General features: G+C 46.8%; 1 protein-coding gene and 1 pseudogene across 1 annotated transcript; both read right to left on the reverse strand.

Annotated features, from left to right (window-relative positions):
* Window positions 1-51,926: 51,926 nt before the first annotated feature.
* Window positions 51,927-119,635, reverse strand: LOC146206813 (cholecystokinin receptor type A). The gene is made up of 2 exons (XM_084587064.1): window positions 119,572-119,635; window positions 51,927-54,563 (listed from the first exon to the last, which is right to left on the reverse strand). The coding sequence occupies exon 2, from the start codon at window positions 54,544-54,546 to the stop codon at window positions 53,314-53,316; it is 1,233 nt and encodes a 410-aa protein (XP_084443190.1). The 5' UTR covers window positions 54,547-54,563; window positions 119,572-119,635; the 3' UTR covers window positions 51,927-53,313.
* Window positions 72,403-74,557, reverse strand: LOC146206814 (uncharacterized; annotated as a pseudogene).
* Window positions 119,636-140,720: the final 21,085 nt, after the last annotated feature.

Here is a 140,720-nt window from a genome sequence, read left to right on the forward strand (position 1 = left end):
CACATCACATGGTGGGTAGAGCTGGACTATGGCCCTGACCTTTTCCGAGTCGGCGCTGACTCCTGTTGAGTTTGCGACGTGTCCTAAGAATGCTACTTCTGTTTGTCGAAAGGAGCACTTGGCGGTCCGCCAGGTAAGCTTGCCGCTTGGGGCGCTGTCGTCAGTGGCGCCCACTGACGACTGTATAATTGTATTTAAATACTTTAAAACGACTAAAGTATTTAAATACCTGTACTTAAAAAGCGTTGACTCACAATGGAGGAAAAGAACTAGGAAACTAACTAGTAAGTATGCTAGTCACAAGAACGGATAAATAAAGAGCATTAAGCAACAGGTGAAAAACACAGAAGGTAAAAATTGGATAAATTCGATGGAAAAGAAACAGAGTGTGGAATTATACCGAAAGTGGGAAATGCAGATCAGGAAGGAAGATTTCTTTGATAACTCAAGAGGCAGTGCCCTACTTTTTGAAGCTAGATCAGGGTGCCTTAGAACACGCAGCTACAAAAAGAAATTTAACAATGGAGATGACGCATGTGCTGTATGTGGTAACTCCAGTGAAACAATTGACCATATTATACTCGAATGTAATGGTATCCATCCGGAAGTTGATGCAGGCGCAATCACTGTTCCTGAAGCTCTGGGGTTAGGAGATAACAGTGGCCGGGTGAATAAACCGGCAGTAGAAACTAGCAAAAAACTACTGGAAGAGTGGTGGCTTAAAAGCAGAGAAGTAACATAATGTTAGTAATGTAGGAACAAAAATTTAATAAATAGAATGGTGGTTTAGTTAACCGTTCTAAATCAATAATTAAGATATAGGGAGAAAATTAGCATGATAGCTACTACTACCACCCCGTTTCAAAGGGGACGCTCCTATAATCCATCCATCCATCCATCCCACAACAATATTGACAACTTTTTCTTGCGGCATCCTTTCGATATAACCATACATTTGATCCCAAATCTTCTGAGAACGACTCAATGGCTGGAGATACGTTCTGTACGCACGTTCTGTACACGCGACCTTGCCGACATAGACTAGTAATGCTTTCGCATTAATAAAACGATCGCCAAACCCAGAAAGCCTCTCAGACGTTCCGCAGCAGGCTATCTGGTGACCACCATCTACAAAAAGGTCGTCGCTTGCTCGTTTCTGTTTTCCTCCGGTAGATGGCAGCCCGTTTGCATAAGGAGCATGATAGCAACTGCTACCACCCCGTTTCAAAGGGGACGCTCCTATATTCCATCCATCCATCCATCCATCCGTCTTCTCACCCTGCTTGTACTTCATCGCCAGCACCTAGCCGGCCTTTTTTGCCCTTTGTTTTGCCTTTACTGTGAACAGAACCGTGGTTACGCTTAACCCAGGTTCCCAAACTCAACTGTGGCTACAGCGAATCGCAGTTCACTGTTGTCACACAGCTCGCAAGAATTGCCCCTTGGGTGAAAGGCAAAACAAAGCTGCATTTGCAGATATCATTTCTAACACAATGTCTGAAATGACTTCCGACTCGACCGGCACAATGCTCTCAAGCATCTATTCCTCACCACCGCGCCTCCCGCACTTGCCCTTTCGCGGCGTGCAGTAGCGGATCACGGTAACGGATCTGGGATCAAGCTATTTTATAACTCTGAATCGGATGTTGGCGCCCCCATTGTGAAGAATGAGCCACATGGCCGACTTCGATTTCCACTTAGGCAATTCCTCGTGTGTTTCCAGTGGCTACAGCTAGGGCGCCAGCGACCTCTTCTGTATCAGTGGGTTTGCAGCCTCTGAAGCTGGTACTGGAAATTTCTCAGCATGCAGTATCCACTGCCGCAGCAACAGGTGCTGATATTCCATCATAAAGCAGTATCGTCAAGAACGGCGTCCGTTTTGGCCACCATTAGTTTTTCTCCACTCAATAGGCGCTCAATTGCCTCTGCTTCGGGGCAATTCCTGGTGCATGTGCCATGTAATAGGGAACCCAAGCTGTAGTTTACTCCGCGACACCGGCGCTCAGTTTCTGATGGAGCGGAGAGGAGCAACAAAACCTATGCGCAGCCGCGGCCGCGCAGCGCATGGCTGTCTGTGGAGTCTGCGCAGCCCGCCCGCGCGGGAGCACGTGCCTGACGCAGCCGCGCTGCACTCGGAGCAGGAGAAGGAGAATGAGGAGGAGGGGGAACAGTCGCGTACAGATGCGCGCAAAGCCTACGCTCTTCACCAGTGGGGTTTTTCATTTTGGCTTTCTTTCGGTTTCCTGGCTCACAAAGAGGCTGGTTGGAAACGTGTTTTTTATCGGGGCTTTTGAAAGCGAGAAAAGATGAATAACTGATAGACTGTCATCACTGCGCGCCACTTCGGGTCCTGAATAACGACCGCCACGAACATTGGTTTTAAAGAGCGCTTATTGGCAGGCTCTGAGACAAACAGACATGAACGCGGATTCGCTACTCGAAAGCGAGAGGCAAGCGACAGGTATTTTGAGGGACCTGAGGCGGCACCTCTTGTGCTGTTAAGGTGTGGGAGAGTAAACAATAATGCGGAAGCCCCGATGTCTCTGTTCATGCTGTTCAGAGAATGAAGGGTGCAGCCTTCTCGAGGAGAATCTATGCGTGTACGCAAAGACGAGAGCTCCGGGCACCGGTTGGAGAGTTTCCCTTTCTTTTGTGACTACTCACTTGAAGGAGGCCCATTCAACTCTGGGGAGACACGTTTCAGGCCACCCCCAACAAGGTCAACAAAAGTAAATGTCGCGATGAGCCCTTCGCTTCAGCAGGGTGATGACTACACAGGATGCTACCAGCGCCGCGGTGCCTGTCGTCAACGCGTTTTTGACGTTTTCCTTACAATCGCACAAAAGACACCACCTTAGCCCTTGGTTTTTGCCAACAGTGGCCAGGGGAACTTCGCTGCTACGCCGCTGCTGTCCTAAATCAATGACCTATCTGTCTTTAACGATCACTTGTTCCTACGACCTTGGTCATTCACAAGAAGCCGAGGCCTGTGCCAGTTTTCTCTCTCCACGAGACGAACAGGGAGGAAATGCCTGGCGACTTGTCATACAGACGGGGATATCTCTCCACGAAAACCTTTGCAGCCTTAGTTCTACGACTACTCTGTGCAATCCTAGTTTAGTTATCTTTTCGAGCGAGTGCGCAGTTTACAGCTCCCGAAGCAGGATGGCGTATGAGGATAGAGCTTATCGTTGCACTTATTTTGCCCCTTTTCTTGGAACGCGACGGCAGCCAGAACGCGACAGCAGGAAAAGAGCAACACCCGCTCGACCGTACGCAAACGCGCGGTGGATTGCAGCGCGGAGCAGACGAAAATAAGCGTTTCAATGCAGCGCGCAGCCGACCTTGGCCGCGCTGCGCGGAAGCTTTGCCGAGGTCTCCACGGAGGGCGCTGATGATGGATGAATGAATGGAATATAGGAGCGTCCCCTTTGAAACTGGGTGGTAGCAGTTGTTACCATGCTCGTTTTTTTCCTACATCTTAATTATTGTTTTAGATAGATTAACAATACCATCATTCCATTTATTTAATTTTTGTTTCTACATTACTAACATTATTTCACTTTTCTGCTTTTAAGCCACCAATCTTCCAATCCTTTTTTGTTAGCTTCCACCGCAGGTTCATTCACCCCACCACTGGTATCTCTAAACCCCAGGGCCTCAGGAAGAGTGATTGCGCCTGCATCGACTTCCGGATGGATATTATCACATTCGAGTATAAGATGGTTAATTGTTTCTATGGATTTACCACATAATGCACGTGCGTCATCTTCATGGTTAAATTTCTTTTTGTAGCTGCGTGTTCTAAGGCACCCTGATATAGCTTCAAAAAGTAGGGCACTGCCTCTTGAATTATCAAAGAAAGCTACCTCCCTGATCTGCCTTTTCCACTTTCGGTATAGTTCTTTCCTTTCTATAGAATTTATCCAATTTTACCTTCTGTGTTTATCGCCTGTTGCTTAACGCTCTTTATATCTTCTTCCTTCTGACCACCATACTTACTGGTTAGTTTCCCAGTTCTTTTCCTCCATTGTGAGTCAACGCTCTGTGAGTGACAAATGGATGGATGGATGGAATATAGGAGCGCCCATTTTGAAACTGGGTGGTAGCAGTAGCTATCATGCTCATTTTTCTCCCTGTATCTTAATTATTGATTTATATTGGTTAACTAAACCATAATTCTATTCATTACATTTTTGTTTCTTATGTCACTTATTATGTAACATTATGTCACTTCTCTGCTTTTAAGCCACCAGTCTTCCAGTCGTTTTTTGCTAGTTTCCACCGCCGGTTTATTCATCCAGCCACTGGTATCTCGGTGGCCCGGTGTTATAGTTATCGCGCTAGTATGATTGCGAGCAGCGTGCATTTTTCGCACGAAACCATGTCCGACGGCGCTTCTATGCAGCCTAAATGTCCAGTGGCGCAGCACCCACGTACGGCAGCATCGTCACGTCTTCACAGCGTTTGCTTGCCGTTGTGCACAACGTCGAAAAAGGTCCGGTTTCCGCAGCATCACGAAAGTAAGCGAGAAGTTCGCAGCACCGGATGCTACTCGCGAGCACCCGTGGACGGCAGAGCGCAGTAGCGCTTGGCTGCTCCTCCGTGGTCGTCGCGCCTGTTTCGTATCAGTAGGTATGGCCAGCTTAATAGGCTCACTCGTGGCACTGCCTTATTGTCAACCTTGCTGTCTGCTCATAACAAGAGATAGGTGCAATTCAAATCGACGACTTGGATAGTGTATACGTGTACTGCAAGGGTGAGCTGCGCCGCAGCGCCGGCGACGATGGCTATGAAGTTGTGAGCAGAAATTTGCTTGTATCGCAGCAATTACTCCTGCTAGCGACTGGATACGGGTCAACGATCCCCAAGAAGGATTTATTTCTTACATTGCTTCACTCCAGGGTTTATTATTTACGGGAAAGACAAATTTTCGCACACTTTTCTGACGCCGGTGACACTGGGGCCGGATGCGCCATGCGCCGTAAAGGTGCTGGCTTGGAGCTGGCCGCTTGCGGGAGCAAAAGCGGTGCTGTCTTCGGCCGGCGCTTGAGCGAAATGCTGCCGTGTCAAGTGACGCCTTTCTAGAGTTTGGGTTACAAACAACTCCATCTTCGTTGATGCAGCTTGAGATACCTTATACTATCGAAGTGCAGCAGCAGACGAACTCGCCTTAACGAAAGCATTGAGAGCGAGGGAAGCTATTCATGTGTACGCATCGTTTTAAGTTGGTGACAGCTTATATCTCTTGCCTATGAATAGAAACGCTCATAAAGTTACGATAAACATTTCAAAACATTGTAATTCTCAAAAAACGTATAAGTGATATGTCACTGCCCTGCTGTCGAGACTACACACTCGCCTGCCGGACAAAGTGTAGTGAGTTCGCCAAACTCACTTCACGCCGAGTGTGTTCGGCAGCGAGTGTCATTAAAGTTCATCGTGTGACACGATGCGAATGACACTAAACGCGAGTGCACTCGTTGAAAGTGACACTAAACGTGCTCGTCTGACTGGGGTATTACCTCATTGTGACAGTATTGGGCAACCAAAACAAGCAAAAAACAGCGTCCGTCAACGCTGTTTGCCCTGTTCGCCGGCCGACCGGATTTCCTGACGACAACACACTAGCCAAATATAGCACTCAGTTTGAGCTGATTGACTCCTTCCTTTGCATTTTGTACCTGCAGATATCCATTTTTTTTTTTGCAAAACGTTTCCTTGCAAACTATATTTCGGGTTCTGGCGTCTTGAAGGCGGCACATACAGGCGGCTGCTCACACGGAGATGGTCGCTTGTCCCTTTGTCAAGGGCATGAGCGGTCGAGCGACATTGCTCCAGCCGCACCGGCGCTTCGTGGGTATTGTACGTACATGCTACGATGTAAACAATTGTCTAATACACCTAACTATAGCCAAAACTATACTCGATTGCCCTTTCCATTCCCTAAAAATTATGAACTCTGCGAAAACGGTGCGCCGATGGTCCGCTTTGTCGTTAACCACATCCTAGACCGCGGGGCGGCGGAGCAGCGCTGCTTGGCTTGATGCAACACGTGTTAATATCAGAAAAAAATGCCATCAGGACTGCCTATGTATGTATGTATGTATGTATGCATGCATGTATGTATGTATGTATGTATGTATGTATGTATGTATGTATGTATGTATGTATGTATGTATGTATGTATGTATGTATGTATGTATGTATGTATGTATGTATGTATGTATGTATGTATGTATGTATGTATGTATGTATGTATGTATGTATGTATGTATGTATGTATGTATGTATGTATGTATGTATGTATGTATGTATGTATGTATGTATAGCTTACTTTCGCACTCCTGATGAAGGCCAGCTTCTGGTCGAAACATTCAGTTGCTAGTCCAGCCTTGTCCTGTCCTCTTCTTCCCTGTGTCTCGTCCTTTCGCTGGTGTTACGTTTCGCCACCGACAAGTGGGACAGCTGACGCGGCCACCGCATAGCAATAGGCAGAACCGCGAGCGGATCGGCCATTTCGGCGCCGTCCATCGGCCACCCAACGCTTCCTCCCACGGGCAAGTCTCGACGTGATCTTGCCACGCGCCAAATGTGTGTGCGTGCGTGTGTGTGTGTGTGCAAACGCTGGCCAAGCCTGGAGCTCATGGGAGAGTGCGCTGCCCTCGCCCGTCTGCAGGAGCTGGAGGAGATGTGGTCGCGCGAACTGCGATTGAGTCATCGCCGAGTCTGAACATGCAGTGCTCTCTCCCTTTCCCTGTGAACTGGCAAGCCTATAAAAAGCAGCGGCATACTCCGCTGAGACAGACTACTTTATAAGGCGTCGCTGTGACGACGCTAGACACCAGCTGTGTGAGTGTTTGTAATCTCTCCGGGTCAGCTTCTCTGCCCGTTTCTTCATGATGTTGTAGTAAAGATTGTTTCGTTGGAAGACGCCTCGTCTTTGCTGGGATCGTTGATGCCGTCCCGCAAGCCACGGAGCCGCCAGGCAAACGCTACCGAGGGGCCGCGCGCCGCATGTAACAACTGGCGTCAGCGGTGGGCAAGCACGCGAAGCCCAAACGTAATAACTGGTGGCAGCGGTACGATACCGCAGGCGCGCGGCCAGAACGTAACAACTGGTAGGCAGCGGTGGGACGGCCAAGCCGTAACCGTGGTTGAAGGGACGAGCCAGGCGTTACCGTCGTCCAACAACTGGTGAACAGCGGAGGGATGAGGACGACCAAGCCGTGACCGTGGTCGGTGAAACGAGCCAGGCCTGACCGAGGTGCAACATCTGGTGGGAAGAGCGGAGATGTCCCAGGCGTGACCCGTGCAACAAGCAGCTGAGCGGAAAGCCGGGAGCAGTGCAACGAGCCCTGAGTGATGACTGGTTGCCTGCAGCGGAACGACTGCGTTGGATTCTTGGCTGCGAGGTTTGGTGAGTGCGGGACTTTCTTCTACTGAGTTTTGCCAGGCTTTTGTTAAGTAGAGAACAGAGCTGGTAATTGTCTTGTCGTTGTTGCTGGGTTAATTGCAGCAAGGCAATAGTGGGCAGTAGAGAAGGCAGCACTCGGAATAGCCATGGGTTTGCATTTGAAGTCGTTGCGCAAACCGAAATTGCTGGAGCTTGCGGAGGAGTTGGGTCTGGATTTGTCAGACAAACTCAGAAAACCAGAAGTGTTAAAGGCTATTCTTGCGTTGAAGCTGAAGATGACGAGCTTTCAGAATGCCTTGAGTTCATTGACGAACGTCACGAGAAAGAGGAACGTGAACGTCACGAGAAAGAGGACGCCCGCGTAAGGAAACTGATGCAGCTGGAGATTTCAGCACATTGAATGAGCGTGGAAAAGATTAAAGCTTTTAAAGCCATTCAGTGTAACGGTTCAATACCTCGAGATGGTCCACCACCTTTCCTCATCGCCCAGGATATGGCAGAGTCTTTGACAGACTTCGAGAGTGTCTGTAGAAGTAAACCCTTCGAGCGAGATAGTTGGACGCAGAAGTTGGTAGCTCTTCTCTCTGCTGAAGCATCGGAAGATATCAAGCGATTGGTTGGCCACCGCTTGAAAAAGTATGATGAACTAAAAGAGTCATTGCTGATACGATGTCAGATAACGCCTCATGATCTTCGGAAGAGGTATGAGAGCGAGAAAAATTGTTACAAGTCGTACTTTGATTTCGCGTATGAATTGAAAGCCGCTGTAAGCGAATGGCTAGACAGTGCGGAAGTTCCGGAGCAAATCGAACTTGCACCGGAGTGTGAGGCACAGCACGCTGAGATTAAGACCACGTACGCTGTAGACACTAGTGAGCCTGAAAAGTCAAAGGTACCAGAGAGTGAACTACAGCTTGGGGAAGCGGCCGAGCAACGTGACCGCACTAGCGAGCCGACCGAGCCTCGAACAGAAGAGTATCCTGTTACCTTGGTCGAGCCACTAGCTGAGAAGGTTAGCGCCGGCTCCAACGGCGAGAAGTCCAAAGTGACGCCGTTAAGCGAGGTGAACTGCACGCCGACTAAAGTAGCTGCAGGAGATACAGTTCCATCAAATGAGTGTGGGGAACTATCAGTAACTGGACCGCCTCTCGAGTCAGACGCAGAAGCTTGTGTAGAGCGTGGCGGAGATGGAAATGAGCTAGACAATGATAAAATTTCGGTTTCGGAAATCAGCTGTATGGTAGAGCAGTGCACGCGGAAAAACAAAGTGCCGATCAGGGAAACTGCGCAGCCCGCGAATTGTGATCAGCCAGCGCAGACCGACGATGAGTGCGCGTCCGCTGTAGAGAGCGAGACTTGCGAAGGTGACAGCGAACCACCAGAGCAGAGTCATAATCGTTCGTGGCCCGATACCACGCTAGGTTGTATTCACGAGAGCAGCAACCTCAGCGCGAACTCGGAAGCGGCCCACATGGCCCTTACACAATCCGAAGCGCCCCAGCTGTCGAAGGAGCTTGATCGTGCGCCGGTTAGCGCTGAGCGATGCGGCTCATCGGAGGACCCGTGTAAAGTGAGTGGCGAGCCGCCAGAGGAAATGCCTAGCTTGGGGGCTGGCATTAGCGGTTGTTGTTCGAACTTCACTGAAAGTGAGTCATGCGCTTCTGGCCGCGATGCAGACGTGGCGCCGCACTTTGACCACTTTGACGACACCGGTACCCTAGCTCCGGTTACCGCTAGCTTGCCAGAGCTCGCGCCGAAAGAAAGTAGGACTAGAGTATTCAAGTGCTACCACCGAAAAACGCGGAAAGGCAGACGCGAGAAAGAATGCTGCCATCGTAAGGAGAGCAATCTCAAACGATTGCAAAAAGAAAGCAGAAAGCCTGTGTTCCAGTGCTGCCGCAGAAAAAAGCGGAAAGGCAGGCGCGATAAAGAATGGACAAGTTGAAGCTATCGCGAAAAAGAAAGCGACTATCCCAGCGGCACAAATGCGCCCGTGCAAAGAAAATGCGTGATTGGTGCGCCACACGTAAGGAGAGGGATAGATTGTTTAAAAAAAATGAGTGATTCATGCGCATGTGTTTCTTTGTATAGAAACAGGAAAGCAAGGTTGTTCCGTGAAATGGACAGCCGAGGCTTTAGTGAAAAGGGTGATCTCAACGGTAACGCCGATGGCTTAAGTCGGAGCCTGTAATGTCAGAAGAAGCCTGTTTTCACTTCTTGGTGTTTTTCTTCCTGACATAGGGTTTTGAACATTTGTATTGTATTATCTTTGTTTGAGAGTGGTGTTTTTGAAAGCGCAATTTTCAAATTTGTGGATGCCTTCCAAGTGCTGCTGAGCTGCCCTTTAATATAGATGGGGGCATAAGAGGGAAATAGTCTGGCATACCTTAGTGAGTGCCGTGCTTGCTGGCTGAACGGTTGCGTTTTTAGCGTGGTTGTGACGTTATGGGTTGTGTTAGGTTTGTGTCGCGTGCGCCTGAGTATCGCACCGGTGCCAGCAGTTATTACGTTCGTGGCTCGCGTGTTCAGCCCACCGCTGACGGCAGTTGTTACGTGCGGCTCGCGGCCCCTCGGTAGCGTTGGCCTCGGTAGCGTTGGACGGCGGACGGCATCAACGGTCCCAGCAAAGACGAGGCGTCTTCCAACGAAACAACCTTTACTACAACTCCATGAAGAAACGGGCAAAGCTGACCCGGAGAGATTACAGACACTCTCACACAGCTGGTGTCTAGCGTCGTGCCAACGGCGCGTCAAAGAAGTCTCTCTCTCAGCGGTGTCCGCCGCTGCTTTTTATAGGTTTTCCAGTTCACAGAGAAAGGGAAAACCCTCACAGGAATGAAAAGCCCCACAAGTCTGGGCAAGATGGGATGACTCATTCGCATGTGGTCCGACTGCATCTCCTCCACCTCCTGCAGATGGGCGACGGCGGCGCACTCTCCCCCGAGCTCCGGGCTTGGCCGGCGTTTGCACACACACGCACGCACACACATTTGGCGCGTGGCAGGATCACGTCGAGACTTTCCCCCGGGGAAGGAAGCGTTGCGCGGCCGATGAACGGCGCCGAAATGGCCGATCCGCTCGCGGTTCTGCCTGTTGCTATGCGGTGGCCGCGTCAGCTGTCCCACTTGTCGGTGGAGAAACGTAACAGACTGCCCCGCCGGGGAAGGGAGATCCCGAAGGGCAGGGGACTGCATCCGCTGTCCGGAGGGATCGGGATATTGCTGCTAGCCGGGGTCGTCCGACTCTGCTTCTCTTGAGCCAGTCAGCCTGAAGAAGTCCTTGGCAAGTCCGGTTTCCAAGGCACTCTGCAACTTGTCTTCAGGAGAGATTTCTGACAACCCACAACGTCACGACCACGGTAAAAACTCAACCGTTCAGCCAGCAAGCACGACACAAACTTCACTAAGTTATGCCAGACTATTTCCCTCTTATGCCCCCATCTATATTAAAGGGCAGCTCAGCAGCACTTGGAAGGCGTCCACAAATTTGAAAAACGCATTTTCAAAACATCATTCTCAAACAAAAATAATACAGTGCAATCTGTTCAAAATCCTATGTCAGGAAGAAAAACACTAACATGTGAAAATTGAGGCTTCTCACGTTATGGGCTCCGACTTAAGCCATCGGCGTTACCGTTGAGATCACCCTTTTCACTAAATATTCGGCTGTCCGTAGCACAGAACAACCGTACCTTCCTGTTTCTGTGCAAAGAAACGCATGAGCCTGAGTCGCTCACTTTTCTAAACAACCTATCCCTCTCCTTACGTTTGGCGCACCTGTCACGCGATTTCTCGGCAAGAGCGCATTTGTGCCGCTGGGATAGTCGCTTCCTTTTTCGCGATAGCTTCAATTTGTTCCATTCTTTCTCGCGCCTGCCTTTCCGTTTCTTTCTGCGGCATCCCTGGAACACATGCTTTCTGCTTTCTTTTCGCAACCGTATGAGTTTGCTCTCCTTACGATGGCAGCATTCTTTCTCGACGCCTGCCTTTCCGTTTTTTTTTTTCTCCGGCAGCACTGGAACACATGCTTTCTGCTTTCTTTTCGCAACCGTACGAGTTTGCTCTCCTTACGATGGCAGCATTCTTTCTCGCGCCTGCCTTTCCGTTTTTTTCTGCGGCAGCACTGGAACACATGCTTTCTGCTTTCTTTTCGCAACCGTATGCGTTTGGTCTCCTTACGATTGCAGCATTCCTTCTCGCGCCTGCCTTTCCGTTTTTTTTCTGCGGCAGCACTGGAACACATGCTTTCTGCTTTCTTTTCGCAACCGTATGAGTTTGGTCTCCTTACGATGGCAGCATTCTTTCTCGCGCCTGCCTTTCCGTTTTTTTTCTGCGGCAGCACTGGAACACATGCTTTCTGCTTTCTTTTCGCAACCGTATGAGTTTGGTCTCCTTACGATGGCAGCATTCTTTCTCGCGCCTGCCTTTCCGTTTTTTTCTGCGGCAGCACTGGAACACATGCTTTCTGCTTTCTTTTCGCAGCCGTATGAGTTTGCTCTCCTTACGATGGCAGCATTCTTTCTCGCGCCTGCCTTTCCGTTTTTTTCTGCGGCAGCACTGGAACACATGCTTTCTGCTTTCTTTTCGCAACCGTATGAGTTTGGTCTCCTTACGATGGCAGCATTCTTTCTCGCGCCTGCCTTTCCGTTTTTTTCTGCGGCAGCACTGGAACACATGCTTTCTGCTTTCTTTTCGCAACCGTATGAGTTTGCTCTCCTTACGATGGCAGCATTCTTCATCGCGCCTGCCTTTCCGTTTTTTTCTGCGGCAGCACTGGAACACATGCTTTCTGCTTTCTTTTCGCAACCGTATGCGTTTGGTCTCCTTACGATGGCAGCATTTTTTCTCGCGCCTGCCTTTCCGTTTTTTTCTGCGGCAGCACTGGAACACATGCTTTCTGCTTTCTTTTCGCAACCCTATGAGTTTGCTATCCGTATGATGGCAGCATTCTTTCTCGCGCTTGCCTTTCCGTCTTTTTTTCTGCGGCAGCATTGGAACACATGCTTTCTGCTTTCTTTTCGCAACCGTACGAGTTTGCTCTCCTTACGATGGCAGCATTCTTTCTCGCGCCTGCCTTTCCGTTTTTTTCTGCGGCAGCTTGCCCCTCCGCGTGTTTCGTCGGCAGCACTGGAATACTAGCCTTCTGCTTTCTTTCTGAGCAATCTCTGACAAGCTAGCGGTTACCGTTCTAGCGGTAACCGGAGCTAGTAGGGTACCGGTGTCGTCAAAGTGGTCAAAGTGCGGCGCCGCGTCTTATTCGCTGCCAGCAGCGCATGACTCACTTTCAGTCAAGTCCGAACGACAACGGCTGACGTCATTCGCGTCAGTCCCCCTTCCAGGCATTTGCTCTGGCGGCTCGCCACTCAGTGCGTAGCCTCGCTCATAGCTAACCGGAGCAGGATCAAGCTCCTTCGACAGCTGGGGCGCTTCGGATTGCGTGAGGGCCTTAGGTGCTACGTCCGCGTTCGCTCTGGGGTTGCTTTCGCGAATACAACCTAGCGTGATAGCGGGGCTCGAACGATTATGACTCTGCTCTGGTCGTTCGCTGTCGCCTTCGCATGTCTCGCTCTCTACAGCGTACGCCTACTCCTCGTCGGTCTGCCCTGGCTGATCACAACTCGCGGGCTGCGCAGTTTCCTTGATCGGCACTTCGTTTTTCTGCGTGCCCTGCTCTACGACACAGCTGATTTCGGAAACTGAAAGTTCCTCCACTCCTAGCTCATTTCCATCTCCGTCACGCTCTACACAAGCTTCTGCATTTAACTTGAGAGGCGGTTCAGTTATTGCAAGTTCCCTACTCTCATTTGATGGAACTGTATCTCCTACAGCTGCTTTTGTCGGCATGCAGTTCACCTCGCTTAACGGCGTCACTTCGGACTTCTCGCCGATTAAGCCTGAGCAAACATTCTCAGCTAGTGGCTCGACCAAGGTAACAGGATACTCTTCTGTTCGAGGCTCGGTCGGCTCGCTACTGCGGTCACGCTTCTCGGCCGCTTCCCCAAGCTGTGTCTCACACTCCGGTGCAAGTTCGATTTGCTCCGGAACTTCCGCACTGTCTAGCCATTCGCTTACAGCGGCTTTCAACTGATAGGCCAAATCAAAGTAAAACTCGTCACAATGTTTCTCGCTCTCATACCTCTTCCGAAGATCATGAGGCGTTATCTGATATCGTATCAGCAATGACTCTTTTAGTTCATCGTAATTTTTCAAGCGGTCGCCAACCAATCGCTTGATTTCTTCCGATGCTTCAGCGGAAAGAAGAGCTACCAACATCTGCGCCCAACTATCTCGCTCGAAACGTTTACTTCTACAGACATTCTCAAAGTCTGCCAAATACTCGGCCACATCCTCGGCAATGAGGAACGGTGGCGGACCGTCTCGCGGTATTGAACCGTTACACCGAATGGCATTAAAAGTTTTAATCTTTTCCACGCTCATTCCATGTGCTGAAATCTCCAGCTGCATCAGTTTCCTTACGCGGGCGTCCTCTTTCTCGTGACGTTTGTCAATGATCTCAAGGCATTCCGAACGCTCGTCATCTTCAGCTTCTACGCAAGAATAGCCTTTACACTTCTGGTTTTCTGAGTTTGTCTGACAAATTCAGACCCAACTCCTCCACAAGCTCCAGCACTTTCGGTTTGCGCAACGACTTCAAATCCAAATTCATGGCTATTCCGAGTGCTGCCTTCTCTACTGCCCACTATTGCCTTGCTGCAATTAACCCAGCAACAACGACAACACAAATTACCAGCTCTGTTCTCTACTTAACAAAAGCCTGGCAAAACCCAGTAGAAGAAAGTCCCGCACTCACCAAACCTCGCAGCCAAGAATCCAACGCAGTCGTTCCGCTGCAGGCAACCAGTCGTCACACAGGGCTCGTTGCACTGCTCCCGCCTTTCCGCTGAGCTGCTTGTTGCACGGGTCACGCCTGGGACATCTCCGCTCTTCCCACCAGATGTTGCACCTCGGTCAGGCCTGGCTCGTTTCAGACCACGACCACTGCTTGGTTGTTCTCGTTCCTCCGCTGTTCACCAGTTGTTGGACGACGGTATCGCCTGGCTCGTCCCTCCAACCACGGTTACGGCTTGGTCGTCCCACCGCTGCCTACCAGTTGTTAGGTTTGTGTCGCGTGCGCCTGAGTATCGCACCGGTGCCAGCAGTTATTACGTTCGTGGCTCGCGTGTACAGCCCACCGCTGACGGCAATTGTTACGTGCGGCTCGCGGCCCCTCGGTAGCGTTGGCCTGGCGGCTCCGTGGACGGCGGACGGCATCAACGGTCCCAGCAAAGACGAGGCGTCTTCCAACGAAACAACCTTTACTACAACATCATGAAGAAACGGGCAGAGAAGCTGACCCGGAGAGATTACAAACACTCTCACACAGCTGGTGTCTAGCGTCGTGCTAACGGCGCGTCAAAGTAGTCTGTCTCTCAGCGGAGTCGGCCGCTGCTTTTTATAGGTTTTCCAGTTCACAGGGAAAGGGAAAACCCTCACAGGAAATGGAGAGCCCGACAAGTCTGGGCAAGATGGGATGACTCAATCGTAAGTGGTCCGACCGCATCTCCTCCACCTCCTGCAGACGGGCGAGGGCGGCGCACTCTCCCCCGAGCTCCGGGCTTGGCCGGCGTTTGCACACACACGCACGCACACACATTTGGCGCGTGGCAGGATCACGTCGAGACTTGCCCGCGGGAGGAAGCGTTGCGCGCACGATGAACGGCGTTGAAATGGCCGATCCGCTCGCGGTTCTGCCTGTTGCTAAGCGGTGGCCGCGTCAGCTGTCCCACTTGTCGGTGGAAAAACGTACAGTTGTCAGAAATCTCTCCTGAAGACAAGTTTCAGAGTGCCTTGGAAACCCGGACTTGCCAAGGACTTCTTCAGGCTGTTTTGGCTCAAGAGAAGCAGAGTCGGACGACCCCGGCTAGCAGCAACATCCCGATCCCTCCGGACAGCGGATGCAGTCCCCTGCCCTTCGGGATCTCCCTTCCCCGGCGGGGCAGTCTGTTACATTTCGCCACCGACAAGTGGGACAGCTGACGCGGCCACCGCATAGCAATAGGCAGAAGCGCAAACGGATCGTGGCCTATTTTCTGGGCTGCATGGCTCTGTTGACAAGAATGCTCATACTCTCTGCTCATTCATGCTGCCATATGAATACAAATATAAAGCTTTTTGCTTAATATTTTACTTATGAACAATTAGAAAAATGTCTTCAATAACTGAGTACTGTCAATTTTTTTCATAACCGAGAAGTGAAATAATGTTATTAAGAACTGGACTGAATAGCACTGCACCCCGTTATAAAAGAGATTACAGAATAGAGAAAAAGTTCGACCTTCACTTGCATCCTCCTATGAAATTACCAGGAATAGCGAATTTATTCTACTGTAAGCAATCATCAACACTGCCAATGAGCATAAAACGACTTTATAAACATTGAGAAGCCTTTAGATATTGTATAAGTTAATATGTAACTAAATTCAAGAAAAATTAAACTTGATGCCTACCCCTTAAGGGGAAGCCATAAGCACTTCATAGAATGGCAACATACGTTCAGCTCTATGTATCTATTCTTATATTATTGGTTTACATATTGCAATACAGTTTAGTACCTGATGTTTATAAAGTACTTACGACTGCTTTTATGAGACTTCGAAAAAATCGAAGATGGTGTTTTGTTTTTAATTGGAATAAAAGTTGCTCCATTTTTTTTTCTGTTTTCAACTTTCGGACGATTTTGATATTCTGTGGAGAAAACACCTAGAGGTCTAGAGCTCCATATTTTGTCGGGAATTACGTAAATAACCTGCGTAATAAAGGGACAAAGTTTTAGTGGAAACAACTTGAGGCATCAGGCCAGTACGTAATGTTGAAAGTGGACATTTTTGGAGCGCGTCGCTCCTGAAGCAAAGTTCGTAATTTTATACTAAATTAATAGCTGCAACAAAACATGCTTTTAATAGCTCTTGTAAAAGTAAATGTTGCAGACATTTTGTGACAAAAAAATAAAAAATGACAAGATTTTAGTGCGCAAGCAGCAGGTCCCCAAACTTGCAACCTTTTGAAATGGCAAAAACGGTGTTTTCCACCTGCAGTGATGTACGATTTTTTTCTACAAAACTACTCCATATCTTCCAAAACTAATGTCATTTCTTTGTGTCAAGACATTTTCCCGTCTCATATAAAAATTTCATTGAAAACCAAAAGAAATGGTCATGGGACTAACTATTGTATATTTTTCTATAGTGTATTTTTATTTTTACCTACCCTTTCCTTTCTTTCTATCGCTCACCTCCTTAATTTCCTCGCTATCCCTTTACTTCCACCGCCCCAGTTCAGGTGCTTCAGATAGCAGCTACCGGGGCTGGCAAACAAGTTTTCCTTCCTTTTGTATATACCGGGTGTCCCAGCTAACTTGAACCAAGGGTTACAAAATAATGTATTTGAGGTAGGTCAGTGAAACCAAATGCATACAACTGCCAGCCTGTTTGCGCACTACAGGCAATTTTTTGTTTTGCATTTACTTAATTAGCTAATTATGTTAATTTCTCTAATTTTTTAAATATCGACTTTAGACCAAACATGTGAATTGGAAAGTTGTAGAGCACCTTCAGAAACCCCCATTCCCTTAACTTCGATAAAGAAAGTCTCACGTGTATCTTTTTTTCCGGGCTCAGAAGAAAGCGCGCGAAATACAAATAATACCACGTGACTAGCGCATTTGTGCGCCGCAATTGTGGTGCTCTCAGTCGTGGTTTGAGCGAACGACATAAGCTGCGGCTGTGACCCGATGGTCCCGTTGCAGCGGCAGGCAGAAATGTTGGCGATGGTTCGAGCGAGCTCGAGCTCGCCCGTCGCCACCGCGATTTTGGCCAGGCCTGCGCACCGCAGCAGCCTACATCACGACAGGCGGATGACGATAAAACCGGCAAATGAAGGTGCAGCGCTAATTTTAGTCGAGTCACATGATGTCATCTCGCCCCTTTACTCAAGCCTGTATGCGCAGATTCAGTGGCTGATACCTTATCGCTTATTCGTTTGTCGTGACGTTCGCTGATGGGAGAGACGGAGGCCTTGTTAGAATGTCGGTGGTGTCGGCTCGCCGCTCTCGCTGCTACTGCACCGTCACGTGGGCCGGCTGTCTGACGCGGGCGAAGAAGCCATCGCAGGCATATCGGCCTGCCGCTTTAACGGGGCCAAGAAGACACGGCCGCAGCTGATTTCGTTCGCTCAAACCACGACTGAGAGCACCACAATCGCGGCGCACAAATGCACTAGTCACGTGGTATTATTTGTATTTCGCGGGCTTTCTTCTGAGCCCGGAAAAAACGATACACGTGAGACATTCTTTATCGCAATTAATGAAATGGGGGTTTCTGAAGGTGCTCTACAACTTTCCAATTTACATGTTTGGTCTAAAGTCGATATTTAATCAATTAGATCAATTAACATAATTAGCTAATTAAGTAATTGCAAAACAAAAAATTGCCTGTAGTGCCCAAGGAGGCTGGCAGTTTGATGCAATTGGTTTCACTGACCTACCTCAAATAAATTATTTTGTACCCCTTGGTTCAAGTTAGCTGGGACACCCGGTATAATAAAATAACCACTACAGCAATTTCAATTACCGTTCTTATCTGAACACATCCGTATATATTGTAATGTAACGGTAACAAAAGGCAGCCTGGCACCGAGGAACCTCAGCAACCAGTCAAACGAGCACGACACAGAGCACAGTTTCGCTTCGTCGTCTTCACCAATCGCCCATGTCATTCTCTGTCGTCTTCTATATATGGCATGATTCATTGCCTCCCTTCTTTGCAGCATCGCCTTGATGCAGCCGGCTAGGAGCAGACTGATGAGCTGACAGGTAGTGTGCTAGGTTTATACGGGAGGACCACAACACAAAACGGGGCACCATCAATCTCAATATCAGTCAGTGGGGCGGTCGTAGTAATGTTTCATCCGGACGATGTGTACAACGTCAGTGAGCTTGCATCGTCTACAGCTTGAGGGGTCTTGGATTGCGGATTCAAATACGCAGCGACATCACTGATGCGGTGGAGGACACGGTATGGGCCGAAGTAGGGCGCAGACATTTTTCAGACAGCCCGCAATGACGAATGGGCGTCCAAATACAGACAGTCTCCAGGCTCGTACGCAACCAAGCACAGTCCCTGGTTGTAGCGGTCAGCATCTAATTGCTGTTGTAGGTATACGGGCTGCCTTGCCAACCGCCGCGCTTCTTCCGCATGCTGAGCAAAACTAGCACCGTCCAGGTCAAGCTCACGTTCGCAGTCGGGGTATATGGTGTGAGGAGCAAGCGCCACATAAATACTACGCCGAGGACGACGAAGAGGAGAAAGCAAGAAACACTTGGCGCATCGAGAGCGTGACACGTGGAGCAAGCAAAGAACGCGTAGCGCATCAAGGAAGTGCCGCGTGGAGCTAGCAGGAGGTGCAGACGAGAGCGCAGTCAGAGCGAGAAGTCGGGACGAGGACACGGAAAAAAGCAGTCAGGGACAGAAATCTCTGGGCTACGCCTCTCTGCTGGCGCCCCGAGTGACCAGGCTTGGGCTTCCGCCACAGACGTCCGGCATTGTAGACCCGGATATCGCCCTCGACCGTTGAAGATTCTGCTGGCGACCCCAGTGACCAGGCTTGGACTTACGCCACAGACGTCCGGAATTGCAGACCCGGATATCGCCCTCGACCGTTGAAGATTCTGCTGGCAACCCGAGTGACCAGGCTTGGGCTTCCGCCACAGACGTCCGGGATTGTAGACCCGGATATCGCCCTCGACGGTTGAAGATTCTGCTGGCGACCCCAGTGACCAGGCTTGGACTTACGCCACAGACGTCCGGAATTGCAGACCCGGATATCGCCCTCGACCGTTGAAGATTCTGCTGGCAACCCGAGTGACCAGGCTTGGGCTTCCGCCACAGACGTCCGGGATTGCAGACCCGGATATCGTCCTCGACCGTTGAAGATTCTGCTGGCGACCCGAGTGACCAGGCTAGGGCTTCCGCCACAGACGTCTGGGATTGCAGACCCGGATATCGCCCTCGACCGTTGAAGATTCTGCTGGCGACCCAAGTGACCAGGCTTGGGCTTCCGCCACAGACGTCCGGGATTGCAGACCCGCATATCGCCCTCGACCGTTGAAGATTCTGCTGGCAACCCGAGTGACCAGGCTTGGGCTTCCGCCACAGACGTCCGGGATTGCAGACCCAGATATAGCCCTCGACCGTTGAAGATTCTGCTGGCGACCCGAGTGACCAGGCTTGGGCTTCCGCCACAGACGTCTGGGATAGCAGACCCGGATATCGCCCTCGACCGCTGAAGATTCTGCTGGCGACCCGAATGACCAGGCTTGGGCTTCTGCCACAGACGTCCGGGATTGCAGACCCGGATATCGCCCTCGACCATTGAAGATTCTGCTGGCGACCCGAGTGACCAGGCTTGGGCTTCCGCCACAGACGTCCGGTATTGCAGACCTGGATATCGCCCTCGACCGTGGAAGATTCTGCTGGCGACCCGAGTGACCAGGCTTGGGCTTCCGCCACAGACGACTGAGATTGCAGACCCGGATATCGCCCTCGACCGTAGAAGATTCTGCTGGCAACCCGAGTGACCAGGCTTGGGCTTCCGCCACAGACGTCTGGGATTGCATACCCGGATATCGCCCTCGACCGTAGAAGATTCTGCTGGCAACCCGAGTGACCAGGCTTGGGCTTCCGCCACAGACGTCTGGGATTGCAGACCCGGATATCGCCCTCGACCGTTGAAGATTCTGCTGGAGACCCGAGTGACCAGGCTTGGACTTCCGCCACAGACGTCCGGGATTGCAGACCCGGATATCGCCCTCGACCGTTGAAGATTCTGCTGGCAACCCGAGTGACCAGGCTTGGGCTTCCGCCACAGACGTCCGGGATTGCAGACCCGGATATCGCCCTTGACCGTTGAAGATTCTGCTGGCGACCCGAGTTACCAGGCTTGGACTTCCGCCACAGACGTCCGGGATTGCAGACCCGGATATCGCTCTCGACCGTTGAAGATACTGCTGGCGACCCGAGTGACCAGACTTGGGCTTCCACCACAGACGTCCGGGATTGCATACCCGGATATCGCCCTCGACCATTGAAGATTCTGCTGGCGACCCGAGTGACCAGGCCTGGGCTTCCGCCACAGACGTCCGGGATTGCAGACCCGGATATCGCCATCGACCGTTGAAGATTCTGCTGGCGACCCGAGTGATCAGGCTTGGACTTCCGCCACAGACGTCCGGTGTTCCTGACTCGGATTGACCCAATCCTGATTCCAGAAGCACCTATCTGAGCTATAGCACTCAGGCGCTACTGGACTTGCACCTTCCCAGCAGCTCTGAAAACGCCGGGTGGCCGAACGTAAGTCGACCGCGTATGCACCAGACGCTGCTTCGGCCATATGAAATACGCTTACTTGACGTGTAAAGGCCCCAATATAGTCCGACGTTTTCGACGCGACTGGCAGAGCCGGCGACGTCGACCACGGTACGTCAACTTCGACGGGCGCGTCAAAAAACTGCCGCTTCTACAGTCCGGCGCGGCTGGCGTGCACGGTGCCGCGGCGCTCATGCACACAAGCATTTTCGAGCAGACGACAGGGCACCTTCAGGAAGGAACTGGCTGCCTATCTAGGCACTAATCACTGTTGTGATCAAGGCAATGATGCGATGTGTTTACTGCGAATGTTCAAATGGCACAAATCATTTACAGCCAGCCGTGGAGACGTCCAGCCCAGCAACGCCCTGCCCGCGTCGACGATGGCTAGGGACGGAACTATGATTGTGTACGTGCGTGTTTTACTGAAAACTAATCATAAATTAAGTACATGTACGATTACACAAGAGTTAGAGATTAAACACTAATGAGGATCCCTGTCTCGGTCGGCTGCAGTTCCTGTAGAATTCCATCAATTTCGCTAATTCCCTGGTTGTTGAGCCGCTGACGTTCCATGTGGCCAAATCGAGTACGGCCTTCGATTCCGGCGTGTACCGGTCACAACTCTATGCGAAGCCACTTCCACAGTTTCTGGTATTCTTCCACTGAATGTACTGCAGATAAGGGAAACACCACCATCGTTACACCTTCTGGAGCACTGCATTAAAACGGGTATGGCTCACGCACTGCGGCGAAGAACTCACAGCTGTGCCCGGCCATATTGCAGACAGATTGCATCCCAGGCATTTTTTTCCGCTTTGAACGTCTCTGTAGTCACTCCGCTTGGTATCATAGACTCAGGGCTGCCCTCGAATGCCTTCTAGCAGCTCTTCCGCAACCGTGTCTGACACGCGCGCGCGGTCGCTGCCTACATAGCAAGAGCAAATAGGTGCAAGGTGGCCGATATAAGGAAGTATAACATGGAGAAAATTGAGCACGCTGTAAAGAACGGGGGAAGCCTTAAAGCGCTAAAGAATAAACTGGGCATAGGCAAAAACCACATGTATGCGATAAGGGACAAGGCAGGCAACGTCATTACGAATATGGACAAGATAGTAAAAGTAGCCGAAGAGTTCTATACAGATCTCTACGGTAGCCAAAATAGTCAGAACCGTAATGAGATTGGCGGTAGGGGAAAACAATCAGACGTTCCACCAGTGACGAAGGACGAAGTCAAGAAAGCATTAGAAACAATGAAAAGCGGGAAATCAGCTGGAGAGGATCAGATAACTACAGATTTGCTGAAGGGCGGGGGGGATATCGTAATAGAAAAACTGGCCACCCTGTATACGCAGTGCCTGGTGTCATCGACGGTACCGGAACCATGGAAGAATGCAAACATGGTCCTCATTCATAAGAAAGGGGACTCTAAGGAGCCTAAAAATTACAGACCAATCAGCTTACTGTCTGTTGCGCATAAGGTATTTACTAAGGTAATCGCTCATAGAATCAGGACAACCCTAGACTGCAATCAAGCAAAGGATCAAGCAGGTTTTCGGAAATGATACTCTACTATCGATCATATCCATACCATCAATCAGGTGATAGAAAAATGCTCGGAATATAACCAGCCCTTATACGAAAAAGCATTTGACTCTGTTGAAACCTCGGCGGTGATGCAGGCATTGCGAAATCAGGGGGTAGACGAGCCGTATGTGAAAGTGCTGGAAGATATATATAGTGGCTGCACAGCAACCATAGTTCTGCATAAAGAAAGTAACAAAATTCCCATAAAGAAAGGTGTTAGGCAAGGAGACACAATCTCCCCAGTGCTATTCACAGCTTGCTTAGAGGAAGTATTCAGAGACTTGGAATGGGAGCAGTTAGGGATAAGGGTAGATGGAGAATACCTCAATAATCTGCGATTTCCTGATGACATTGCCTTGCTAAGAAACTCGGGGGATGAACTGCAAATAATGATTGATGACCTAGACAAGAAAAGTAGAAAGGTAGGCTTGAAAATCAATATGCAGAAGACTAAGGTAATGTTCAACAATCCGACATTTTCCATTAAATGGCTTCAGGAAAGGACCAAGAAGATCCATCCCCACTTGTTGGAAAGGAGTTTTCGGTGGGGCCATGGGTTGAAGAAATCCGGCTTGTTTCACAGGTGTAAACTTTCGGTGTTGACAGTCACGGCAGGTTTTAACGTAAGATCGTGCTGAAGGTAATAATTTAGGCCAATAGTACTTCTCCCGAATTCTTGCAAGCGTACGACTAACTCCCAAGTGGCCGGCGGAAGGTTCCTCGTGACAAGCGCTCAAGATGCCAGGCCGTATAGTGCGTGGGTACTACGAGTAGGAATGTCTCTTTTGGTCTTTCAAAATTGCGCTTGTAGAAAACTCCACTTCGTAAAGCATGTGACTGCAATCCACGACAAAAAACAAGCGGTACCCGACCACTGCGGCCTTCCAGATACTCGATGAGCGGCGCCAGCTCTGGGTCCTTCTGTTGAAGGTCAACCATATGGGATTGGGTAATGGGCCGAATAAAGGGGAAATCGGCGGCGTTTTCCACTGCAGCGAAGTCCAACGCGCGCGTGACACACAATCCGCATCTTGATGTCTATGTCCCGACTTATAAACAACAGTGGCGTTATACTCTTGAAGACGGAGGCTCCATCGGGCCAAGCGTCCAGGCTTGCGTTAAGGCTTGCCAACCAGCACAAAGAACGATGGTCGCTGACAATGCGGAAGGGTGGTCTATGCAGATATGGTTGAAATTTGCTGATGGCACAGATTACCGCAAGACACTCCTTATCTGTTGTCGAATAGTTCGCCGCCAATCGTGACAGTGTTCGGCTTGAGTAAGCGATAACTCGTTTTACTCCGTCTTGCCATTGGATAAGTACCACTCCGAGGCCAACGTTGCTGAAATCAGTGTGTATACTTCGGTTGCGACGTCTTCATCGAAATGGGTGAGTATTTAGGGACTGTGTAAGCGACTTCGGAGCTCCTGGAAGGCTGGATCTTGATCGCTTCTCCAAGGGAAGAGTATGCCTTCTCTGGTAAATGCTGGCAATGGTTCAGCTATATTGAAGAAATTTTGAACGAAGCGTCGGTAGTAAGAGCAAACACACAAAAATCGCTGGCATACATTTTTGTCGGTGGGGTGTGGAAACCTTAAAACTGCGGCAGTCTTGTCGGGGTCAGGGATAACGCCCTGTGCACTGACAACATGGCCGAGAAAACGAAGTTCCTTGATAGCGAAATGGCATTTCTCAGGTTTGGTCATTAGTTATGCGCCTTTGAGTGTTTAAAGCACAGTGCGCAACTGGTCCCGGTGTTGCTCGAAAGTAGGCAAGAAAATGATGAAATCATCTCAGTACACCAAGCACGACTGCCCCTCCAGACCATATAAACCTGTGTCCACCATACGTTGGAACGTGGCCAGCGCCAAGCAAACACCAAACGGAAGCACCTTAAACTCGTATAGGCCGTCGGCCGTCACAAATGCAGTCTTCCCTCGGTCTCTCTGATCCACCTCTATTTGCTAGTATCCGCCTTTGAGGTCTAATGAGGAGAAGTACCTGGCATCGCGTAGTCGGTCGAGGGCATCATTAATCCTGTGGAACGAATAGACGTCCTTTTTGGTCAGGTTATTTAGTTTTCGGTAATCGACGCAGAATCTGAAGGTGTCATCTTTTTGTTTTTACAAGGACCATTGGCGATGCCCATGGGCTCGTCGAAGGTTGGATCACGTCACCCGCAAGCATTTCATCCACTTTCTTTTGAATGGCTTCACGTTCCTTAGAAGGAGCCCGGTACGGGCGTTGGCAAACCGGCAACGTGGCCTCATCGATGATGATGCAATGCTTGGCTACAGGAGTACGACCGACCTTAGAGCCCGTGACGAAGCAGTTTGCGAAATCGGTCAGCAGGGCCGAGAGATTTCTCTTATCGGGCGTCAAGTCCGGGCATGGCAAGTTCCGGCCTCTTCCTGAGGGCTGGCGCCGGCGGTGCATAAATGAGGCAAGGCTGTAACATCATGCAGGAATGCCGCAGCCACGTCCTTGGCGAAGTGCCGCATCTCCTTAGCGAAATTCGTCAGGCTAAAGCAGCACAACCGTTATAGAGTTGAGCGGGTCTTCGAGCGACTGCTGTCTCCTTCTCGAGCAGCAGCGGGAGAGGTCCATCCGCGATGCCCTCGTAGTCGTGAAATACGTCGTGCCTCACAAGAACCAGCACACTAGACCGTGCTGGCACCACCACGTCATCGTCGACTATGCTCAAAACGTCGAGTCCCGGATATTCATTTTCAATGCGCGCCATGGCCCGTTTCGTCGAGAAAGTCACACGCGCTTCCATGAGGTCAATGACAGTGCATGTATCTGTCTCGCCTTTCTACATGTCCCGTCTGTTTGAGCTGTTTCTTCCCTTCGATCAACAGCGCCGTTGGTCTGCAGAAAGTCTAAGCCAAGAATCAAGTTTTTCGAACACTCGGGAAGTACCACGAATTTTCCGACATACACAAAACCACGGATACCGACCCGCGCTGTACACTTGCCAACAGGGGTAATCAAGTGACTCCCCGCCGTGCGAATTTTGGGGCCGTACCAGTGCATCAAAACTTTCTTCAATTTTTGGGCGAGCCCCCCCCCCCCCCCCCTATTGCTTATTACAAGAATAATCAGCAGAGGTGTCGAGTAACGCGGTGGCATCCACTCCATCAATCGTTATGCATACAAATCGGAGGTAGCACGTCGGATGTTGTCGCTACGATGACGGAGGATCTTCACATTTCCCGACATCAGTGACCCTGCCTCTGAAGGCCACTGGTATTACTTTTTCCCGGCGAAAGCTGAGAGAAAGGCATCAGGGAGAGTTGGGACTTGGCGAACGGTAGCTCGTCGGGGGCAGAGACCGACGCTCTTGGCAGCCGGGCGTGACGGGATAACGTCGCGCAGAAAGGCGGCTTGCGATCTCACTAGTCCGTTCATCATTCTGAGGGCAGGGGTCGTTCTGTGCAACACCCCGCGGGCTGATGCGGCGGTGCGGGTACGATCAGTAGAGGTGACTAGTTCAGCGCAATGATAGCAGAAGAGCCGACGACCCGGGCCCTGAAATACTTGACTCGTACGAGGTAGCTGGTAGGTTGGTAGAGGGGACTAGCGAGGAGGACCCCGCGGCTCCACTGCTGGAGCTGCGGCGCTGATACCGTGGTCTGTCAAGGGACACTTACGTAGGACAGACGCAATTGTGGGTCTCGCATCGAACTGCTGGGGAACGTCAGGCATTTGTTCAGTTGCCATTCGCACCTCGTCCCGGACAACTTAAGCCAGTGAGGGAAACGATGGCGCATTGCAAGGCATCCGGAGGGTTTGCAGTTCCTCTCGCATGACTGAACGGGTGAGGCTGCGCAAAGCGTCTGTGTCGCTGCTGACATGCATAGAGAGTGCGTCAGACCCAAAGATGTTTACTCATGGTTGTACTGACGGGCTCAGTGTTGCAGTGTTGTCTCCATGGTGGCAGCCTCAACGCCGCCACAGTGTGCGGTGGGCTGCGCACCAGCCCCACAAAAAGCTCTTGCTTCACGCATCGCATCAGGTGGCGCAGCTTCTTTTCCGTACTTCGTGGGTCTGCGCGCTTGAAAAGGCGTGTCATCTCCTCAAAGAACATACGAATGCTCTCGTTCTGGCGCTGGCTGCGCGAGTGTAGCGCAGCTTCTGCTCACTCCTGGCGGTCGGCACTCAGAAAAGTGGCATTCAAATCACAACAGGAGGCTTCCCGGATGGGAAAAGTCTCATGGTTTTAAAACCATGTCCGTGCAGACTCTTCAAGAGCGAAGTAGACGTTGTGGAGCTTACGCTCATCGCTCCACCCGCTGTAACGAGCAACACGCTCGAAGGCCTCCAGTCAGTCCTCGGCGTACTCGAACACGTCGCCATGAAAAGATGGTCTCAGACGCTTAAGACTCTCAGTTATCAACTCCTCGTCAAACAGAACGGAATTAGATGGTGCACCAGATGGGAGGCAAACGGAATCACAATGTGGATGTTCGTAAACGGAGGAAAAATGTTGGGCAAAACTGTCGCGGCTGATGAGACAGGATGTGCGTGGGAAGCCTGGTCTCAGATGTCATAGTAGCTGGTTCTACAGTCGTCTGAGGCTGCGTTGTCTTGGTAGCAGACGGAAGGGGTCCGAATTTCTGGTGCTCTCCACGTCGGCGGCGATCGATGCACTGACGTACCAGAGTAAGCACCGTAGTGACAGGTAGATTATGCAGCACAGGAAACTTAACCCGCACCTCCACCAGATTTGTAACGTACTGTTGCACAAAAGGCAATCTGGCACAGAGGAGCATAAGGCAACCTGGCACCAGGGAACCTCAGCAACCAGTCAGGAGAGCACGAGACAGAGCACAGTTTCACTTCGTTGTTTTCCCCAATCACCTGGGTCATTCTCTGCCAACTTCTATAAATGGCATGTGTCACTATAAATGTGTGTGTGTGTGTGTGTGTAAGAGAGGTCATCATCATCATCATCAGCCTGACTATACCCACCGCAGGGCGAAGGCCTCTCCCATATTTGTCCACTTAACCCGGTTCTGTGCTAGCTGCATCCACTTGACCCCTGCGAACTTCTTAACCTCATCCGCCCCCTGCTACGCTTTCCTTCTCTTGGAATCTAGTTTGTTACCCTAAGCGACCATCGATTATCCTCTCTTCGCACTACATGTCCTGCCCATGCCCATTCCTTCTTCTTAATTTCCGCTAGAATGTCGGTAACTTGAGGTATTTCTCTGACCCACTCTGCACGCTTCCTATCTCTTAATGTTACCCCTACCATTTTAGCCTCCACGTTTCAGCTAGTTTAGCAGTGCTGTTAGAGGAGCTAGAGGGTATGAAATGGGATATCATAGATCTTAGTGAGGTTAGGAGGCCGAATGAGGCATATATTGTACTGAAGGACGGGCATGTACTGTGTTATCGAGGTTTACCAGAGAGGCGACAGCTAGGAGTAGGTTTCCTTGTCAATACGTACATAGCGGGTAATATAGATGAACTCTATAGTATTAATGAGAGGGTGGCAGGCATCGTAATTAGGCTTAATTAGCGATATAAACTGAAGGTTTATAGGCCTATGCACCTACATGTAGTTATGATGACCAGACAGTTGAAAGCTTCTACGAAGATGTAGAATCGGCAATGCGAAAAGTAAAGACGCAGTATACTGTACTAATGGGCGACTTCAATGCCAAGGTAGGGAAAAAGCAGGCAGGAGACCAGGCAGTAGGTGACTATGGCATTGGCTCTAGGAATAGCAGGGGGGAGTTACTAGTTGAGTTTGCAGAGCGCAATAATTTAAGAATCATGAATACCTTCTTCAGCAAACGGAAGAACCGGAAATGGACATGGAAAAGTCCTAACGGGGAGACTAAAAATGAAATTGACTTCATAATGTGTTCAACCGCCGCCATTATGCAAGATGTAGAGGCAATCGGGAAAGTGCGATGCAGTGGCCACAGGATGGTGAGGTCCCGAATTAGCATAAATCTGAAGAAGGAACGCAACAGATTAGTAAGAAAGAAACCCATCAACGATTTAGCGGTGAGAGGGAGGGCAGAAGAGTTCAGAATCTCGCTACAGAATAGATATTCAGCTCTAAACGAGGATGGCGACATTACGCTAGAAGCAATGAAAAATAATTTCAGATATCATTACTGAATGTGCGGTAGAAGTAGGTGGTAGGATAGTTAGAGAGGATACTGGTAAGCTGTCTAAGGAGACGAAAAATTTGATTAAGAAACGCTAAAGTATGAAAGCAAGAGAAGTATGCCTGCACAAAGCGCGGAGCTTTCGGCAACGGCGCTCCCCTGGGTGCTCCAGGCGAAGATATGTGCTGCTGCCTGCCTGCCCTACTCGTCGCTAGGCCTAGTCGGTCTGGGCGGACGACACTCCTGATTGCTGAACAGCTCAACGGCCTCGACGTTGTAGTAAAAATTAGTTTCTCGTCACCACTTTACAGAGAAGTCCATGTCATAGTAAAATGCGTCGGATAACCCCTTTCTCTCTTTTCGCTTTAACTCCCACCTTCCTCCCTTCCCTTATGGCGCGGTTCAGGTGTCCACAGAACACATGTGAGAGATACTGCGCCTTTGCTTTCCTGTGAACGAATTATTATTATTAATATTATCAATGTTACCCCCATTTCCTGCCGGCAGCTGAAAACAAGGCACGACTCCTACTCGTCCTTCCATATTACAGTTGACGAAGAATCGTACAGTAAGCTTGTTGAGCCTTCGATGTGGCCGATGGGTTGCATTTACAAGGACTTTCGTGGGAAGCTTCACGACGATACGCTGCATCTCTCAGAACGAACGCTAAATTCAGTGGCCCCTAATTTGGACATCTATTATCAAAACGCCCGAGGTCTTCGGAGTAAGGGATGTGAATTTTTTTCTAGCGTTCTGTCCTGTTGTTATACCGCTGCTGTGGTTACCGAAACCTTGCTGTCAAGCGATATCCCTTCCAGGGATTTCTTCCTAACAATTAGTCTGTTTTTCGTAGCGACCGCCCTGAAACAAAGAGGAGGTGGAGTGCTCATGGCTATTGACAGTTCTGTGCAGTGTGTTCGACGTTCCGATCTGGAAACTGTTGAAGAATATGTGTGGCTTGAGCTCACTTTAAATCGACATGAAAAACTTTTACTTGCAGCTTTCTACATTCCTCCGAATCTTCCTCATCCAGCCTATGATGTTGTTCTGCACTCAATCAAACATGTTATAACTCGTCATAGCAAACACAAACTTTTTATTTTAGGTGATTTTAATGCTCCAGGTATTAACTGGAACTCATTTACTTCTTCTTTCAACAATCATTACATATTAAGTAAGTGTAACACTCTACTTTATTTTATAGCTTTTAACTCTTTGCAGCAACACAATTTCATTGAAAACTGCTGTGGTAATATTCTTGACATCTGTCTATTGAATTTTGAAAGTTTCGAGTCTTGAGTTCAGACATACCGCTGACTCACAGTGACAAATTTCACCCTCCACTTCTAGTTACTACTGCTGTCTCTGCCTCACTTTCTACTAATTCACATCGGGTGAGGAATTCGCCCCGTTTCGCGTATTCATGTGGTGATTATGTCGGTCGTTTCAATTTCTTCTCTTCCGTCGACTGGTCCCTTTTAAATGACATTATTGATTCAGACGGACAAGTCAGTCGCTTCACTGAAATAGTTCGTGATGGTATGCGTCGGTACATACATTTGCATACTCCTACGCGTAGGAAGTTCCCTTCCTGGTTTTCAAGGAAACTAATAATGGCATTAAAACTCAAGGAACGGGCCCATCGTAAAGCGAAACGCCCTGGGTTTCACAAATGGGCAGATGCGTTTCACCGTTTGCGTTCTCTTTGCAAACGCTTATACAAGCGGGACTACGACTCCTATTTTGAGCCTTTAGAGTGCCTCAAATCGTCCTAGTCAGTTCTGGCGATACGTTCGCAAGCGCTCCATTAAATCAGATTTGAGTATCAGCTTAGTTGACTCTCACGGGTCGGAAATTCGGGATGTTGCCGACAGTTTTGCCCAACATTTTTCCTCCGTTTACGAACATCCACATTGTGATTCCGTTTGCCTCCCATCTGGTGCACCATCTAATTCCGTTCTGTTTGACGAGGAGTTGATAACTGAGAGTCTTAAGCGTCTGAGACCATCTTTGTCTCCTGGACCTGATAGCATTCCAGCCGTCATAATAAAAGCCTTCAGTTATATCTTTGTACCAGTACTGACTGCCATATTTAATAACTGTTTAAAAAATGCTGCCTTTCCTCGGATGTGGAAAATGGCACGCGTGATTCCTGTCTTCAAGTCAGGAAACAAATCTGATGTTTCCAATTATCGTCCGATTTCTCTTCTATGTGCAACCTCTAAGCTTCTCGAATTAGCTTTACACAACGTACTTTCCTTTCATCTCAAACATATAGTACCGAATCAACATGGCTTCATATCGGATCGCTCTACTTCTACCAACCTAGTCACGTTTATGACGTATGCCTCTGCAACAGTCCTTCAGAGATGTCAGGTTGACACTGTGTACTGTGATATGAGCAAAGCTTTCGACGTTGTTACTCACTCACTACCTCTTGAAAAGCTTCTACTCTCTGGCGTCGAAGTCTGACTCGTAGCCCTCCTGCTTTGTCAGTGTCAATGGACAGACCTCCTTCGTTTACCCTGCAACCAATGGAGTTCCTCAAGGTGCTGTACTAGGCCGACTTCTCTTCTCCGTTTTTATTAATGATGTTTCCTCGGCGATCAAGAACTCCTCGTTTCTTCTTTATGCTGATGATATAAAAATATTCAAGGTAATACATTCTTTTCAAGATTACTTGTTGTTGCAATCGAACATATCTACTTTTTCTGATTGGTGTGCGAAGAATCGACTTACCCTCAATTCTTCCAAAACTAGGGTTGTCTCATTTAATCGTAAAACACACAGCTTTCTCTGCCATTATTCCGTGAATTCTGTGCTGTTGGACAGGGTTGATGAAATTAATGACCTTGGTGTACTTTTTGACCGCACCCTCAGCTTCTCCTCTCATACTAAACGCATTGCTCAGCGGGCTATGCGCACACTCGGATTCGTTTGCAGACTTTCGAGAGAGTTCCGTACTCCACTTCCGTTCTTAAAACAGTACCTGTCCATATACTTGCCGCTCTTGGAGTATAGCGTCGGTTGTTTGGAATGGCACTGGCAAATCGAACTTAGACAAGGTTGACAGAGTACAAAAAAAATTTACGGATATTTCATTATCGCTTTCCTTGCGCAACTTCCTCCTCTCGCTCCACCAGAAGCACCCAACTGAATCTTCCTTCTCTTCACTGCCGTCGTATCAGAATTGATATCATTTTTCTGTATAAACTCCTTCATGGAACATTCTGTGCCCTCAGCTATTAGAGTACGTACTACTGCGCGTTCAGCGAAAGAGCATGAGGGAATTCAGACTATTTCAAGTTTCTCCGTCTCTTCATTCCCATTCCCCTCTTGACAGAATGCAGTGGTTATTTAACTCTTTTTGTCCTCACCTTGACATCTTCCAAAACTCGCTCTGTTCATTTATATTGGATGTTCATACCGTTGTATTTTAAATAGTACTGTATCACATATAACTCCCACTTTTAAGCCCAAAATATTGTATTCTCTTCACTTTTTGCTTTTTCTCCTGTTCAGTGCTGTCTGTATCTTGAACTGCTTTTTATCCGTTTCTTACATATATTTTAACTTTAAACTTTATATTCGAGTATTACTGTCCCGTGATCAATTTCTATTTCTTTATTGTATTATTCTGTATTTCTAGCCTGTGTTTTAAGTACCACGCACTTGTTGCGTCTGAAATGGTTGTTTATTTTATGTATATTTTTATATTACTATAATCAATGTCAGTTATTTGTTGCTTTTTTTCTCTCTATCTACCGCTCTTTTTTTTCTTTCCCGATGTGTTCAACAATTCTCTCACTATGTATATAAGTGACGCTACTCGTTGATTGCTTTCTTTTCGTGACACTTTTCGTCTCAATTTCATTTCATGTGTTATTTTTTTCTTCTTTTGTGCTCACTCTGTGTGTGTAAACTTGCTTGTGCATTTTCTTTTTTTTCTTTTTTTTTTATTTGTGCTGCAGCACGAAGACCACATGGTTGTTCCTGCGCACATTAAATAAAGATTGATTGATTGATTGATTGATTGATTGATTGATTGATTGATTGATTGATTGATTGATTGATTGATTGATTGATTGATTGATTGATTGATTGATTGTTAAGACGTGCGTTTGGCGGCCGCTTAGCGTGCGACTGCTCCCGGCCGCTTGTGGCATTGCTCGGCGGACCGGGTCGCACAGGCACTTCGCGGTGATTGTACGCGCGTCTTGCGTTGTACGCAATCGTCCATTTCAGTTCACTGTAGCTAATTCCATACGCGATGGCCATTTTCATTCGCTAAAAGTGGTGAAAATTGTCCGCAATCAGCAGGTTTGCAACGCCAAAGCACTACGCAAAACGCGGTGCCTCAGTGCGATTCAAACTGAAGCCCGGAGGCATTTACGTGCCCTCCTTCATCGTTAAATCCAAACTAAAGGACAGCCTCTTTGGCAATTTGAGTTTTCACAGCTTCTGTATAGCCCACGAATTTGGGCGAGTTTGTGCGCGTGTGTTGTGTCTCTTCTCTTGTGTTTCTGTTTGTTGCGCCACATTTCTGAATACTATGGAGCACCAACTAGCCCCTCAAGCCGTTATTTTGTAGTGAAGCTCGTGACATCAACGCCTCACCGAGCAGCAAGTTTCCGCGGTGTGACACGGGGTTGCCCAACTCTGGAGGGCAAGTTTGCGACAGCTGTTGGCGGAAGACGATGTTTCTAGTAGTTCGGGTGACTACGCGAACGCGCTCTCACGTACTGAGTAGGCCAACTGTTTCCGCAGTGTGACTCCGCCATATGCAGATATCTACCTGTCTGCGTTAATTGAAGCAGTTCAACTTAGGAGCTGTACTTCTTGATGTACGTCTACTTGGCCAGACTCATAAACATTGTGAAGTAGAGCCTGCCGATTACTTCAGATTTGTTCGGCGAGCAGGTGCGGCATAACATACTGGTTCACGCAGACTGGCGAAGTCTGGAGCCGGTCGTTCTTTCCTCCCAGCAAACCCTCTCTAGGCCACACCATAATGTCATCGGCATACACTGCGTGTCGAATACCTGAGACCCTGTCAGGTTATTCCGAAAATTCAGACATTGCGATATCGAAGAGTATCGAGGACGTGACGTCAGGTGTGCCCTTGTGAAGCATCTTGAGGATCTCGAACCACACGTCACCCATGCCAATTTTTCCTGTTCTATTCATCAAAAAAGCCTTGATAGAGCTTTGGATCCTCTGTCCGCAGCCTAGTCGACTCAGTCAATGAGAGCCGCATCGTGACTTACGTTATCCTTAAAGAAAAGCCATAACTATGCTTTTGCCATAAGATAGTGTTCAAGTCAAGGCTTTTCCTCTTGAGAAGAACACCTTGAGTATACAGATGAGGCCGCAAGCTCAGCATCGTCGTAGACACTTTCGACATTGCCCTGTGAGCTGAGCTGTGAGATGAGCTCCACTGTCTCCCTGAACTTGCCGAGGCACGACATTAGTGATGTAGGTCGCAGGTTCTCGATATCAGGTTTGTTCCCACGCTGCGTGCTTTCTCCTGCTTCCCATTTCTTGTTCATGTGGCTTCTTAGTGTTTGTTCTGGACTATAATTGATTTCCCATCTTTTTCTACCCGATCTCATGTTATTGGTCGTTGCACGAATAGCCTCATAGACATCGTCTTCAGGATGGCTTTGTGTCGTCGGGGCCGAGCCTGCCGAGCTTGATGGAGAGCTGCTGATGTTTCATGGAATGATTTTCTGTCAAAGATGTGCGTCGTACCCTCGATTATAGGTGTGGGCAGTGCGCTGCTTACTGCTTTCAGATCTAATAGTTGACACGTGCCTCACGAGGATCCACGTTCTTGCCATGCCCAAGGTGCACGTGAGCAAGTTACAAAACTGACCCCATTTCTGCCTTGTCAGGCTATCTGCTCTACAGCGCAATTTTGTCCGCGATTGAGCGATCTTCGTTGTATTTCTGCCTTCGTCATCTTATGCTCTCTCGAGTCTCCCAGCAGTAGAGGATGAGTGCGTCGGGTTCCCTTCGAGTTCTTTAGTATATATCTCGTAAACGGTTCCCAGTAATTTGATCTACTCTATGACTGTAGCTATTGAGATAGCGTTTCACCTCCCATAGTGCATGTCAATCTGAATTTCGGTTTTGCCGTTTTTTCTTTCCTTTTTGAGGGTTACAGCAGGTATTGTTTTAGTTACCACAGAGTGGCCACTGTCAATGGTATTTACTTGTGTTGCACCATATAACATGTCCCATTTAAAATGGGACATGTTTAAATTATTTTAAATGGGACGTGATAGACAACCCGTATGGAAGTGATCATCTACCTGTTGTTATTGAGCTTTTATCTTCTCCATCAATCATCCCTTCTAAACCACGTCGCTGGAAGCTCCACCTAGCCGACTGGTCATTGTTCAAATCAGAAGCCAATTTAGAAAACATTTTTTCAGACAGCCTCAGTGTAGATGAATTAAATGAGCTTTTCACGACCCGTATCCTTGCTGCTGCTCACCTTGCTATCCCCCAGTCCTCGGGCAAAATACAACCAAATCATAAACTGTGGTACACACAGGAATGTAAGGAAGCAAAAAAACAACAAAATAAAGCCTGGGGTGTCTTTCGCAGGTACCCAACGCACGAGAACCTAATGAACTTTAAGAAAGCAAGAGCAAAAGCAAGATATATTCGTCGCAGCGCAGAAAAAACATCTTGGAAAAACTATGCTTCATCTATAAACAGTTCCATCACATCCAAAAAGGTATGGGAACAAGTTCGCAAACTAGATGGTACCTACTCCCCCTACACAGTCCCTCTCCTAACCCCTCCAGGTGTGCAAACTAGCTTGCAGGAGCAGGCAGATATACTCGGTGAACATTTCTGCAGAGTGTCTAGCTCTAACCACTACACAGAATCATTCTTAAGATATAAAATCACAGCTGAAAAACAGAAACTCCCAACTAGCGGTGGCAGCAACGAACTGATTAACAGTTTAATCACAATACAAGAAATTCATAGAGTTCTATCTACTGGCAAAAAGACTGCCCCAGGCCCCGACGAGATACATTATGAAATGTTGTCCCACCTCTCTGAGCCATCTGTAGAAGCCCTTCTAAAGTTTTTCAACAAGATATGGGTAGTAGGACAGATACCGGAGGCGTGGAAAAAAGCTCTTGTTGTACCATTTTTGAAGCATGGCAAACCACCAACTTCAGCCAGCAGTTATAGGCCAATATCATTAACTAGCTGTCTGGCAAAATCATTTGAGAGTATTCTTAATATTAGATTAATGTTTATCCTAGAATCCGAAGAGCTTCTCGACATTCATCAGTGTGGCTTTAAGAAGGCATGTTGTACAACTGACCATCTTGTCCGTCTGGAAAATACCGTCCGAGAAGCATTCATACACAGACAGCACTGTCTAGCGGTCTTCTTCGATCTTGAAAAGGCATACGACACAACATGGAGGTTCGGAATATTGCGTGACCTTGCAGACTTGGGCATCCGTGGGAGAATGCTAAACATCTTGCGTGATTTCCTCTCTAACCGCTCATTTAATGTTCGTCTAGGCACAACTATGTCAAAAACATTTATCCAAGAGAATGGCGTACCACAGGGATGTATTTTAAGTACTACATTGTTTGTTGTAAAAATGAATAGTATAAGTAAAGCAATCCCAGAGTCTGTTATGTATTCACTCTACGTTGATGATTTGCAAATTGCCTGTACATCATCCAACATATCATCCTGTGAGAGGCAAATACAGATAACATTGAATAAGTTAGCTACATGGGCAGACAGGAATGGGTTTAAATTCTCCCCTCAAAAAACAGCAGCTGTTCTTTTTTCACTGAAGAGAGGCCTACAGACAGATCCAACTTTATACCTAAATGAAGCTGAACTGCCAGTAAAAAATAAACACAAATTTTTAGGTATAACTTTTGATAAAAAATTAACATTCCTGCCTCACATAACTAACCTTAAGAAGAAAGCTTCTAAGTCCCTCAACATACTCAAAGTTCTCTCAAAGAAGCACTGGGGATCCGATCGAACATGCCTCTTACACATTTACCGCTCTCTTGTACGCTCCAGTTTAGATTACGGTTGTATTGTGTATGGCTCCGCGAGGTCATCATATCTAAAGCGATTAGACCCAATACATAACCTCGGCTTACGTCTTTCTAGTGGTGCATACGGAACATCCCCCATTAAAAGCATCTATGTAGAAGCAAATGAACCACCCCTAGCCGACAGGAGGAGCATGCTTACATGCGAATACATACTCAGGATAAGATCTTTACCAAAACATCTCTGTTTCCCCTTAGTTACAAAGTGCCCTTCCAGAACACTGTTCATAAACAAACCCCATGCTATCAGGCCTTTACTACTCCGCTTTGAAGAAATATGCCAAGATTTAGGAATACTGAATGCACTTCCAACTGTAGCCCAGAGACAGTATCCATTTCCGCCCTGGTACAGCCTTCCCTCTACATGTGACCTCACACTGACAGCCATCCGAAAAAATCAAACAGCACACGAACACATATTACAGGAATACCTAGCACTACGAGAGAAGTATATGAATTTCACAGAATTTTTCACAGATGGATCAAAAACAGCAAATTATGTTGGATGTGCTGTCGTGCAAGGCAACAGAGAAAAAGTCATAAGGCTACCTAACAGTGCCTCAATATTTACTGCAGAATGTTACGCTGTCTATGTAGCTGTAAATAAAATTATGCAACAGAACTGTGAAAAGAGCATAATCTATACCGATTCTTTAATTGTGCTTACGGCATTACATTCCAAAAATGCAGTTGAGCCTATAGTAGGGAACATCATTCACGGCATAGAAAAAATCACAACGCAAGGCCAAACCATAGTCTTTTGCTGGGTTCCTAGCCATGTTGGGATAGATGGTAACGAAGTAGCCGACTCATGTGCTGCACAAGCTCGAACTAAGAAAATAAAGAAAATACCAATTCCCTACAAGGATTGTATTAAGTTAGTAAAAAGAAGCCTGATAGATAAATGGCAGAAAAAATGGAATAACGAAGAGCAAAATAAACTACACACAGTAAAACCCATAGTAGGAGAATGGAAATCATGTACACAGAACAAACGCTTCAGTGAGGTGATTTTGTGCCGTCTTCGAATCGGACATACACACTTGACACACAATTTCTTACTGAGAAAAGAGCAAAAACCATTATGCAAAGAATGTGGAGGTGAGCTCACCGTGAACCACATTTTGATCTCGTGCACTGAACTTGAACAGTTAAGGAAAAAATATTTTACTCCATTCTATAATGAACGCATCCCATTCCATCCCTGTTTACTATTAGGAGACAACCCGCTTGTTGAAATTTCATCTGTTTTTAGTTTTCTTAAAGAGTTAGGGATTCTAAATCAGCTGTAATTTTCTAAACTTTTCATTTTCACTCATAAAGAAGCTCAGTAACCTAGTGTTTGGCGCATGATGGCCATAGTAGCCTATGTGCCAAAAAACCCAACCCAACCAACCAACCATATAACATGTCTTCTTTTCTTAATGAAAATGATGGCCGGACAACTGTGTTTCGTCCAACAAACTCAACCCTTCCGACTTTGGCTTCGTAGGATCACTTGATGGTTTCGTAGGATCATTTGGTGATGGGCTTGGAGATAGAACCGCGGCCTTTATGCCTGCTCTATTGACATATCTGTATCCCATAAGAGTCGGTTTCGATCCGGTGTCTGATTATGCCTGTAGCGATTAGATTTTTTCTAACATTATGTTCTAGAATATTGCACTTGCCATTATAAATACAATTCCACTACCACGTACACTTGAAATGTTTGTGCACTGTAAGAATAGAAAAGGACGAAAAAAGGTAGTGAGGTTAGACGTTTTAGACAGTAAGAGGCCTGTCACTGGCAATCGTCCTTAGAGGTACCAACTATGAGGGGTTTAAACGTCCATCCCTTAGGAAAGAGGAGCATTACTTAGTCCGGAAAGCAGCATTTTAAAGAAAAATACAAATTCGGAGTCATTTCCGCGGCTGTACACAGGACTACAGTTTCTGATATCACTGATGCCACATAAGACAATGAAGGAAACAGCAAGATATACGTATGAAAAAAAAAAATACCATTTGGTTTTGTAACGCAGCAAGGATATGGCTTTGCCACCACAGCAGTCGGAGCAGTGTGGTAAAGACGAGCCTTGTATACGACGCACGCAAATTGTTATGGTTTAGAGCCCTCGTTTTTCTGAAAAAAAAAAAATAGTGATCTTCCAAGCAAATGGTGGTGACAGTGATGTTGTATATTTTTGCAAAGGGTTCCGGTAAGCTCTGCAACAAAAAGACGAACGGCCTAAATTGTGTTTTCATCTAGATGTGTGTATATACACTCAGTACTGCGCAACCATGCATCGTTGCAGTAACTTCCAGCCGCACAATTGAAAGCAGATCAACTATTTCGCCTAAGTTTTCGTCACCAGCAGGCAGCGGCGAAGGGCACTCTTCGCTTCCTCAAGCGTAGCCGATGGTCACATTGCATCACATAAGCTCACAAACAAATGAGAACGAAAAGCATTAGCTTGTACTCGTTAACTATGACTCTTTAAACTAACATTCGATGCGAACTAAAGCGTGTCGTCCATCCCTTTTCTCATGCTCAGCAGTCTATCGGCTACACTCTGCTCTCACAGTCATTAGATGACATTAAAAGGCGATTTTTATGGGCTGCTATGCTGCGGGTCACCCATCACTTTCTCAGCACTTAATCCGTGACTTCGTGCAGTTTGCGCACGACACTCTTTCCTGAAAAGAGGCGTGGCATGCGCGAACTAAGGGACTAAAAGCGCATTTTGAAGACTACAGTGGGCGTTTCTTCCCGTATGAGAGGTCTCTTTTATTTCTAAGAGTATCTGTTCTTCGTATCACGTTCAAGAACTTAAATTGCTACGCAAGTTAGTTGGTTCATAACGTTTTCATAGGTGGAACCAGCGAAGACAGATGCAGGAAAGGCTGTATCCACCTATGTAAGCTGTATCCCGATTAGCCATGCCTGTTGATAGTGAGGACTTCATTTACAAGCGCCACCCTAAACGTATAGCTCTAACGGGGTTATTGTGTTAGTAAGAAAAAAAATTAGCACCGTTTATACTAAAGTTAAACCGAGTTAGACGTGCGAAAGCATGGTTTAATTCGGTTTACTGTTGGTCAATATTTGTTTTGTTTTTTCTCTAAATTTCGATTTCATTACGCTCTAGGATATGCACACATTAGGCAGCGTGTTCAAGTCTACGGCGACTTCCCTCCCGTTTCAGCTCAGCCCACCGGAGATGGCACGCTTTTTCGGCCGAAGCAGTAGAAAGACTCGGCTTACTCGCGATCCTGGCGTGGTCTGACGTGCTGTAGCAATTGCGTGGTACGCCTAATGGAGGCAACCATGGGCACAGAGAGATGTTATTTTTATTATAATTGCTCATTTTTATTTTATTGTTTTATCCAACTAATTATCATGAATTACTACTTTTTAGCATTTCTCATTAATTACCATCTGTGACGGCGTGCAATGCCATCGCTGACCGCCTATTGCACGCGTCCTTAAATACGGCTGCACGGCTGAATAAACTGCTTTTTGTGCCCTACATGGTACCAGAAGTGGCCGTGAAGCAAGCGTAGCATGTGCACCAAGTCATCACGCGAGCGACCCACCCTGAGGTCCAGAACAGCCACAACGGCTACCTCCGCCAAAGCCTCCCGACACTACAGGTGACGTTTCCCACAACTGGACTATCTGGAAAGGTGAGTTCCAACTTTTTGCAACTGCGACGAAGCTAAAGGAACAACCCGAAGATGTTCAGGCCGCTACTCTTTTAATGGCTATCGGCGAAGTGGCAAGGCGTACATTCCACACCTTTAGGTTTAATAACGAGAAGCAGAAAAAAGACCAAGTTTAATCCTGCAGTTTAAACAACGTTACAAACCGGCAAAAATTCTCGCGTACAACGAGTTCCGGTTTGGTTCCAGGAACCAGCGGGAGGGCGAGTCATTCAGCGATTGGCTCACAGAGCTCAGGACTCTCGTGAGGCCATGCGAATTTGGAGAACTGGAAGATAGGGTTCTACGCAGCCGAATAATCCTTGGTATAAGAGACAAAGAACTGCAGCAAAGACTCATCTCGAACATTTCTCCTATGACAAGACGGTAGAAATTTGTCGAGCTAAGGAACAGGGCAAAGAGCAGTTCGCGGAAACTCAAGCAGCAACCGTCCAGTCATTTGCACCTGAAAAAAGCATATACGCGGTAAAAACGAAGACGACCACATGCTCAAGATGCAGCTTACAACAGCACGAAACCGGAAGGCATTAGGAAGGTATTGCAACAAATGTAACGGCCGAAACCATTTTGCGAGTGTGGGCCGCATATCCCGTTCGAGAGCGCCGCCAGTTGAAATCGCCGATGACGAAGAGTATTTCCTTCAAGCGTTGGAAGTTCGTGCAGTCGCCAGCGATGAGCACTGGTCAGCAACGGTAAATGTCGCCGGTGTCACCTTTAAATGTAAAATAGACGCCGGAGCGAACTGAAACGATCTTCCGAAAGTAATCAGCTGCGCCAGCGCAAAATTGTTCGGCTACGTTGCGCACGTTATTTCGCCACACAGAAAAAGGCTATCGCGAAGATAAACCTGCTTGTTTCTAGCAAAACAAAAAGTACAGAAGCTACGTTCTTCGTTGTTCTTCAAGATGTGCCAATAACGTTGAGCGGAGACGCCGCTGAACAATTGGGCTTGATACAGCGCATAAATGCGGTCGAGGCAGAAGACTTCCAGGACTTGATAAAGGAGTTTTAAGACGTCTGCTAAGGACTAGGACAACTTAAGGGTGCCACCTAACACCTACAGCTGAAGCCCGAAGCACGAGCCACCGTAAGGCCAGCAAGAAGAACTGCTATCGCCCTTCAAGATCCTGTGAAGACTAAGCTCGATGAGATGGAACGCGACGGCGTCATCGCAAAGATGACCGAGCCATTCTCTTGGTCCAGCTATATGGTCGTAGTGCTGAAAAATTGGTAAAGGGCGAATTTGCTTGAATTCTTCAGATTTAAACAAGGCCATCCTGAGAGCACTGTCATATGCCTACTTCGGAAGATGTACTACCACGACTATAAGGAGCCAAATATTTTTCCACCCTCGATGCTTCGGCAGGGTTTTGGCAGATAACCCTTGATGATCACTCCCTTCGGAAGATATACGTTTCTGCGGATGCCATTCACATCGGCTCCAGAGGTTTTTCAACGTGACATGCACGAAGTGGTTGCAGGGTTGGCCGGTGTCGTGTTGAATGACATACTGGTCTGGCGAAACTCAAGAGCGGCACGACTTAAACCTCGCCGCCTTGCTCTAACGCTGCAGACAACGCAACCTAAAGCTTAATAAAAAGAAGTACCAATTGCTGCAGTCCAGGGTGCACAACTTGGGCCACATCCTCACCGCAGAAGGGCTTTCCTTGGATCCTGACAGAGTGCAAAACATCATAGTGCCAGCACCAGAGAACCGTAAGGACCTTCAAGTATTCCTTGGTATGATAAACTTCTTATCGTGGTTTATCCCGAACCTGTCCATTACAACCGCACCACTTGGAGAGCTACTGAAAAAGGACGTCGCATGGACGTGGACCGATGTACAGGAGAGCAGTTTCCAAATGTTGAGAGTTATCTTTGTCACAGCGCCAGTCCTTGCTTACTTGACCAATCAAAACCTATAAAGCTGTCTGCGAGCCAGTACGGTGTCTGTGCCGTTATTTTACAAGACGACCATCCCTTTGCCTATTCGTCCCGCTCCTTAACTGACGAGCAGAAGCGGTACGCACAGATCGAGGCACTAGCTACATACTCGGGCAACCAGTAGTCACAGTGGAGTCCGACCACAGGCCACTTGAATCAATTTTCAAAAAGCCGCTTTGCGACTGCCCTCTCCGCCTTCAACGCATGCGGCTGGTGCTTTCAAATATTCCCAACCAGGGTAACGTACAAACTAGGGAAAGAACTCGCTTTGGCTGACGCCCTGACGAGCTTTCCCTGTAAAACAGAACTTGTGGGCGGGAGCAATTTCAAGTCAGTGTTGTTCTTTCAGATCAACAGCTTCGGAGCATGAAGGATGCAACCATTAACGACGCCGTCATGACCGAGCTGTCCCGTTATGATGCCTTAAAGACCTACTGTAGCTACCGCGACGTCAAAGATGGGCTGCAGAAACAACAACTCCAGCCGAGAATTCCTGCTTCACATTGTGGCGAAGCTAAAATGAAGCGACTGGCCAACATTGCAGTTGTAGTCAAGTCGTGCACCATGCTTAGCCACCCAATTTGCCATGGCCGACCTTTTCCACCACGAATACCTCATGTTAGCAGATGATCTTTTTTCTTCGCGACCTTAATCGGACCACAGCTGCTGCGGTTATCGAGGCAAGTGCAGAAATCTTCGCTACGCATGGCAACCCAGACAAGTTGTGTACTGATAAATACGGCGCCCTTAAATACGGCTGCATGGCTGAATAAACTGCGTTTTATTCCCTGCTGCTCGTCTCGTTTACACCATCACCACTATTTATCATTTTTACACATCCTCCTAATGCTTGCATTAGTAATTGGTTTACAGGAAAGGAAAGGCGCAGTATCTGTCACACTCTCTATGGACACCTGAATAATACAAAAATGATAGTTTACAGGGAAGAAAAGGCACGGTATCTGTTGCGGATATCCTAAAGACTCTGTTAAACCTCTTGCAATAGTGCATTCGCCTTAAAATTTCTTGAAAAGCAGGGCCTCGGATACGTCCCAAGCTGACGCAGAACTGTGGCATCCCCAGCACTGCGCCAAGCAAACGATGCACGTAGGAAGCGTTGGAATGCCACGAGCGCAAAGGCATGGTAAACATAACTCTCTCATTGTTTTATGACTACAGCACTTTATTAGTCGTTCCAATGTAATCTGCAAAGAATTAAAACACATTGTCTGTAACAAAAGCAGCTATTCTTATCGAGCAGAAACAATATCGAGCACAAGCAGTAAACGAGCTGTCACACCACCACATTAAACATCAACGTTAACAAGGTCACAACATGAACGCCTAGCTCTAAACATTTATTATGTGTAATGCTCTTTATACACACTAATTAATGACAAAGCACTTTCGAAGAGACCAGGCCAACAGTTTAATTGAACACGGTTACAAACAGCCAGGCAGAAATGCTTTTGTTCTTCCTGTGTTTTAAAATAGTTAAAATATATGAAATCCGAAGCATGCATGTCACTAAATCGGCCTATGCGATCCAATTGAGGTGGGCTGTCTTCCAGAGAACTGCCGTTTCTCCAAACACAGTCCACGGCATGATCCATCTTTTTAGGTGTGATCTTTGAATTGAATAGTCATTTAATAATATATATATATATATATATATATATATATATATATATATATATATATATATATATATATATATATATATATATATATATATATATATTGCCACCTAGCGTTGCCAGGTGGCGCATGACTGAGTACAGGAAGACGAAGTTGAAAGGACGACGAAGTGTCACTTGCACGTTTGCGCCTGTGCTGCTCGCTGCCGTTGTGTCTGGGCTAACCCCTTGCTATCCTTAGTATCCCGACACACCGTGTTCGTGACAATATATATATATACATATATATATATATATATATAGTTAACGCTGAACTGAAGGACAGGCCTGGCATTCTTTTAGGTGTGTTTGCAACAAAATATGTTAACAGAGACTGATCACGATGACAAAGCGACTTAGCTGGCAGCATCACCCCTTTTGGGGTCTATTTTTGCCTGCGCCATCAGCATAGGTTAATCAGGAATGAATTTAAAACGCGCAAATTGAACTATGTTTGTGAAGTAAAGTTTTCCTTAATAACTTTTTGCATGCTACACTGGTTTTATCATCGTGCAAGGACTATGAGATTTAACCAAGAAAATCCGTTGCGTTATCATTGCCGCTATGGTGTGTTTGGTTTTAACAGTAAACCCTATATTCAGCGACTCAATACCAATAGCTGCAGGACTGCTCCTAGATGCCGGTGTGTCTACTGAAATTTTGCGGAAATCAATCAAAAACTCTGCGAGCACCGCAAAACAGGAGCCTGTACAGCCAAGAACAAAGGAGCAAGAACACTTCGTGGAAGTTATTAGCTGCAGATGCTACTGGGTTACTATTCACAGTGCACCCCAGTGCACACACATAGTCACGTTTACCATCGTCATTTTCCAAGCGGTTTTTGACATACAGCTGCTGTCGCTAATCCTGGCTTTGAATGGACATGAAAGAGCCATTGTTTATCGGAGTTAACCCTCATTGACGATCGTGTATCGATGTGAGTGAGTACAAAATGGAAGTTCCGCAAAAGATGCTCTTCCGGCTGGCACGAAGACCGATGTTGCAAGCCAGCCGTTCGCCACTGTCAGCGCACACGTCCGTTGAGATATTTTCAATTACTTCAAAGAGCTCGGTTGTTTTGTTGTGCCTCGTGGTGCCTAAGACTTGATGATTTCGTTAAAAAATTTTCCTGGAACGTACCTGGTGGCGATGACAGATCTCTAAACAACGCCAAGAATAAGGCACAAAACAGAATAAATTAAAACGCCAGCACTGTTTTGCTGTTCCACACATTCAATAGAGCCATATCTTTCACAAAAGAAGCTATTTTTCTGAGCCTAAATAAGTAGGATACGCACTGCCACAACAGGCATTTTATTCTGTAGCAAGATGTGAAAAAGGTTGTAAACATACCTTATGCGGCTACCCTGTTACAATGGTACTTTGAGATGCGTTACACAACACTTCCGCAGCATGGAAGGGACCTCAACCTACTGGACGCCAGCAGTCCTACCAGGGCCCCACATGGCTTTGACACATGTCACCTGCGGCCCACCCTTGGCAACACAGTGAGTACGGTGCGCTCGGAAGCCCACTGGCGCCGCCTAGCACTTTTTATAACAACACTGTTTGCGGCTTTTTGCGCGGTTTTTATACTTAGATTACAATTCAAGACAGCTGTTAGAGCATGCCTAATTTTTTACAAAGTATTGTTGATTACCAGTACAACATTTTGGGCAAGGTGGCCGACGCCACCACCATAACCTCAGCTTACTTCTATAATGGGCACAAACGTACTTAAAGACAGGCATCCGACATGAATGACAGGGGCGTGGACTGCACGCATCTAGAATTACGACACACGGCAAAATATTCGGCAGAGAGAAGGTTGATGGGATTACGATTCTACTTGCACTGGAGGAAGTGAAAAGAAGGCACAAAATGAAGATTACGTTGGCCACTACAAAATTAATACCAAATTTGTACACACAACGTCACTGATTGGCGAATCACTTGCGTTCATAACAAATAAACTATCCAAGCTGTAGCGCACGCAAGACGACGGACTGAGAACGAGAGGACACAAAACTATCATGTCATTTTTTTTTTCTGGCTAAGCCCCAACGCCGTTTTGTTCATAGCTTCCCTTTGTGGAAGCTATTCATCACCAGTTTTCAGACGTAACAGTTCAAAGAGCATTATTTTGGAAAAGGAAAAAAAAAATGAAACAATGTAGAACAGTTATCGCCTCGCTATCTAGCAACCCTGGGCTTGAAGCATGACACAAAGAACAAATCATCTCATTCTCATGAAAAACAAAATAATTTTCTGCTCTTTGACACACGAATGAAGGATCTGTAATAGCTTAGCAAGGATAGGACAACCCACATTCAACTTGTATTGACCAAGGCATAAATGTGTCGAATATATGTCACCAGGTCCTAGCCCGCAGACATTCTGCAATAAGGCAGTCCTGCACTACATAACCACCTCCCGTCCAACCGAGGTTGAATAGTGGCATGTGAAAGCAATCTTTATTTAATCATTACCTAAATTTGCAGCTACGTCAATGCTTAAAATTTATTGATGTAAAATTGATGTAAAATTTAGATAGCATTGAAGTGCCGTTAAATAATTCGACGGCGCTAGATTTTTGCAATATTTGCCCCTACTGCTTGCGCTGCGAAATCCTGAAAAAGGCAGAATGCGTAAGGTTTGGTATGTCACGGAAATAATAGGCGATGCTATCCAATGAACGACATGTGGCCAGTTTGGGGGCACAGAAATGCATTTGGCACAAGGAAGTCTGGCCACCCAGGCTTTCCATATCACACGCAAGGATGTACCCATTTCTACCATGCCATCTTTTATCCCTCCCAGAATGCCTCGGATATGGCTGAGATAAGATAGTGACCTAGCGTTGAAATTTCCTGATAAAAAAAGTGGATCATCCGACGAAGCTCTTTATTCCCCCAGCCAGCCCTTCCTGAGTGAAATAGGACACAAGTATTTGCGCTTTCAATTACGCCTCCCGTTTTTCAGACCATTCACGACATCGCAAGTGACAGAAGCGAACAAGTGCATGATCCTCATCCATAAAGGCGGCATGAGAGCCTTCAATTTACTGCGCAGCGTGAAACAGCGCCATTTGAGGTCTTCTTCCCTATCTAGGGAAGTTGGGCCTACGAGTATGCAGGACAGTGAGCAAACTCTAGACGCGTCCTGGGGTCAAAAACTCCCTGTTAGTGGTTTTTAACACTGTCACATGTATTCTGTGCCATCGTAATTCAGAGCTTCGTTTAGTGGCCACCTTTGACATTATTTATTGACCCTAAGCATCAGACTGCAAAATCATTGTGCGTCTTCTCATTGGAAATTACCTTCCATTTGACTGCGCCATGGAAGCTCTGGCGGAACCTGCGACAACACTTGGCACAGTGGGAAGACATAATGACGGCACACTTCGACATAGTACACACCGTCTGATCCAATACTATAAGTAGTGGAAAGAAGGGCACTAACAGCTTACGCCAGTCGTCTGTTGTGAAAGGCGCCTTTGACGCAACGTGCATTTTTATAGAAATCTATTTCGGGCTCAACTTTGAGTGTTTGGTGCCTGGAAAAAAAACTGGAAGGTTGTCGCCTTTCCATGTTCACAGTAATTGTTTGACCTGGAAAAAAAGGTTAAAATTTAATGCTCTTGGAATGAAAATTTTGATAAATAAGTGCTCTCATTTTCTCAACTAAACAAACCATCAGAAATGGCAGGATCTCAATGTGCTAAATTTTCACCTTCATGGCCTCATAGCCCTCTAACCAAAATCCGCATCCTGTAGGCTACATCTGTAACAGCGGTCAAAGCTTGCATCTTGTATTCTAATTATCTCACTGGTAGTTTTTTCATAAAACGATTCCAGTTTGGAAGAACACATTTATTATGAGGTCACTCCTTAACAAACGTCCCAGAGCTCGACCCTGCTTTTTCGCTTCCATAAAATGGGTGGCCCTTTTATGTCCATGGAATATTCCTTAAAATCTACAGGGCAAGTTTCCACTCATGTGATAGCATCTTCCATTTTTCGTTTGGTTTTGTGGCGTTTAACGTCCCAAAGCGACTCAGGCTATGAGAGACGCCGTAGTGGCGGGCTCCGGAAATTTCGGCCACCTGGGTTCTCTAACGTGCACTGACATCGCACAGCACACGGGCGCCTTGCTTTTCGCCTCCACCGAAAAGCGGCCGCCGTAGCCGGGATTCACATCCTTGGGCGCAGTAGTCGAGCGCAGTAACCACTGCGCCACCCTTGCATTTTTCCGATGACTGCAAAAGTAGGTAATAAAAAAAATCCCATAAAAATGTTTAACTTTTGCGGTTCAAAGCTTTCATGCATAGGAATGTACTTTATCTAAAAGGCAGAAATTCGCGGTGGGTAATTTTTTTTTTCAGTTCCAGCTTACTAATTTTCCTAGAAAAAATTATTGTCACTATTTTAGTCTGCATACAATACAAAATTGTTAGACAGCTCTCCATAACCTGTTTATCTAATTAAAATAATAAATTACAGTAGCGCAAAATAGATTAAGAAAAAAGGCTGCAGTTAAACACTGGTTCTCGTGTTTTGGACCATAAATCACATTAAGCTGTTCGTACTAAACATATAAAATGCGGCCATATAAAATGTGATGCATTGATATCCAGCTATATTAATTTCATGTCGCGATATTTATTAGTCTTTTTGTCTGCGGTGGTGCTCACTATTCTAGCATGTCGTGCGCTTAGACCGACTTGAAGTGACTCGAGAGAGGCCACCTGTGCGCCGGCGCTTCCAAATTCTGTAGTTACAAATTAATGCAGCCCTCATGCAACGAAAGAAGCACTACATTGCAATGGTAGTGCGGACCATACATAAGAAGTGGTACGGTACTAGCTTCAAAAATATTTTGCTCAAGTCAAAAAGTGTCGTTAAAGATTGCTCACTAAATTACAGTAAAATAGGCAGTCAGTCAGAGCGCATTTTGTATCACTGTGAGATAAATATGCACAAAATTTATGACACGGAAATACGGCAAAACGCTCTTTTAAAATTAGGCGTTTTTTTTTTCTTAAACGGGTTCCGTTGTTTTTTAAGCTTTTTAATGAGATAGTTATAATGACGTGCTTAACCATTTCCTAATGCTCATGAAGGCCGCATAGGAGCATTTAAAAATAGTAAAATTATTATTTAAGGTTTGCAATCAGTGAAGTGAGAATTTTCTTAGTGCGAAGTTTTTGCTGAACAACAGAAAAGTACAGTGCACATATATTACAAACAGTTTGGAGCGTAGGATTAGAATATTTGTTTGTAGCAATGTTAATGTGACCTACTTTAAACTCGGGACACGTTTTCATTGCGAGGCAACTGTGGGTATCCCTATATATTATAATATACCTCAGGTGGCAGGCATCGTAATTAAGCTTAACTGAAGGTAGAACAGGCCTACGCGCCTACATGCCGTCATGATGACATTTTATTGAAAAGCTTCTATGAAGAATCAGCCATGGGAAAAACGTACTATACTGTACTCATGGCTGGAGACAAGGCAATGGGTGGATATGACAAGGGCACTAGTAATAGCAAGGTGAGTTACTTTCGCAGTCATGAATACCTTATCCAGCAAAGGGAAAAACCTAGTGGACACGCAATGACGTGGAGACTAAAAAAATGAAATTGACTTTATACTGTGGCATTGTGCAGGATGCACAGGTAATCGGAAAGGTGTGATGCAGTGACCACCAGATGGAAGGAACGGAACAGATTAGCGGTCAGAGTGAAGGTGCTACAGAAAAGATGTTCAGCTTTAACTCGCTATAAAAGCAATGAACGATAATTAATCTCAGAAATATCATTAGTGAGTGCGCAGTATAAGTAGGCGGTAGGATTCCTACAGAGGATAGCGGTAAAAATATTCATTAAGAATCAGGAAAAACCCAACAAACAGGATAGAAATCAGGCAGAGCTATCAGTAGGTGTAAATTGTCCGACATCAGAAAATGCAATATGCACAAATTCCAGCATGCTCTAAAGAATGATGACAGCTTGAAAGCGGCAAAGAGGCAATTAACCATAGCCAAAAATCGGACAAGGCAGGCAATGTGATTAATAATAGGGACAAGATAGTCAAAGCAACCGAGTAGTTTTATACTGACCTATACAGAGTAGTCAGGACAATAATGAGATTGGCAGTAGTGAAAACCAATCAGACGTTCCGCCAGCAACGAAGACCGAGGTTAAGAAATCTTTAGAAGCGATGAAAACAGGGAGCTGGGGGGAGTCAGGTCACTACATATTTGTTGAAGGGCGGTGGGGATATCGTGCAGGAAAACTGGCCACCCTGTGTACACTGCCTCGTGACATCGATGGTACCGGACTCTAAGAAGAGCGCAAAAATTATCTTAATCCATAAGAAACGGAATGATAAGTGATTGAAAACTACGGATAAATCAGCTTCGCTACTCTACCATCGATCCTATACATACTAATCAAGCAGAGGATAGAAAATGCTCGGAATATAAGTCCCTGTAATAACTGCGAAAAAGCATTTGAACCTCAGCAGGCACTGTGAAATCAAGGTGTTGGTGAAAGGAAGGCATATATAATGGCTGCACAGCAAACAGTTCTGCATAAAGAAATCTCCCCAGTACTATTTACAGCTTGCTTAGAGGAATTATTCAGACTTGGAATGGGAGCAGTTAGGCATAAGAGTAGATGGCGAATACCTCAGTAATCTGCGATTTGCTGATGACATTGCCTTGCTAAGTAACTCAAGAGATGAATTGCAAATAATTATTGCTGACCTAGATAGGAAAAGTATAGGTAGGCCTGAAAATCAATATGCAGAAGACTAAGGTAATGTTCAACAGCCTCAGAAAGGAACAGCAGTTTACAATATGTAGCGAAGCACTGAAATTAGTAGGCGAATATGTGTACTTAGGACCGGTAGTAACCGCAGATCCGGACCGCCAAAGGGAAATAACTAGGATAATAAGATTGGGATGGAGAGCATTTGGCAAGCACTCGCAGATTATTATTAGCAGCTTACCGGTATCGCTCAAGAGGAAAGTATACAACAGTTTCATCTTACCTGTACTCGCCCAAGGTGCTGAAACGCAGAGGATAACCAAAAGGGTTCTACTCAAACGGAAGACCACGCAGAGAGCTAAGGAACGGAAAATTATAGTTGTAAGGTTAAGGGATAGGAAGTGTGAAGTGGGTCAGAGAGAAGTCGAGTTATAATGGCATTCTGGTAGAAATCAAGAAGAAGAAAGGAAACCCGATGGTCAATAATGTTAGCGACTTCCCAGGGAAGGGAAGCGTAGCAAGGGAAGGCGGATGGGATTAACGAGTTCAAATGAAAGCAGCTAGCCCTGCAGAGTCCGGCTAATGACGATAACGACAATGATGATGCGTTGATGAGCTTTCGACGAACGTTTGCGTTTAAAGCTTTTCCTGCGCTCTCATGGAGCAACTAAAAGTAGCATAAAAAAAAACATTTTTTTCAAATAACTGTGAATAAACTGCGGAATACTGTAAGATACTTTTTTGTGACCATGGCAGTGGTCCAAGCTTCGGACAGGTAGTAAGTTGTTCCTGCGCTCACAACGAGTGATTAAGACTGCCCGAGAAAAATAATTAGGTATGTTGTTAAATTATTGTGAGGAGACTATGGAATATTTTGAGACATTGTATGAACGTGTTTATAGAAGTGGCCTAAGCTTGCGATGCGCAACAAAATTTTGCTCCTGATATCTGTCCTCCGCTCACCGCAAATAAGTCAGACTGCCCTAAAACAAAAACAAAATAGGGGTCGTGTTTGAAAATTATTAGCAAAGAACTAGAATCCTGCCGAGAGGATATCTGCGTATATATATATATATATATTGATTTGTATAATATTGGCAGACAATATGCGAAAATATTACGTTCAAAAGGTATTTTCCAAAAAATGTTGAAATTTCTGGGTATGAATTTCAATGGGTATCGCATGACCCAACTTTTCCTTTGAAAATGTGAGGGCAAATTACTTTTCGCAGTTCATTAATGAGCCACACTTTTAAGGAAAAGCTCGGAGAAGACCGAGCGCAGGCGTTGTCACGGAACTATCTCATGCTTACGCTATAACGGCTCTTTAAAGAAGTGTTTTAACTGTTTTCATCGCGTTTATACAGAATTCTGAGATGCACACTTGAAATTCCAATCGTTTGAGCGAAAAAAGAATTCGCTGAGTTAAGGTGCCCTGAAAAGACATTTACCATAATATTGTAAATGCAAGAAACTCATAGAGGGGATTTTGCGAGTATCAGTGTAAAATTTGAAAGCTGTGCTTCGACCTTATAATTTATTAATGTGTATTTTTTTTTTCTAACGACCCCCTGATTGACATAAACTGCGCTGTCTGGGTAACACCCTCTCACTTAAAGCCTCTCACTGGGCGCACCCAAGTGACGAGGGGAGCAGGCTGACCTGTTTTCATTATTTTTTCTTACTAGTCGGCATGTATTCAGGGAATTGAGGGAGGAAGAACGTCATTTTTGATTGCTGATACCTTCGGTGCTGGTCAGTGAAGCTAACTCAAGGTGTTTTGCGCTTCGGAGACGCCTGGTGTAACACCAATTGTTCGCGAGGGTTAGTATTTTTTTATAAACTACATCATATTGTGCTGCAGTCAGCACTTCCGAGGTGCCGGCACGCAAGATCGTGCGAGCGTTGCCTGGGGCGCTAAAAACGATAAGCGGTCGCAACAGGAGGCCTGAGCACAATTGGTTCATGATCATACCTTTTGAAGCTTCGCGTTTTCTTTGTTTGTTTGTTTTTTCAGATGCATCAAAATATATCTACGTGGCTCGAGCAGCTGTTGTGAAGAAAGCATTTTGACTGATGCCAGAGACAACAAAAATGCACAGAATAAAGTGAGCGATTCATGTAGCCGAGTCAGGCTTTAGCGCGGACGGTGGCCCGTCAATGCCCTGTCATTTTTCTGCTCTCTCTGAATTTGTAATTCTCCACTTTACCGCCGGTTTCAGGTGGATGGACAGAATTTTTCAATATTTGGGTTCTAAAGGTGCTGAATCAAAATTAAACTGAAGCCAATAAAATTAGCTAGAACGCTGCAACATGGGAAAAGAAGGATTATTTCCCGCAAAATATGTTTCCTGTCCGTGACTGCAATACCTTACCTCGAATGCGATAAAGCTACCATTCACTCAAAGTGCAAAAGCGAGTACCCTCCGCAAGTATACCACATGCCTCGAAAGCACGTGCCAGGACACCAATCGCAACATCGCGGAACACGATGACTATGCTATATGCACGCAAGCGCCTTCAGTCGGCGTTCCAAGGCAAGGAGGCTTCACGCCCTCGAGTTGCTGCGCAGCTTGCCTCCGGAGACGCGCCGCAGCTTCCGGTACTGGCAGGCGTCCACGCTGAAGAGGGTGCTGAGGTGCCACACGCGGAACAGGTAGGGCGTTCCGAGCGTCGGCAGGAAGGCGATGAGCACGGCGAACGCGAACGACAGGTCGAAGTGCACGCTATGCTCCGGGCCCTCGTGCACCACGTGCACAATGAGGCGGAGTACGTTGAGCGGCAGCAGGCACACGGCGTACACTGTAACCATCATCATGACGGTGTTCTGGGTTCGACGCTCCTTCATCCAGTCCACAGAGTCCTCGGGCGAGCGCGACGACTCCTTGTAGAAGGTGGCGGAAGATCGAGAGGAGCGAGAGTCCCGCGTCGGGAATGCGGAACACGACTCAGGCACCATGGAGGACGCGACAGAGCAGACGGACGCATCTTCGCCGTTGCTCTCGCGCCGGGCGCGCAGGGCGAGCGACTGCGACGTCTCCTGGGCTTTGATCTCGACGCTGACTTTGACATGCAGGTAGATGACCAGAGCGACCGGCAATGCGTACAAGACGATAAAAAGGCCGCGAATGTACTCCTCGATGTTCTCTGTCAAGTTTATGGCGCAGATGCCGGTTCCTCGGAACTGGTGGCCCAAATACTGCTGCAAGTCGAGGAACTTGGTGTAGGCGGCGTAGGGCAGCGTTAAAATTCCGCCCACCAGGCATACGCCCAGAAGGCAGAGCAGGGGCGGTATCTGGCGCTTCATTGGGTTCATGGCGTACCGGTATCGGTCACAGGCGATTGCCACGAATGTGAGGAGGGTCAGGTAGAATGGAAAGTCCTGAACAATGGGCGACGCAAAGCACAGGAAGCTCCCAAAGACCCAGTTGTGCAGGAACAGCGTGACGAGAGATATGGGCATCACGACGAGCAGCTTGAAAATGTCATTGAGAGCGTTTGCGAAAAGGTACACACATACAGTCTCTCGTGGCCGTTTCTCGCGGTAAATGTGCAACACCATCCAGCAGTTAGCGATGAGAGACGACACAAAGAGGGACCCGTACAGCACCAGGAACAGGGGATAAGACGAACGAAAGGTGCGCCGCAATTGAGGCTTGGTAAATTCTGATGTGTCGTTCTGAAACTTGAGCATGAAGTGCATGATGTAGCCGATGTATTTGTCTGGAATTTGTTGAATGTTTAGCTCGTTGGCAGGTTCATCAGCGCTTGAATTGGCCATCTTCAAAGAACAGCAGCCTGAAAAAAAAAATAAACAAGATTGGATGCCTTGGTCACTCGCAATTTCCCTCACGGCCAAAATTATACAATTATGACAAAAATATTTAAGAACTATGAAGTTCGCCAAGTTATGACCATTGCATTCATACATGTCAGCAAATCTCATATCATGCATTAAGGCAACTTTTTATATACCATTCACTTCCTGCGCGTGCGTACAGTCCGTGCACACTTTTGCAGCAATTGTGGATCAATGATCAAAGCATTTATTCGCGATTTTTGATGCCTAATTCATGAAAGGCACAAAGAAAACAGAAAAGAGGGTTGTGAGCAACCCAAAATAAACGGCAAATTATCACGTACACACCACCATATGATGTTCATGTCGCAAACCGTTTAAAGATAGATCTGAACAATTCAGCTTGGCCACTTCCCTCAAGTATGAATCCCCGTGGGGCATGAAGAACATGCACTGTGGTTGCGCTTCACCTTGATGTCACCATTTGCAGTGTAAGCTGAGTTCATAGTGCAGGTTTCAGTTTTCTTGAAATAAAGTAGAAAGTTCAGCACTCTGTCTTATCTCTTTTTTTCCTGATTGTGTACGCGCTGCAGATACAAATGAGTCTTGAAATTGCATATGCATTACGTTCAGAGCATATCACTGGGCTGGAAGAGTATCGCGAATGGCGCAACAACTTTTCATCAAGGCGGGAGAGCAGCAAACTAGAGAAAATCCTTCAAAACTGATCAATTTTAAAGGAAACTTAAGTAAGGAGAAAGTCGTATTCTTCTTTTAAAAAAGTGACCTTTAAAGCTGTGTCTATTATTTCACCTAGGTACAATATTCTGTGGCAGGAGGATGGGGGTTTGGTGTGCTTCCTGCGCCAATCGTCACAACTATCACTATAAATATATAGTGTTTAGCGCGAAACTCATGACCACGCTGGAGAGCTTTTGACGTGTCTGTAGCGTCTCTAGATGGGCACAACCGATTTTTTTCAACTTAAAACCTCCGAAAAAACACACGCGCCGCGGGAGAGACCGCCTTATTTTGCATTTCTAGTTCTAAGCAGGGGAAGCGTGGCAATCTCAGAGGAACTTTGCTCTCTGAATAATTAATTGCTATTTCTTCAGGTTATTCGAAAGAGCTATTTTCGGATGAGCTATGCAACTCGCAAAAAACTGAGTTTTAGCAAGGTCAATGTACAACTGGTCGCGCAACTTGGAAGAAAACGCGTGCAGCTGCCTACTGCCAGCGGCATCAACTCGATGATGAGGGCTCCTGCGAACTGTGAGGCAAATTACTAGCGCACAGAAAATAACATCTGCCAGAACTGCAAAGAACTAGAAAGTAAACATAATATTCTCGCTCAGGAATGAATGCAGTTTTTGTTTCTTGCGTAAGAAAAAACGTGTCACATTTTTAATAATATTTTAACTTGTTTCTAACGGCCTCTCTCGGCCACTTATCCGCTGCGTAGTTGCCCAAAGCTCAGATTATAGATATGGTTCAGACTAGTTCAGACCAAAGCTTTTTTCATCCGCGGAATGGGTGCGTCGTCGGCCCCGGTTCAACGTTCATCGTTGCGTGCTGCGTACAGAGTGGGCTATCTGTAAGAAACAGTCAGTATTTCATTCTGCTGGTTTTGGTAGAGCTTTACAGCAAGGCGAAGACTGTCTGTGCTCAATGAGAAACTGATTGCCGCTGCATGTGCGCATTTCCGGACGATGGGACAATGCTGCGTCACAGCTCGGCGGCTCGGCTGGGCCTCCCAGGCACGTCGTAAAAGTGGTGGCTTGTTTTACGGATACACGTCTGCATGAGCGGCGTATCGCTGCATGTTTTAATTGAACGGTGAAGGTGAGATTTTATTGCCCCCAAGACGCGTGTCGCATTGCTCAAAGCCTTCCGTTCCGCTCCCTTTGCTGCCTGTTTAGCTTACTGCGTCGTATTACCGCACCAACGTTCGCTGAATGTGCTTTAGCTGTTATCACAGGGATGTTCCTATTGTCAATGGGATCTTTCTCATGAACATGTTAAATGCTTAAGTTGTAAATTTGTAACCTCACATTGACTCCTTTCAGTGGCAAATGAAGCGCGAGTAAAATATGGGAATCCTGAACAGGGCGAGATTTATTGGAGCGAAGCTATATCGTAGATATTTTCACTTCTCAGACGCATTAACTTCTAAATACTAGCAATCCCAATTTTAATTGCTTACCTAAGCTCTTACAGGTTGGCGTTCCAGCGCTAGCGTTAGTTATTCCGTTCGTTTGTTTTTGTTGTTCTTTGGCGCTGATATGTACTTTGTTTGTTATCAAGATCTTTTACCGTTTTATAATCTCACCGCGTCTCGTTTGGAGACCTACGCTCAGGTCATTTTGTTATCACGAGGATTTCATGAAGACCGTGACGAATGAGCGGTGGTCGCTTTCCTAAAGATTTCATTGTCATGAAGCGTCTATGTAAGTAATCGTGAATTAATAAAGCCTGGCTTTCTATGCAGCACAGCTTCACTCATTTATGCCCTTAGTGAAATCCCTCAAGCCATGTGATTCTATCCACGTGCTTGCCGAATTCACTTGAAGGCCCTTGTTCACAAACATGCCCGAAGAAATAAGCCCCAGAATGCGTTTACATGACGCGCGACGAAAGACTAGGCTAACGACGACGGAGGCAGAACGATGCTATGATAAGGTGGTTAAAGATGCCGTAACATTTCAGTTAACGTAAAACTTGACAGTAGAAATCCATGTCAAGTAAAGTTGGCTGAACAGTTACGGTGTCCATTTTTCTGCCTTATCCGAGCATCGTTCTGCCTCCGTCGTTGTTGGCCTTGTTTTTCGTGCATAAGTAAAAAGACAATCAAATTCCCCGCCAAAAGTACTTCACTGGGACGTCGCAAGCAACGTCACGTGTTTGTTGTGCCTCACAGTTCGCAGGGGGCGCTGGGAAACTAAAGCCTCGCTCAGAGTCGACACGCAGGCTTCTATGGGAGTTGCGCTACCATTTGTTCTTCTACCATGGTTTTAGTGTCTACGAAAATTAGGCCAATTTTGACAGCAACTGCCAGCATGTATATTACAGAATATAAAATTGCGATTTCCCTTTTGTCAAGAAAGCCAGAATGTGGTGACAGTAGTCATCTGATATGTTTTTACAGAGCGGTAGCGAGCTTGAAAACCTTCAGTATTCATTTCTCTCGGGTTCAATCTTGAACGCGACGACCACATCTCGATGGAAGCGATACTGTCAAGACCCCAGCCGTATACTGCGCAGTGCAATGAACGTTAAATAAAACAAGGTGATCGAAGTTATTTTGGGGCGTTAAACTTGGTAGACACGCCACATGGCAACCTTTCATTGATAAGCTTACTTATAGTATTTGTCAGTCCAAGGAATGGATGGATTTGCAAGGAATGGATGAGTGCACCATCTTCAGCAATTAAGAAAGCAGTATCTGTCATATGCTCTTCATACTTTAGAAGAAGAATGATTATCTTTTCAATGGTTCTGAAGGACCGATTTTTTATATAGAATTCTTTTACATGTCGACTACCTTGGTACCATGAAGCAACAGCACTACGTTCTGTTTTCTTTCATTTCTGTGCTGCGCGCAATACAAAACCAGAGGATGACAGCGAGAAACCCAGCCGGAGCGGAATGGGAGCATGTCGCGCCCCTTGCGGCGGCGGAAACAGTTATTCAAGGAGAAACGCTCACATTGCGTCTGGAATATTGGGCAGTGTGAAGACCGGCGCCGGGCTTTTGCGATGACAGGAACCGACTTCCGCGAGAGGGCGCGACGTGCAACAGGGGTGCCACGTTCGCCGCTCGGCGCGTAGTGGCCGCGGGGATAGCGGGGGTACAGATGAGGGTCGTGGTTCTCTTTGGAGCTATTTTCACACGCTACGCAATTGGTGCGATATTTAATAAAGAGGCTACTTATTACAAGTGCTTAAACTCATCCCTGCCATTGCTTTACGTTAATCTGGAGACGCCTTGCTCGCTTGGGTAGTCCTACGGAGCAGCGCGCGATGTTTGAATCGCTATTTGAAAACTCTCAACATTTCTTCTTCCTGCGGACAGCCAGAAATCATTCAGATGAGCAATTTGTACTTAATGCTTCCAACGAAGCGTGGTGCTCTGCATTCGTTCTTCTAGTAAGGGAATAAAGGCTACTGCCGAGGAGCACTACTAACACGCGGAGAAAAACAGTATACATACGAAGCAAAGCTTGTGCTACCTAAGGCCTCTTTAGGAACACCTTATTTTTTTACGAGCCTTATTTACGAACATATTTTTCATCTTGTGCGTATTAATGCATAACAACGTTTATCTTGAATCGCCAGTAATCTGTAATATATCTCTTTAATCGTTGTCCTTTATGTACCCTAATCACCACTTACAGAAATGACAAATACAGTGTGCGAAAATTTACAGGACTGCGGTTACCGGCAAAAAAAAAAAAAGAGAGAGAGAGCGTATACACGACTCAAGCATTTATTTTTTGTTCGTGATTAACAAATACATATATCGCGGACATTTGTTTACGTGCCGCTCACCAAAGGGTGAACCAGCTGTTTAGATGAAAAAAAAAAAAGTCAAGTACAGTTAGGGCAATACTTTAGATAAGATATGAAAAATTAAACCTGTCACATCGTTTACGAGGGAACACGCTCATATATTGGGCACTTGAGTGCGGACGCTTTACTGGCATCAAATTGTACTGAGCAAAAAAAAAAGCGCTTATAATTGCGCCTCGTATTGGCAGGTATGATACAGTTCTTGGCGCGCACCGAGAGAAGAAAAATGCGAAAATGATGACGAGCACCTAATGCGCATGCAATTATTATAAGGCCGAATTCAAATGCGGACATTAATGCCTGTTTATTCTTCGAGTGTGTGGTATGAAATGTGAGTAATCGACTGGATATACTCGCCAACTACTGCTTGCCAGACTACAGTCGGGCTACTTGCCGCGGCTACGTTTTTGCAGAAGTAATTAGGCTATAATTGTTAACAAGGTTGATATTACACGTGGAATACTTCCAAGGGAATTCAATTATTTTCCCTTTGAGAACTCTTGTCGTGGTTCGCTTACTTCGCAAAGAGCGAAGCCGCAAAATCACATGAAATTTCATTACTTCAAGTGTGAGCTTTGTGGTGCTCCAGGTAGGTAAAATTTTTGAACTTCCACATTTTACAGGAAGGTTGAAAAATCTATAGTGCAAAGGCGTCCAAAAGGACCGTACACCCGAGCCAAAGTTTTGGGTAAATGTCCACCTAGCTTCGAGCCTATGGCGCAGTTTTTGTTCGTGGCGAGAAACCGTGCCGGCCTCACAACCTCTCTTTCGCAGAAGGATGATCTAGCGGAAGCGAATTAGGCGTTTACTATAGCCTCTGCATCCTCTATTTTCCGTCGTTCTTTCTTTTTCAAATTTTTTTTTTTTTTCATTTCGTATGTACACCAAAACAGGACTAGAGAGGTCTTCTGAGGGCAATGACTTTCATATTACCGGTTGCTTAAGCACGCAGAATAAAAGCTACCTAGACTTTTTTTGGAACAATTAAGTCATTGTCAAACTATGTGCATTGAGATTAAATGTCTTAAGCATAGCGCGCATCTCTCGGTATTTAAAGCTACCCGTTACAACAATGTTCCAGCTTATGGAAAGAAAAGAAAATGGTTTGTTCTTACATTAGTGTACAGTTTTACAGTTGACTCTTAAATTTCGACGCTTATATCTTTATGCGCGTTCGATTGCAGCCTGTTTGTGCACTACTTTCCTCTTCCCAGGCCTGCATTTGGTTTTTTCCTCTTTTTTTATTGTCTTTCATATAACTCCATTTTTCTTCGTTTTTTCTCCGTCGTGCGTCTGCCGTGCCGCACGAAAATTGCAAACCTTTGTTCACATTCGCGGTCGCTCTTTTCACGGCGCTGCGTGCCTTCCACCAACCCCTTTCTCCCTCCCTGGTAGGCGACACGTCTCTTCTTTTTTTTTTTCCTGTGAAACCTTTACTTCCCACTTCTTCCACCTTTCCTGGTCCACTGTGTTCCGTTATTCAGTAGCCCTTTACCTGGAGTGGTGTCGTTAGTTTTTCATGTCCTTACTATGTATACCTCCATGCGGGGTAGTCCACATTTAATTCATTCGAACTGAATACCGACTTCTCTTGTGGCTTCAGGTGACGTAGTGTAGTAGACCGCATAGTTTGCGCGTGAAACAATGGAATATACCATTTTGGACTGTTTTGGTAATGGGGTCACTGTGGCCAGCGCTCGAACGCACGTGTTACATATTTGACTTTTTCATACGTCCTGTTTCCACACTGCCCTCTTTTCAAAACGAGTACATTTCTGGACGTCATTTGGGTGCATTAGGAATGCTAAAGCGAGCTGTACGACGAGTGAAGCGTGCTGTGCGAGTCTGAATTTGTACGCCCTCTCCAAGCTGCTTTCTTCAAAGCCCAACTCCTGTCATGTTGCTTCCCCGAGGTGTTGCCGACGGCCAAAATGGAAAATAAATTAGGTGATTGCTAACAGTACTGAGCCTGTTAACCCACATATTTGTAAAATCTTGCCGCGAATAGGTCGAGGCGACGCACAAGTAAACAAGAACGTACAGTGCGCGCGGTATCCACCCTGCTGCACAGCTCGCATATGCGGGCGCCCGGACGGCTGACACACCAGTTGCTGGTGGCGCCCTCTGCGCTGCGGCGCCTCCGTCATCGCAAAAGCGGCCCCCCGCTCCCATGCATTTCGCGGTGCGGTCGACACACTGCCCAATCTTCCTTGAGAACATGGAGGAAGGAAAAAAAAGGAAAACAAAGGAAAAAAAGGAAAAAAAACGTTTTTTCTTCATGCTTGAGAAGCCGTCGGAGCGCGCTCTCCCTCGAGATCGGCCGTGGTATCAGGTCTGTAGTTCCCGTAGCTGCCGCATCGATCGCATGATGGCGCCACCGAAGAATTTGACTCGTCCTTGAAAGCTCTCTCTCAACCAGGGTATGGCGGGCTTTTCGCCGCAAGGAGAACAGTGGGCTTCGTGCGTTGACCAACCGAAATAGATGCGCACAAACGAAATCGAAAGCGTATCCGCGATATACCCTCTCAGGTCAAGAACGAGGTTTCTATTTTAACTGCTCGCCGAGGTAGTTGTGGCAACTGGAAGCGAAAAGAGTTTTGTGACACATAAGCAAGGAAGAAGAAGCGGGCAGTGGCGCGGGTAGGAGTGCTTGCGCTAGGCTCGCTAACATTTTCATTAAATGTCATCTCATAGCCATCGAGCATCATCTCTCTGTTATCCTGTGTTCACCGGCTTGCCGCATCGTAACAATGTCATGAGAAGCGAAAGGAGCCAAAAGGACGGCAGTTCGGAATGCGCGGTGCGTGTTTTTGGCTTCACGCACGCACCCGACCCCGTGCCACCTCCGCGGAGTTCGTTAACGTCTGCTTAAATAATGAAAGTGTAGTCCGTTTCGTGCCTTCGTTTACAACAGGAGAACTCAACAGACCTCAAAAGAATTGTCGGCCACACTTTGGAAGTGACTAAGGTAACGACTTTCAGCGCGGGATGTTTTACAGCAGCAGCTATGGAATGCATCGGTAACTGCAAAAAGTTTGGTTTGTGGGGTTTAACGTCCCAAAGAGATTCAGGCTATGAGGGACGCCGTAGTGGAGGGCTCCGTAAATTTCGACCACCTGGGGTTCTTTAACGTGCACTGACATCGCACAGCACACGGACGCCTTGCTTTTTCGCCTCCATAGAAAAGTGGCCTCCGAGGCCGGGATCCGATCCCGTATCCTTGGGAAGATTAGTCGAGCGCCGTAACCACTGCGATACCCCGGCAGGGGTTATTGTGAAAGAAGCGTTTTAGAGCCTTAGCTCTATTCTGCGACTCCCAAGGTGTTTGATTTTAGACCGAGAGACATCGTAGTAAAGAGCTCCAAAAGTTTTGACCGTCTGCGGTCTTTGAACGTACACTGAACATGTGACTAGGCGGGCGCTTGGTTGCTCTCCGTGGATAAGGTATGTCCCTATCTCGGAGCAGGCTGATGCGTAGCAATGTTTGGCAGAGTTTCCAACGGGATAAATCTCCGCTGTTCTTCTCCCAAGAAAATCTTGCTGTACAGCAAGCAGATTGTCAAGAATCTGCTGAAACTGGCCTCCTGCTCTACTTCATTGATAGCTAAGTGTTTCTCTTCCCACAAGCGATAGTTTCAGAAGGTGTCTTTAAAGCAAGGGACTGTAAGATAATAGGTGGATAACCTTTAACGCCTTATAACGCAGCCCTTAGCGCCTGTTATCGCATCTTCCGTCGTCGACGGGGTGACCAGTGCGCAGCTGTAGATGTCACATTTGGCACTGGCCGACTTGAGACGCAGGAATCTTCTCTGCCTTCCGCAACCCACCATGAGCATCCGGAGCACAAAGTTCATTGGCAGTCTGATCAATTGTAGGATGCCGAGGGGCCTCTCAAAGCTATCGCATAAAGACGAAGCTTAAGGGTACCTGTGATAGGGTGTCCCAGGTAGCCACCCTATTGGAAGTGACAAAGACCACCCTTGAGCAGGAAATTCTGCTTGTCTTCGGGTAACCTTACATGGCTGTACGGAACATTAACGTCTCGCTCAGTGTGAAGAATGGCAGGGATCCTGAGGTACCCTTCACCAATCGCATACCACCCTTAAGCGAAGCTTAAGAGTCCTTTTTTGCACACTCAGAAAAAAAAATATCTGGTAGAAAAACGCAAAACCTGAGACAGAAAAAACCAGACCAGCTTCACATGCATGTTACATAGAACTTTGTCGCCTTGCCTACCATGCCTTTGCTTGGAGGGAGTTTTTTGTCTCACTTTCTGTATCGGAGACACTGTCTCAGTTCTGAAAGGCACCAATATCAAGCGGTCGAGGCATGTCGAAAAAAAACTGTTCGTTATCTTTGTTGAATGCGCATTATAAACTACTTGCAAAGGCCCTTTTTTGCCACTACAGCCTGTGGAAATTAACTGAATAGATTCACGCCAAGCCTACGGAATTTGGGGTTGTAGTATGCCAACGCCAGATGTCCCGCGGTCGATGCTGAAGGCAGTAACACATGACACCAAGAAAGCTGTTTCGTTCATTTGGACGTGGAATGTTTAACGTCACATTTTTTGCTTTGCAAGCTGATTATGAGCAAACTTGTTTATGCATTGCGTGGTCACGTACGGCTATGTAACAAACGTTTCACTGCTAGAACCAAGAGCTTGCCTAGCTTATTTTCTCTAAATCACCTCTCCTGCAAAACTTCCTGCTACCGCCTTTGTAATTCGCCTCTAAATCTCAAACTCGTAACCAACTATATATTTTCAAAAAGAAGCTACCTTGCGAATTTATAATTTTGACCTATGCATACGACATAGCCCCCTTAGGTACTATTAAAAAACGTCCCTGATATATAAAACACAGGTTTGGATGGCCTGGGGAGCGCTTCATGCTTCTTCACCAACGATCTGCAGCAACTTATCAGTTGCAAAGCTTTGCTACATCTGCTGCATGGCGCAAGGAAGCAAGTATCTGATTAGTATGGCCTTGTGCACTTTTTCCAATCAAATTGTTTCGGCACTTTTATTTTCAGAACGGCAACCCGCCTCTTCCTGTCAGCGGGGCTAAACAGTCTAAGCACTCACGTGAGGAACATATCTGCGAATACATTCGATTTCCGCACTCTTCGCTTTTACTTAGAACACGTGTATACGACATCTCCAAAGTTAATGGCAAAGGTCGTGATCTGTCATTTCTGTACTCAAATACCTGCAGCCTCGACTAGCCTTTATTGACACCGGTGCGTTAATGCGACCACAGCGGGTGCCACTGCCAAAAACGTTTCTCGGACTTGAATCGTAAAATTTCTCTAAGGCAGGGTTCAGACGAGAGTAACGCGGATGGCCAGCCTCCTCAAGGGTCACGTGACAAGGTGTTCGCAAGTGCGTCTCACGTCTAGTATCTACAAAACACAGCGAACCGCAGCGTCATCTCGCCGCACTTGGGGCTTCTAAACTATGCTGCTGAGGTTCTCCGCATAATGCCGAGGGGAAGTCTTGTCTCGCTGCATTGGCTGCGGCCCTTGAAGCCTTATTATAGATCGATTTACCGAGAGCAAGCAAGAGTTGATGAAAATACTCTCTAACCAGATTCGTTGCGCCAGACCATTGTTGCCAGTACCAAGTGGACTGTGTATTAGCACGCTTCATGAATAGCAGAGCTCCCTTGCACGTCACTATATTGTGATTTGAGACACTTAAATACCTTTAGTAGCGTCCCTTTTAGTTGTAATGCCATCGGCACAGCAATGCATGTTTCTTGGGCTGCACAAACAAATCGCAAGATGATTGCCGAGAGCGTATGCGGGAAGCATGCAACGACAGTCCAAGTGTGGTTGTGATATGTTTCACCTTTACCGCTTTCCAGTCCATCCTGGTTTAATTAGTTTATGAACATTTTGTGTAAACTAGATCGACTTAGTACCAATGACGGACTTACGAATATGATGCCCATTTTACTTCATCCGCTGTAGGAAACACGCACACGCCGGGCAGGCCGTGCCTCCCGCAAGTCCTCCACGCCAATAAAACGTACTGTGGATCTCTTCCGCCAGCGGAAAAAACAGTAAACAATAGGCCTATAGCAAAACAAAAATATTTCTTACGGATCTCTGACCCATACCGTGTTGCCAATAATTGCAATACAAACAAGTTTCTCAACACAGCCAGCTGCCGGTGGCGCGGTGCGCGGCTCATCGTCTGCGCGCTGGCTCCGCTGCTAAGACGTCACCGAAATTTACATCTTTATTTTACTGCTACAATGGGATCGGCAGTAAGACAGTTCCACGAGAGACCATTTACTCTAGCGCTGAGCAATTACAAAGCGCCGTAGAATATGTCTTTGATGTGAAACAATTTAGTAGCGCTCGGTGATAGGATGGATGGATGGAATATAGGAGCGTCCCCTTTGAAACGAGGTGGTAGCAGTAGCTATCATGCTCATTTTTCTCCCTATATCTTAATTGTTGATTTAGATTGGTTACCTAAACCATCATTCTATTTAATAAATTTTTGTTTCTACATTACTAACATTATGTCACTTCTCTGCTGTTAAGCCACCAATCTTCCAGTCGTTTTTTGCTAGTTTCCACCACGGGTTTATTCCCTCGGCCACTGGTATCTCTAAACCCCAGAGCTACAGGAACAGTGATTGCGCCTGCATCGACTTCCGGATGGATACCATTACATTCGATTATAATATGGTCAATTGTTTCACTGGCGTTACCACATACAGCACATGCGTCATCTATACTGTCAAATTTCTTTTTGTAGCTGCGTGTTCTAAGGCACCCTGATCTAGCTTCAAAAAATAGGGCACTGCCTCTTGAGTTATCAAAGAAATCTTCCTTCCTGATCTGCATTTTCCACTTTCGGTACAATTCCACACTCTGTTTCTTTTCCATCGAATTTATCCAATTTTTCAGTTCAGTTCAGTCGTTCAGTCGTTCAGACGTGTCCGACTCTGCGTGACCCTATGGACCATGTCACGCCACGCTTTCCGGTCTCTCACCATCTTCCTAACATCACATAACTTCATCTGCAGTGCCTCGAGGATGCCATCTAACCATCGCGTTCGCTGCCTACCCCTTCTCCAGCGACCCTCAACCTTTCCCAACATCAAATCTTTCTCCAGCGACTCCTCTCTTTTCATTAGATGACCAAAGTAGCTAAGCTTTATCTTTAGAATTTGACCCTCCAATGAGCAGTCAGGGTTTATGGTCGACAATATCGACTGATTTGATCTTCTGGCAGTCAAAGCAACTCTCAAGAGTCTTCGCCAGCACCACAATTCAAACGCGTCAATTCTTCGGCGGTCAGCCTTTTTCACAGTCCAACTCTCGCATCCATACATCACAACTGGAAAGACCATAGCACGAGTTATACGGATCTTGGTTGGCAGACTAATGTCTCTGCTCTTTACTAGGCGGTCAAGACTAACCATTGCTCTCTTTCCCAGAAGCAGGCGTCTCCTAATTTCATGGCTGCAGTCTCCTTGCGAGGTAATCTTGGAGCCCAAGAAGAGAAAATCTGTCACAGCTTCCACTTCTTGTCCATTGATGCTCCAGGACTTGATAGGGCAAGACGCCATGATCTTTGTCTTTTTAATGTTCAGTTTAAGCCCAAACTTCTCACTCTCTTCTTGTACGAGCATCAGAAGTCTCTTGAGTTCCACTTCACTTTCTGCCATTAAAGTGGTATCATCCGCATATTTAAAGTTGTTGATACGTTTTCCAGCAATCTTCACTCCAGCTGAAGACTCGTCCAGACCGGCCTTCCTCATGATGCACTCTGCATATAGGTTAAATAGGCAGGGCGACAGTATGCAGCCTTGCCTCACTCCTTTCTCAATCGGAAACCAATCAGTAAGACCATGCCCAGTTTTGACTGTGGCCTCTTGCCCTTCATACAGGTTCCTGAGGAAACAGATGAGGTGAATTGGAACTCCCATCTCTTGGAGAGCTTGCCACAATCTGCTGTGATCTACGCAGTCAAACGCTTTCGCATAATCAATAAAGCAGAAGTAGATGGGTTTCTGGAACTCTCTTGCTTTTTCCATGATCCAGCGAAGGTTGGCAATTTGCTCTCTAGTTCCTCTGCCCTTGCGAAACCCAGCTTGCACGTCCGGAAGCTCCCGATCCACATACTGCTGCAGCCTACCTTGCAGGATTTTCAACATCACCTTGCTAGCATGCGAAATAAGCGCGATCGTGCGGTAGTTGGAACAATCTTTGGCACTGCCTTTCTTTGGAATGGGGATGTAAACTGACCTCCTCCAATCCTGTGGCCACTGTAGGGTTGTCCAAATCTTGACATAACGTATCCAGAATGTTAACAGCGTCATGGTTGAGGTTTTGAAGCAACTCAGCTGGATTGCCATCAATTCCGCCAGCTGGCTAAGGCCCATTCAACTTCACTCTTCAGGATGCCCGGCTCGAGATCAGTAATCACAACCGCCTTATGTTGGGTTTGCACATTCGGGTCCTTCTCGTACAGTTCTTCTGTGTATTCCTGCCACCTCTTCTTTATCTCTGAGGCTTCAGTGAGGTCCTTGCCTCGTTTGTCCTTTATCACGCCCAGCTTAGCACAGTAGCTTCCTTTGATATCTTTGATTGTCTTATACAGAGCTCTTGTGTTCCTTAATTGGCTGTTGTCCTCAACGGCTTGGCACGGGATGTTCAGGAAGGCATTCTTATCTTTCCTTGCTATTTTCTGAAAATCCGCTTTGAGAACATTGTATCTTTTTCTTTCCCCCATAACTTTTGCCATCCTAATTTCCTCAGCTATTTGCAAAGCCTCTTCAGATAAACAGTTTGCTTTCTTGCATTTCTTTTGCTTTGGAACTACCTTAGTAGCAACTTCTTGTATTATATCACGAACATCAGTCCACATCTCTTCGGGCTCTCTGTCTCCTAGATTTAATTCTTGAAATCGATTCCTCACTTCCACAGCATATTCTAATGGAATTTGATCCAGATCATACCTGAAAGGCCTACTAGTTTTCTGCGTTTTCCTCAATCGAAGCTTAATTTTGGCAGCAAGAAGCTGATGATCGGTGCCACAATCGGCCCCAGGCCTTGTTTTTACTGCTTGTATAGCGCTTCTCCATCTCTGCCGGCAATGAATATAAATGGTCTGATTCCTGTACAGACCGTCCGGTGAAGTCCATATGTACAGGCGCCTCTTGTGCTGTTGAAAATGAGTATTCGCTATGGTCAGGTTGTTTTCTTGACAAAACTCAACTAGCCTCTGCCCAGCTTCATTTGGCTCGCCAAGACCGAACTTGCCTATAATTCCGGATATTTCTTCGCTCCCGACCTTAGCATTCCAGTCTCCTATGAGAAAAACGACGTCTGATGATGGGGTGCGGTCTAAAAGGCATTGTAGGTCCGCATAAAATCTCTCAACGTCAGCTTCTTCGGCAGTAGTGGTCGGTGCATAGACTTGGATAACTGTAATGTTGAAAGGGTGACCTTGGATCCGAAGTGAAATCATTCGGTCGTTTTGGGGGTTGTACCCTAGCACTGTTTTGCCCATTCTTCTGTTTACTATGAGAGCGACCCCATTCCTTCTCTTGGACTCGTGCCCACAATAAAAGACATAATGGTCGCCGGAGTTAAATTCTCCCATTCCGGTCCACTTGAGCTCGCTGATACCCAAGATATCAATGTTCAATCTGTCCATTTCTCGCTTGACGACATCCAGTTTACCTTGCGTCATAGATCTTACATTCCATGTTGCTATGTGATATATCTCCTTGCAACATCGGACTTTCCGGTCGCTTCCCGACACATCCACAACTGAGCGTCCTTTTGGCTTTAGCCCAGCCGCTTCATTCGTCCTGAAGCTACTAGGAATCGCCCTTTGTTCATCCCCAGTAACATGCGGGACGCCTTCCAACCTGGGGGGCTCATCTTCCGGCGCCATATCATTAATGGTATTGTGACTGGCCATAGGGTTTTCTTGGCAGGAAATACTGGAGTGGGTTGCCATTACCTTCTCCAGTGAATCACATTTTGTCAGAACTCTCTGCCGTGACCTGTCTATGTTGGGTGGCCCTACACAGCAGAGCTCACGACTTCATCGAGTTTCGCAAGCCCCTCCGCCACGACAAGGCAGTGATCCATGAAGGGAATCCAATTTTTACCTTCTGTGTTTTTCACCTGTTGCTTAATGCTCTTTATTTCTCCGTCCTTGTGACTAGCATACTTACTAGTTAGTTTCCTAGTTCTCTTCCTCCATTGTGAGTCAACGCTTTTTAAGTACAGGTATTTAAATACTTTAGCTGCCCATCTGTTACTGTCCAACTTCCTCAGGCGTTCCTCATATAATATTTTACTCTGAGCTTCCCGTACTTCGAAAGATGCCCAGCCCATATCTCCCTGTACCGCCTCATTTGTAGTTTTGCCGTGGGCACCTAGTGCTAATCGTCCAATGGATCTAATGTCGACTGTACCTCTGATTTTAGGCACAAAACCGCATTTCCGAAAGTTAGTCCGGGCACCATAATTCCTTTCCAAATACCCCTCAAAACCTCATACCTATTGTATCCCCACAATGCCTTATGCTTCATTATTCCGGCATTCCTTCGCCCTTTGGCCTTAAGTGATTGCTCATGCTTTCCTATGTATGCCAATCCTTCGTTTACCCATACCCCCAGATATTTATATTCTGCTACTCTAGGTATTTCATAGCCTTGTATTTTAAGCCCCTGATTAGTTTAGCCGTTGAAAATCATCAGACCCGACTTAACTGCGCTATAACTGAAGCTTAGAACGTCCCCTTCGTCTCCGGAATACTTAACCAGAGATTGCAATTCTTCCAGACTCTCAGCTAGCAGCACAATATCGTCTGCATACATCAAACCGGGGAGGCGCTGCTCTACCGCCTTTACACCTAATCTATATGACAGGTTAAAACCTTGGTTACTGTCTTGTATCCTCCGTTCCAGATTTATCATATAAAGCATGAACAGCAGCGGTGATAAAGGACAGCCTTGTCTTAATCCTTTGCATACTTTGACATCTTCCGTACTTCTTATCCCTTCCCACGTAATTTCTACTTTGTTATCCCGGTATATTTCCTGTAGGAACTCTATTATCTCATAACCGATACCTTCTTCTTTTAATATGTTCCACAGGAGTTCCCTGCTTACGTTGTCGTACGCCCCGTTTATGTCCAGGAAGGCCAAATACAAAGGTCTATTTTCCACTCTAGATAGTGCCGTCGTCCGCCGCGCCCTCGGTCGGCGCCGCTTTCGTAAGCGCTGCTATACGTGCTGCGAATTCGTCGCCTTCGTTGATGTTGCAGCTGAGAGCTCACGTTTTTCGACGTTTTGCTCAACAATACGTCGTGCAAACGATGCTGCCACGTCGGGACGAGGATGCGACCGGACGTACACCAAGGCTGCATGAAAACGCCGGCGAATGGTACTTTAGACACTAATTCTTTTATGTGCTGTTCTTGAACCGTGGTTTAACTTGAAAGTATACACTGTTGAAGCAGGACAGCTCGATCGTATGTTTTTCGCAATCGGTCGCCGACTAACCTCAGACACGCATGCTTTGGCCAAACTCGGTACGCGATAGCAGCGGTTAGCGGCGTAATCGCGGTGAACGCTGCCCGTGCCTTTAATGCGAAGTGAAAGCAGCGCAGCATCGACTATAAATATGCACTGTCGAGAGCAAATGCACGATGTGAATTGGGTCGAAATTCACGTTAAATCAATGCGGCGATGCCTGGAAAGCATCATTCGTATAGTATCTGTATTTCGCGTTCGGTAGCTGCTCGTACGATTCATTCGCTGGGCGTTTGTGTGTAGTTACCATTGCGATTATAAAATATAATTGAAAATACATGTATCGTGAAAGATACAAGACATACATCCACACAGTTAACAATTCGGACTGCGGAATCGGAGCACAACCCTTCGCTGTCGCCCCGGCCGCTAGTGTTGTTTCCAACAGCTGCCGCCATGCTAAACGGATGGTATACGGTTTGCTGGCGCGCTTAAACAAAACGCAAAGTAGCACCAAGGTGTCGGATAGCTTTTACGAGTACCCCGAAATAGCCATTTACCGCAGCATCAACAGCGTACGCACAGCCCAAGATGGCGACAAGGGGAGCCGGAGCGGACTTTCCCAGTTTGGATCATACGGGGCGCCACCATCAAATTAAGATGGCTGCTCTCAGGCATCGAAACTAAATGAAGTTCGTGTGATGGACAAATTATCAAGTTAGACCAGAGGTGGGCATTTGACCTCAAAGACCTCGACCTCACCTCAAACTCAAAAAACAAAAAAAATTTGGTAACCTCACTAACCTCAACCTCAGCATTTGAGGTTGAGGTCCTCCAAGCAACCTCACCTCACTTTTCAGGTGACCGTTGGCGACCTCACTCAACCTCACCTAAAACTCAAATTGTGAGGTTGAGGTCGGGCGCTCGACCTCAAAAAACAATTATTCATTGAATTAAACCATAACTAAAAGCAAATATACCTTTCTCTATAATCCTGGGATATAAAGGCAAGCCAAGGGTTTGCGGTATGAAGGTCGTATCTTATTCTTAATTTTATACAACAATTAATATCCCGGATAAAAGCAGAACTCCGGAGACTTCATGTCTAACTCTGCACTAAAGTGGCAATCCTCTTCCACTCCTTGCCTACCCTTTTTTTAAGTCGGTTTCGTCCTATGGCCTGCGTAAGTACCATATTACTACGCATGGGCCCATAATGCAATATAAAGAGTTAATCCCATCCGACTCACGTTAATAAGATTCGTGTTAGGAATAAAACAAGCCAGTTCTTTTTATATACTGAAGAGACAAATGCGGTTGACAATATATAATGACGACAATGACGATATGCGCTTTTTCTTAACTCAGTAAAAAAATATTCATGGTTGTCAAGTTTTCATTTATTTAACCGTACGTTGTCTCGCGACCGAATACATTAAATTAGGCACAAATAGGAATACCTTCAAAAAGTTGAAAAGAGAATGCTGCTGATGTTATGAGGTCCCAACCGGCTCGTTCCTTTCCCCTTATACGCGTCTTCCCTTCAAGCGGCGGTGAAGATGACTTCAGTGTCCTACATGTTTGTCGATAACTGTGATCCCGTGCCGTATTGCAAGAATTGGCTAAATTGCTACTTCGAACACCACGCCTTCATTAAAAAATTACAAGGATCGGTACAGATGGGCAGCGGTGGTAGTGAACTCATTTATTGCGCCAAAAAACAGGGGACTAGTCAAATGACCGGTTGCGCTGGTTTAAAGAAGGTCGGCGGGGATCCCTGGGGATGTCGTGGCCTCCACCGCGCGCTGGATAAGACGGCGTTGGTCTGCTGGCTCAGAAGTACGCAGGAGGGATTCCCACGTCTCTAGGGTGTTTTGAGTTGGCTGTGTTGTAGTGTGTACATGTCCACGTCATGTGTATGAGAGTGGCCGGAGTTGAGCAGTGTTTGCACATGGGGGCTATCTGTTCCGGAAAGATCGTACTGTATAAGAGAGGGTGTGGGAAGCTGCCAGTTTGTAGTTTCAGTCATTGGACGGCCTCACGTCTTGTTAGATCGTGGTGTGCGGGAGTATATGAGCATCGTTCGAGTCGGTAGTGCTGGATTATGTCCGTGTAAGTGGTGAGTAGAGAAGCGCGTGAGATATTAGTCTCAGGGAAAGCACGGTGGCTGATCATACACTCGGCTCGACAGCTGAGATCTCGAGCGAAAGTGTGCGCCAGGGCATTTCCGCTGAGCGGCTCGTGGGCTGGAGCCCAAAGAAGTAAGCGAGATGTGGAAGAGGGTGCAGTCTAAAGTAGAATGTGTAATGCCTGGCAAGAGATACGGCCAGCATCGTAGTTGCGAATAGCCTGTTGAGAATCACTGATGACGATTTTGGTATTAGGGTCGGCTAGCGCTAGCGCAATGCCAACCTCCTCAGCTGCGGTGACTGTTTCTGCATTGCGAATGCTGCAGGCTGGGTACCAGCTGCGGTGAGGGGTGCGAGCTACCGCCACCATCGCTGGCCTCACTGGATAATAAGAGGCGTCCGTATACGTGACGTCCGGACGTCCGCTGAAGCGTTTTTCGAATTGGCGAGCCCGGTCGGCCCTTCTCTCGGCGTGGTGTTCCAAGTACATTCGTTTGGGAATGGTAGGGATGCGGAGATTTATACGATATTCCGGTGTAAGTTCAGCATAAATTGGGGCCGCTCTCGATCCCAACTTGCTGCAGTACCGGTCGGCCAGCGTGTGCGAGTGAGAGCCGCTCATACTGGGCGGTGAGGGTTGCTTCAATCAGTTCGCTCACGGTGTTGGAGATTCCGAGAGTCATGACCTTACGTTAGCTGTGAACATGGGAAGACCTAGGGCCGTCTTGCACGCTTTTCGAACTGACGCCTCTAGCCGTTCGCTTTCGGCACAGGTGAGACGTAGGTAGAGCCCAGAGTAGGTGATGCGGGAGCAGATGAAAGCTTGAACGAGGCGCATGAGGTTGGACTCTCACTTGCATTGAAGCTTGTTGGAGATTCGCTTAAGGAGGCGTCCGATCTGTACCACCGACTGGTCGATGCGTTGGAGCGTGATGATGTTACTGCGGTTGGCCTGTAGGTGCAAGCCCAAGATCCTGATGTGATCTGTGCGAGGAATCGGGTTTCCTTTCATCTGGAGGTTGATGTCAGGAAGTATCTTTGGAGGACGTCGTCCCGAGGAAGGGATGGTGATATACTATGACTTTGTCGCCGAGCAGGTGTGGGCAACTGTACTTAGATAATCTCCGATCCGTTCGATGGCCGTCTGTAGAGTCTCTTCAATCTGGCCGTCACTGCCGCGCGTGATCCAAAGTGTGAGGTCGTCAGCATAAAGGCTGTGATGCAGGTGGGGTATGTCGGCCAGTAGCATGGGCAGGCCTATCAGTGCAACGTTAAACAGCATCGGCGAAAGTACGGAGCCTTGCGGTGAGCCACGGTTTCACGGAGAGATAATAGAAGGATCTCCCGTTCCGACTTTAAGTTGCACTGCGCCGTCGGTGAGAGTAACGGATGTACGCATACGTGTGATGTCCCACACCGAGAGTCTGAAGTTGTTCAAGAATCGCTTCATGGAGGACGTTCTCGAATGTCTTGGCAACATCGAGGCCGACGATGACTTTCGTGTCTAGTGTGCGTCTCATGACTACCTGATTATGGAGAAAAAGCATAATGCCCGGGGCCGCTAAATGAGGGCGGAAGCCGAACAATGTGTCTGGTAGAAGATGATTGTCTCGAGGTATCGTGAGAGTCTGGTCTGGATAACGTGTTCCATCAGCTTCCCAACGCAGGATGTGAGAGAGATGGTACGGAGGTTGGTCAAAGTTGATGGTTTGCCCGGCTTGGGGATGAGGACTAGATTGGCGCATTTCCACTCCTGAGGGATGGTACCACTGGCCCAACATTCTTTAAAATAGTCGGTAAGAGCATGAATGGATGCGTCGTCTAGTTTCCTAAGCATTTTATTTGAAATGCGGTCGAGGCCAGCCGCCGAAGTCGTCTTGAGGCGATTGATTTCTGCTCGGACCTCCGCAAACGTGATTGGAGCGTCTAGGCCAGGATTGTCCGTGCCCTGATAGAAGGGGGGTTTAGTTGTTGGTTCGGGGCGGATGTAAGTTTTGAGCTCGTCTGACGTGCCAGGATACTGGTGGAAGATTCACTCTAGCTGTTGACGTGTTTGTAGTTTGCCTCCAGCTGGGTCAAGTAAACGTCGAAGGAGACTCCATGTGTTAAGAGCGTTTCAAGTCTTATTCATCTGATCACAGATCGAGCTCTGTAGAGTGAGTTCAATTGCATAGTTCTCGATATTCGTGCGTGCGCGCGCCAGTCTCTGTCGGATATCGCGGTCCCATTTCCGAGTGGCGAGTAGAGCTTCGAGCGACTTCTTGCGCGCCCACAGACGGGTGTAGAAGCGGTCTCAGTGTGGGACACTGTCCTCTAACTCGACGGTTTGTGTGGCTTCGGCCACTTGTTTTACAATTTCGGTTGTCCACGCCTTCATATCACTAATAGCGGGATATTTGTCCTTCTGTTTCCTGTGCATCCGGAAGGAGCACTAGTCAATCACCTGAGCCGGCCGCGTACATTGCCTGGTGGGCTCGTGTATCACGATTTCGAGCACGCAGTGATCACTCCCAAACTTTTCGTGAGTGTGCCACCAAGTCTCTAACTCCGGAGGTCGTAAAGGCAAGATCCGGCGTTGTATTATAGTGTAGGCCCGTACCGTGTCTAGTGGGGTAGGACACGTTCGTGATAAGGGTCCGCTGGGGCGTATGCCAGTCATTCCAAAGGCGTCGGCCTTTAGCAGAGTGGTGGTGGTAACCCCAAGCGCGGTGATGCGCATTGAAGTCACCGAGGATGAGGGGTTGCCCCTACGTCAGCTGCTGGGCTTTGATGAAAAGCGGACCGAAAATATCCTTATGGGCTCGGGGAGGGCTGTAGACATTAATTATAAACAGACTAGTGCGACGTTTACGCGAGGGTCAAGGTAATATTTATAAAACGTCTTATTTTGTGAAAGTTGATCTAAATTGTGTTAGAGGACAGTGAGATTACGTTTGACGAGAATGGCTATTCGAGGTTTTATTCATTCCGATAGGCAAGCTTCGTGTTCTTGTAGCATTCCTGGAGAGCTATTAGTTCAGGGCGATCACTCGCGGTGAGGAATTCTGGAGGACCGGGCGCTTACGCGTGAACCCACGACAGTTCCACTGCCAGATGGTGGTGTTACCCGAGCTGCTCACCATGATTAGGCTGGGAATGTTGTGGGGTTGGAACAGGTGTCGGCGCAGGGGCCGCGGGTACCACGGCAGCGAGGAGTTTGCCCTGTGCTTCTATAGCTTTGCTCAGAATCTGAAATTGTTGTTTGACTTCTGAGCTACTTTGTGGAGTGATCGTTCGATGTGTGCTTCTAAAGCCTTGATGCGAGTTTGAATGAGGTCGCAGCTTTCCTCAACTTTGGCAAAACGCGCCTGCCAACCCTCCGCGGGTGAGTCGGCGTCGGACGTTGCTTTGGGTTTTTGTGCGGATCAGTTGAGAGGAGTGATATCCATAGGTACTGACTGAGGTGATCCCTGTGGATACGGGGGAGACGGAATAAGTGTGGCCGTTGGCTTTTCGGGAGCCTCTACTCTGAGTATCAGTTGTTGGATGACTGCTGTCAGTTCCATAATCGCTTCGTGTGTGTCTAGAGTAGTGGGAGTCCCTTCCTGCGTACTCACCGGTACTTGACGTTCTCGTAGATCGGGTAGAAATGGTGTAGACCCAGGTTGCTGCTGCAGAGGATGAGGAGAGGCCCGTGTCTGCTGGACGACTGCAGGTGGCCCGGGTCTGGTCTGGGAGGTCTCCTGAGACCCCATCCGTTGAGAGGGAGACTTGAGCGATGGAAAAGAGCTCGAGCGGTCTTGGGGCCGCCGCTGCTGGCTATAGGAGCGTTGCCAGTCCCATCGGCTGGTGCGCTGGGACGTGATCCGCTTGGTGGTCTCTTGGGTCTTAAGTTTATCTGCCTCAGCATTCCGAATTTTCTCCCACTTCCTGCGCTTGACTTCGTAAAGAGTCCTGAAGATTTCCCTGCAGCAACTATCGCCCTTGAGATGTTCCTTGCCGCACAGGCGGCAGATTGGTTTGCACATGTGTTCGCTGGTAGCATTGGATAGTCCAGAACCTCTGCAGTTGATAGTTGTGCTTGTACAAACATCGGCTCGATGCCTGGGCTCGCCACAGCGATAGCACACCTCGTACTTCTTCATGAATAAGTTGCATCTGTGGCGACTATTGTAAAAGTAGACCCAGGTAGGCACTTGGCGCTGAGCGAACGTGATGAGCACTGCGGTGGTGTTCCCGAGCCGCCGAAAGTCTACCATGGGTGAGTTGCGGTTGTCTTGTAACTCTGCTTGAATTGTATTTCGATTCAGTCGGAGGTCGACGCCGCGAATCACACCACTGCTCGAACTATCATCTGGAGCACAGTACACGGATGTCTCATACGCCTTGTCGACGGTGATTTCTTTACGTTGCATGATCCGTTCAGCTCTTTCGGCGACTGGGGTGCAGTACGCGAAAGCATTCTGAATCAGGTTAGCTTGTATAAGGTCTTCGTGACGAACAATGTCCCTGGTGAAGTGAGCAACCGTGCAAATCGCTTTCAGTAGTTGGTAGGGTGTAATCTTCGAGAGTAGTAGTCCACCGCGTGGACGCACAATCAGCTTGAGAGCGTTTCTGGGTAAGCGAGGTTGGTTCGAAGCTACAGATTTCATGGCTATGCGTCCTCGCCGCCGAGGCGTGAGTTCAGCTGCCATCTTCGCACTTAGCCCATTGTTAATATGGGACGCTTGGTTCGTTCCCGCTTTGTCTCCAGGGAAAAATGGCGCGGCATGCCCTGATGTTGTTCGCGCTTCCCGGAGCTTGTTAACTTTAGTCAACCAGTCACGGACTTCTAATTCTTCTCGAGAAATTGGGATGTCTTCTACGCTAACCCTCATTGCGAACTACGGTGCGCGGGCATGGTCGACGACGCAGCCCAGCTGGCGAACGCTGCTGCGACGCAGGTGGCGAACGCTACTGCGACGCGGAGCTCCGTATTCTTCGGCGCGGCGCAGTAGACCTAGCGATGCATCTGGCTTTGTCGCGGGAAAAAGTTGACCTAAAATGGTCAAAACTCGTTGTACATACTTCTGGTTGGTGTCCCTGGATTCCGCTCGTCTTCAGGAAACCGGTGATAGTAATGAAATTATTGTAGGGTCTCACTGTCTAGGGTAAAGGCACGAAATCAGCGGAGCTCTGGGATTCGTCCGTTGTCACTCGCATTCGCAGGGGCCCCTCCTGGGCAAAAGGGTTAAATATGAACCACTTTGCTGTCGCGCACATCGGCTCGCCCGTCAAACTTCGTCTGAGCAATATCTGTCCAACTCCCAGCCGTGTCCAAAACAAAAAGACGATATAAATACTTGTACTTCCGAACAGAATCCTGGATACATTTTCGCCAAAAGTCTGAGACGAGCTTCTTTGTGATATTCACTTGTTTTCCTTTAAAGGCTAAACTAATAAAATTCACGGTGGTGTCTCCGAAGCTGCTTAGCCGCGTGCACCACAAGTGCATCCAGAGAAGTTATTTCCCCGCCAGTGTCGTATATGTTATAGCACATAAACGTAAAATAAAGGCAAGAACGACAGAAAGGAGGCGAGAACGCAACCGGGAGCGACCGCGCTCCCTGCTGTGCACACGCTCCTCCCTTCGCCGTCCATCTCTAAGCATCTGGTTTTGCTCATACGGTGAATGCCGAACTGTCACCAATACACACCAAAGGCAGTGGTGTATGTGTGTCGGCTCCGCTTTTAGAGACTACATTGCGCTTTGCAATACTTGCAACAATAAAACAGAAAAACTAAACGACCCTGCCGTAAGTGGAAAGGAGGATTGTGCTATGGGCCTCTGGAAAGATGCCAAAGAAAGACCCTGTCCTCTGTTGCGCAGCGCGCGAACGTAATTGATTACATACAAGAAATTTATATAAAAAGAAATAACATGTTGCCGAAAGTACTAACAAATGTTGAACACTAAAGGCAGAACATGACAGCTGCGCTTTTCAGAGCGTATAGAAGGGGTGAGGCATCGACTTAGTACTGCAATCCTCAGTTCTAGCATGTAATCGGTTTCGTTCACGTATATCTCAATTGATTAAAAAGAAACGAATGTCTGAATATATTACCCCGACATCTGACCACGAAAATTTTCGTCCGAATGATTTGTCCGTCTCGAACAGATGGCAGCCCAAAAGACATTCACTGAGAACTTTGGCTCACTAAAGGGCTTCAAGGCGGAAGTCGTCCCTGCCGCGCTGTTTAGGCATTGACTGCGAGACCGTTGTTTGTGTTTGACTAGAATTGGGACAGGTACTGCGACATTTTTAAACGCCGCTGATGCCTACTGTGCTGCATCTATTTCTATATATGCTCTGTGGTGCGGCGTACGAGGAAGCGCCAAATGAAAGGGGGCGCACGGACGCCTGGATCGAACGCCCGGAGGTGTCGACGTGTCAGCTTCGTATATGCGTGAATCTCCTGGTTACGTCAGTACCAGTCATGAGGTCATGACCGGATGTGACGTCATTATCCCTTCGGGTTATTAGACATGAGCGGGTGTGACGTCATGATGACGTCACGACCGATGACGTCATCATGTGACGTCTATGGACGTCTCGAAACGTCTAACCATTGCTATTGGTCAGTGATAGTTAACCATGACGCACTTTCTGAGTACTAATTAATGACTGGTTAGTGTTAATTAAACACCCCTTAACTAGTAAGTGATGGTTAGCGATAGTTACGGTGACCTCCAAATGCATAGGTTCCTATGGCCATCTGCTTAACAATTTTATTATTAGTCATAAATTATCATAAAATTATCTTGAAAATGCCTTAAATCATGTCCCGATATGATCTGATTGCTACTGATTAAGTATCCATTCAATAGTGATTGGCATATGTCCATATAAGGCAGACACCCGAAACGCGGGCACATTTGCTAATGACAGTATGAGGCATTACAGGCTTTCGCCTTAAAGGCCCACTGTCCACCTTCCGGTCAAAATATTTTTTTCCGTGGTGGCTGTGAGGCTTCGTCCCCACAACGCAAGGCCGCAAAACGTTTTTGAAAAGAGTAATTAATAACGGAGTTACAGCCACCGCAATCAACCGATTCTGCGCTTCCCTTTCCTTCCGTTCCCTCTCAGAGGTTTTTCACTCTACTGCCCGGTCGTCTAGCCTCCGTAAGCCAAATTCCCCTTCCTCCTTCGCGTTTGGCCAGAGGTGGGGCGTTTTGTGGAGAACGTCACTCGCGTATAGGTCGTGAACGTGAACTGCAGACGAGCGTGAAGCAGTGCGTGTGCGGTAGGCTGCACGAAAGAAGGGAAGGCTGTAGAAACGGCGCAGCACACAGAACGGACTCGGGGCAGGGGGGTGGTGATGGTGGTACTCTCCGCGTGCGCGAAAACGAAACGGGCGAGGGAAAAGCGTGCAGCAGCGAGCGGTGGACACAATTAGTGGTGTACGCCCATCCTTCTCCCGTCAGTCAGCGAGACGGACCAATGAATGTCGTTTGCGACAAATACGTCATTGCTGCGGCTCGACGGGCCAGCGCAGGGAACTGGGAAGCTGGCTTCCCGAAGGAGAGCATGAGAGAGCTTTGATTTGTATTTTCTTTGCTTTGCGGCACGCGTGTCACTGTAGCACTTTGCACAGACTATCTCCGCTACACGATAGAAGCATTGAGATCCTTTGCTTAAAACGTCATACCCTGGACAGTGGCCCTTTAAAAAGGACACGCTCCAAAATTTCGAGTTAGAAACCATCTCAATACTTTGAGAATGTTTTTCTTTTATTTCTCTCTGCACCTAAGTAAGAGATTACAAGAGAGACTTGATATTATAAAGTTAAGAATCCCTTACCATCTCCTTCTTCCTGCATTGCTTGGTTTCACTCGAATTCGAGAGATGAATAAAGAGCCTTAGCAGAGCAAAAACTTTTTTTTTTCATAGGGCTTTACTGTATACAAGCCCCAAGTAATGTTTGTCCCTTCCTGATAAAGGCTTGCCAGCGGTTAACATGCGCAGGCTTCTTTCCTGTATACCAGCTGCGTCTTATAAGCTGTACCGTCCGTCTCATCCTGTTTCATGTTTTACCGCTATATTGGTTATGTAAGGAATGCTAGTACATTCATCCCATGCTGCAATGATTCGACATTGCAGTTGTTCGGGGCCACTTGTGAATATATGAGAAGGAACAAGCAGCACAAGACCAAAGAGAGGTTATTCTGGAGAATGTAAGAATATAAATTTACAGGACAAGAATATAGAAAGATAGCGTACGATTCAAAATGGGGGACCTAGATAAAATTCTCAGACGGTCTTGTGCCGGTTTTCCTTGTTTGTTCATGTTTTCCTGTTTTTTTTATCTGTTAGTATCACGTTCTCTAACAATTTCGCTGCACCAGTTTCTGTAAAGTTTCCGTGTAATGTATAGCGGGATCATTCATCAAATGTAAGGCAGCAACCGTGACGCCAGCGCCTGGGAACGGGCATGCACACGACAAACAGTATACTGCTCCGCGCCGTTTGGGCAAAGACAATTTTCTTCGGTTTTTGTTTGTTTGTTTGTTTGCTTGCTTGCTTGCTTGTTTGTTTGTTTGTTTGTTTGTTTGTTTGTTTGTTTGTTTGTTTGTTTGTTTGTTTGTTTGTTTGTTTGTTTGTTTGTTTGTTTGTTTGTTAGTTTGTTTGTTTGTTTGTTTGTTTGTTTGTTTGTTTGTTTGTTTGTTTGTTTGTTTGTTTGTTTGTTTGTTTGTTTGTTTGTTTGTTTGTTTGTTTGTTTGTTTGTTTGTTTGTTTGTTTGTTTGTTTGTTTGTTTGTTTGCGGCATCCGACAAAGACACCGCGGGTCACTGTGAGTTATGTGCTTTCCGCGCTCCTGGGTGTTTGAGCCGGCGGCAACCATCTGCACAAACAAGGCAGAGGGTGTTGGTGGGGGGGGCGGGGGGTGAGAATGCACACGAGGAGTTCGTGCCGTAAAAGAAAAAGCCGCTATTTCCAAGAAGACCAGTGAGAAGTGTCCTCGGGCTGCGGAGATTACGGTGGAATACCAAAAGCTGGTAAGGGGCTGCGGATGCGCGTCCGAACGGGGGTAACCGAACAGTCTTCGCGGGCACACCGCGGCAGTACGCTCGAACTCCGCGTCAGATGGGGCGCCGTTCGGAAGCCTGGACTTCACAATTTCGACCTCACACAATGACGACCTCGTGAGGTTGAGGTTCAATTTTGTTACCTCACTCAAAATATTTCGAGCTGTCGCCGACCTCACCTCAACCTCACCTCACCCCGTGAGGTTGAGGTTATTCTGGGCTTTAGGTCGACCTCATGAGGTTGCCCACCTCTTAGTTGGACGCAAACTTGAGCGTATAAGAGTGCCTAGCACCCACTGTAAGAGCAGCTTTTCAAAACAAACCCTGGAGAAAACGAACACCTGCCCTTTAGAACCGTTTGACGAGAGATCCAAACGTAACGATCCCTTCATCACTGAGTGGTGGTTTTAAACGAACCGCATTCACGCTGAAGCAAAAACAACAAGACGAACAATAGTAAGAAAAAGGCAGGGAAGTTGAAAAGCGCGTAACATGCAGCAGAAGAAACAAAATGCCAGACAAGCCCCGGAGTTCCGTTTTGTAATAAATATGCGCCAAAACAAAAATTGTCCAGGCAGAGCAAGGCCAACTTTCTTGTGGGTTGCAAGCCAGAAAGCGAGCGTATAGGAAAAACAAACATGGTAGGTCTGCAACCAACCGGAGCCTAATAGGGAGAAATGTAATGTTTCATAAACTAACAAAAAGACTCTGCCTGCACCGTATAACGGGAAGTGTAATAGGAGCCGGCCTTTTTAATTCAAGGCAGTGGACTCATCGCCGGAACCTGAATGTTCCTCAAAAGAACCACGCAGCAGTCCACGTGTGCAATCTCGTCCGGCCGTATGAGTACGCAGGGCCTCGTCGCATCGAATAGCGCGGGGAAAACGCGGGGACTGAACGGGGCCACACGAGACCAGCGCCTGTCGTCCTTTCTTCAGTCCCCGTGATTCCTCGTGCTGTTCAGTGCGATGGATCGTTACCACTCGACCAAATCGCTCTTCCGGGCTTCGCGCCTAGGAACATTTGTGCCAGTGAATTGCCAGTTGGGCCAGCTTCCAGAAACTATTCAACGTTATTTTGTATCATATTAAGATACCGTATCCTTTCCTCCTGAAAGAGGATATTGATATCACGCCTTGAGCTAAATGATTTCTGCGTGCACTGGAATAGTTTAGCACAGAGAAAATCTCAGGGTGCCTAGATGAGGTCGTGAACAAGATGGTTCATTATGAAACAAGCATCCCGAGTCACTGTCAGTGATAAGAGACCAGCTTCCAAGGAGGCTCAAGAGATTGGACATGGCAGTGATGTACTGGCACATGGCAGTTTTGGCGTGTTTATGAATGTGATATGCCGTCGTCCGCTGAAGCCTTTCTCCAGCATGAACATGAACAGCGTGCACTCTATTGAAGGGTCTATTAGTTAAGTCGAGATCCAGCCTGGCCATTTCTTCTCTGAAAGGCCGGAAGTCTCTTGTCCCGGATTGTTATAAGCAGCGAGTTCTATAAAACGTGTAGTAAAGCTGAAATCTGGGCCAGTTGGTATGCGTTGGCATTGCCGCGCCTTTATTGGGCTCTTCCAGGGTATGCGTTGTATAAAACGTTTATGCCTTGCCTAGCACCTGCCTACGTTTTCTGCGCTATTATGACGTGACCTCCCGTATCCCATGCTAGTCCCATCATACTGATTCCAAAAGTACAGACGCAGATAGATTGAAATCTGTTGAAGGGTATCATCTAATAGCAACGTAGGTCAGAACATATTTGCTAATGTTCTTTCTTGCACAAAGGGCAGCACCAAGTGTGTCGATTCAAAAGCTCTGATGTCCATAATTCTATACATATTGCTCCTTCGGTGTTAGAGACGTTGGATACAGTGCAAGATGAGCTCTGTCACCATCATCATCATCAGCCTGACTGTACCCACTGCAGGGCCTCTCCCATATTTCTCTAATTTCTGGGCTAGCTACATCCACTTGACCCCTGCGAACTTCTTAACCTCATCCGCCCACCTAACTTTCTGCTACGCTTTCCTTCCTTTGGAATCCAGTTTGTTACCCTAAGCGACCATCGGTTATGTTCTCTTCGCACTATATGTCCTGCCCATTCCCATTTGTTCTTCTTAATTTCCGCTAGAATGTCGGTAACTTGAGTTATTTCTCTGACCCACTCTGCACGCTTTCTATCACTTAATGTTACCCCTACCATTTTTCGTTACATAGCCCTCTGGGTTGTCCTCAACTTAGGTCTGTCAACTGAGGTCAACGAGGTCTGTCAAGCAGCTCTTATTCAGACATGACAGAAATTTAGTTACGGTAATGAAATTACTGTACTTTATTTACTTTCCCTGTAATTTGTAGTGCAATAATGTTTTCCATCTGGCAATTTAGTATTTTAATAAATGGACACTAATTTCGCTCAAAAGTAATTTATTCCTTTCTAAATTACTTTTACCAAAGAGCACCACAGCTGTTTCAAAAGAAAACATGGTGGAGTGCCAGAAAAGCAGCGATGACGCGCGGCAAGCCTGGCCCCGCGTAACAGATTGGCAAAAGGGGACAGAATTGAGTATAGCTCTGCGTCTGACCCCTGCGGTGTCCTGTGTAACCGGCTCACTCAGTCCCAATCGTTCTCAAAGCAGCAAGGTCTAACGCGTCAAGGGGCCCCAGAACGGACAGGTGGAGCAAGACGGACGCAGTTGAAAACTAGTTGGGCACTCCCTGTCGCGTCGGCTATAGGCACAGTGGTACCTGATTACACTTGTCGCTTCAATCTCAACTCTTTTTGCAATGATGCCTACTCCAGGACTGAAGAAGTTTTGGCACGAAATTCGGTGGTAAGAACAAAGTCTGGAAAGAGGTGTTTCCTAAGTTTATTTCGTTTTCTAGGGACGAAAACTAAAATTCACTTAAAAGTAATTGCTATACTCAACAAAATTAGTCGTAATGTAATGTCATATTACTTTTTGGGAGGAGTAATTAGTGATTTAATTCCTTTTCAAAAGTAATACGCGATGTGTGCTCGTATCCAAGTTGATCTGGCAAAATCTTTGACAAGATGCAATATGATTTTTGGTTTGCAGTTTTGGAAAGTGCGAAGATTAGTGATGCCTCGCTTAAAGCATACAACTATTTTGTAAGTGTCTACTACAGAACTGACTGTTAATGACCAGCTTACCAAACCTATTCCACCTAAACAATTTTTACAAGACTGTCCGCTACACTTTGTTAGTCGCATCATAAGTTGAGTCTCAGTATCACCAAAACCACAGCGACTACCGGCTTCTTATTCAGTTCAGTCGTTCAGTCGTGTCCGACTCTTCGTGACCCTATGGACCATGTCACGCCACACTTTCCGGTCTCTCACTATCTTCCTAACATCACATACCTTCCTCTGCAGTGCCTCGAGGATGCCATCTAACCATCGCGTTCGCTGCCTACCCCTTCTCCGGCGACCCTCAACCTTTCCCAACATCAAATCTTTCTCCAGCCACTCCTCTCTTCTCATCAGATGACCAAAGTAGCTGAGCTTTAACTTTAGAATTTGACCCTCCAATGAGCAGTCAGGGGTCGACAATATCGACTGAAGTGGCTTCTTATACGCAGTATGACATTATGATTTGGCTTACACTTATGACGTTGTTCTTTTCTGTATTACAAAAAAGCGCGTGCTCTTGCACGTAACTGAGCCGTTGTAAAAGAGTCCGGCCGCCGCTCATAGCCTTGAAGAATCAAATGGGTTTCGGTTAGAATACTGAAGGTACCAAACCAAGCATTTGTTGGGGACTCTGAAGATTTACAGCATTTGAGAGCTCCTTGCATCAGCGTAGAAGTATTCCTCATTGGTATTCACAAATCTTGTAAGTTAGGCGACAAACCCAGGATTGGATGGGCAGGAAGTTGTCTGTGTTTGTATAAAGTTTAAAATACATTTTTGGTTTCGAAGCTCGTCAACGTAATGCAAGCTCTACACTGAGCAAGGAAAAATGTACAGCTAATGCATAGAATTTTTTTCGAGATTTTTGTGGTGCCCTCAGTGCGCAGAAACAATCAGTTCCTCTCTGCAGACCAGTGGGACTAGTTTACGGCACTTTTTTGTTCATCAGCTGGTTTCGAAATATTCCTTTTTTTAAACTGAAAACCATCCTTTCCGTGTGTCTTTATGCTTAAGAGACGATCAGGGCCCTTTAACCTATTCCGTTAGCGTCCGCTGTCCATAGATGTGAGAGGCTTTCTTTGGGAAGTTGCGAACACAGTTCATTTCTTTACTGCACTGTTATTTAGGATACCTATACAGGCTCGCCAGAAAGCGTGTAACAAAATCTCTGTTCGAGACTTTATTTGCTCTATCGATATCTTGGTAATATTACTTCGCCTTTATGTCTAGACAACACTGCATTAAAGCGAGTGCAACAGATTTGTGTACAACTGCCCGCAAAAGGTTGTAAACATCCGACGTCAACCCTTCCTCTCAAAGCTTGACTCCGGGACCGTCTGGGCCATGGTGTGTGGACTGCCGCCTGTGTAAGCAGCCAGAGACTATCGATCACAATTTCTTCGCTTTTCCTCGTTGTGCCTTCTCTGTTGTTGTTTTCGGTGGCGGGATGGGATCCTTCTACGGACTCAACAGCAAGGTCGTTGAGGTCATGCCTTTTACTACAAGGTTTTCTCCTACAATGTGAAGTTTTCCGGTTTCATGAGATCTTTTTTGTGACTCTGCACTACACTCGCTAATAAGCCGCCACGTTCGTCGCTGTCTAAATAACAGTGGGCTTCAGGAGCAATATTTTCCTGCTCCTTGCATTTTGAGATACTTCTTTCGAGGTAGCCTCATGGCAAAATAATTTCATCATGTTCCCACGAAGAATCGGGTCCACTCAACTCCGCTCTGACAACCGTTCAGTCCAGTGGTGTCAATATCGAAAGCATCGATGGTCGTGCGCGTTAAGATCGATAGGCATTGCAAAAATATATAAAGCAAAATTAAGCATAGCTCGGCTATGCTTGTATTTACAGTGCAGAGCCCAGTGGGTCTGCTTGTCAGCAGTGTAGTTGAGCTGATTTAGCATTATTGGAAATTCGAAGGGAAGGACAAAAAAGATTATTACCAGTCAAGAGATTCGGAACACTGGAAATGCGTTACAAGTGGCTCAGAAGCAGACCCCTGCACTTTTCACAAAGGCTATACATCCAGGTTACATGTGCTTTTCTTTATTATTTGGAAGTGTTCTATACTGTATCACTAAGTTCAACAAACGGTTTTATTGATATCGTCTACAGCGGTATGTTTCATCTGTTTCATTAATTGCAGTTGGTTTATTACATAGCAATCCGCAATAAAATGCCAATCTTTTGTATTTCTTTTTCCTATCCATAGTTATTTGGAGTGAATCAGTTTCATGCAATCAAATTTCTGTATTTGCGCGTTGTGTTTATGATTCGAAGTGCTCTTTTGTATGTTTTGTATACATTTTTCAAACTGCACGCTGAACGTCATCCGGAGCGGAAGCCTTTGTCAGGCTCTGTAGCCTTTAGCTTTCGCTCCGGCTTTCTGTAATAGAAAGGAACAAATAAACAAAGAAAGAAAGAAAGAAAAGCAGTGTTTAGCCCCCATTTAACTTTTCTTTGTCTAGTCTTACCATGTTTAGCTAAGTATCTAGGATGAACGTGGCCTAATTAAGGTCATTAGTGGAACTGTTCTGGAGCAGATGAATGACAAGCGTGAAACACTGGATGTACCATGAAGGCACAGGGCTCTAACGCAGTGAGCAGCGTTCTTTACCTGGCTCTTGATTAGGACTGCTTCTTTTCGTGCGGCTGTTGGAAGGTCTCTAACATCCACCTCGGCGAAAATAACAAGTGTGAGATAATTAGGTAACGAACGGCGGTTGGAGGTTAATAAACGGGTAGGATATGCGGTTTCAAACGAATTGTAACCGCGGCGTCCATTTTGGAGCCGACGACTACGGAGTGGTAGCCGCAGTAATAACAAAGAGGGCAAGCCTTGCGCCAGGCACAGTAGAGGAGCTGCGACGGGTGGACCAGTGCGGCGGCCTAGTCGCTGGGAGGCGCCAGTGGTGTAGGCAAGGTTGGTTGGAGCGGCCGGTGGGGACAGGGAGGAAGCCATAGAGGCCAACTTCTATTTAATGATTGCCGGCACTGGTCGCTCAGGTGCGGTCACGAATGAGACACGCAGGTCTGAGTTGGCGGTGAAAGGACAGGAAGTAGGTTGGAGCCGAATTAACTGTAGTTCACTGAGGCAAGTTGAAATGATGAAGGGTTCCGCAGAGCCAGTGCATTGAAGGCGAGAGATTCCGGACGTGCTGAACACGCTTGGCCTCTATCATGATGGTGTTAACTAGCCGACCAAGCGCGCGGACCTCTTCTATGTAAGAGACGTACACCTCATTGGAGCGTTAAACTCGGGCACCCAGCTTTTTCTTGGCAGACCCTGTTCGAGCAGGGCGGATAAACCTGTCGTAACTATTGCTCGAAAGCGACCCAGTCCAGAATGGTAGACTCGTGATTCAGAAACCAGGTTTTTTTCAACATCCGCTAGATAAAAGGACACATTTAGCAGCTTAAGGGAGTCGTCCCATCGGCTGAAAAAACTGCCGCAGTCGTAGTTGTCGAGCCAGTCAGCAATGTCGTCGCCACAGAGACCAGAAAACATCTAAGGGTGACGTTGAATGCTGCTCACGGTCTAACTGGCAAGGGCAGTTGAAGTGAGAAGGACCCGAAAGCGCGGCGTTCACCTCTTATATCACAACTACGGTAGCAGGGGTCAAGCGGCGACCGGTACGGAGCTCCAGGTATAGGTTATGCAAGAGGATCGAGAGGCACCTCCGCCAAGCATAAAGCCGGGTGGACCCAGCTTATTCGGTCCTGAAGTCGAGCACCGAAGCGAACAATTTTAAGATGACAAGAGGATGAAGATAAAGCCGCGTGTGAAATTTCCTTCGCCTCGGGTCGTTTCTTGCACCATACAGCTGGCTATAAATAAATGCGGGAGCAGTGATCAACTGCTCCCGCAGCAGCAGGGATTCCGGAGGAGCTGTCGAGAAAAACTATTTCGTTATGAGGCGATAATGAATAATTGATCCTGTGTCTTTTGTAAATACCAAGGTCGAAGCAGTTGAAACATTGCTTTTATAGACAAAGATATCGAAACTGTGCCCAGCTATTTCCATTACCCTGAATACGGTCGCTTGTGGTGTACTCTCGTATTGTTTAGGTTATCCCGAGACTACACAACATATGGGAATCGGTTCCTAACACTTAACCCCATTAACCCTCAATTATTCTTAAAAATGTAGGCATATATGATCACTAAACACGGCTGTGATATCGCTATTGTAAATATTCGTAAAACACACATCAACCATGCTTCAGTTTTTCGAAATACTTTCTCGCAAAGAAATCAAGTCGACAAGTTCGTGAGCACAGAATGGTAAAAGCATTATGAGGAAGCTTAAGATACGATAGAGTATTTAACATTGAGAAACTGGCACAGAGATTGGTAAAGAAACCTGTTCAGTTGGTTTGATTTTGCGCTGTCCTGCATCACGCATCCAACTTGACTGACTGAAAGGGTTTAACGCTTGGCGAAATTAATAATTTATGAATTTTGTCGCGCGATATTAAAAACTAATTTTCGAACATGACATTACTGTTCTGCTTACAACCCCCAAATTTATCGCCTTAAGATACGCGGATTTGACTTGAGAACAACTACTGGTTACCTAATAAAAAAAAAACTGCGGAAAACATACCACGCGTTAAGACTCAGAAAGAGTGCGTCAGGAAAACGCAACGAGTTCCGCAGAAAGATAGCAAGGATATGCGCTGACGAGGAGGAAACGGAAAGGCGGCTTGGATCTCGAAATGGCGGTGAGGGAACGGAAAGACAGGGGAGTCCGCCCTCAGACTGCTCCGGGGCCTTCCTATTTCTAAGCCGGGGTGGCTGAGTGGTCTTTTGTGTGCGTGCGTGTGTGCGTGTGTGCGTGTGTGTATGTGTGTGTGCGTGTGTGTGTGTGCGTGTATGTGTGCGTGTGTGTGCGTGTGTGTGTGCGCGTGTACGTGCGTTCATGTGCGTGTGTGCGTGTGCGTGTGCGTGTGCGTGTGTGTGTGTGTGTGTGTGTGTGTGTGTGTGTGTGTGTGTGTGTGTGTGTGTGTGTGTGTGTGTGTGTGTGTGTGTGTGTGTGTGTGTGTGTGTGTGTGTGTGTGTGTGTGTGTGTGTGTGTGTGTGTGTGTGTGTGTGTGTGTGTGTGTGTGTGTGTGTGTGTGTGTGTGTGTGTGTGTGTGTGTGTGTGTGTGTGTGTGTGTGTGTGTGTGTGTGTGTGTGTGTGTGTGTGTGTGTGTGTGTGTGTGTGTGTGTGTGTGTGTGTGTGTGTGTGTGTGTGTGTGTGTGTGTGTGGACAAAAGCAGAGATGACTTCTCGGACATGTGGGCTGTGCGTCTATTTTTCTAGCTATAGCTAGCCAGAATAGAGTGCCTCGATACCTTGCCATAGAGGCTAACAGCGGCACTTGCGATTAATGTTTTGTCCTTTTCGTCGCAGTATTGTCTTATTCCGAAGGAAATGGCGGTAGAGTTGTCTGAAGTTTGGTGAGAGCATTGTCTATCGGCTGATCAGTGAATTTTGGCGGGAATGAATCAGGATCGGTGTGTGCGAGCGAGAACTTTGCTTTTCGTGGACGGCAGCCGTGCGGGCCGGTCGCGTAGTGCCAGTGGTGACTCTGGCCTGTAGCTTTCAGAAAGGTAGGAAGTCGGTTGAGGCCTAGAGTCAGCACCGAGTTAGCTGGTCAGTATAGTACATTTTTTCTCTAACAGTAAATTTCATCAACGTTCATGAAAGCATTGAAGTGACTCATTAGCGGATATCATGCGCTCAGCCCTGCAACTGTCAGTCTCAAAGTAAGTCACCCGGGCTCATCACGGGTCCTAAACCTTATCCCGCTTTGCATTACCGTCAAGTGAGAGAAAAACTCCTTCGTTTACTGAACACAAAAGAAAAAAGCATCGATCATACATACCCAGAAACTCACTACAAATTCTGGGAGAATGTTTGAACGTAATTTTTCACATAGTTTATAACTACGACATAAAAATGAATTCCTTCGAGGTTTTCGCCATTTATTTTCAAGCAGTGGCTATTGGTTAGTCTTAATTATTTCTTGTGTGCGATGGAGAAGTAGAGAAAGTTGTAAAAAAACTTTGCTCTGCATTGAGAGGTTATGCTCTCAGTATGTTCGATGTGCCTTACAATAGAGAGCACATTAATCACTTCTATCCGAAGAGAGGCAGGAAGCGTTGTTGTTGAGCGATGGCAGACGATGAACGCGAGAAACGATAAGCCGCGTTATTTCGGTTTTGCGGAATCCTCACAATCTGCTCGGTAGGTACACACGGGGTTTTTCCTGCTTCGCAGAGGCACCTTGCGCTCACTCACCGAGTACCGCGTCTTCAGTCTTCCACAACTTCCCTTTCGAGAGTCGAGAATGTGCAGATTACAACCGTTATGCAGCCATATCAGCAATCTGCTCTGGGTGGCTTACGGCAGCGGAAAAGTCGCGCGTGGCCGGGCCACCAACGAACGGGCTTGCCAGGGCAGTTCAAAAATAGATCCTTCTTTCTTGCCTTATTGTTTTTTTTTTCAGTCTGCCCCGCCACGTGGTGGTAAGGGCGCTCGACTGTTGTGCTCAAGGATGCGGGATCGAATTCCTTCAGCGGCGGCCGCTTTTTGATGGAGGTGAAAAGCGCCCGTGTTCTGTGCGATGTCAGTGCATGTTAAAAAACCCCAGCTGGTCAAAATTTCCCAAGCCCTTCACTACGACGTCGCTCTTAGCCTGATTCCATTTGGGACCCCCAAAAACCAACTATTATTCAGTATTCCTGTTTAATCCCTTCAGGGCCACGGATCGCCACTGGGGAAGCTCACGAGGCATTCCGAACCAAGCGCCTCCAAGATTTGTAGTCTTTGAGGAACAAATAGTAGCAAAGGCTAAACGGCAGCCAGGAACCCTTCGTCAAAAGAATATTGTGGGTTATGCTTCTGGGGCAGAAAACGCTGTGGAGCTGTTTCGCGTTTGACCACCAGCGCGTTCTCGGCTCTGGGAAATATATATGCAAAGTACCTATTGAGACGAAACTGGACTGTAATTTAGTTAACACTGTTCGGGAACCAGTGACGGTTGAAGGAGCACAAGGGGGCGCTTTTTCCATTCGCTGCTGGCAGCAGCGGCAGCGGCATTGGCAATGTCGGGCAAGAAAGCACCGTCGGTGGAGCCGTCCCGACTGTCGGTGGGGCGCGGCGCCGCCAAGCCGGACGCAGGCAAGCGCAAAGACAAGAAGAGCGCGTCACGCATCGTGCCAGCGCCCAACCTGCCGGCATTCGCGTACAAGGATGCCAACCCGAGCCGCCACATCAGTCACGTGGTGGGCACCCAGTCACGCCAGGGCTCCATCGAAGACCTGGCCGTCGACAAGACCAACGAGCGCTCGCACTCGCGCCTGAGCCAGGCCTGCAAGTTGGCCTCCGGAGCGCCCGCATCCAAGAGCCTGTGGGTGTGGTTCGTCACCGCCTCCGTCTTTCTGCTGCTAGTCGTCGTCTTCATCATCGTCTTCGGCCTGCTCAAGGGCGGAGGCCGCTCTTCCACCACCACCAGCAAGTCCTGAGTGCCGTCTGCGGTAAAAGCCGCCGCTTCTTATCGGGGAACGCATGTGCTTTGTTGCGTCAGAGCTACCAACTGTCAGCCATATTTCATTGAGAGACAGAACGCTTCTTTTTTTTCTCAGTAAACTGCACCGAATCGCTTTTACGAGTCTGCACTGCCTAGTGACATGATTTTGCATCCGCAATGTTTGTTGCAGCCTATATTTGAGAGCTAAACCGAGCGTACGTGGTGCGGCTACAGCGCGACCCCGCCCATATCAGCAGTCATTCCCCTGGTATGTGCGGCAAGCACCGCTTTCGAGCACTTATTATGTAGCGAATAAGTGGATGGCATGAAAAGTCGCGTTTCCTCGCAAAAGAGCGAGAAAGGTGCGGGGTTCCGTGCGAGTGGACCGGACCATCGTGGAAAACTGCGGAGTTGTTTTTGGAAGCTTTATTTATTAGAAAGCCAAGTGCGCAGAATTTTCCAACCGGCGCAGCAAAGAAAACATGGCGCTATTCGCAGCACTCTGAGCGCGCAGGGCTTCCTGCGCAATTGTGCGCTGCTTCGACTGCCCGCTCATTCTCAAACAACACGCAGGAGAAGAAAAGCGTTCCAGTTTGAGGGCTTCGCGTAGGTTCCTCCCAAAACCCACTGAATGCATCGATACGGATTCCTCTGGCATCAACCAAACATTTCTTTTACAGCAAACAGTGATGTCTTGAGAAATGTTGGCTGCTGCCATGGAGACTTCCTCGAAGAATAAAAAGGCGTCATATGAACCCTGTTACCAGAGTTAGGCTTGAGAATCACGAGTATTTCACTGCAGAAAAAAGAATGCTTACCTTTACGTATCGGCTTGGTGTCTTTATTTTTGTTTGTTTTAAAATGGTTGCTTTTCGATTCTAGAACATAGCGGCTTTGGTGAAACCGAAGAACCCCTGTGTGCTTGAATAACAGTCCTTGTAAAAGCTAATACTGCAGAGTTATCCGTACAGTGTACAACAAATCCGACAGCAGCTACTTGACCTCTTAAAAATGTCCTGATTAATCAATAAAAAAATGTTTGGAGGAAAAAAGTAATTATCAGGGCGTTTATTTCAGCTTAAGGGCGGAACGCAATATCATTGCAAGCGATTTCATTGATATAAGCTTCATTCGTTTACCCGATGTGCTCTTCATTGCCTCTTTTAAGCGAGTTGTGCATCCTCGCTACCTATACTGCTCTCGGCGCCTGAAAATTTGGCAATGCCACATGGTGTCATCAAGTCGCACATCTCAGCGCCCAATTAGCGCACGGCCATGTCAACTGCCAACGGAGATCTCATTTTCTCCCTTTTACCGAAAAATGGAGCCTCCAGAAAAAAAGTTATGTTAAGCTCCGCCTTGAACGGTACCACATAAAGCCTATGAACGTGCCTGCGTTTGGTGTGACGCCACATGACGACCGAGATGGCAAGAAGCTTTGATACGGGCCATCAAGGCACGGTATGATGTCGGCTTGGCATAACGCGGTAGTTCGACTCTATGCTAATGAGCATGTGTCCGATTGCAAGAAGTAGGGAACGTACGCCATCGCGGCATTCAGTTCACTTGACTGCGGTTGTTGGCAGGTGATTTTATGGCACCACTTTTTCGGCCCTATAGGCCGGTTTACCAACATCAGCTTGGAGCACGATTATCTAGCCATTTAACCGCATTCATCTTAAACACGCAACGCAAGATCACGCTGCTCCCATCGTACCTCCCTTCAAAAGTACACAGCTCAATGGGTTCTCATGCTCTCACGTAAGCGCGAACTTCGGCCTGCCAGATGCGCAAGAATCAAACCCGCTGGGTTGTGTGCTCCCGTGACGACCGCCTCCTCCGTCCGTCCTCTGCTATTCAAGGGGGCTGACTGGCATCTCGTTTGCCAACTGCGGAAAACTGTCTATATTTATTTCAAATAAAATAGTAGATTGAGATTATTAAAGAAATGAATTCATGAGGTAATTTTACGGCTGACCCTGGAATGCAGGAGTAGAATAATCCTAACGCAGTAAAAAAGATCCACCTCTTGTAATTACCGCAGAGGATTTCACAGTGGTCAGTCTTCCGACGACTAAAGTTCTCAATGCAATAAGCTGCTTTAGAGGCCATCAAGCACTCGACCACATTTTTACAGCTCGCTTCAACTGGAACTCGGGCCTTTCGATAAATGTGGCTGCGTGTTAATGAGTATGTGTGATAGGAACAAGTTAAGCAATTAGTTATTAAGCGACTGATCAAGTGCTTTAGCTCCGCCGACCTTAAGTGTCCCTCAAATTTTCCGCCTCACACCCACACATCAGTGCAAACGTTACAAAATGAAGCAGTCTGTATTACGACACGCGAACCTTGCCTTGTAATTCTCTTTGTACTGCGCCGTCGCAACAATGTTTTTTCTGAGTTGCGAAATTTACAGTATTTGATGCGTTTTAGGCGCCTCACACATAAACGTTATTTTAATTTCATAGAAAACTCGACTAAGTAGCGGTGTTCTTTAATTTAAAAAAAAAATGCCCGCGATTATGTTACTTCCTAATGCGAAATTTGAGCGCAGCTCATCAGCTGTTTCATCTTTTCGATACATTGAGGCAAAACGAAGAGGCGTCCGTGTGCTGTGCGATGTCAGGGCACGTTAAAGATCCCCAGGGGGTCGAAATTACTCCGTAGCCCTCCACTACGGCTCCCCTTTCTGTCTTTCCACTTTCACTCCCACCTTCCTCCCTTCCCTTACGGCGCGGTTCAGGTATTCATAGAGCGAATGTGACAAATACTGCGCCTTTCCTTTCCCGTGAACCAATAGAGAAAAAAAATTACCGACGATTATGTTACTTCCTAATGCGAAATTTGAGCGCAGCAAATAAGCTGTTACACCTTTTCGATAGATTGAGGCAAAGAAATCGAGCAACACATGTATGCGCAATCACAGAATTTTTTAGAGCGCGCGAAGAAAGGAATTAAGTTCGAGCCGGCGCTTTGACAACCAGAGACTCGCAGGAAGAGGGGGGAGGGGGGCGGCGTGTACACCCAGCGGCAAACGATGGGGGCAGAAGCGCGCGCAGCAGGCGGACAACGCGATAAAGGGAGGAGGGAAGAGATAGCAGCGACTGATTGATGCTGCTGACGCCGATAGTGAGTCAACCCCAGCTGCGGAGTTGGTTTCAGGGACAACGCCGCCGATGCCGACGCAAACAATATGATACCCTCGCTTCCGCAGCGCCAAGAACCAGGTCTAGCCGTGGGAATGTGGTCACGTATTCGTCGACGTGCCGGGGCCTACGTGAAATAACCGGCGCGTCGGCAACTGAAGAGCACCCTATCCGCCACACAGAAACAGGGGGGGGGGGGGGACCCTCCCCTCCTCTTTCTGCATGGCGGCGACGGTGTTCTACGCAGTCACGTTATCTTGACTCTCTAGCGGCGTCAGCGGCATCCAGCGATGTCAGTTGGTCGCTGCTAGCGCTGGGGGGATGAAAGGGGGGCGGAGCTGGTTACGAGGCCGACGCCGACGCAAAACCCAGGAACGGACGCCAAAGAGCTGCGCTCTAAAATAAATAAACGTATGCCTTGTTGATGCATCAGCTGGGCATTGACAATAGATGAAGCTCCTGTTGAACTGTTGATGTGATGTATAGGTCAGCACTCCGGAAAAAAATGTCCTGTCTAGGGCGCCAACCATTCTGCTCTGCAGTATTGAAGACAGGCCTTTGGATTGTGGTTTGGGGAAATATCCAGGCTTGGTTTAATGTTTCCAGAAGGGTTCAGGTGAGGTCTTTGCAGGCACATAAAGCGCCGAATAAAGCACGCTGTGTCGGCTGAACGCGTGGTCGATGGCGATGCCCAAGAATGAGGTCGAGTAAGAATCGATGGCTCCTTGGCGCTCGACCAACGTTTATCGATAGCGTCGAAAGGGTTATATTGCTAAATGTGTGAGCAGGTGCTAGTAAGCATGGCAGCGGCACGATGTAATATGTTGAATGCAGCATGTTATAAACTGGCATTTTCCTCTTTGCGTGCCTGCAGTCAGAAATGTTCTTATTCCAAGTATTACCCACCAACATTCCTGCAAGTGCGGACGTAAGTAGAGAGAGCTATTTCGTCATTGTTGCCTTCCCTGCAGGACATCTGTCGACGGCCTACTACCACAGCTTCCAATTATGTGACAAGCCGTGTTTGTCCCAACCACTTCTCTTCGATGCTCGATCGCGTGACACTCCGCTGCTCCAGATTCGGGAGATCCCTGGGATGTGGTTCTTTCGAACCGGTTGTCTTGCAAATTGCTTACTATGAATAGGCTCAGTGGGCACACAATGTAGAACAATTTATGCAGTGGACAGTAACAATAATGAGGACACGATCAAGCAAGCCGGATAACAAAAATGGATTTTGTTAGACATAAAGGGTACAACTAAACGAACACCCCCAAAGACACTCGCGGTCAGTAACAGTGAATATTTTGTATTTCAAAGAATGCCCGGACGTTTTTCAGGAATAAATCCAGAAATTGGTCGCCTTTTGAATTCGTGAGGCGGGCCAAAGAAAAAAATGAATATGCGTCGAATAGGCCATCGTCATTTCAGCCAAGAAGATGGGGCTAGTATATTGCCTTGAATTGTTTCCATTTTAACTAATGAGCGTTCAAGCCGTACCCAATGAGTGTGTTATAGGCAGTTTTCTGCGAAATTGTTTCAAGGCTTTTGCAACATCTTATTTACATGGATGTCCAAGATTAATTTGTGGGTAAATGCGACGCCTAAATGTCTGACTATATCTACCTTATCTTAGACCTTGGTAGGCTGTGAGAATAATCAAGAGGCACTTTCTTACGTCAATGCAACAACTTTTGTTGGCATCCATACCCCATATTTCACAATCATCATCATCATCATCATCATCATCAGCAGCAGCAGCCTGATTATACCCACTGCAGGGCGAAGGCCTCTCCCATATTTCTCCACTTCATCCGGTTCTGTGCTAGCTGCATCCACTTGACCCCTGCGAACTTCTTAACCTCATCCGCCCACCTAACTTTCTGCTACGCTTTCCTTCCCTTGGAATCCAGTTTTTTACCCTAAGCGACCATCGGTTATGTTCTCTTCGCACTACATGTCCTGCCCATGTCCCTTTCTTCTTCTTAATTTCTACTAGAATGTCGTTAACTTGAGTTATTTCTCTGACCCACTCTGCACGCTTTCTATCTCTTAATGTTACCCCTACCATTTTTCGTTCCATAGCCCTCTGGGTTGTCCTCAACTTAAGTAGAACTCTCTTGGTTAGTCTCCACGTTTCAGCCCCATAGGTGAGTACAGGCAAGATGCAACTGTTGTATACTTTCCTCTTGAGCGATACCGGTAAGCTGCTAGTCATAATCTGCGAGTGCTTGCCAAATGCGCTCCATCCCAATCGTATTCTTCTTGTTATTTCCTTTTCGTGATCCGGATTTGCGGTTACTACCTGTCCTAAGTAGACATATTCGCCTACTACTTCCAGTATTTCGCTACCTAATGTAAACTGCTGTTCCTTCCCGAGGCTGTTGAACATTACCTTAGTCTTCTGCATATTGATTTTCAAGCCTACCCTTCTACTTTTCCTGTCTAGGTCATCAATAATTATTTGCAGTTCATCCCCCGAGTTGCTTAGCAAGGCAATGTCATCAGCAAATCGCAGATTACTGAGGTATTCTCCATCTACCCTTATCCCTAACTGCTCCCATTCCAAGTCTCTGAATACTTCCTCTAAACAAGCTGTGAATAGTTCTGGGGAGATTGTGTCTCCTTGCCTAACACGTTTCTTTATGGGAATTTTGTTACTTTCTTTATGCAGAACTATGGTTGCTGTGCAGCCACTATATATATCTTCCAGCACTTTCACGTACGGCTCGTCTACCCCCTGATTTCGCAATGCCTGCATCACCGCCGAGGTTTCAAATGAGTCAAATGCTTTTTCGTAATCAATGAATGCTATGTGTAAATAGTAATTAATTTAGTTCCTCTCGTCTTCTTACTCGTGGTTCAGCGTAGGTGTGCAGCTCATCGCATAAGGAAAATGGTTGGTTGGTTTGTGGGGTTGAACGTCCCAAAGCGCTATGAGAGACGCCGTAGTGGAGGACTCCGGAAATTTCGACCACCTGGGGTTCTTTAACGTGCACTGACACCGCACAGCACACAGGCGCCTTGCTTTTCGCCTCACATATCTCATATTTCTGTGGCATCCTTTCAGATTTTTACGCTGCTCATTTCTCCGTATTGCGTACCACCTGTAATGCTACAGATTTTACTTCTTTATAGTTAATGTCAATAACACGGAGCATGTCAAATTGTTTAGAGGGTAGGAGACAATCTAATGTTTTTCTAAAATCGATAAATCGATCAACATGGCGCTTGCTTCAAGTTCCGAATAAGTAAAATTGTTTGTTATTGCTAGTAGCTGTTGAAATTTATCAAAGCAGCGGCTAGTCTGCTGCTCTGGTGAACACAAATCACTTTTGCACACAGCCAACCGAGAGCGCCTGTTTCAAGAGAAAGTGTGAAACTTTTGTGTACCAGAAATATTTGTTCAAAATTACATTTTCTCGATTTGTTAATGAAAATGGTTTATGAGGCGGACACAAATTCCGAGAGGAATTGTCATGTTAAGTGTAGTACTTAACGTTCCCTGCAGTCTTTATATTGAAAAGTGGCCACTCGAATACAATTTTTATAACGTGCATGTTTGGACAACTTTGCGCTCATCTCAATACGCAATAAGCGCCCTGATTTCATGGTTGTATTTTGCCTCACAAAAATGTGCATTTAGAGCCAAAGGTGAAAATGAAAAAGAGAGAAGAACGAACGGTTATCACAGTCTCTCCACATACTTGGCAAGTGACAGTGACGGGGATTCAAGGTGAACGTCGAAAACTTTAAACGTGCATATCCCAAAACAGAATAAAATAATGGTCTTCAAGTTTTTATTAGGAACATACCTGCCAAACGCAGTGTACAAAAAGTGGAGAAATGATTTTTCGTTAATTACTGACGACGATAAGTCTTCTCCCAGCTTGTGCCCGCCTGGCCTAATAACACATTTATAGTAACAATGTTCCTTAACTAGTCTTTAACTTGGCTTGGTTCGTGGGGTTTAACGTCCCAAATCGACTCAGGCTATGAGAGACGACGTAGTGGAGGGGAAATTTTCACCCCCTGGGATCCTTTAGCGTGCAGCGGCATCGTACAGCACACGGGCGCCTTGCTTTTCGCCTCCATCGAAAAGCGCCCAGGGTTCGATCCCGCATTCTTGGGTACAGCAGTCGAGCGCCCACGGCGGGGCTCTTTGTATATTTTGATAAATAAAATCTATTTTGAACACCCTTTTCCGACATTTGCAAAAGCAAGTTAATAATGCCGGGCATTCACAGCATCAGACTCTGGATCACTGGTGACAGCGTTTTTGGCAGGTTTCCGGGTTCTAGGCGCCCAAAAAACACCAACCCGAATTTAAAGAGCGTACTTAAAACATAATGAGAAATACCGTGGGAATCACAAACCGTGGCGAATCCTGCATAAGCAGCCCCTGAGTGTAGTTATTGGCAAACGAGTTCGCGTTTCTGGGATCCTGTGCATGAACAGAGCGTGCACGGCGTAAACTTTTCATGTTTGGCCGCAGATATATAATACGTATTAAATGAAACAAACTACCAGTAGGTAGCGCGCTATGTGTTTTGTGCCCGATCTTAGTCTTTCAATTTTCCCTGCCAGAGGACTGAAAATATTTATAGCGAAATTTTGAGATAGTATCGGCGCCTGTAACAACCGTACTTTTTGTTAAGGATGCACGGGATTCTGCGTTCTCAATTATGGCCAGAATTTGACGGGATCATGGGCAATAAAAACGAATCGCATAGTCGAGAAAATCGCGTCGTTGAAAAAGCCCACAACAAACTAACAGCTGTAATTAAAAACGTGTCGCGTACGCTTTTAACTTGGGCTTGTATTTTGCCGGCAAATTCTATTTTTGAACAATTTCCTTTGCTTCTACGCATTCACTGCGATGGCAGATGAGTGATGAGGTTTTTCTTTTTGTTATTTTTATTCTCTCCGTTATGGCTATTTTTACTTGTGGCCATATACACGGGTTAATAACATTACGGGGAATTCACCCACGAAATCTCTTCGGGTTGAAAACGATGACGCTCCTTGTGTGCAAACCACGCGGACGTGCCTCTTTGCTTGTAGGTACATTTTTCTTAGAAAGCTTAGAAGAACAACACTCGCTGGCTTTTCCCCAATGGTCAGAAATTACCCAGTCTGTGTTTGGCTGTGCATCGACATTAATACGTTCGAAACAGCGTCCAGCAGGCCTCAATTTAGACCCGGGTTTCGTGTCAAGCACTCTGAGATGAAATTGCATAACAGTGATAATGGCTTACTATTAACCATGGTATTTGTTTTACCCCGTGCAAGCTCCCGATTATCACAGCATCCTTAGTGACATTTGTGGGACACCGCCCCGCGGTGGTGGTGGGTATGGCCAAAAACAAAGAGGCCCGTGTGCCGTGCGATGTCCTCCACTACGGCGTCTCTCATAGTCGCTTTGGACCCCACAAACAAAGCCTTTTTGTCAAAATCGACTGATTTCAGTCCAGGCCGGCTGCTTGTAAATCGTTTCTGGACATAATCTTCTCAGTGCCCCGTACTAGTCACATGTCTCAGTATCCCAGAAAGTGCCAGGCTTACTTTTTAAAAGCAATGGCCGTTTTCAGGTCGCCATTTTCAAAAATGGCGTAAATTATTTCGAGTGGCAGCTCTTTGTGTTATCCTCACGGTGTAGCGATGACATTTCGTTCTGATAAAGTGATCACCTGAGCACTTTCAGGAATCATTGAGAAGTGGTTACTTTCTGCATTCCGGTCACTCGCTTATGCCCTCATGGCATCGCGTCAGTTGCGTTGTTTGGCTCGCATAAATATTTGAAACGATAACTACTTTGAAAATTCTCCTTTCATGGGGATCAGCAACAGTGCTTCGCTTTAATTCCCTGCTGTCTTGAAGGTGCAATTTGCCCTAAGTAAAACCGAAAAAAAAAAGTTTGCATTTTTGTTCTAGCGTCACAAACAACACTTCTTTTACAAGTTTGTTTTATGCTGTGCCGAATAAAAAAAAAACACATTTTTTTTTTTTACAGAACTATGCATTTTTTGCCAGAATCAAGGTGCGTTATTTTTGGGAGCACTACTTTGACAAGCAGAAAACAACAATGGCCGCCGAGAGTAACCCACCTGGTTCGGGGCCCAGTGGCGGCGTCGTTCCGGAGCTGGCGCGACCCGCGAAAGCGCTCTGAGGCGCCCAGACATGTTGGCAGTGTGCCCGACTAGTGACGTCAATAGCCACTGGCACGCAGCCGTCTAAACAAGTCCGCCAAGGCGCGCATCTCGAAGGAGACCGAATGGGCTGTCACTGGTAAGGGTCAATGCACGTATTTCCAGAGAATGAAAACGCCACAGGGGTCTCGACATCGACGCCTGAATACGTTCTTCCAGACATGACGGAGGACCTTTCTTTTTTTCTGCCGCCTCCGTAAGTAGCCAATACAACTGGGAGAGCACTACTTATTTCAGCGGTGTTTATGCGACAGTTACCCGACCTGTGTGGCCGCAAGGGTTACAGGCGTATCAAAACCTCGGTATACTGGCAACTTGTGCAAAATCTCATCGATCACCAAATAAGCGCAAAAAATTAAAAATATAAAAGCCGAAAATACTACAATGCTGCAAAAAAGAAACACTCGGCATTACTCTACCCAGTGTACTTGAAAGGTCTGTTAACTCAAAACTGAAGTTTCAAGAGCAATATGGAAAGCCGAGCATACATTCATGACGCAAGCACGTACTTTCCCTTGGCCATAAAAAAAAAAAGGCAAACAAACAACACAAGGTTTGCCCTTATGTAGCGCTCCTCAGAATACTTTTACATTACGCTCAAATAGTTATTTAAATTAGAGGAATTCTGCAAAATAGTTATTATTCAGTTTGGGGCCAAGTAGGTTTAATCAAGTTGTGGAGGAGCTTCAGAAGCAATCTGTCCAATTTGTTTTTTTCTTGAAACGTTCCTACGACGTTTTTTTTTTTTTTTTTTCCGGCATTTGAAGAAAGCGTGCGAAATATGAAAGCACTGCGCTCATGCTCCCTGCAATGGCAGGAAACGGTGACCGTTCTTTCGGTGCGGTTACAGTGGCGTTGGCCGTTCATTTTGAGACGGCGAGTGCGCACGCTTCGTTGAGTCAGAATGCGTGGCATATTTTTTTTTTGTTTTTAATGCAGGGGAAACGATCACGTAGGAGGTCGGTGCAGTCAAAAATGTAGAGCCCAGGGGGTCTGCTTCTAAGCCACTTCGTGCGGCTTGTAATGATTTACAGGGTTGCGAATCTCTTGATGGTAAGATTTTTTTTGTCCTACCCTCTCCAATGGGAAGGAGCTCCACTAATGCTAAATCAGCGCCACTACACGGCTCAGAAGCGCACCTCCTGGGCTTTACACTTTCGAGAAAGGCTATACTTTAGTAGAAATAACAAGGTCGGTTGTATCCGAACCCTCTAATCATATTTATGAGGGGCCCTTGGTCTTAAAGTGAACAATAAACATTACTTACATGAAATATAAGAATACTCCGAGAAGCTTCACATGACGACAAAGAATACGCTGTTGGTTTCACCCAGCATTGCTAAACCCCCTTTTTTTTTATCCTTGGTTCAAACTATGTGAAACACCATGTATAATTATGGAGCATTAATTTGTTTTCGAAAGTACACTCAAAATTTTCAAGTCTGGCGTTAACAAATTACTCTTCGTGCTTTCGCAAAAGTGTCTTTAGGTGAAACCTGTTGTACGATTTTTCAAACACACAAATCTGAACACGTGCTAGGAGATTTGGGGTCCTGAATTAAAAGGAAGATATACAGCTATTGGGGATTAAATGATAAGGTCATAGCAAAGCATGTGAAGTTATGCAGCATTTCCTTTGGGGATTTTTGATATGAAGACTGGCCACAGTGATACCATCATACAAGTAGCAGGCGTTTATTCTTACACTCACGCGGCCGCAACCACGAGGATTACAAACTGTAAATGGACTGATCAGGTTGCCATACAACTCTGAGCGCGAAGCAGATCCGTAACCGAAGGGGTCCATGGCCACTGCATTTTCAGATACTGCCGCGCAGCGCTGCGGAGTGGGCCCAGACAATTGAGGGTAGTAGCTTGCTCCCCCGTGGGCCTTTGCCCGGAGGTTGGGCTAATGGGCTGGGGACGGTGGCGTCGGTCGGTTAAAGCCTCGAGGCTGATGAGTTTTTTCTGCGGAAACCACGTTTCGCAACAAATCGTCCCAGGCTATTGAACTCGGCAGCCCCTGGGGAGCTGTCACATAGTGCCAAAGTACCCTCCTCCACCTTGTGTTGATTGTTTGTATCTTCTTCCTTTAGTGAAAGTGACTTGCCTCGGGGTGGTAATTTCCTAGTCTGTAGCTTCTGCCTCGGTATGTGACCATTGTTGCCCGGAGGTAGCAAAAATGTGCGCTTCGTACCCTATCCAGACCTTTCAGGATGCGCCTCCTTAAAGATGTGGCCTTTGCTGTTTTGCTGTCGCTGATTATCTCTCTTTCGCGAGTTCCTCTACAGGTTAGCGCCACTGCAACTTTTTCTGCGATGTCTTGCATGTTGATAGATGCGGTGATGACTGGATTGCCCGTCCACAACTTGCATACTGTGGCATCTACGTAAGCGACGTCTTCTGCCGGCGCTTTTCTGGCCCTTTGATTCCATCGTTCCTAATGCGAGTGTCTAGGTATTGGGGGGATCCCTCCGTCTGGAGTCCAGGCTGACTTTTTTGTTTTCTCTGACCCTTTCTAGGCCTGCTTCGACGCCACTCAGCTTCTACACTACGACAGCCACAGCGAGACCTCGGGTGGCCGCAACTACGTCGTGAAGACGCGTAGCTACGAAGAAGAAAAAGAACAATAACAACGCGCGCTCACCCAAAGCTAATGCTTTCGGTGCACATTCAGTTCAACAGCGTTGAACCCTTCTCATTTTTTTTTTTTAGTTGATGTTTGGACCGGGAGTTTGAGGGCTCTTGGTACAGTTTCTGATTATTACATCTAGTTTCTGAATTTCTACCTGCGTTAGTTTCATATATGGGGTGGCGTATCTGATTCTGCGCATTACAAAGGCTTGCGTGATCCGGAGAAGGTCCCTCTCCTTCATGCCATGCCCCTTGAGCGGCATTCTCACTATGCCTGCGACCCTCTTGGCTCCCGCTTCTAGCTTCTTTAGGTTTTTTGTGTTTTTACCTCTTTTCTGGATGGAGAATCCTAGTATTCTGATTTCGCTGACTTTCGGGACCTCCCGTCCACCCATTGTTATGCTAATTGGCAGCCGTGGAGCACATCTGCCTTTGTCGTAGATTAGGCCTCGTTCTTACTTGAGTGGTGAGCACTCTAGTCCTCTTTTATTTTTATCTTTTTGCCGTATTCGGCAATTATGTCTGCCGCCTCTTGTAATTTTTACCTTGCCATGAAGGTGGCAAATTCACTAAACCATAGATTGATATCATCCACATAGATGTGTAGTTGAAGTTATCTATTTCGTCTAGCAATTTTGGGAGACGCCTCATTGCTACATTGAACATAAAAAGGGGACAATACTGCGTTTTGCGGGGTGCCTGTCCCTCCTATCTTGATTGGTTCTGATGTCTTGGAATTTGAGAGTCTTCACTGTCCGGAGTTCCCGGGTTCGAACCCGACCACGGCGGCTGCGTTTCGATGGAGGCGAAACGAAGAGGCGTCCGTGTGCTGTGCGATGTCAGCGCACGGTAAAGATCCCCAGGTGGTCGAAATTACTCCGTAGCCCTCCACTACGGCTCCCCTTTCTCTCTTTCCACCTTCACTCCCACCTTCATCCCTTCCCTTACGCGCGGTTCAGGTGTCCACACAGAGCAAGTGTGACAAATACTGCGCCTTTCCCTTCCTGTGAACCAATTATTATTATTATTACTTCCCTGCCTTCAAGAAGTTTTTGAGGTATCTGTAGGCATTCTTGCCCAGGCCTGCCTCCCTGATACCCTCTAACGGCTTTATGTTTCACATCGTCGAAGGCCTTTTTAGGTCTATCTTAAAATGACACTCGCGTTTTCTCTGTAACATTTGATGATATCGTTTTCCAGTCTTAACATGGCATAGACCGGGACGAAAACCCCCGTGTGGCCATTTTCTTTGTTCTGGAAAGCCTGTTGAGCACGACATGCTCCATGGCCTTCCAAACACAGGACGTAAGTGATACTGGTCTCACGGGTTTGCCTGGTTTCGGAATGAAGACAATCTCCGCCCTTTCGGCACTTGTCATACTTGGTTGAATTATTCCGTCAGTATCGTCTAAACTTCTAAGAGCTTTTTTGTTGATTTGGTTTGATCTGGTCCTGCCCAAACGATCGCCTATATATGATGTCAGCTAACCTCAAAAACGACTGCAGTTCATCCCCCCCCCCCCCCCCGCGGAAATTTTAAATGCTACGTACCATCTTCTTTCAGCAACGCAACGGAAAATAACATTGCATTTGCGTTTTTAAGCATGCTTTTGTACGCAAATTAAACCCACCGCATTTGCAGACTATCTCAAGCAGGCAAGCAGCAGACGACACGCTTGAGCCGCCTCTGCAACCTCCTTGCTTCATACGCGTCAGTAGACGCGGTGGCTTTCATATGCGTACAAAAGTGTGTTTGAAAACGCAAGCGCAGTTTTATTTTCTGTTGCGTTGCTGAGAGAAGAGGGTAAGTAGCACCTAAGATTTCCTCCACCGCAGTGGGGGAAAGGGGGGGGGGAGAGCTGCGACCGTTTTGAGATTAGCTGACGTCGTATAGGCGATAGGTTGGCCCACTCCACACCACGCAGTTTTCAACTGCCTCTTCCTCTGACTGACCGCAAGAAACTTCTGGGAACAGATGCCGCTTCCTGCGCCTGACGAAGCAGCCAGCCGCACGAAAACTCGTCCCGAATGACGCTCAAAAACATGCTATCGTGGCACATTCAGTGCGGATGGTCTCGGCTTTTTTTTGCGCAATGAAAGTAACTGCATGCTTTCGCCACTGCTTTTTGACGGTTTTTCTATAGGGCGCTTGCTTTCATATGGGGGATAGAAGCAGAAACAGGCACACAAAAGGCGCTTCGGTCACTGAATAAGAGGCAGTGGCAATTTCTGGGAACGTCATTCAACGGGCTCCAATTCGCTACCGAGATTGCACTGTACAGAATAATCACTAGGAATGGCACAACACGAAGAGCGTTGCTTGCAATTAATCGCTTAAATTGACATAACAACACACGACGGGAATAATAAAATGCCACTCGACGAAGCCTTCCTACGCAGCAAGAGACAATTGGGAAGTTCTGGAGCAGCAAATCGGCGCAAGCAGTCTTTCTGCTCGAAGCGTAATGAGCCAAGGCAGCCTCGGCGCGTTCCAAGTGTTGTCACCAGGTTCACACAGTGCAAGGCCCTGAAACGTGAAGCAACGACAGCGCGAAACAGGTAAAATGTCATTATTGGTGGCGTTGGGAAAATGAGAATTATGATAAACGCCCAACGTAAAATTATCATCATCACAAGAGGGTAGGACAAACGTCCCCTTCATTCCCATAACTTGGTCATTTGACCGGCCGACACTGCCTTCACATTAATTAACTCTCTTTCAACGTTGCCCCTATCATTTTAACTGCAAGGCATTTCGTTCGGCAAGCTGCACAACTACTACATTCATCTTGATGATCTGAGAACACTTGCCAAAATGCACGCCAGTATTGTCCTGCTACCCATTTCACTAGATCAGCGGTCACTACCTGATCCAAGTAATTTTTGCACAGCACTTCCAGTGCTTTGTTGCCTATCAGGAGACGAACACAGCGCTGTTCGTGTCTAAGTAGATTACAAAAGGTCATTCCTTCCCAGACTGCATACTATTTTAGAGCCACTGCTATGCTTTGGCTTGGCCCTGCGACTCTTCTCCTAAGTTGATAAGTTTCCTTCCGGATTTTCGCAACCTATAGGTGGCGCCGCAATCGAGCCATAATCGTGAGGACTCCCTTTTCGCCATTTCGTAATTGAATTGCGTTGTTTAATTTAAGGCGAGTACCTAGTTTCAGCTTAACATTTTGTACTGACCATTGTAAAACAAACATACGATCCACCATGCGGAGACGATGGACCCACCCATCTGGGAAGCTTGCCACATATCCCGCAAATCCCAAAACGAAATCTACGTGCAGTTAAAGTTATCGCTAAAATTCACCGTTTCCTTCCGTCAGCCGAAATGGTGCGGAAAAACGATCAACAATTTCTGACAAGATTCAGTGTGAAATGCAAAGCAATGTAAATTACCCACTGCCAAACCATCCTATGCAATTATTAAGCGAGTCTCTCTGCGTGTGCATTTCATAGCGACTGCTGCAATCATTAGCCAAGGCTGCGTGGATATCGGCGACCTTCTTTTCACTGAATGTTGGGAGCGTCAGCCAGTTCAAATGCATTCAGAAAACACGTGAGCCACTTTTATAACAAACTTTTCACAGACTGCAGTTCCCATGAAGCGCCACGGTGAGCTGTGAAGCAGTCTGACGAGCACGTCCACAAGGCTGCCATAACGACGGCCATTCACTGGGCCGAGGACGCTTTTAATAGCGTTTCCTGCCGACACTGGAATGGGTGGGCAACAACAGCCGCGTTTCGGTGAGTGGCACGTTTCATCGTTATTTAGTCCTCAGTGAAGTCAAGAAAACGTGGCTTGCACCAAGGAGTTGTCTGCGAATGGGCTATTCCACAGGACGGCGCAATGACAAGACCGCTTCCATGGATCCTGCTGCTGAAAGAGACCTCTGCGTGTGGTTACAGTAAGTGTTTTTCGTACTTTCACTCCTGCTGGATCAGTTAAATGCGGTTAGTCATTTGCAGATGAATGCGTTAATAGCCGGTAATTACGAAAATAAAACAGCGACTTGTTTTCTCAAATATATTTTGTTTCCTGCCGAAAGTAGCAGGCATGGAGCTTTAGAGGAGCTTCTCCTAGCGTAAAATCGCGCTTGACTGCCAAGATATATCAACACCTGAGGCCGCTTTGCTCAGCCGACAGCAGACTAAAACTGTATAATTTCTCTATTGGAACGCCATTCGAACGGGATATATTTCCTTAGAATGAAGTAAAATACAAGTCTTATTTAACAACACAATTCAATGCTCCCTAGAACATTGCTCTCTATTTGAGCGTACTGCGCGGTCAGCATGCTGTCTGCTATCTTTTCCCGCTAACGGCTTGGCGCAAGCGCGCTCTGTAACAAATACTCTCTGGTTTACTGCACATTCTGACCAGCCGAGGTGTCTCGGCGCTCGGACGCTGGTGCCAAGGATATTTCACATGGATTCCGAAGCAGTGTAGATCCGGGACGTCAAGTCCCGCTTACCACATATCGCGACCGCATTTATCAATACTGCATTTTATGGTCAAACACGGCGTGGGAATAGCCGCTAATAGAGCGCCAGTGAAATAACTTTTGATGTTGTACAGGCAAGCTGTCAAATCAGTTCAGTTCAGTCGTTCAGTCGTGTCCGACTCTTCGTGACCCTATGGACCATTTCACGCCACGCTTTCCGGTCTCTCACTATCTTCCTAACATCACATAACTTCATCTGCAGTGCCTCGAGGATGCCATCTAACCATCGCGTTCGCTGCCTACCCCTTCTCCGGCGTCCGTCAACCTTTCCCAACATCAAATCTTTCTCCAGCGACTCCTCTCTTCTCATCAGATGACCAAAGTAGCTGAGCTTTAACTTTAGAATTTGACCCTCCAATGAGCAGTCAGGGTTTATGGTCGACAATATCGACTGATTTGATCTTCTGGCAGTCCAAGGAACTCTTAAGAGTCTTCGCCAGCACCACAATTCAAACGCGTCAATTCTTCGGCGGTCAGCCTTTTTCACAGTCCAACTCTCGCATCCATACATCACAACTGGAAAGACCATAGCACGAGTTATACGGATCTTGGTTGGCAGACTAATGTCTCTGCTCTTTACTAGGCGGTCAAGGCTAACCATTGCTCTCTTTCCCAGAAGCAGGCGTCTCCTAATTTCATGACTGCAGTCTCCTTCCGAGGTAATCTTGGAGCCCAAGAAGAGAAAATCTATCACAGCTTCCACTTCTTGTCCATTGATGCTCCAGGACTTGATAGGGCAAGACGCCATGATCTTTGTCTTTTTGATGTTCAGTTTAAGCCCAAACTTCTCACTCTCTTCTTGTACGCGCATCAGAAGTCTCTTGAGTTCCACTTCACTTTCTGCCATTAAAGTGGTATCATCCGCATATCTAAGGTTGTTGATACGTTTTCCAGCAATCTTCACTTCAGCTGAAGACTCGTCCAGACCGGCCTTCCTCATGATGCACTCTGCATATAGGTTAAATAGGCAGGGCGACAGTATGCAGCCTTGCCTCACTCCTTTCTCAATCGGAAACCAATCGGTAAGACCATGCCCAGTTCTGACTGTGGCCTCTTGTCCTTCATACAGGTTCCTGAGGAGACAGATCAGGTGAATTGGAACACCCATCTCTTGGAGAGCTTGCCACAATCTGCTGTGATCTACGCAGTCAAATGCTTTCGCATAATCAATAAAGCAGAAGTAGATGGGTTTCTGGAGCTGTCAAATACGACCTTAAATAACCACTATTTAAAGCCAACTAAGCTGACCCACTTGCACAGAAAAATTTGTACTCTGCATAGCTTTCCTCAAATGACCAGGTGCTTAAGTTTCTCCTTCACCCCCAAATACGCAACAAGTTGCTCGTTGAAACATATCTTTCAAATCTGGGTATAAAAAAAAAGCTATATGTTTCTACTTATTTTCTGCAATTAAAACATCAAAGAGATTCTTTTCCACGCCAAATCTGTACGCGATAAACATGTAGGTTTTTTAGATTTCCCTCATAGAAATGAACATTGCGTAAAATGTTTTAGCCTTGTTGTCCAGCTTTCTGTCTCTTGATTGCGTCGATGAATAATTTAGGATACTTTAACGAACACGTTAATAGAAATGAAAATGTGCAGCACTTCTCAAGTTTGTCCTGAGTTCGCGCCAGTAAACTGCTAATGTAACTATGTGGCAGCTGTGAAATGTTCCAAGATGACCGTATTGTATTCTAAGCTTCCTATAGCAAAACGATTGCGCCATAGTGCGCACTTTTGAAAAAAAAAAATTGTAAATTCCGCAAGGCTGCCCAGTGTGAGTTTGTAGATACATTGGTTGGTATGGGACAATTTCTGAAAAAAAAAACTGCCTTCAAAAACAATTTCTCAGAATTTGTCCCGAACTTCTAAGTATCTTGAAGATATCTGCAAATAGTGTCATTTGCTGCCAATTCCTTGCTTTTTCTTCCAATCACCCCTGACATTTTAGAAACTATATCGAATAAAGATAGCCAAATACCCTAAGAATTTAGTTCTTTTACATATCACAGTGTTCTGTTTCAGACTTGTAGCCTAACGCACAAAACGCAGCATTCATTCGTAAAACCCGATGTCTTAACTGCAGGCATTGTTCATGATCATTAACTGCTTCTATGGGCCCCCAGTTAAGGAAAGTATTATATTTTCGTCAAAGCTTTATTTGTTGTTTTCAACAGCCGCGCACGGGACGATCTTGTAATCTTTGTTCTTTGCAGCACGAGAGATTAGATTGCAGGCATCTGTTTTCGTATTGTTGCAAACCGGTTTATGACGATGTTTCTGTCACGACTTTAAATTGAGTGCCATTTCGTAGTTGGACGACCGACGAGTTTCTTCATCTTTTTGGAGGCGCAAGTCAATACAAAAAAGAGTCCGGTGCAATCACAGTCTCTTCGTTTGTCGCCTTGTCACCATCATCATTTATTAACCCTCTTAAGGACTCTGGGCACGGAAGCATTACAAAAGGGGAGAGAGAAGGGGGAGTAGGCAATAATCTTTATGGTCATAAATGTTTATACAATGAAATGAAACAAAAAAGGCTGGTAACGTTGGACATTTCTGGACGACCATAACAACTGAACAATGCAGAAAAGCAAAACGCACAAGAGCACCAATTCATTCAAGTCGGTATATGCTTACACAATATTTAAACGAATTATAAAACAGGCACAAAGAAGTGTGTGAACACAGAAATAACTGGTAGTAGGTCAGAGCACTAACAAAGTGAAAATTCAGTTTGAGGCTGGAGCAAGGTAGCAAAGAAAAAATAATAACTAAAAAAAGCAAATGTTTTTTTTATATATATATATCAAAATGAGCTGATAACACCTGTCTGAATTTCGAGTTGCCACGTTCGTGGACGATAGATTCGGGAATTCCATTCATCGATAGCCAAGAGCAAGAATGGAAGGCGTTCCTGGAGCCAACAGAATTGAAAAGCCGACATGATCATCGAGCGGGTGGTTATAACAGAGATTATGAAACCGCGATGTCTTCTTTCGGTGAGCTAATGAGTGGACTTTATAACCTGAGTATCGTACATTGAGCAAATGAAGCGAGATGATTTCAAATAAATCAATCCTGACTCCATATTGCGCAGCCAAATTCAGTCTAATGTGATAGGCGATTTTTCGGAAGATAAGGAAAGAGAACGTCTTAAGAAGCCAAGTGTTTTGAATGCATCAACCTCAAGTTTTGTTATACGCTCAGTTCAGTGTGCTCGTGATAACAACCCCTAGATATTGGTATGATTCAACACGTGAAACTGCATGGAGTAAATTAAGGGTGGAATGCTTTCTGGACACTTGTATACTCTTGCATTTGGACACATTCATCAGCCAGGTGGCGCATCAGGTTCCTATTGCATCTTTCTGCAGGAGTGGTTGGTCAGAACGGAATCACCACCAGCGAACTGCAGACGGAGGTCGTTGCTAAAAACTAGAAATAGAAGCGGTCCAGTGACAGAGTGGTGCATCTGAAATAGCATTGGAACGATGGTTGCCTATAACTGAGTACGGTTTGAAGAAATCCATGACAGTATTAAGAGGAAGAAAGGCCATCAGACGTTTGTGTGGGACATGCTTTAGAGAAATCTAGATAAATTATGTTTGGAAATAAGAATCCAGGTTGAGGTGTAGGTCCACATTAAATTCGCGTATGCTGTGTATCACATGAAAATCCTGCACGAAAGCTGTGCTGGTTGGCAAAAAGGAATGAATTCTTGTCCAAGTGAGAGGCGACTTGTGAGTATATGCAGCATTTTACAAGCGATACACGTTAAAGAAATTGGTTGATAGTATGATAGATCAAGCCTTCAGTTGCCTGTGATCAACATACGTCCTCTAATCTCACTATAATATCCATAAATGCAAAATAAACGATGCGAATCACATTTTTCTTTAAAAATAACATTCGGCCACGACAACTCTATGGTGGGAAACAAGCATACTAACTTTCCCACTTCACAGAGAAATAGTTATCAACATTAGGGGTAAAGGGGGCAAGAAAGGTGTAAGCTTTCTCAAAGGGGCTAAGTGGCTGCGGTCTGGGTTGTACAAGATGCGAAGTTACTTCAGCGACAGTGACGATGTGGAGTGACTTATAGATCAGTTTTCATGTTCCCTTTCTCGGTGCAATAGAACAACAAGTTCGATCCACAAATATGATATTCATATTCGTCTCAAGTGCAAAGCATTATTTATCTTGTCGGGGAAATAGAAGCCTCGTTTCACAATATGGCATAACTGTATATTCGACTGAACTTCGGAGCATTAATATTGATCGTTGCGCTGTTGCAAATAAATCTGTTTTTGTCACATTTTGCAAAAAAAAATGAAAACATGAATAAAACCTTTTTTTTTCAAGCGATTAAAAATTTCTTGAAATTTCACATCTCTTCACAGGGCCCTCCCGGAGCTGCAACTACACCCACTAGCACCACGCTCTGTGCTGGCTGGTCAATCTGAAAGATCCATCCGGCTGGCTTGCTCGATGGAGCCTGCGCCTTCAAGCATTCGCCATCACAGTGTGCATGGTCTACTGTCTGGCCGCAAGCATTCCGAAGCAGACTGCTTCTCATGAGCCCCCGTTGACGAGCCGACGAAAGAAGACGACGATGACGCTTTTCTGGGACCGATAAGCGCCAGCAGTTTTGCACAACAGCGCTCGGACCCTGAAAGGCCTAGTCCTAGACGGTTACTTAGAAGGAAAGATCGCTTCTTTTCCTGCTGTGTTTAGGAGTCAGTTGTCCTTCACCTTACACAATGACGTCATCGTGACGAACTTCGCACATCTGCTTATTGTGCTTAAAAACCATAAAGAGGAAATGCCGTTGCGCCCACAGCATCTCGGGCTTGCATGCACGTTGGACCGAACCCAGAAGTCCGACGTTGCCCAAAGCGTGCCTTGACCGTCAGCGGCGCAAGACGCCCCCGATCAGACCTGCTGGGCTGCTGAGCACCACACCACCTAAGATTAAGCCCTTTCAACAAATATGGACGCATCTCTCCGGCCCCTTCACAAGTTTGTCAACCGATAACAATTGGATCATTGTGGCCACCGACTACATGACCCGCTACGCCGAAGGAGACGTCGCAAAGTTTTTCGTCGAACGCATCATCCTGCAACATAGCACCCGCTAAGTGCTCATCCCGAGCATATAGTATGGCGAGGCCAACCAAAAATAATTTTAAAAAATGAAAGAGCACTGCATAATCCACATTGGACTAATGCGAAAGCACGGATGCTGCTGTTGTTTGCTTCTGGTTGCTTCTAGTTGCTTAATTCACTTACTGTTTACCCATTTTAGTATTTGGTACTTTCAAATTGCGCGCCAATCTCTTCCTATGCCCTTTTTCGGATCTACTTCCGGTTGCGTGACGTAGCATCCACTAGGTCACAATAATCCACTTCTTGTTTGCCCATTTTAGTCTTCGGTACTTTCAAATTGCGAGCAAATCTCTTCCAATGCCCTTTTTCGGCTCTACTTCCGGTTGCGGGACGTCACATCCTTGACGTCACTCTAGTTGACTGCCTTAATTAACTACTTTAGTCTTTGGCATTTTCAAATTGCGCGCCAATCTCTTCCTATGCCCTTTTTTGGCTCGACTTCAGGTTGCGTGACGTCACATCCTTCGCGTCACTTTAATTGACTGGTTTAATTACCTATTTTAGTATTTGATACATTCAAATTTGGCGCCAAGCCATTGGCAAATGAGACCATTTTCGCTTTTACTTTTACATGTTCTACATATAATTAATCACCTAAATAACTTATTGGCCTAATAACTTTTTCAGACACAACATTACGTCACCCTCTATCGATTAACACCACTCATAAACCTCTAACTCTTCTCAATAACTCAAACTGCTGCAGACACGATTGTGCGTGTTCTGCCTCTAATTAATTACCTAATTAACTTATTGGCCTAAATCTTTTTCCGGACACAACATTACGTCACCCTATATCGATTGACACCACTCATTATAACCTCTACCACTTCTCAATTACTCACAACTGCTGCAGACAACTTTTGCATATTTGCCTGTAATTAATTACTTGATTAACTTATCAGCCTAATTATTTTTGGACACAACATTACGTCACCCTCTATCGATTAACACCGCTCATTAATCTGTACCACGTCTCAGTTACTCACAACTGCTGCGGACAAGATTTTGCTGATGCGGTCTGCGGACGCAGTATTTAACTAATGTATACAAAGCTCCCTCAGTGCTTTCATGCTATCGCTGCCGTGTATTTATTCTCGCTGTCCTCTCCCTATACCTTCTTTTTTTATCGCCGGCCGCAGCTTGGTACTTCACATATTAGACAGCAATTACTGCGGCAGACAACGTTCTTTTCCTACTCTTTTTGTTTGTTTTTTTTGTTTAGTAAAATATTACCACTATTAAACGGCATGCGTCCTCATTAAACATTTTGGTTCTATTTGCTTTCAGTGATTATTCTGTGTTGCTATTAGATGCAAGAAATAAATATACAAAAGTCCAGACCACTCACTGTTTCTTTTTATTGGTAAGGAAATGGCGTAGCTACAGGGATGCTGAATCCAGCGTACCCTCTTTACCGTTTCGTAGGATTTCCAAGGAAAACGATATAATTTTATCTTCGGCACCTTGCCTTCAGACTTTAAAGCTTTTATGACATTGGTAAACATAGCAATAGGTCGAGCCACCCATATTTAGCGGAGTTTATTTTCCCCTTCGGCGGAAACACCGTGCCGCTTGCTACCGCTCGCCTCACTGACTGCAAACTAAGAGAGTGGCGTCCACCTTTCGCCCCTTCTGTTAACTGCTCTCCCCAAATTGCAGCGCATGGAACCTTGCGGGTGTCATCTCCACCGAGTTTCTTGATTCTTTTGAGGGTGCAACTCGGCCCAATAAATAGTTTATTCCAGTGCAGTCTCAGTTGTTTGTTGCCTACGGCCTTGTCACCATTACGAGAAAATATACGAAATGTTGCTAGGTTGGGCGTAATCGAGAATAGCCCTTTCCTTAGGGCACCAAATTGCCATGGGTCACCGATGGCCCACAGAAGTTGCGCGTGAACCTTGCAACTTCCACGTATACGCCATCACCAATATGGCCGCGAGGGTTTGGGAAGCTTTTTGGCCCATACGAAGGCGCATGAATTTCCATCTTGGTTGATGTGATCCCCGGCGAACGCCTTCTGATTTTAAGCTTGAGATAAAAACGCCGGTTATTTATCAACTGGGAGAGCATTCGTCATATACAATGAGAGTATTCCTTGGTGCCGACCTTAAGCAAGTGATCTTGACAATTCGCCACAATGCAGTCATCGGACATGGCAGCACATGAGCGCATTCTTTCGAGCACGCGTCGTTGTCGCCGTTGCGTCTAAGCTCATCGGCCTTCGCTGCGATTACCTCGTCTTCGTCTGAGGTGAATGCAGAAAAGAGAGCCCAAACTGACTTTTGTGCTTCTGATTGGTTTAGTTGTGCCAATGCTCGGCGCTTAATTTTTTTTTTTTTTTTTTTGCTGTTTAAAACGCACTGCGCATTTCTTATATTAAGGTCCTTACTTAGTGTACACGTCTATATTATCTTTCTGTAGTCAGTTTGCCAAAAGGTACTGTTTTTCTCGAAATAGGATACTTTTGGTAAACAGTAATTGGTGCCACATATCTATAAGAAATATTACGACGGAGACACACAGGACAGCGCGCTACGCAGACCGCTTTACTTGAAGAACTTCACCACGGCGTTGACGGTAGACGTCAGGCTCTTTCTTCTAACCGGTTCTATATAGATAGCGTGTCCCTTCATATCAGCCGGCAGCGCTTCTTCCGCCACTGCACTGTTCATGGACAACATGTTGTGAACCATCTCTGTTCAAATTTGACCTGATAACCTTTCTTACGTTAGCTTCACAGAGAAGATCTGCAGGATGAAGCCAGTAATGACGGCGGCTCACGAGCTCTTGTTTGTGAACAGTGGAGGAAAAGATGTTGCCCGAAGATTACGCCTGCCGGCAGGTTTACGAAAAACTCTTGAAGTGGGCAGTCAGGAAAGGCGGTCACATTAAAATTGCGTATTTCTTGCATTTCCGTGAGTAGAATTGGGTTGAGCACGGTATTTCTAAGCCAAATATAGTGTCCTCCTCTTCTTAAGTGCACCCTGGTTGTAACATGCGGAGTTTAGATTAGTATCCCACGCAGTACTAATTACGCAATGTGCTAAGCCTGTACTGATTGCACTCCCCCCACTTTCGGTAGCGTACCTGAACCTCGCCACCTCTGCGGAAGACTACTTTTATGCATTCGTTTTTCACCGACGTGACATAGGACGCTATGGCGCTGAGGAGCAACGTTCCTATTCAGTCGAGTGCTGGAATTCAGGCGCATATAATAAAGAACTGGTGGCTACCTGATCATTCAAGTATTTGTAGTTGAAAGAAACAATTAAATCAATTTATAGGAACGCTGTGTCCAACTTCCCTTTCATTCTGTTCCTGTTTCCAACGTCGTCATATTAGCAACAGTTGAGCTGGTCGGTAGTGCATTAAAAATAACAGCGCAAACGCCACAAGCACTGACTATGTGGTTAAGATAAAAAGAAATGCAAACGTTTTCCAACCAGGTACAATAGAGATTCGTGTTTCTTTTTATCGATGCTATGCATAAAGGCAGAGACAGAGTGCATAGTATATTGATACGCTTGTCCGGAGAGTTACCGGCATTTGGTTCGACAAGCGGCGCACTGCTGCAGAAGCTTAGAGCGCGAATGCTGCAAAGGGTAGCGGGATGTCGTGAAAAAAAAAAAGTGCCGGTGGCAGAACTCGGGAAAACTGTATTGCAACCTGGGACATGCATGTGTCGCTGTCGGTAGATAGCGTGTCGATGGAGTTGTTTTTCGAGCTCCGCCAGCGGCTGAGTGTTGTATACCACTTTCTCTCACGACTGTATATTCTGTACGCCCCCCACGGAGCGTGCTTCCTGTGTGCGCTACGCAAGCATTGATCGGAAAGCGGGCACTGTCGAGGTGAACCGTGCATCAGCAAGAAGCCGGTCTACGTAGAGGTGCGGTATGTCCGGCTGACGGGTGCGCTGAATAATAACGAAATAGACATTGCAGTGTTGAAATCGACCTTTCAAACGAACATCGTAGTGGCTAGAGAGAAAGCGCGTTCTAGGTAGATCTTTGGCCAGCCTGTTATTTGGCAAGACAGCGAGGTCTGCTGACAATCGTTACGTCACTGCGTTTCGAGGCTTCTTGACTCGGCAATGTAACCTATAGACGTGGTAAGCCGTGAAGATGCGACCTGAAGAAATGTTATTTTGCGGACTTAAGTAACTGCTTCACTTCTCTGTAGGCCGGGTGACCTAGGCCAGGCATAGATGCTCGCTCTAAAGACGTTCTTGCTAGTCCCAACCGCTAATGAAGAAGAGTTCGTTCGTGGGGTAGTTTTATGCATGAATACGGCATCTATGGGACCTCTGTGCGGCTTCAGAGCCGCAGAAGGTAAAACAGGGTAATTAACTAAAGCCCTTATTCGTAACTCGGGCGAACTACTATAGGAGCCGCTCGGTGGCGAGGCTACTTTTTTTATATTAGCGGCAACGATAAGCAACGTACAGAAGCCACCCATCTGGAGCAATTGCATGTTGAGTGTAAGACTAACCCAACCACCACAGGTACAGCCTTAAAACAAACTTAAAGCTACGAAGGAACCGCTTTGCCGGGTGATTCAGACACAGCCTTGTAGTGAAGCTCGTCATTTGTGAATTACCTGCTAAAGCGACCCCTGCTGCACTCTTCGCGAGCTGGGCGCACCGAAGCCATTTCAAACACGCGCTCTCTGGCACTTTTCTTTCTCCTTGCCAAAAGCGTATTTGCCAGTCCTTCAGAAAGAATACTTTGCCAGAAGCTGAGACGAGCCCCATATTCGCTCATCGGTACTTGGACGATGGTGAAATATTTTAATAGCTCAGTCATCCAGACGAAACTTTCCAATTAGCTCAAGACGGGGATGACGCGCATCTCAGCAATGGCATTCCATGTGGGCATTAAGAACAAAGATATAACTAACCAATCTCACGCCCAATATAACTGGTTTCAGAATTATTTTCTAGTCACGTTTTTTAGAATTTATTTTGTAACTTTTTTGTCCTACAGCACGCACCTGCAACCACAGCGGCGTTCGAGAAGCGGGTAGGAACTACACGAATGTTTTCCGAAAAACAAAAGAAAAAAGTCTGTTTTTTCTTTTATGCAGACCACAGTACGCTTTTATGCAGAAAGATTGTAACTTCCTGGCCCGTTTGAACTTACACACTGAATGGTAAAAACCAGCATCAGCCTGTTCGGCCAGGGGTGATATTGCCCACTGGGCAAGCATGACATGTCCGGTGAAACATTCTCGCCTCTTTTTTTTTCTAGTGTCAGACAAGAGCACGAGAATGTCACGGGGCCCTAAGTAGGGTGCAAACTAAGCACGTGTTACAGGGAAGCCAAGGAGGGCACTGCAGCTCGGTGCAGCACTCTCGCCGAGAGCCTCCGCTGGCATCGCAAGAGTCGTCGTGCTTACCTTGGCGTGCCGACCTTGCGGACCGCGCTATGATAGATCGCGTGAGGCCATCGCGGCACAGGCGCAGTCGCGACCCTATCTGCTCGCCGGGAGGCGCCCAGAGAGGCGGCGCGCAATCGATGACGGGGTCGCGCATGCGCTCGCGGAAGGGAAGCACCTCACGTGACTACCCCCTCTGCCGGTTGCAACACGTCTGGCGCACTCCCCGTCTGTGCCCTCGGAATCAGACCTCTCGAAACCGCGATCGCACCTGGTCCACTGCTAGGAACTTTGCATCACCCTCTTGATAACCGGGTAAAATGACAATTATTTGTGGCCTTCCTCTTTATGTAGTGAGGTTGAGGAGCAACGCCGAATGAATGCTATTCAATCTCAGCACAGGGCCTCCATATGCTGTAGCTTTCCCCCCTTTCTTTACCTTCTTTTGCTGCATCGCTTAACGATAAAAGGGAGTACATCCGCGAGGCAATAAGCAAATGAGCAAGCATGTGAAATGGGAGCGCCAACGCGAGAGACAGGGGGAGCAGTAGGTGTTTGTGGAGGTGTCAGAGCAGGGGGGATCGGTTTTGGGGAACGGAAAAGCGCAGTAATTTCTTCCCGTCTCAGTGGACACGCGTACTCCCCCGTGATGGAGGCTGGAAAGCGAAAGAAAACAGTCTTTCCGGCGCCATAAAGGAAATAACGCAGCCAGGACACGGGTAGCAGGAAGTGAGAAAAAAATTCAGAGTGTTGTTTGCAGGGAAATGAAAGTCTCAGACAGTCCTCGGTGGACACCCGACAGCGGCGCGAGGAAATGAATGTAGATTGGGGGGATAGAAGAACGATATAAACAAGTGTTGTCCTAGATGGCGGTCATCCGTGAAACGGCTGTGCGGAAGCCTTTGACTACTACAGACCTTTCAACGAAAACGGCGCTAAGCTTAAATCTATGGATTTTTCTGTAAAGCATACAGTCGGGCTAGTTGATTTATTAGTTGGTAAATGCTAGCCCGTACCGTTGGTCACGCTGCATCTCTTCTAGTCTAGAGGCCTCTTGCTTATTATGGGGAACCGGAATTAAGACTGATAATGATAGACTATCTGCACTGCAGCGGAGGGCCATTAGAGCATTATATAAGGAAATTTTAGACACCGTAACATTCATGGCAATACATAATATCTTACCTTTCCGTGATACGTACAAACAGAAATTATTTATGTATGTATTTTCTGAAGTGTCGAGCAATTACTTTCTAGTCATTATCTAAATAGAGATACTGGTCACAATTTGCAGAAAACTTTCATTATTGCAGAAAAACCTCGGACTAATTATGCTAAACAGATCATCAAATCATGAAACTATGTAATAATTACACAAACATCCTTGATATCGCAAAAATAGGTGGAAGTCTGCGAACTTTCAAACGCCGAATAAAACCTCACTTCAAATAGGAAACCAAATACATGACTAAAGCAGATATGAAATCGCAATGTATTGTGCTATTCCTTTATATTGTTACAGAGTTTCATGATAACTGGTGTTATATTTCCTAATGTTTTGATATTGGCACGTATCTGAATGCGTATTTTGTACTGTGGTGATGGTTGTAACTTGTTTTTTTTTCTTTTTGTTTTTTGTTTCTCATTTTTTATTCATGCATATTGTTAGCAGTATTCGCTGCTCGTGCTGAGGATGATGACTCGAAGACGACGACGCTGAGGGTGTTGAGATCGGTGCTGCCTTTGACGTTAGTGGTGTGGACAGCCATCGGACCGAATATCTTCCCCGTAACATCTCTTTCTGGAGGTGAATCCGTTCGATCCCCTGTGACAAGTTGAATCTGCGTAGCGGCCGCCCCGTCGGTACAGCCACAATGACTACAAACGACGCTACCTCTACGGCCGCTGCACCTGCTGTCATCATGGCCCACCCCCGTGACCCCGGAACCTTCTGCGGGACCGACGACGTTGATGTGGACGACTGGCTAGCCCTATACGAACGCGTGAGCAAGCACAACAGGTGGGATCCCACATTCATGCTCGCGAATGTTATCTTTTACCTGGCTGGGACTGCGCGGGTGTGGTTTGAAACCCATGAAGATGACCTAACATCTTGGGATATCTGTAAACAGAAGCTCCACGACCTGTTCGGAAAGCCTATTGGTCGCCACCTTGCCGCCAAGAAAGAGCTTGCCTCTCGCGCTCAAACATCAACGGAGTCTTATCTCACTTACATCCAAGACGTCCTATCTCTGTCGTAAAGTCGACCAAGGCATGTCTGAGGAGGATAAAGTTGGCCATATAGTAAAAGGCATTGCCGACGATGCTTTCAACCTCCTATTGTGCAGAGATTGCTCCACCGTGGACTCTGTGCTACAGGTGTGCCGACGTTTCGAGCAAGCGAAACGAGGCGCATATATCAGCGTTTCGACCAGCTGCCGAACACGGCTGCTAGCTCCTCCTGTGTTGATCTTCTGACTCCTCGACCGCCTGCTAACCACAGTACTTTGACACGCATCGTCCGCCAAGAGCTCCCACTGCATTACTACCGCATACGCCCGACAACACCCTGGATACTATATCCCTCCTTCAGGCTGTTGTTCGCCAAGAAGTTACGAATATGGGCCTTCTGCCAGCGCCGCACGTGCCCCTCCAGTGATTGCTGCTGCCTCATCCAGCGCCGGTTTCTCGCCCCGATAGCGCTACCGCAATCCAAATGAATGGCGTATCCATGACAATCGCCCCATCTGTTTTAATTGTTCTCGCGTTGGCCACAATTCCCGTCACTGCCGTAGCTGCTGGTACACGCCATCTCGTCAGTTCACCTACGTCGACCGCCGCGGAGACTATGCCCCTTGATATTCCTCACCTCGCCCCGACGAGACCCTTGTTGACCCCGGTGCCACTGTCCGTACTGCCAACCATTCACCGTCCCCGCAAGCACGACGTTCGCGTTCTCCTCTTCCTCGCCACAGTTCGTCACCGTCCTATACTAGCCACTTACCAGAAAACTAGCCAATGCAGCTCCCGGAGGTGACGCTCCATTTATGATCCGGACCAAAAAACCTCTGCTGCCCCCTGCCTTACAAAATAACTGTATCGACGTTCTTGTGGATGGAGTTCCTGTTTCTGCTCTCATTGACACAGGTGCCCAACTGTTCGTTCTCAGCTCCTCATTTCGCTGTCGCCTCAAGAAAGTTCTTACGCCAGCCGTGTCGTCCACAGTTCGCGTCGCAAATGGTAGCCCTGCTGCAGTGGTTGGCATATGTACGGCGCGAGTCACCATTGCTGGCCGTAATGCCCCAGTGTTGTTCACTGTCCTACACGAATGCCCCCACGACGTTATCCTTGGCATTGACTTTTTAACAGCTCATTCTGCCCTCATTGACTGCTCTACCGGCCTACTTCGCTTGGACCTTCCGCTCCGTTCTGAAGACCCCTCCTGCTCAACCCACCTTTTGATCAGCACAGTTCTGCCGCCTTCCTCCTGAAACTGCCGTTTACATCCCTATGTCGCCATTCCCACCCGTCCCAGACGGCGACTATCTCGCGTGCCCCATTACTGATGTCCTGCTGCAGCGGCACGTCACCCTTCCTCATCTAATTGTGCACATATCCCAAAATCACACCACTCTTCCTGTCCTTAACTTCAGCTTGTCTAATCAAGTTCTGTCCAAGGGAATTTCACTAGCCGCATTGTCCCCGATGACCGATTGCGCAACTTCAGCTCTTACTACAGATAATCCAACTGCCGACCCTGCAACCACTCCCTCGTCCTCCACATCGCGCCCTGATTCTCTTAGCAGCATGATTGCAGCTGATCTCCAACCTGAATTCACCGCTGAGTTACACAAGATTTTGCTCACTTACAGTGACCTTTTTGACTTTGGTACCCGCCCTTTGGGCCAAACTACAGTTGTCAGCCACCGAATTGACACCGGTGATGCCAGCCCTATTCACAGGCGGCCCATTAGTGTTTCGCTTGCCGAGCGACGCGTCATTCAAACGGAGGTCGAGAAGATGTTAGCGAACGACGTAATCGAGCCTTCCAGTAGCCCCTGGGCGTCGCCTGTCGTGTTGGTCAAGAAGAAAGATAACAGTTGGAGATTCTGCGTTGACTACCGCCATTTGAATAAGATAACCTAAAAAGATGTCTATCCTCTTCCGCGTATCGACGATGCGCTTGATAGTTTGCACGGAGCCAGCTACTTTTCTTCCATCGACCTTCGTTCCGGCTACTGGCAGATCTCAGTCTACGAGAGAGACCGTGAAAAAACAGCGTTCAGCACCCCTGACGGCCTCTACCAATTTAAAGTAATGCCTTTTGGCCTTTGCAATGCCCCAGCAACCTTCGAACGCATGATGGACTCTTTGCTCAGAGGCTTCAAGTGGACCACTTGTTTGTGTTATCTTGACGACGTAATTGTTTTCTCCTCTACATTTAACAGCCATCTCCTTCGCCTATCTACAATCCTTGCGCTTTTTCGCTGCGCCGGGCTTCAACTAAACTCCAAGAAGTGCAGCTTCGGTCACCTAGAAATCAAAGTCCTTGGTCACATGGTTAATGCTTCCGGCGTTCAGCGTAACCCTGACAAGATACGTGCCGTCAGAGATTTTCTCACTCCGCGTTCATCCAGCGATGTTCGAAGCTTTATTGGCCTATGTTCCTATCTCCGACGATTCGTCCCGAACTTCGCAGTCGCTGCTCGTCCGCTCACCCAACTCCTCATGAAACGATGTTTCATTCTATTGGGGTCCTGAACAAGTTGCAGCTTTCTCAGAGCTTATTGCTGCTCTAACTACTCCACCAGTGTTGGCCCATTTCAACCCATCCGCCAATACTGAACTCCTCACCGACGCAAGTGGCCATGAAATAGGAGCTATACTCGCTCGGCGACAACACGGCCGTACAAGGGTGATTGCGTATTCCAGCCGCCACCTATCAACGCCCGAACCAAATTATTCTATCACACAGCGAGAATGCCTAGCGCTTGTTTGGGCTATTACAAAATTCCGTCCTTATTTATTTGGCCGCCCTTTTACAGTCATAACAGATCAGCATTCCTTGTGTTGGCTTTCCTCTCTCAAAGATCCTACTGGCCGTTTGGGGCGCTGGGCGCTACGATTGCAAGAATATACCTTTTCCGTCGTGTACAAGTCCGGCCGGCTTCACCAAGATGCAGACTGCGTGTCGCGTCATCCCGTTAACTCCCCTAGCCTTACCGACTCTGACGATGACGCATGCGTCTTGTCTGTCTCGGTCTTTTCTAACACTGCCGACGAACAGCACTTGGATCGTTCGCTGCATTCCATTATCCGCCTTATTACCTCCGAAAGTCCTGATCCATCTCTTGCCTTATTTGTACTCGACGATAACACCCTATACCGACGTAATATGCGACCAGATGGCACAGACCTTCTACTCGTCGTTCCTCAACACCTGCGTTCCACCATCCTTGAACAGTTTCATGATGCTCCCACGGCTGGCCACATGGGTGCCTCTCGCACATACGACAGTCTGCGCCGACGTTTCTATTTGCCGGGGCTCTGCCGCTCCGTCCAGCAGTACATTGCCGCATGTGAACTGTGTCAACGTCGGAAGAAACCCACAATCTTGCCTTCAGGTCGTTTGCAGCCGATCCCCATACCGACTGACCCGTTTTCTCGCGTAGGGGTTGACCTTCTTGGCCCCTTCCCAGTTTCCGCCTCGGGGAACAAATGGATAGCCGTCGCCACCGATTACACTGTGCGGTATGCTATTACCCGAGCCATCCCGACCAGCTGCGCGGTGATTCTCCATCATGGTGCCCCTCGAGAGCTACTAACTGACCGTGGCCGCTGCTTCCTGTCGCGAGTGGTAGACGAAATTCTCCGTTCGTGCTCCGTCCGCCACAAATTCACCACCGCCTATCACCCCCAGACCAACGGCCTCACGGAACGTCTAAACCGTACCCTCACAGACATGCTGGTCATGTATGTGTTTGACGACCACCACCGGGATTGGAACGTTCATCTACCCTTTGTGACATTCGCCTACAATTCATCTGTCCATTCTACAGCTGAATACTCTCCATTTTATTTGTTATTTGGCCGACACCCGTTACTGCCCTTCGACACCTCACTACCCGCAACAGACGCCACCAGTACTTACGCCAGTGATGCCGTCGCCCGCGCTCATGATGCCTGCCGGATAGCTCGTGACATGCTCTCTGCTTCCCAAGACTCCCAAAAGTTCCGATACGACAGTCGCCACCGTGATTTTCACTATATTCCTGGAACTCTCGTCTTGCTGTGGCTCCTTTGCCGACGAGTTGGCTGGTGTGAAAAATTTTTGCCCCGTTACACAGGCCTTTACCGTGTTTTGCGCCCCGTGACCGGCGTCACATACGAAGTTGAATCTGTTTATCCGAAATCCTCCTCCACAGCGCCAACCTCCGAAATAGTGCATGTGTCCCGTCTGAAGCCCTATTATGCACGTTCTATTCAGCTAACGTAGAACGCACCGGGACTGTGCTTTTCATGAGGGGGGGGGGGGGGGGGGGGGGTAGTGTTACTTAGCGGTATTCGCTGTTCGTGCTGAGGATGATGAAATGAGACAGACTCGAAGACGACGACGCAGAGGGTGGTGATATCGGTGCTGCCTTTGACGTTAGTGGTGTGGACAGCAATCGGACTGAATATCTTCCCCGTAACAATATTTATATGCGGTGAAGATTGTTGTATTCAGTTGCATGTGCACTGTCTGTCTGTACCTTGTAACCGCTGCTGTTGCGCCCAGTGGGGCCAGGACCGCGTCAGGAGACTAATTACCTTCTTTTGTCCTGCCCCACAGGCAGTACCATGTATTGCCCACATAATCACTGAATAAATAAATAATACCAGTGGGGCAGAGGCAATTAGATCCCTCCTGGGCGAGCGAGGGAGAGCGAGTGACCAGGCGTATGGAGATGCATGTCTTTTCTCGATGCTCGGCGCGGGAGAATAGATCTTTTAAAAAGACTCTCGAACGAAGCTGGATGGAAACTTTGCGCCCACAACAGACAGGACACGAAAGGGGACGCACACAGGCGCAGATTTCAATTATATTTTTATTGCAAGTGAAATATATATACGCTTCCACAATCACATCTATGGCAAATCACGTGCTCAACTCTACCATCAAAAGTTGATTTCTTTATCAATTAAAGGTTATTGATGGAGCACTCACACATGATTTCCCTGGTCAAATATAGAGTCTGGCATTTCTTAAGTATTTGCATGACCGACACCCGGAAAGACGCACAGTTATGCCACGCGACAAGGGCGCCGACCACGCCTTGACGCTTTATCATCCCTCTTCTGCCTAGTTTCATAGGGACCGCGAGTCAGTGCGATATCCTTAAGGTGATATTTTATGAATATATGGAATGATATTTTGCTTCCTCAGTCTTCCCTTGTGGTACATGCCATCAGCGACAACCCGTTTTGGAAATTGCGACACCTCCTGCATCAAATGCACGACTTTCGAGGTCCATGATTGCGTCCTTTTCACAGCGGATGAAAACAGGGCTTTGCATTCGTGTGACCAACTTCGCATAAAGGTCAAGAAACTTGATGCTGTTGTTCTCGTGAGTGGCTTTCAATGCATCCAACTACCTTTTAAAACATGTCAAAATACCTACAATTTGTACGCCAGAGCTCTTTTGCGTTGTGTCTACGACTACTCAAAAATCATAAAGCGAAAAACTTTTTAAAGGTGTATCAAGGGCATGCAAGACGGCAGAAACCACCCTGTCACACTGAGCTAAAAACAAGTCGCTTAATATAGGAGCTAAACACGAGCCGATGCAAATACCCTTTTTTGAAGGCAAAAGTGCGCCCTTGTCATAGGTTACAAAAGTGCAAGTTTGGTACACAGTCAATAACTTGAAAAAAACGGCCGATCTTTTGCCCGAAGCATTCTGAAATGCAGTGACACGATAGCAATCTATGCATCTTTCTACACAAGACTGCAATTCTTCATGAGGTATGGGATAATAACGATCTTTCATGTGATCTAGCTAAGAAACCATACAACTGCCTTCAGTCGTTTTCCTCAAGATTTTCAACAACAATATCAGAGTCCTTTACCCGAAACGATCACTCTAATATTTTCAAATTTTCTTGCAAAAGCAAATCAACAAACTTTTGCCAAGTTCCGACTTGACAAACTATCACACGCAAAGAGCTTCCTACTTTGTGTGCATTCGCTATACAGAATATATGCAGGCTACCTTCTTACTTTTCTCTATAGACTCGGTAAAAGCCTGTTAATTGAAATCCATCGACATAGATGTTTTGTTCTAGATTTTGATTTCCTAAGACACACTTTATTCGCAGAGTTGAAGTTTCCACTGCACATTTAGCTTTTAATAAGAACTGATTGTGTCTGAATATAGCAAATCCACCATCTTTGTCAGAATTGGACAATCTAGCTTCCGTGCTTTTAGAGCATTTCTATTTCTGAAATTTACACACCAGCCTGTGATCATCTTGATCGCGCTACACATCTACACCAGGAGAGGCGCAGGCTTGAATTGACTACTGTCTGTGGATTCCTTTTTGGCACCACGGCGTGCTTTGGGCGAACTGTGTCAGGCCGATGCGTAAATGAGCATCTAGCAGAACAGAGCATTCTCGGTCATGTGCTTAAGAAATGCCGGATTCCCACAAGTATCGTTCGACCCGAGAGAGATTCCAGGGGCACGTGCTCCGTATAAATATCCTTGATTGGTAACGTTTTGGATGGGATTGATAAAGTCGCAGTTGGTGTTCAATGTTTGCCATTTATAGGCAATCTATATATATTGCACTTGCATTTCAAGTTCGCGCCTGTGTGTTGCGTACGCAAAATTACTATCCACTATGAATCCGCCCACGATACTCTCCAAGTTCTCGTCTACGTTGGCAAGCTGTTAATTGCTTCACGTCCTCGTCTTGAGCCACAATGACTGGTTTACTAGTTTATCCCTTGTTTATTTATTATCGCATCGTTTGGAAAAAAAAAAGGGAAAAATCAACCTGAGACCATATTATCCGTTCTCCATTTCATTTGTAGTGACGACAGCATGACTGCAGCATCGTACGAAAAGAGTAAGCAACCAATCACGGAAATCGCAAAGAAGCGGGTCCCCACGTGCCTTCACCCCTCACACCGGTTAACCACTGGCAGCGATATGCAACGGCAAGTCGCCAAGGAGCCGATGGTCCTTCCTAAGCCGCAAGTATACATCAACGAAATGGATCCAAAATAGAAAACAGACAATCGCTCTATATAGAATACGACCCCTGGTGAAGAGAGGGCTTGTGCATGTTACTGCTTACGTTCAAAAATACCCGTGTGTCAGTTTTCATCGTCAAATTATGCAGCTTTATCAGCATAGCCGCTCACCGCGATCAGAAGCAAAACTACCGCCGGGCAGATTCCTGCTGCTTCAATGCCCCAGAACTCCAACCCGCCACTACAAGATGGCGGAAGCAAACGCACATATTAAGGCGAAAGCCTTTAATGGCTCATACTGTCGTCCACAAAAGCTGTCCGCGCGAGCGGTGCACCTGACTGGTCGACAGAGAAGTGACGTCACCAGCCTCCAAATTCGAAGCGACCAATTAGAAGTCTCGTCTTGTCTAGCGTTCCTGCCATCTGCAATCCCACACTTGAACGCGCGCCAATGAACGCCACGCGACAGGAGCGATGGTGTATCGTCCAAACGCACACTTGTCGGAGAAAGTGTTACAGATAATGCACCTTTCCTTTCCTGTAAACCAATTATATGCAGCACTGCAACGAACGCCGATAAACGGAGAGGCAAATGATAGGAAGGGTAGGCTTTGGTCCTTCTCCTCTTAAGAGACATCATTTTTTTTTTTTTCACCTTTCGCAACCACTGGTCTGTTGTGTGTCACTTTGACTTCATGGCGATCAGTTTAATCTAGTGTGGATACTAGTCGGGCCTTGGACGACACACACACACCGGGATAAGTTTTCCAGGTGTGCCCAGTGCATATGAACTAGATGCGGAGAGCGCTCGGCATGAATTACGAGTCGTCTCCAAGTTTGCGCAAATACCAAACACTCTAGAACATTGAATGGAATACTGATATCTTAAAATACCGCCTTCCGGCAGTGTAGAATCGGTTGAAAGAATTTCCAAGTAGCCGAAATCGCCGATTTTTGTACAACAAGGAATTGATGCAAGCTCGAACACATCAGCTGTCGCACTTCTCATTATTATCATAAATTACCAATTTTCGGGGTTTCTTTTTTTTTTTTTTTTTTTTGGGGGGGGGGGGGCTTCACTGGTGGTTGCTCACATATTGTTTCTGCCTAGCACATTCACCACACTTGTCTTACTATACGAGAACGAAGACACGATGCTCTGAGTGAAAGGATATGATGCGCGAGGGTTAAAATGTTGTAGCGGCAATATTGTCATGCAAGAAATCCATAGAGGTCTTGTTTTGTGAGTGTTTGAGTTTATAGGCTTTGCGTGGAGCCTATAATTTACTAATATTTTTTAATTGCTCCAGACGACATATGCCCCCGAGCGCTCCCTCCCCGATGATCTTACCGGGCTCACGCTCACTCATTGGGCAGGTGACGAGGATGGGGCACCATCGTCTTGTTTATACATTTTTCTTGCGCTAAAGATGGATAGATGAGCATCGTTTTCGATCGCCCATATGTTCGGTGAACTTTTTGCGTTGCCGAGAGGACTAATAAAATACCTCGTGCGCGTTTCCTAGCTTTAAAAAACGTTTTTCATAGACACTTTTATTATACTTCCACATACATTTTAGAACGTTCCACTATTCTAAATTTTCACGGGCTATGAACTGAAACTAAAATTTTCAGAAAGGCGAGGGAGGGAGAAGAAAGAGGGTTTTTAGCATTTGTAACGAGCGTATTACACCTCGAACAAAGATAGTAGCGACCATTTCTTTAAAAGGGAAGAGATAAATGCGCTCTGAAAGTCAAAAACCGCTGCAGCAGTGTCCTGAGCACTGTGAGGACTGCCGCACGCTGCTCCCTCAACAGAACACTGCATCCACTTTTCGACGCCAAACAAATGACATTGCAGTACGACGGATGTTCCACGCTGTTAGCCCGGGGCACGTGGTTCAGTGTGTGTAGCTGTAAGTTGGGCTGTTTGATTCCCCCACGATAATCGTTACAGGTGCAGGAGTGAACTTCAGCTCCTAGGGGACAGAAGGAGTGCAAGGTTTTTACTTCCACACAGTAATCAAAACCGTGGATGTACACCTCTCTCTTCGAACCGACCGTATCCAGGTCTCCCGCTGGTAAAAAGTGTTGTGATATAAACGGACTTAGAAGCGCCCGGCGAATTTACATAGCTGTTAGTGCAGTCAACAGCACATCATGTCTGCCCAGACTTGGTTTCATCGGACAGATTCTTGCACAGCACCACCTCCAAAGACACACTCCAGTTGCATAGCGCCCCCGAAAGGCTTTTTCCGGTCGAAACCGGAAGCTTGACGACCGAGAAATTGTCTCACCATCACACACAAACATTCCGCTCCTATTCGTAGGGGCGACCACTATGTGCTAGCCTGTCAATTAAAATCTCACCTTGCTCGATGTCTTCAAGAATCAAACAAGTATGTTCGTCCGACGCCATCGTCTCTCCACAACGACCTTCCAAAAATTTCTCTCAACAGCCGCGCTCTGGTTTTCTACCTAGAAGGCAATACCCCTTCCTACAGGGCGTCAGTTATCCGTTGCCTTCCATAACCAAGGCCTCGTAAAAAAACTTGGCACCCAACAGGACAGCATAAGTTCTTGCGCCCAACAACCTCCGCGGGGAAATTCTGCAAGCTTTCCACAATGATCCGACAGCAGGGCATCGCGGGTTTGTGCGCACTTTGTGCCGAACATCCAAGAGAGTTATTATTGTCCATGGTTAGCCATCGACTTTGCACAAAACGTGCCGCAAGTGTCAGTGACTTAAGGCAGGCCGATCTAGCCTATACTAAACCCCATAACGTCCCCACCCAAGCCCTTTCAACAAACTGGATCTCCTCGGCCGCTTCCCAACTTCGGAGTGGGCACAACGGATAATATCTGTACTGAAAAAAATGCGAAAGCCTGAGCGTAGTTGCTGCGCACGGTACATCGCACACCCCTTGTCGAACACAACCAGCATTCCGTTGAACGCATCAAAGTTCACCGGCGTTCTGCAATTGGTCTACAGGAAAGGAAAGGCGCAGTACCTGCTACTCGCCGAATCTCGCCGACACGTCTCGCGGACAACACAGCAACGCTCAGGCTTACGCATTTCTTCAGTGCAGATTCTGCAGTGCTCCCAGAATTGTTTCTGGATTAATTGATACTCATTACACACTTTTGATCCCTATTCCGTTTTTATTTGGCTCATTAAGTCAGAAGCGCATCCACTCCCAGTTGGCGTGACGTTACATCTCTTGGACGTCGACATTAGTCATGTCGCTACTTCGACGTCTGATGAATTTTATTTTTACAATCTGGCTCTAATTAACTAGCTAATCATCATATTGACAACTTTTTTTTGCTGCATCCTCACATCATTCTCTATCGATCACAACCATACGTTTGGCCCTAGCTAGAGATATGAAGGCCTGAAACAAAAATGATGAAATATCGGGGAAAAAACTATTTTTCTTTTTTTTAAGACAAGAAAAAAACATCGAAAATTTCACAATGAAAGTTTAAGGTTTTATGATGGCCTGCTTTCCATTTAGGCTCTTTATTTTTTTATTTATTTATTTTTTTTTTTGCTTCGAAAACTGGTACAGCGTGCATCGTTGAACGATTGAAGAGCAGTCGTAATCGCCGGTGCCAGGTAGTGCTTTTCAAACGTTCATGCTGCGAGTACGCAGGTTGAAGGCCAAGTCCCATAGATGATCCAGGCTTGACTTGAAAACACATCTTTAATATTTGAACTCACGGCTGAAGTAGACCAAAAGGGCTGAAAATTCTACAGCGCAACACACACGGCACAAAACAACATAGGTACACGTAAGCGGCTTTAGCCAAATACAAGCTTAGCTTCTTGGCGGAAGAGATTGGGTAGGACGGCTATACAGTAACACCAGAAACTCTGGTAACACTAAGCGAGATCAAGAGTGATGGACTGGCACTACCATCTAATGAACTGTAGGCGCAACCAAGCAGAACCATTAACTACTATGCTATGGCCTGTATCATCTACAGTGAACAGGGCAAAGGAGCCTTAGACAGGGCTGCAGAGCGCTGCCATCTGTACTCTAACAAAACAAACGCAAGAACGAATACTCGGAGCGCATGCCACTTCGTTATCGTGGTAGACGGTAATGGCCCGCCCGCGGTCGAATGCTTGGGAAGACTTTTCTGTGCGCGAAACGTCCGCTGGCGAAACAATTGCGAGCGACATGCAAGTACAGCAGTGTTCAGCATGGATTTCCGAATGCCACACGTTTGACAAGGCATCTGTTGGCGTGTAAGAAATGCCCGCTGAACATCAAGGAAATTTGTAGCAAGGAAATGAACGCCAATCATCCTGATGGTGTGTCAACTCAGTCATCAATTGAAACAGGTGAGTCAGAACTCTGCATACGTGAGGAAGAGCAGCCATTGCCAAAAAAAAAAAAAGCAAGAGTATTGCGCCTTTTGTAGACCGCATGACTCCAGAGCAGCAAAGCCAAATCGACAAAGCCTTGGCTCGAGCGATCTACTCAAGCAATATGCCTGTTTTTGTGACAGATATTGGAAATTGGATGCTTCGACCATCGTATATTCCCTTCCTTCTCGGCACCTTCCGTGTAGACATCTGCTGGACTCGGAGTACACGCGAATAAAGTAACACGTTGAGGAAACCGTGAGAAATGCTTCGTGTACTTTTGACAGATGGATGGACGAACATTCATGAATTTCGTCGTTGCAACGCCAAAGCCATTCCTCAGCTATTGAAACAGGTCAAAATCGTCACACTGCGGCGTATGTGGCTGCCGAGATCGGCAAAGTGATTGAAACGCTGGGAAGCGATAAAGTAGTGGCGCTAGTCACAGAAAATGCCAGCAATATGCAAGCAGCCTGCAGTATTGCTGCAAGCAAATATGGTCATATCATATGCATTAGATGTGTGGCTCACGGTCTGAACTTACTTTTGAATGATTTGATGAAACTATAAAGACATTGAAGGATGTCCATCATACGGCAAGGCAAGTAATAAAATACTATGTGAAGCGTATACCCACATGGCTCTGACGCTTCAAAGCCTCCTGAGAAACAAGGAAGCCCTTCAGAATCATGACATTAGGTAGCCCATGCAAAGCTATCTGCACACCAGTTACGTCGGACAATGCTTCCAGTAGCCTTCCCTTCAATTAGAAACAAACTTGCAGCAAACCTGGCGACCTCCGCGAGGCGCGAAAAGCTTTGTTTGCGAGCAGTCCACATTGCTGCTAATTTGCTGAACACAGGAAAACACCTGGACGATGCGCAGCTTTGAGACAGTGGATATCTCTGCAAGCAAGGCACCTTTCACTGGACATCAATAAACTGATTTCCAACGTATACAGCATATCCGCAGGAATAGTCTGGTCCAGGGGTTTCAGACTCAGCGAAGCACGTGGCCCCATCTACATGGTGGCAAGACACCGACCAGCCGCTAACTCCTCTGGATTGCCGACTACTGCAGATAACGCCATCACCCCCCGGTTGCGAACGAAACTGGTCATGTTTCGGAAGGCTTCGAAACAGGCTTGCAGAGGAACGCGTTCGAAAGCTTGTGTATGTACAGTCGAACCTAGCTGTGGACGCTTCAAGCCATGTTGCTGCGAGTAGCGCCGCATCCAGCGACAGTGACTCTGAGTCCGATATGGAGTGACTTATAGATCAATTTTCATGTTCCCTTTCTCGGTGCAGTAGAACGACAAGTTCGAGCCACAAATATAATATCCATATTCGCCTCAAGTGTAAAGCATTATTTATCAATTCTCGGGGCAATAGAAGAAGTTCGTTTCACACTATGACATAACTGGATATTCGACTGAACTTCGGAGCATTAATATTCATCGTTGTGATGTTGCAAATAAATCTGTTTTTGTCACATTTTGCAAAATTTTCAATTTTTCGTGAAAAAACCCTGAAAAAAAAACATTTTTTTTTTCAAGCGATTAAAAATTTCTTCATATTTCACATCTCTAACCCTAACTCTTCTGAGAACGATACAACGGCTGCGGAGATGTTCTGTACACATGTTCAGTACACGAGACCTGACCGACATAACGCTTTCGCTTTAATAAGTATGTGACCTAACAAGCAACTTCTGCCTTGTGTAGGTGTTTGCTTGCTCTTAGACTTGCCGGACCAACGAAGACGAATGCTTCACCAAACTGATCGATCATCTGATTCTGATTCTACAAAGCTTCAACACAACCCCAATCTACAGCGACATCACTAACTTCGCAGTGCTCAGTGCTATCTAGATTTCCTGGCGTCACTGCCTCGTGGCGTTTCAAGAGCGCGCCATTTTTTCAGCACGTGACTCCCTGCAACAGGCTATAAAAAGCTTCTTCAGGTATTCAACATAAGTGGAAATCAAGCATGTGGCCTAACGGGCCATTCTTCTGCCTGATGCATGTTAATCCTTACTACATCTGCTTCGAAGGCCCATGAAAAACGATTTAGTAAAACTAGAAAGTTCACACGAGAAATAGATTTTCCATCAATATCCTTTCCGCAACGAAATAATTTTAAGCGAGCTTTATTAGCATCCAACATATCGGCAATCGAAAATGATGCTCTTCCTTCCACCCCTTAACTCAGCCCTATATAAAAATCCCACAGACCGATCTCTCTTACTATCCACCAGAAACCGACGAACCATAATTTAAACGAATCCAGTTTAGACACGGCAGATTAAAGTCACCTGTTATTATTAAGTTTTTCCCCCTTAGTCTCAGGAGATGATCATACAACTGATGCATAAAAGAGCCATCAGCCCCTGGAGCCCGATATACAGAGCACAAAAAAAAAAAAACCACATTCCCTAGATAGACACCTTCAAGAACAAACTTTCGTGTTCCTGGATTTGATCTGCAACTGTTACATGAACACCGGATTTTGTTAGGACTGCAATACCGCCACCGCGAGAACCCCTATCTTTTCTGTACATATGATAGTTCGGCGGAACTATTTCGTCGTCGCGAATGGCTTCATGCAACCAAGTTTCCGAAATGACGCAGACATGGGGATCATATTGTCACGGGTTCTCTCGTTACCCGGACGGCAGTCCAAAAGGACAGAGTCAAAGGACGGGGTTGAGGCACAGGAGGCAGAGAGCAGGCGCTTTACCAGGCAAAAGCAGCGGCGTCCCAGAACCACGCGCACTCCGCAGAACTTCGTCTTCTTCTCCCTCCAGAGCTGACACGGTTAGCGCGGGTTACACTACTCCTCCCCCTGGAAGGCGCATCGTCCCGATGCGCGCTCCAGCGTAACTGAAACGTTAAATCGAGCAGAGCTCAGAGTCAGAATACGTGGTTCTAGCGTTCACAGTAAGTTTTGAGGCGAACCACATGCACCACTTCAGGATGAGGGGGCCGACGAGATGTGCTTGGAACAATCGGAATCACCTCGTAATTTACGTCGCTTATACGGCGAACGACCTCGTATGGGCCAAAGTAACGTTTTAGCAGCTTCTCGCTGAGACCGCGACGGCGAACGGGAGTCCACACCCACACTTTATCACCAGGTGCAAAATGAACTTCACGATGCCGGAGGTTGTACCTGCGTGCATCGACGTGCTGGCGGTCTTGGATGCGTAGGCGTGCCAACTGTCGGGCTTCTTCTGCGCAAATCTTCTAGCTTATCAGTTTTATTCACAATACTTGTGGCATTGAATGAAAGAAGCCGGAGCCTGCAAAAGCTAGCTTTCGGACATTGAGCTCTAGAACTGTGTTTGCGGCTCGGTAAGCTGTTTCAGGTTTGCGGCAGTTGGAGGCACTGGCCATCAATTCGTAGCTTATCGTCTATCAAGTGGACCTTTTTTCCGCTTTCTTTTTCTGAAGTCGTCTGCGAACTGCTTCCTGTTATTGCTCAAGCAACATGATAAACTTGAAAAATACAGCAATAGGGGATCAATCAACTATCATTTGACTTGCTTGTCCATGGCAGAGAATTTGCGTCTGCTTGTCGTCTGCTTTTTTTTCACCGCTCTTTTCTCAGAACTCATACGAAGCTTAACACCGGCTATAGAAACAGTTTATTTGTTCACTGCGCTAACTTCAAAAGCATTGAAAACACTGCCTTACCTTTTCTCCATAAACAGGCGGCGGAATTGCAGCGAGTGGTCAAAAAGGGGTACCTTTCGCTAGCTCTCGCTGCCTCCTCAAACCGAGACAGACGACAAGTAGATGCAAAGTCTCTGCAGTGACAGGCAAGTCATATAGATAAGTCATAACAAAGAAAAAAGTCTTTATTGATCCACTATTGCTGTATTTTCAGGTTTCACAAGTTGCAAGAGCAATAACGGTAAACAGCTTGCAGACGACAAACTTGGAAATTGGCGCCTTGCGGGGCCGCAGGTCCCGAAGGCTACGCTGAGGGCGTGAATGGATGGAAAAACTTTATTTTCGTCAGAGAGCATGTGTGGACGATTCCGTGTTAGATGGCCATCAACCCATGGCTGACGGCGACCTGGGTGAAGCTTGTAGCAGTCGCAAGATGTCCTCGCATGAGGGTCATTCATAGAATCACTGGAAAAATTTCAGACTACCGCAAAGGTGGTGGTGGTGTGCCCTCGGGCGCCATTTCCCTTCCAGACCGCCGGGCCCGGCCGGTGTCTCAACGGCGAGTGACCGCATTCGTAGGCCTGGAACGTGTTTTTAAGCTCAGCAAAACGGGAAGGCTCTGGCACATTTATTCAGAACAGTGCAAACACTGATTGTGCGGTCACAATAGTCAGCAATCGAGGGGAAAAAATAAGTGCGGGGGTGGATCGGCGAAATCGGCAGGTCGCCTGCTATTGCAAATCCCCGGCCCTTTGAATCGACTTGTTTTCTACGCGCAGTGCTGGGGTGTTACAACATTATAAAATGACCGAGTGTGAAACAGCATGTTAGCAAAGGTCGCAAGAATGTGTGTGTATATTGTTAAGTCGTGGAGAATGCAGTCCGTCGGCGCCGCAGGACCGGACAGGGTAAAATATGGAGCGATCGGTGCGGATCGTTATCACGCTCTGAAACGAGCTTTGTATCAGCAACAGGTTCGCCGAGATAGCGTAAACAAAATAACATACAATGTAGTATCGCTGCGCCAAGAACGCCAAGCAGGCTTAATTTGTTGAAGCATATTGTTTTGCGCGAACTTAATTTTTTTTTTTTGCGGCGCCCTCATTAAGCGAAGGAAAACTAAAGCACTGGTCTCGCCCATTTTCAGCGTGAAACAAACAAACAAATAAAAACATGGCTTACTATATCATCGCTATCACCGCGCGGTTGTGAATATTGTACTTTGCATTGTTTCATGGCGTCGCCTGATGTTGTTTTATCGCCTTACGCCTTGTGCCGCCAATTTGCCAGAACCTCGCTCATTACCTGCCGTCAAAAATTGAAATGACATCAACATCGTACACTGATGGTTGACACACATTGTCCAGAAGTTGCCAGCTGCGAGCACGCAATAAATATGGTTGGTTGGTTTAGTTTTTTAACATCCCGAAGCGACTCAGACTATGAAACACCGCAGTGAATAGCTCCGGAAATTTCCACCACTTGGGTTTCTTTAACGTGCAACTAGAAATAAATGACTAATAAATATGTGCATAAAGCTTTATGTACCCCCGTGGGCAAAAATGGCATATTCCACGCGCTGCGAGAAAACTGCCCGCCAGAATTTTCCGACAGAGAAGCAGTTATTTCTGAGATGTGCATAACGTACCCTCCTTGGTATACTTTCCATCTAGTCTGAGCAGTTTTCTGTGGCACATTTTTTTTATACTGAAAAAAAAATGCAATCGTTGCGACTTTTTTCCACGACTGTACATTTCCAATAACAATAAAAATAAAAAAGGAAGAGGTGCAGGCGGTCATCGATCCGCACACGAACACGCGCCCATACGCATTCATGCACGTTTAGAGTGTGTGATTTCGCATAACTGAATATAGATGTATCTGCTGCCAGCTGGCTAGATATTTATCTTACTGTGAGGGTAGCTTTTGCCAAATTCCGCAAGTAAAACTAATGCTGCATGTTCCTGTGCTGGAAGGCAAATACATATATTGCCGCTGGAAGGTAAACACTATTTCCTACGCTTCTTTCGCGGTTAAACGAAAATAATTTGAAACCAATGAACCAGCGTATATCGCACAAGAGGATGTTCCTTGATGGCACGAATTTTCGCCGGTCAGTTCTGTGAAGCCACAATGACCACCAATGCAGATCAGGATATGCTGCTGGGCGAGTTGGTTATTCATTGTCAGAGAAAGAACACTAGCAGACGTGTGTGTCCTCCTCTTCCTTGTCCGTCGTCTGCTAGCGTTCTTTCTCTGACAATGCAGATTGCTTTTTTCGTTCAGGCACAGCGAACACACCTTTTCTAACGCAGCCCTGCTGCCGTACCCAAAAGCACAACATAATCTCTCACGTGTAATCTGCGAGAAACAATCGAAAAAAGAGGAACTGCAGTACACGACACGTATTCCGCGCGCCCGCTTGGAAGGGATATACGGCGACGCAAGGTCACGTGACACGCATCAGCCAGTAGGCAAGCCGGCGGCGCGTGGAAAACGAATGCAGTACTCTGAAATTTTCGAGTGACTCTAGTCATTCATTTCTTTTTTCTTTTTTTTGTAGCAAGGTACTGACGACGCATCGCGGCTTATCATACTCAATTTTACACCTGCCAATAAAAACAAAATTGAAGCAATTTCTCTCGAACCCGAATCGAACCCTGTACTACAGCCCAGCCCCTTCCTTCAGTCTCTAAAAAGGCACCTATAGTATCATACCTATAGTGAGGGCTATAGATACGTTTTTTTTAACGGATCTACAGTGTTCTAGAAGACTTTGTAGTGGCCAAAGCGGCGCCTCCCGGTGAGGCTTTTTAGGCGGTTGCCGCGACGTGGCGCTGGCGTCGACTCCTGGAGCAGATGTCGGCCCGCCGCCGGTACGCGCAGCACGCGCGGCGCGCGGCTACGCGGGCCGATCAGACAATCGCGGCGCTCGTTGTGGCGTTATCTCATAAACATTCATCTCTTTACGCCATAAAGTAAGGGTCCCGTGTCACAGAAAATTCGGCGTCGGCATTGCCGTGGGTTTAACGCGAAAATCACCGGGAAGCAAAAAAATAAAAGAATAGCCTTGCAGACCCATTTAATCGAACTCGATTACACAGATGTGACAATTTAACGTATAAAAACTGTGCCGCAAACTTTTTCTTTTTTTGCGCAGTGTTCAGGGTGTTGCCATACCATTTTGCTTCCCACTTAGCATCCATTTGCTAGACAAGTTGAAGGCTAGTCTGTGATATGGGTTATAATCATGACGACATATATACGTGCGCACCTCCGACTGCATGCTGGTGATTGTAAGTGTAGGTATCCACCGAGAAATGAGGCAGATACTGCACCTTCGTATAGGATCTACGCAGCTCTTTTCCGTGCGCCAGGAAGCAGTCCCTTCAATACCCGTGCTTCGATCGGTCGCCGGCGGCTGATTTTCGAGTGCGCCTCCGTTTTGCTCCCGAATAGCCCTGTCTTAGCAAAAGCAACCATTTCTATTTTTTGTTTCAGTGTGTGCCGAAATAATCTTGCTGCACAGCGATTTTGGGATCTTGGCTACGTCGCAGCTTCTGCTCATGGGCTCTCCTGCACCATGAATGCCTTGTGCCTCATGAAAGGTGGGTACAAAATGTGTGCCGGCAAAAACAGGTTGCTCCACAAGAGCGCTACTATATGAAATAAAGTTACCTTATTTATGAAGCTGGGGCACTGGGCATACATTTCGGTCAGCACCGTCGCAGCCAAAGCAGTGGAAAAGGGGGAGGGTGCCAGTATATATCTGCCGGATTGTTCTAACCACTAGATAGGACTAACCCGGCCATACTACTACATTTGGGTAACATTTTAGCTAACCGTGATGATGTTAATGTTGACATTTTTGCATCAACTCTAGG

This window comes from Amblyomma maculatum, chromosome 1 (assembly GCF_055883805.1).
Source record: "Amblyomma maculatum isolate TAMU_Amacu chromosome 1, ASM5588380v1, whole genome shotgun sequence".
Classification (NCBI taxonomy): domain Eukaryota; kingdom Metazoa; phylum Arthropoda; class Arachnida; order Ixodida; family Ixodidae; genus Amblyomma; species Amblyomma maculatum.

Excerpts from the sequence above, each read along its gene's own strand:
- LOC146206813 (XM_084587064.1), bottom strand. The coding sequence starts at position 54,546 with ATGGCCAATTCAAGCGCTGATGAACCTGCCAACGAGCTAAACATTCAA.